Below are 126266 nucleotides of genomic sequence, written 5' to 3'. Positions count from 1 at the left end.
TCCATTTCACAAATAAGTAAACTGATTCTGAGGGTAAACTCCCTAGCTTGTACTCTTATTTTTTTTATTATTTAAAATTTATTTGACTGTGTCAGGATCTTTGTTACATCATGTGGGATCTTACGTTGTGCCCATGAACTCTCTAGTTGTGGTGTGCAGGCTCTGGAGCACGTGGGCTCGGTAGCTGCGACATGCAGGCTTAGTTGCTCCTCAGCCTGGGGGATCTTGGTTCCCTTATCAGGGATCGAACCTGTGTTGCGAGGCGGATTCTTAACCACTGGACCACCAAAGTGTTAGTCAATCAGTTGTGTCAGACTCCTTGTGACCTCATGGATTGTAGCACACTGACTCCTCTGTCCATGGAATTCTCTAAGCAAGGATACTGGAGTGGATTGCCATTTCCTTCTCCAGGGAATCTTCCTGACCCAGGGATTAAACCCAGGTCTCCCACATTGCAGGCAGACTCTTTACCAGCTGGACCACCAGGAAAGTCCTAAACCTGTACTCTTAAGCACTACTGAAACTGAGCAGGACTCTGTGACGCTCCTGGACATGGAAGCCTTTGTGTTCCCCATTACTTGTTTGTAGGAAATAGGCTTCAGCCTCCTTGACCTTCCTTGAGTTCCCAAAGGGCAAGTTCAAACAGTTGCTAATCAAGGAAGAATGAAACATACATACTTCCCATGAACAGTATAAAAAGGCAAAAAGATATGACACTGAAAGATGAACTCCTCAGGTCGGTAGGTGCCCAATATGCTACTGGAGAAGAGTGGAGAAATAACTCTAGAAAGAATCAAGAGACAGAGCCAAGCAAAAACAATGCCCAGTTGTGGATGTGACTGGTAATAGAAGTAAAGTCTGATGCTGTAAAGAACATATTGCATAGGAACCTGGAATGTTAGCTCCATGAATCAACGTAAATTGGAAGTGGTCAAACAGAAGATGGCAGGAGTGAACATCGACATTTTAGGAATCAGTGAGCTAAAATGGAAAAGAACGGATGAATTTAACTCAGATGACCATTATATCTACTACTGTGGTCAAGAATCCCTTAGAAGAAATGGAGTATCCCTCATAGTCAACAAAAGAGTCTGAAATGCAGTACTTAGGTGCAATCTCAAAAATGACAGAATGATCTCTGCTTGATTCCAAGGTAAACCACTCAATATAACAGTAATCCAAGTCTATGCCCCAACCAGTAATGCTGAATAAGCTGAAGTTGAATGGTTCTATGAAGACCTACAAGACCTTCTAGAACTAACACCCCCCCCCTAAAAAAAATGTCCTTTTCATTATAGGGGACTGGAATGCAAAATAGGAAGTCAAGAGATTTCCTGGAGTAACAAGAGATTTCCTGGAGTAACAGGCAAATTTGGCCCTGGAATACAAAATGAAGCAGGGCAAAGGCTAACAGAGTTTTGCCAAAAGAACACACTGTCAAAGCAAACACCCTCTTCCAACAACACAAAAGAAGACTCTACACATGGACATCACCAGATAGTCAATACAGAAATCAGATTGATTATATTCTTTGCAGCCAAAGATGGAGAAGCTCTATACAGTCAGCAAAAACAAGACCAGGAGCTGACTGTGGCTCAGACCATGGACTCCTTATTGCCAAATTCAGACTGAAATTGAAGAAAGTAGGGAAAACCACTAGACCATTCAGGTATGACCTAAATTAAATCCTTTATTACTATACAGTAGAAGTGACAAATAGATTCAAGGGATTAGATCTGATAGAGTGCCTGAAGAACTATGGACAGAGGCTCATGACATTATACAGGAGACAGGGATCAAAACCATCCCCAAGAAAAAGAAATGCAAAAAGGCAAAATGGTTGTCTGAGGAGGCCTTAGAAATAGCTGAGAAAAGAAGAGAAGCTAAAGGCAAGGGAGAAAAGGAAAGATATACCCATTTGAATGCAGAGTTCCAAAGAATAGCAAGGAGAGATAAGAAAGCCTTCCTCAATGATCAATGTAAAGAAATAGGGAAAAACAATAGAGTGGGAAAAATGAGATCTCTTTAAAAAAAATTAGAGATACCAAGGAACAGTTCATGCAAAGATGGGCACACTAAAGGACAGAAATGGTATGGACCTAACAGAAGCAGAAGATATTAAGAAGAGATGGCAAGAATACACAGAAGAACTATACAAAAAGATCTTCATGACCCAGATAATCACGATGGTGTGATCACTTACCTAGAGCCAGACATCCTGGAATGCGAAGTCAAGTGGACCTTAGAAAGCATCACTAGGAACAAAGCTACTGGAGGTGATGAAATTCCAGTTGAACTATTTCAAATCCTAAAAGATGATGCTGTTAAAGTGCTGCACTAAATATGCCAGCAAATTTGGAAAACTCAGCAGTGGCCACAGGACTGGAAAAGATCAGTTTTCATTTCAATCCCAAAGAAAGGCAATGCCAAAGAATGTTCAAACTACCGTACAATTGCACTCATCTCACACACTAGCAAAGTAACGCTCAAAATTCTCCAAGCCAGGCTTCAACAGTACGTCAACCATGAACTTCCAGATGTTCAAGCTGGATTTCAAAAAGGTAGAGGAACCAGAGATCAAATTGCCAACATCCGCTGGATCATCGAAAAAGCAAGAGAGCTCCAGAAAAACATCTACTTCTGCTTTATTGACTATGCGATGCAGGGGGCACAGGTTCAATCCCTGGTCAGGGAACTAAGATCCCACATGCCACAGAGCAGCTAAGCCCACAAGCCAGAACTAGAGAGTTCATGCACTGCAATGAAAGACCCTGCATGATGTAACAAAGTTCACACAAGACCCAATGCAGCCAAAAAAAGAAACAGTAGTGCAGCTTTGGGACAGGATCCTCTTCTCCCTCAAGGGATTCTATCCCTCAAGGGATAATACCTTTGAGCTCTGCAGAATTAAAACCTCCACCCAATGGAAGATGTTAGATGCTTGATGAAACATTCTTCATTCCAGAGAAGCTCATCAGGAGACCACCAGGAGGTCAGATTAAAGGAGTGCAGGCTCTGCATACTCCCTGATCCTTATCAGCAACCCTGCCCTTGAACCATCACTCTAAAACTCCTCACCAAGTCCTCCTGAGTTGGTACACAAGTTTTGAGGGCACGAGCCCTCTGTGTCTCCCTTTGCCTGGCAAAGCAATAAAGCTATTCTTTTCTACTTCACCTAAAACTCTGTCTCCAAGATTCAATTCAGCACTGGTGCACAAAGGCCAAGTTTTTGTCCTCCTACCCGAGTGTATTGACTCTTCGATAATATAATGAATAATAGCCCAAATAACAAGGTCACAACAGACAAAACCCCAGTCACAGCAATGCTTCCTGAGGGCTTGTTGGGGCTGCTAAGCAGGCCTTATCTATGATACAGGATCTAACAGGAGAGAAAATGGAGGCTGGGTCAACTTGCCTGAGTTCACAAAGAGTGGCAGGACCAGATCTGAACCTGGGCTTGGCTGATGCCAAAAGTTTGCTTGATGACTGATCTGGATTCCTTTCTGACCACACCCTTCCCTGCCAGTCTGAGTAGCTTCCTCCTCTGCCCTTTCCCTGGCTCACTTGCTGCCAGGCCTTTGCATGGGCTGTGTCTGGAACACACTTCTGCCTTGTTTGCCTGGTGTTGTAACCACTCAAGCTTTGAGTGTCAGCTTAGGAGTCACCTCTTCTAGGAAGCCCTCCTTGACTGAGCCCGAGACTGAAACTGAAGTTTGCAGTTCCATGCTTGTAGCATACATTCTCATAGCACTCACTGCCAATTATAATCATCTAGGTCTGGCTCCCTCATCTCTCAATTCTGACCAGCTCTAAATCTTAGTCTGCCTCTCTAGCCCACTCATGCCATCGTGGATCTCCCTCTTTGGTTGTTGTTGTTGTTCGGTTGCTAAGTTGTGTCCAACTCTTTGTGACCCCACGGACTGCAGCACGCTAGGCTTCCCTGTCCTTCACCATCTCCCAGAGTTCACTCAGATTCACGTCCTTTGAGTTGGTGAAGTTATCTAACCATCTCATCCTCTGCTGCCCTCTTCTTTTGCCTTCAATCTTTCCCAGCATCAGGGTATTTTCCAATGAGTCAGCTCTTCCCATCAGGTGGTCACAGTATTGGAGTTCAGCATCAGTCTTTTCAATAAATATTGAGTTGATTTCCTTTAGCTTAAATTCCACCTCCAGGAAATTTCTTGGTGGTCCATTGGTTAGAACTCTGTGTTTCACTGCCGAGGGCTAGGTTTCAACCCCTGGTCATGGAACTAGGATCTTGCAAGTCACACAGCATGGCAAAATAAATAAATAAATTCCATCTCTAGGCTATCAGCTTATGCCCAGGTTTCTATCTTCAGCCCAGATATTTCTGTCTTTAGGCTTCTCCATTCTGTATCCTACTCACTGTCTCCACAGGGGTCTTAGAGATGTGTCGAGCTTAGGACATCTTTACCTTCCTCCTCACCTTCCCCAGCTAGCTTAATGGCATCTCTATCATTCCAGTGACTGAGATCAAATACCCTAGGTTGGTCCTTTAAAAAAAATATTTTGTTTATTTGGGTGTGCTGGGTCTTAATTAAGGCTCGAAGCATCTTTTAGTTGAGGAATTGGGGATCTAGTTGACTTCCCAGTAGTAGCATTTAAAAGCCAGTGCAGGATGCTCAAAGCTCTAATCTTCTGATGCTCTCAGGTTGCCTAGGCAACCCTGGAAGCTATGCAAGCACTGAGGTGCCACAGGAAGGAAGCTAGCTGGATCCCTAAGCCATGGCAAGGAGCACATCTGCCAATTTCTGTGAGCAAGAAATCAATTTTGAAGTGCTAGTCCACTGAGGGCCAGAACTCATTGTCACCACCATATAACCTAGCCTACTCTGACTGATGCATGTAAAAGTAATTATGATGCCATGAGTTAACCAGAGAGACGGGATTGCTTGTCCAACATCATACAGCTAGGAAGTACCAGGGTCAAGATTCAAACCCAGGAAGACTGACTTTGTAGCTTACGCTTTTTTTTTTTTTTTTTGTCATGCTGCCGGGTATGTGGGATCTTAGTTCCCTGATCAGGGATTGACCCTGCATCCCCTGAAGTGGAAGCATGGAGTCGTAACCACTGGACAGCTAGGGAAGACCTGTGGCTTATGCTTTTAATCCTTACAATTTGCTGCCTCAACGATGTTAATGTTACAAGGCCACCACCAATTAATAAACTCAAAATAGTCATAACTACCTTAGCTCATGTTTCCTGAGGGTTTGATGGGACCAGGCTGAAGTAACAGCATTTTTATAGACATGACTTGCCAGGCCTCTCACAACCCTCTTAGAACGGAAGTAACATGAAAAGAAGTGGAGGTTCAGAGAGGTAGAGTCATTTGCCTGAGGGGATGGCAGAGTCAGGTATGAACCCAAATGTAGTTGATGCCAAATTGTTCCACGATGACTAATACAGTTTACCGTCCTTTTACCTCACCAGTGTATTAGTCAGGGTTTTCAAAGAAAGAACCAATAGGATATACGGAGAGAGAGAAAGAAAAAGACTTCTTACAGGGACTTCCCTGGTGCACCAGAGGCTATGACTCCATGTTCCCAATGGATCAGGGAACTAGATCCCTCTGTGTACTGCAACTACAGATGCCTCATGCCATAACGAAGATCAAAGATCCTGGGTGCTGCAACTAAGATCCGGCACAACCGAATACATAATTTTTAAAAAAGAAGAATTCAGATCTGTGTGGCCTCCTCTTGAATGTGGGTGGATTTGTAATCACTTTCATCAATAGACAGTGGCAGAAGTGACTTCTGAGGCTGAGTCAGAAAAGGCCATGCAGTTTTTCCTTGGTTTGCCTACAACACTTGCTTTGGAGAAAGCCAGCTCTCATGTAAAACGTCCAGCTACACTGGGACAGCCATTATGGAAAAAACATCTGAGGTGCTTTAGTTATAGTCCCCACTCAGCTCCCAGCCAACAGCTAGTGTCACTGCCAAGCTGCTGAGTCACTTGGGACATCCAGCCTGCTCAAACCTTGAGATGACTGTAGCCTCAGCCAACTTCTGACTCAAACACCAGAGAGATCTCAAGTCAAGCTCATCCCAAATTCCTGATCTACAAAAACAGAAAAATGGGAAAAATAAAGGCTGTTTTAACTTGCTGAGGTTTAGATAAAATTTAATGCAGTTACAGATAACTGGAATACAGTTACATTAACTACTGCTGTTAACAAGTTTAAAACCAAGATTGAATAGCCTCAAACAATATCTATTATCTCACACTGTCTGTGGGTCAGGAACTCAGAGTTCTTAACTCCCACTGGCCTACTCCAGGCCTATGCTGTTAGCAAGAGGCCTGTCAGTTCCTTGCTGACTGAGTCCTTGCAGGATTCAGTTTCTCAACCACAGGTTCTCACATACGGAAAGCTGGTTTCTCTTGGAGCCAGTGAACCCAGAGAGCAAGATGAAAATACAATGCCTTTTGTGAACTGATCTAAGAAGTCCCGCACAATTTCTTCTGTTATGTTCTTCTGTTCCTTAGAAGGAAGGCATTAAGTCCAGCCCTTACTCAATGAGAGGGTCTTTTTTTTTGTTAAAAAAAACAAACTACTGAATTAAAAAAAATATATATTTATTTGGCTGCCTTGGATCCTGGTTGCTTTATGGAGCATTTTTTGTTGCAGTTGCAACAAAAATTGCAGTTGCAAGTTTTTTGTGCAGACGCAAGTTGTGGTGCCTGGGCTCAGAAGTTTCAACGCCTACTTGTTCTGTGGCATGCGGAATCCTACCTCCCCAGTCAGGGACTGAACTCCGGTCACCTGCACTGCAAGGTGGATTCTTTTTTTTTTTTTTTTAGAGTTTTATTAGATTCATGGCAAAACTGAGTGGAAGGCAAAGAGATTCTCACACACTCCCTGCCAGCATAGCTTTCCCCTTTATTAACATGCCCCACAAAAGAGGTGCATTTATTGATGAATCTGCATTGATACATCATTATCAGTCAAAGTTCATAGTTTACTTTAGGGTTCACTTATAGTGCTATGCATTCTGTGGGTTTAGACCAATACACAAAGACATATATCCACTGTGCAAGGTGGATTCTTAACCACTGGACCACTAGGAAAGCCCCAGATTTAAAGCTCTTGAGAAATGTGTCAAAAAATGTGTGGACATATTTTATCTATGTATATATTTATTTATTTGTTATTTATGTTCTCTTTCTTTAAATAAAAAATACATACTCCAAAAAAAAAAAAAAAAAAAAATACATACTCCAAACCCCAGAGACCTGGGGTTTGATCCCTGGGTCAGGAAGATCCCCTGGAGGAGGGAATGGCAACCCTTGCTAGTATTCTTACCTGGAGAATTCCATGGACAGAGGAGCCTGGTGGACTACAGTCCATGGAGTCGCAAAGAGTCAGACACAACTGAGCGACTAACAATTCACTTTCTCTCTTTTTTTTAACTGAAATATAGTTGATGTACAACATTATGTTAGTTTCAGGTGTGTTGTAGACATATTTTAAAATCACAACAGGGATTACAAATTTAACCTCTACTTCTAATCCTAAAGCAGTCAGACACATCATGTATATCAGTGAGCAGAGCCTGGTGTAGAACAACAGGTCAGGGTGGGAACCCTGGTGTAGAGGGGAACCCAAGCTCTGCTGCTCTGGGCTGTACTGCCCCGTCTGCTCCTTGCCCTCCCCTTACTGCTCTAGGCCACAGTAGTTCCCCAGTCTCCTCTTCATAGATGCACCTGGGCTTTTGCCAACAGGAAATGTGGACAAGAGACCAGACAGAGCTAGGAACTTTAGCAGCTTCCTGCTGCACTAATTTCCATTTGGTTTACTGGCTCCTGCTCAGCTCCTCCATCCGCTGTGTAACCACCTCCACGTGTTCATGTCCCTCAGTTTTCATATAGGAGTGGTTTCTGCATGCCAGTTAGGTCCTGGTAGGTACAGCAGATCCAGCCCACTGGGGCTAGTAGAGACATGGACTCTGTATTGTTAGATATCCCGGTGTGGCAGAAGCCAGAGACCAGGGTTGTCACAGGGAATGTTTGGATATTTCAAACGCTGGGGACACCCAGGCATCCTTGAGATCTTTTCAGGGAGTCTTTGAAGTTAACACTATTTTCATAATACCACTAAGACTTTTTTCCTTTTCCACTCATTCTTTCACAAGTGAACAGAGTGGGGTTTCAGAGGTGATATGATAATATTCAGTAGTTCACATGCAGAAGCAGATATGAGAACCCAGCTATCTTTTCTTAAGCCTGACATGGTGGGCTTGCTGAATCTTAACTCCCCAACCTGGGCCCTTCGCTGTGAAAGCTCGGAGGCCTAACCACCAAACAACCAGGGAATTCCCTAAAAAGATTTTCAAAATGTAAGAACATGTCACTCTTCTTGCTAGTTTTTTTCAAAAGTTATTTTTTTTCAATAAAAATGTTAATAATGGTAACATGTTTATTTTGTTGGTTTGTTTTAATTATTTACTTATTTGGCTGTGCCACATCTTAGTTGCCACAAGCAGGACCTTCTTTCTTTGTTGCAGCATGCAGGGAACTAGTTCTCTGATCAGGGATCAAACCTGGGCCCTCTGCATTGAGAGGGTGGAGTCTTAGCCACTGGACCACCAGGGAAGTCCCTGGATTATTATTTTTTGAATGAAAGTTTAAAATGTTTAATCTCCATAGTGGTAAATATCTACAGATATAAGCCACCTAAACAAAAGCTGTCTGAGGTTCTCAACAATTTTTAAGAATGTAAAGTCCCGAGACACAAGTTTGAGAACCACTGGTCTAAATGTCAGCTGTCATTGCTGTATCAGTAAGTTGAGGTGAAGAATCGCCTCCTGAGTTTAGCAACAAGGAAGGGCTTCAGCAATAAAAAGTTTAGTTTTTGTGGAGTTGGGAGAGGGTTGCAGGAAGGACCACCTAGACATCTCTTTCCTGAAGTTTGGTTGTGGTTTTATGATGGATGGATCAGGCTGACAACACAAGAATCCAACCTTGATCTTCATGTCACAAAGACAGAGACAACCTGGTAACGTGCCTCCTGAGGCAAAAACGCAACACCACCCAGAAAGCATATTTATTGCAAAACTGAACCTGAAGCTGACCTAGTTTTTGAATCTACCGGTTTGTAGAACACACAGGGATAGAGGACAGCAGCGGGTACAACCAGCCAAATCAGACTGTGGCAAATCACACAGGGAAACTGTTGTAGAGTAGAAGATTTAGAGGATTAATAGCCAAACACAGTGCCTGAACCCTATTTGGATTCTGATTTGAACACGCCAACAGTAAAAAGTCATTTATGAAACAAATGGGGGCTTTGTTTCATATATAATAATGCTGACTGTATATTTTTTTTTCTTTTTTTTTTTATCAAACCAGTCAATCCTAAAGGATGCTGACTGTATATTAAGTCATATTAAAGAATTATTGCAATTTTGTTTGGTGTGAAGACCTCATAACACTTAGAGATACATTTAGAATACAGATATACATCTGGATGAGATGATATGTTGCCTGAAACGTGCTTTAAAATAATGATGGGAGAAATAGGAGGAGGCCAGAAAAACTGAACACCATTGGCTATACGTGGACAATTATTGGCTCAGTTGGCAAAGAATCTGCCAGCTATGAAGGAGACCTGGGTTCGATCCCTGGGTGGGGAGGATCCCCTGGAGAAGGAAATATCAACCTACTCCAGTATTCTGGCCTGGAGAATCCTATGGACAGAGGAGCCACGCAGGTTACAGTCCATAGGATTGCAGAGTCAGACATGACTGTACGACTTTCACTTTTCCCTTTTTTCATTGAAGCTGGGTGACAAGAAAAAGGGGGAAAACATATTTTTTTCTTTTAAGATGGGTGCGCCTTGACCCAGCTTGAGAGCTAATCAGGAGCCCGGAGAGTGACCGGCTGAGATGCAGGAAAGCGAGCAGGAGGTAAGAACACGCTGGCCACGAAGTCACCTCTGTTCTTTTAGTGCAGCCAGAAAGTGAGCTCTGGCGCCCCCGCCAGGACATTGGTTCTTAGTCTGATTAAACCACAGCGGGTTCGGTAGGTCTCCTACCGAACTGCACTGCCCAGTCCTCCGCTAGGGAGCCAAATCCTTTCACCCCAAAATTCCCCGTGCCGCAGGAAGGGAGCAAGACCTTCGCTTCCAGACTTGCACAGGGTTAGACCCAGGGTATCGCTTGGTTTTCTGGGAAACTCAGTTCGTGCGGCAGACTGCAAGACACCGCCCAACGACAGCGAGCCTATGCATGCGTTGCTGCCCCACGCGGCGACTGAGAGAGAGGTCATTGCCCGCATCTGGGACCGTGCAGAGGCTAGGGGTCCTGAGGCTTCAGGGACTTTTGGGAGGCCGGTGCCAGCCTGGAAAACCCTTTAGGAGAGAGTAGCCCCAGACTTGGCCCAGAAAAGATGGGATGGGAAGAAGAAAACGAAGAAACTGGAGCCAGGACCCCTTATGAGGATTAAATGAAGCCAGTGTTGTAACTGTTGACCGCATACAGGCATTTTTATTCCTATGGCTTATACAGTACTTACCTGCATGCCTGGCTCTGAATTTAAGTGCTTTAGATGTATTCGCTCATTTAATGCTCATAAAATCGTTTCGGGTGGTTACTATTATTGGCTCCAATTAATAGAAATGAGGCTGACACCCAGGAAGAAGGACTTGTTCAGTACCCTAGCTGGTGAGGGACAGAGCTGAGGTTTGAACCAATGCTGTTTGGCTCTTCTCATTAAGTTACACTACCTCTTAACCTATTGAATTATCCCAGGTTTGTACTGGTACACAAATTAATTCAAGTGAGCCATTAGCATGTTGAGTTAGCCATTTATCACAGTTCCAGGAACCAGGGAAAAGGTTGCATTCACCCTAACTTTGTGTTTAGCACTGGGATCAAGTTTCTGGTCAGCATGAATCACCGAAAGGATTACTTCAGGCCCACAAAGCCTAGTCCTCTTTTGTTCATATGACTACTATTCAAATATCCTCCATCTCATCCCTTCCTTCATACCAGCACCACCTGGCAGATTTAGTGATTTTATTCTCCTTTCCCCTACGGTCAGTAAACTTTTTCATATGAAATATCACAGTCAAAAAAATAAGAGAAAATACTTGTTAATTATATGTGTGTCTGCCTTCAACTCCCAGGCTCGTATGGTGTTCATGAGCCTGTAACCAGCATCAAGCCTGACGCTGTGGGGGTGGGGAGGACTCCAAAAATGTGCACAAAGAGTGCTAGACATCCACTGTCTTCCACCTGCATTTACCCGAGGATTAAGAGGAGGTTGGTGGATGGTGCAGGTCAGGCATAGGCAGTTGCGGATTTAATGGGTCTGGTGGATCCCACAGCCCTTTCCCGCTGCTTCCCCTGAGACTGTGGATCTAGTGACCCTGTAAAGGGTGGTCAATGCTAGAGCCACCAACATTCAGTCGGTTCTCATAGTGCTGGGAGGGAGCTGCTCAGCCCAGGAGTATGTTCCAAAGCTCACTCTGCATCGGAGTGGCTGCATGACTGACAAGTTCTCACCCATAGAAGCAGAAATGGAACACATAGAAAAGAAAATGGTGAAACGTCCCCTATTTGCCACCTGGAAGCTGGTAATTCTGAACACAAGAAAATGATGGAGCCCCAATATGGAGTCTGGGTGTGTCAATCATGGAGACTGCTGCCAATTAACCAGAACCTCTGCACTGGAGTGTGTGTGTAGGGGGATATTGGTTACAGCAGGTGGTACTTCCTTAACACATTGACCACTGTCCCCCTTCCTTTCTGGCCCCCCTTAAAGCTTAAGCACCAGGTTATTCTATAAAATGTGTCTCCCCAATCCCTAACTGTGGTTGACTTTCACACAGACGTGTTGGTCACACAGTCATGTCCGACTCTTTGCAACCCCGTGGACTGTAGCCCACCAGACTCCTCTGTCCATGGAATTCTCCAGGCAAGAATGCTGGAGTGGGTTGCCATTCCCTTCTCCGGGGACCTTCCCAACCCAGTGATTAAGCCCAGGTCTCCTGTATTGCAGGCAGATTCTTTATCGTCTGAGTCACCAGGGAAGCCCATAGCAAGTGTTTCGTATTTAGAAATCACCAGCATGATCCCTTCCATTGTCCTCTGATGGGGACAGCTTCTTCCATGCTGACAGCTGGAAGCCATTAAAGCACCCTGGAAGTTTGTGCTGAGATCTTCCACTGCAGTTGGACAGATCCTCATATTCGCTGATGCTGTGACCTGTGCTTGGAGCTCAAAGGTGATTTTGGGCCATCAGTGTGTCCAGGAAAGCACGTGATCTTCCTGTCCCTGTTCTTTAGCCTCATCACATGGAGGTGCATAGTGGGCCTGATTTTAAAGTGAGCCTCGGGTCCTCAAATGCCAACCCATTAGCTAATTCTGCTGAACTCTGGCTGAAGTTTGATTGGTAGTTTTTATTAGAGAATTTGAGGACACCCCCCAGTGCTCCTTGCTCTGACAACTCCCTCATGTGGAAGGGACCTAAGCCTTGGGGTCCTTTTCTAAAGTAACCAGTTAGGGAACTTCCTTGGTGGTTCAGTGGGTAAGACTCCTCGATTTGAATGCAGGGGGCCCACGGTCAGGGAACGAGATCCTGCATGCTGCAGCTAAGAGTCTGCATACTGCAATGAAGATCCTGGGAGCTGCAACTCAGACCCAGTGCAGCCAAAACAAATAAAAATAAAAAACAGCCAGTTTTGTTTTATAGACAACTTCACTGATTCGCATGTGTGTGCGCGTGTGTGTAGGTGTATGTCTACCCATCAACGGTGTGTGATGTCAGTCTCTGAGTGTATCCTGTGTGCTTCACTCTCCTATGTGGAGGAGAGAATCTTTGTGCACTGACTGTGTTTCTCTACCTATGATCTGTAGTGTCTGTGTTCTCCAGAAGTCAGTCCAGGTGTGTGAATGTTCTCAGTATCTGAGTGAGTCTGTGTACACTACAGTAGGCATTGGAGAATGGATCTACAGGTACATGTAAGCACCTTCCCCCAGGACCCTTTCAGCTCCTAAGCATTTCAACCTTATTCTGCTTACTGTGGTTGCTCCTACCACTGCCAACTTCTTCTCCAGAAGCTATAATTAACTGCAACAATTAGGTAGAATCTCTCAAATATTATAGTCAGGAATCCCTTCAAGGAGCTAATGAGGGATTACTGCACGTGCACACAGAAACAGGGTGGATCAGGCTTTCTAGAATGCATGGGCTGCACGCACTCGTCACATACCTAAAGCCTCACCGTGCCCAACTTGGATTTTGCCTAGCCTCCTGCTTCACCCTCACCCATCCAGCTGTCCACAGCCCCTCCTATAATCACTGAGTCCTCCAAACACTTCCCAGGTTTTCGGCAAATTTAATACATGTGTCTCAAAAGTCAATGGCGAGGGTAGTCAATAAAATAAAAACAGGCTCACGGGGAGAGGGCCACGGGCACACAGGGAAGGGCAATGAGTAGGCGAGCTGGCTGCAGCAGGGGACTGCCCTTCCTCGGCCATCACATCTCATCCAAACCGTAGTCCTCTTCCGGGAAGTCCCCCACTGTCACGACCGATGGTTTGACGAAGGCGCCGTACTTGGCCTGGCATTCAAAGTAGCGTTTCCCATTCACGCTGCAGGACATGATCGGGGAGGCAGTGTCAGAGGGCTCGCACTCCAGATGCTAGCGTGGGCGGGCTCCCCCAGTAGTACACACATGCACTTACACATAAACGCACACGTGTGTGCACAGGCACACAGGCACACACACAGACACTAGAGTGAGGATCTTTACCTGCCATCGTTTTTCCCTAGTGGTTCATCATAGCGGATGCCAATCCAGTAGCCAGGTTTGAAATCTGTCAGTCCTGCCCAGGGGAGAAATCCCTGTGAAGCCCCCCTTCGCAGCTTACCCCAGATTTGTGCCTGCCCACTGACTGTAAAGCCTGTCCAGGCAAAAACCACTCCTTGCTACCACCCAGGACAACCACCATCTCCAGCCCACTCGAATACAGTAGTCCCTTCACTGGTCTCCCTGTTCCCACCTCTGACCCCTTGTTCACTCAACAGCCCCAGTCATAGGGTGCTTTGTAAAAATCAAAGGGAAGCAGCACCATTGGGGTTCTCCATCCCTCAGTCATGTCTGACTCTTTGCAACCCTATGAACTGTAGCCCGCCAGGCTCCTCTATCCATGGGATTATCCTGACTTTGCCCCAAATTCCTCAAAGGCTGCCTATCCCACTCAGCATAAAATCCACAATGTTTATGGCCAAATGATTTCTGACAAGGGAGCCAAGACAGTTTAATGAGGAAGGAATAGACTTTCCATCAAATCGTATTGGGGAGACTAGATATCCACATGTAAGAGAATGAAATTAGACTTCCACCTCACACCATACACAAAAATTAATTCAAAATGGGTCAAAGACCTAAATATAAGTTATAACACTAGAAACATTTAGAGGAAAATACAGGAATAACTCTTTGTGGCCTTGTCTAAGGCACTGGTTTCTTAGATATAATACCCTACACACAAGCCAAAAATTAAAAAAAAAAAAATTGGAGTTCATAAAATTAAAAATGTTTGTGCTTCAAAAGTCACTATCAAGAAAGTAAAAAGGGACTTCCCTGGTGGCCCAGTGGTTAAGAATCCACCTTGCAATGCAGAGACACAGCTTTAATCCCTGGTCAGGGGACTTAGATCCCACGTTGCAGAGCAACTGAGCCTGCACCCTGCAACTACAGAAGGCCGTGCACCACAGCAGAGAGCTCGTGCACAGCGAGAGATCCTGCACGCCGCAACTCAGACCTCATGCAGCCAAATAAATAAATACTAAAAAAACAACAACCAACCCACCTACAGAACAGGAGATATATATTTGTAAACCATAAATCTGATACGGGAACTGTACCTAATGTATACAAACAACAACTTGTTATGGGTTTTATTGTGTTCCCCCAAGTTTAAATGTTGAAGCCCTAATCCCTTGTAGTTCAGAATGTGACTGTGTTGGAGACAGGGCCTTTAGAGAGATAATTAAGTTAAAAGGAGGCCATTATGGTGGGATCTAATCCAGGCTGACTGACATCCTCATAAAGATTATCTGGACAAAGACTCCAGGGACGTGCCTACACACAGAGGAAAGAGCATGTGAGGACAAAGAGAGGAGAGGGCTGTCTATAAACCAGAGAGAGAGGCCCAAGGAGAAATCAAACCTGCTAAGGCGTTAATCTAAGACTTCCCGCTTCCAGAACTGTGAAAAACAAATTTCTGTTGTTTAAGCCACGCAGGGTGTGTGGTACTTGATATGGTAGCCCTAACATACCACTCAAAAACCAAAAAGACAACCAACCCAACTAAAAAATGGGCAAAAGAGCCGAATAATCTGTCTCTCTAAAGAAGACATACACAAGGCATTAAGCACCTGAAAAGAGGCTCAATATCATTAGCCACGCAGAAATGCAAATCGAAACCATAATGCTGGCACTTCGCTGGTGGTCCAGAGGCTAAGTCTCCACACACCCAATGCAGTGGGCTCAGGTTCGATTCCTGGTCAGGGAACTAGATCCCACATGCTTCATGGGGGTCTTCCCACTGAGACCTGCCACAGACGAATATTAAAAAAACACAACACTGCCACATGCTACAACATGGATGATCCTTGAAATTATGCTTCTAGTAAAAGAAGCCAGTCACAAAAGACCACATGTGATTCCATTTGTATGAAACTTCCAGAAAAGGCAAATTTTTAGAGACAGAACATGGATTAGTGGTCACCAATGTGGACTAGAGGAGCTGGGGTTTCCTAAATGGGGAATAGCTGCTAATGGTTATAGCATTTCTTTTGGGGGTGATGAAAATGTAAAACTGACTGTGGCGTGGTTGCACAATTCCGTGAATACACTATAAAATAATGAAGGGTACGCTTTTTTCATTTTTATTTTCTTTTAGCCATGCTGCTTGGTTTGTGTGACCTTAGTTTTCTGATCAGGGAGTGAACCTGTGCCCCCTGTAGAAGTCCTAAACACTGGACTGCCAAGGGATTCCTGAATGGTACTCTGAGTGAACTTTATATGGTGTATACATTATAGTTCAATAAAGCTGTTATAAAAACAAACAACCGACACTGCTCTCTCCTGTCCCTGAGGCCTAGCACAGTCCAGCCTTGCCCGTGCCCCAGGCCTCACCTCTCATCTTTCCTCTCTCACTCCCCACGAGCCACGCTGACTTCCTTTCTCTGCCTCAAACAAGTCAAGCTTGATCCTGCTCAGACCAAGCCCTTTCATGGCCTTTGCACTCACTACTCCCTCGGCTCCCTCTTCCCCCCTTTCCACCTTCACTCATCCCTTTCCTTCAGATAGCCCTTCCCTCAGGAAGCCTTCCTGGGTTACTCTCAAGGGTCTGGTACTTCCTCGCAGCTCACACAGCCTCCTCAGTTTCCCTCATCTCTGCTCTGATCACTTCAGCCTGAGCTTCCCCCATCACAGCCCTAATAATTCTGCTTGTTTCCCCATCTCAGCTCTGATCACTGCACCCCAGGGTTTCACCTTAGAACTGACCCCTCTGGCCTCTGCTTCCTCTGTCACATGGCCTCTGCTTCCCACTTCCCTGCTGAGAACATACTAGGCTGTCAGTCACACCTGGCACCATCTCCCCTCCTGGACTGAGATCCCTTTGAAGGCTAAGTCCCCCACACTGCCCACTGCAGGGCAGGGCAGGGGGCCTCTGTGGGCCACGTACCTACATACATGACGGTGCCCCTGCGAGGGGGCTGCCCAGGTGTCCGCACCTCACAGCGGCTGCCCACAGGGATGGTGCTGGCCTGGGCCTCCTCCTCGATAAGGCGCTGGGAGTTCTCGGCCTCTTGCTGGGCCCGCTCTTCTTCATTGAATCGACCTAGCTTGTTGCGCTTCAGGAAGGAGCGGATTGAGTCTGTGGGTGGAGTGGGTGGGGGGGGGTCAGACATGAGAGACCTGGGAGACCTCTGGCCTGAGGACATAACCTGCCATCCCCACGGGGCCAACATCCAGAGACAAACTCTCCCGTTCTGGGTGTTGAAGGGCTGTCATCAAGTCCCCCCAGGTCTCCCACCAGAGCCGACCTCTCCACAGAACCCCTGGGCTTCCCCATAATCCTGAAAATAAACAGAAGGTGCTTGCCTGCAGCCTCTCACGTTACCCCATCTTCCCTGGCCCTTCAACTTCACACTTAACTCCATCCGACCCCTGAAACCTTCCTCATCCCTCCCCCCACACTCTGATCTGTCGCCGCACTGGGCTCCACGTTGTTCTGTCCGGTCCACATAATCTACCACGCTCTGCCCTCCACACTGTGCCCTGACCAGGCCTCACACCCTGAGCCTTTCCCATGGCCCTGTTTGTTTGCCCACATGCCCCACACCTCCCAGCCTCCATCCATATCTCATGCCTGTGCACCCAGACTGCTCTCCCACGACCCATCTGTCCCCATGCCAGCCTTACCCCACCCCATACAGCGCCAACTTCCCCTCAGTGTCCCTGTCTATCCTGTGTGCCCCTGCACACACCTCTGCTTGTCCCCACACTTCCTCTAGCCCCCCAGGCCCCCATCCATCGCTGGGCATCCCGTACCTTGCCTCTGTTCATAGGCTTCTTGTGAGATCTCATATTTCTCCACCTTGGATATGTCCTCATACTCCCCAAGGCGGGCACCGCTGTGGTCAATGACCTGGAATGAGGTGAGGGAGGTCAGTGGGGATCAGGGTGTGGGCACAGAGACCTAGGATGCTGCGGGGGTGAGTGCGGCTGCACATTCTGCAGATTTAAGTCTCTCCTGCCTCCGAAAAACCACATTTCCCTACCTTCACCTTTATGCCAGCCTTCTGTCCTCCCTGGAGCCCAGCCAAAGGGCTCTACAGCAGGTGTCTACAATAGGTGTCTCACCCTCCGCACTCCATCTTGAGGCCCTGGAGGCTGCATCTGCCTCCCATCTACCCCATACGCCAGCATCCACATGATGGATGGCCCTAGGCCACTGGAACCCAAGGGCAGAGCTCAGGCCTTGCTCACCCTCTGGGCAGCATGTCTGTCTTCTCCGGACCCTGGGACCCTTCTACACTGATCCAAGCTTCCATGTCTTGGAGCATCTCTTCCTGTACCGTCCCTAATATCCACTCACTTGTTCCTCCAGGGTGCCCTGCTGGGCCCTGTGCTGGGTACTAGTGCTAAGTTGCTTCAGCTGTGTCCAACTCTTTGTGATCCCATGGACTGTGGCCTGCCAGGCTCCTCTGTCCATGGGACTTTCCAGGCAAGAATACTGGAGTGGTTGCCATGCCCTCCTCCAGAGGATCTTCCTGACCCAGAGATTGAACCCATGCCTCTTATGTCTCCTCAATGACAGGCAGGATCTTTACCACTAGCATCACCTGAAAAGCCTGTGCTGGGTACTAGGGCCACAGTGCAAAATCAGATCAATCCCTGCCCTCAAGAAGTGACCATTCTGTTGGGAGGCCAACTGGAAACAAATGCACAAAGATGTGTATTAAACACCAGACAACGACAAGGTTCTATGCAGACAAATACAACTTGAAGAGGCTTCTGACAGGAAGGGGTATCTGAGACAAGGCCAGGAGGAACAACGGGCACAAAGCCCCAGCTGTATAAATGTCTTCAGCTCCTTTGAGGAACAGCAGGGTCAGCGAGGTAGGAGTGGAATGAGCCACAGGGAAAGTGGGAGACACAAAAGACAATTGAGGATTTTGGCTTTTACCCACAACGAGAGGCAGCTATGGAAGCGCTCCACTAGGAGGGCTCTGATCTGACTCACGGGCTCACAGGCTCCCTCAGCTGAGTGTGGGAAGCAGATGGAGACGCACCGGGATGGGGGCAGGGAGAGGCTATGTGATGGCCCTGCGGAGGGGTGGGGTGGGGGCGGTGTGTGGAAGGGAAGGATGGAAGTGGGGCCAGTATGGGGGTACTGGGGAGCAGAGTTTAGATTCTGGATAGATTTTGTGGGTGGAGCCAACAGGGGCTGCAGAGAGATTAGATATGGATGTGGGAGAAAGACAGAGGTCAGGAACACCCTAAAATGTTCGGCTGGAGTCGCTCGGCAAAATAGAAACGGCCCTTATCTCTGGCCAAGGATCACTAAGAATGTCTATTTTCTACATTAGGGATTTTTGTAAGTTTGAGATTGCTGTTGTTCACTGTTATAAGAAATAGGGGTGATATTTAGAAACAGAAAAAGAATTTTAGAAAAAATACAGGGGAGGCAGGTGGGAGGGGGATTCAGGATAAGGGGGACACACGTATACCTGTGGCTTATTCATGCTAATGTATGGCAAAAACCATCACAATATTGTAAAGTAATTATTCTCCAATTAAAATAAATTAACCAATTAAAAAAATGCAAATTCTCCAGAGGCTCCACCTTTAGGAAACTTTCCTTGTGTGGCCACGTCAGTCAGCAGCTGGCCTGTACCTGAATCCATGTGTAAAACCCTCCTGTTGGAGATGCCACGGCCCTGCGTGATCCACCCAGCATCCCTAGGGTGAGACTGCCTAGGTCAGCCCAGTCCGTTCTAGGGGCTGTGAGTTCTAGTTCACAGTTCTAGGACTGTGAGCCCAACACTACGGTCCAGGACCCATCACTTCAACTGGGTCCTGGACCCAACTATGGAAGCAGCCTCCTCCTTGGTCTCCCTACTTTTCTGTCCTCCAGTCATTTCCCCATAGGCAGTCAGAGGACACCTGTTAACATCTGACTCACACCAGGACCCTCCCCTGGCTGCCACTTCCCTCCACAACAGAAGAGGTCACTCTTCGGCCCCCATACCTACTCTGCTCCCTCCCACCTCAGAGTGCACATGCTGTGCCCTCCTCCTGGAGCATACTTTTCCCTTCTTTAGTTAATTCTTCCTATTCTTCAGGTCTCTGCTCAGTCAGCACCTCCTCCAGAAGTCCTCCTGGATCTTGCTGATGGGTCAGGCTCCACAGTATATGATCTTCCAGCTCTGTGATGTCCTCCTGTATGGCCCTCATCTCACTAACCCTTCCCATTTGTTTCTGTAAATGTTTAGCTAACAACTACCTCACATACTGGACAAAACTAAAACAGAGACGTTCTCAGACTTGATTCATGGCTATACCCCTGGCACATCATGTATGCTCAATGAATAGTTATAAATAAATGAAAGAGGTAATCTACCCATGTTCCTCCTTAGGAAAGTCAATTCCATCCTGAAGCTAAGTTTTCTCTTCTGCAAAATAGTGTTAATTATACCATTTTCTAAGTCTTATTTTCTGGATTCAATTCATCATTCAACAGTGAATCACTGAGCATCCTCTGTGTGCCAGGCTCTGTTCCAGGTACTGAAGAAAACTCCACAGTATGTCACAGGGTGATTAGTAAGAAGGAAAATCAAATCAAGTGGGAAAGGCAGGAGGTTTAAATTTTATACTGAAGGCCATGAAGCCCTCACACCCAGTGACATTTATGTAAAGACTGGAAGGAAGAAGCAAGCCGTGGAGGCATAGAAAAAACAACCATTCAGGCACAGGGACTAGCATCTGCAAAGCTCACCCAGGATGCTGGCTCGTCTGAGTTTTTGTGGGGGACACCGAGAACAGAGAGGATGATGTGAGTTGATGCATGCAGAGGTCCTCTGTGTTCTGGCTTCTGACACATGAGCCTCTTCGCTCACCCTGACCCATCTGACCCTCTGTTCTCTCTGCCTGGCATGTCCCTCCCACCTCTATTCTTAGGAGGCCCTTTCCTCATCCTTCAGATTTCAACTCAGGCAACCCGCCTTTCAAGAATCCCCTTCATATACCCCTGGGTGAGGTCAAGCACCTCTGCTGGATGCCTCCAGTCCCCTAGGCTTTTCTCAGCCCAGTCCAGATCGCTGAGTGCCAATAACTGGGGATGGGTCTGTCTCTCTCCCTGCTGGACTGGGAACTTCATGAGGTTAGAGGCTATCTTGGTTACCACATAGTGCAAAGCACTGCAAACATCTGTTGAATAAATAAATGAACGGAAGGGAGGGATCCTAGGTAGGGAGGCCTCACATGGATGCGACAGCCGTCGTCTACGGGGTAGGAGCCCAGCAGCGCATCATCCTGATCCAGCTTGCAGCAGAACTTGTCGTCAGGTCCATACAGCTCCAATTCCATGCAAGAAGCAGGGCTGCCCACAACAAGCTGTAGTTTACACTGTGAGGATACAAGATGGGGGAGGCGGGGATGAGGTGGAAGGCTGTCAGTGGCCCCACCCTCTACCCTGAGGCTCCGTCCTTTGTATCAATAACCACCATCCCGTCCCGGTTCCTCCAAGAGACCTACCCTTTGGGACCCACTAGGTATTCCTAGCCCCACCCCGTTCGGGCCTGCCCTCAACTCCCTGCAACCTCTGATTTTCCCTGGCCCCGCACCCATTCTCTGGAACCTAAGGTTCCACCTGGCCCCGCCCCGCTGAGGTCTCGTTCCCAACCTCTGCAACCTGGGTTCATTTCTGGCCCCTTTTCTGCGTTGTGGAAGACCCTCCATTTCTTCTTGGTCCCGCCCCCTCAACGCCCCGCCTCTCCGGACCCCGCCCCCATGACCACACCTTGAACTCAGCTACGGTGAGGCTGCGACTGTACCGCTTCTGGGAGCGAAAGCTGTTGAGAGAGCTGCTGATGAACACGTTCACTGTGGGCGCCGACAACCCCGTCACCTCCATCTCGCCGCGCCCTGTGGCGGCCCTCAGCCCGGACAGCCGCCTCCCACCGGCTCCGCAGCCGCCACCGCTTCTGGGATATCAGCCCCGCCCCTGCTCTCGGACCTGGCGAATCCACGCCCTCCCGTCAGGGGAGTCCGCCAATCGCCGCGTCTATTCGCCGTCGGCAGGAAGAGGGTTCTCGGGTAGGCTTGGGTAGGCCCAGCCAATCCTGAAAGGCCTTCCACGGCCTTTCTCAGGGTGCAGTTCCTCCAATAGCGGCACGGGAAACGGCCTGGCGGGCGAAGGCTGAAGCCGAGAGGAAGAACTGGCAAAAGCTAGCCCAGTCCGCGAAGGGTAAACTCGCGCATGTGCACTGGCCTTCAGCCTGCAAAGAGCTGGGGCGTCTTCATTAATGCTTAGTTCTTTGCGCGTTACGTGACGCATCGTTTTGCTGGCTCTCGTACTACACTATTGTGTGAACTAGGGAAGCACGGCCCAGAAGTTGGAAGCAATTATTCTAGGGTATCAAGAGACTGAAGCAAGTAATTAATCAAACCTCAGGACAGACAGGCGAGCACAAAGCCGTTGGGCACCAGCACACGTGCCCAGCTCCGCCCTTAGTTTGGCGAAGCTAGGAATTCTGACCCTTCCTGCGACCTGTCGCACGGCGGAGCAAGCGCGGAAGTTGGACAGGCAGTGAGTCGCTATGGAACCCGACGGGACCTACGAGCCAGGCTTCGTGGGTATTCGATTCTGCCAGGAATGGTGAGGCCCGGCCAGCACTGTGGAAGGGCAGCAAGTAATGGCCTCAATACTGACCTCTGATTTCCCTCTTCCCCTCTTCACAGTAACAACATGCTTTACCCCAAGGAGGACAAGGAGAACCGCATTCTGCTCTACGCGGTGAGCGCCGCCCGCAGGGTATTCCGGGACCGGCCCCCTGGTACCCAACGTGGCCCCGCCGTACTCCCGGTGCCGCCCCGACCCCTCCTGGTCTAAACGCCAGACTGTCCCCCAAATGAACTTCCCCCAAATGAACTAGACTTTGTCTTTGCCATCCTGGAGGTGATCCTCGGTTACACCCCATGATCCCAGTTCCGAGACTCCGTGCCCTAGTCATACCCTCCGGGAAAGACCCTGCCCTTCCTTCCACTCCCTTCGGGTATCACCCCTTGACCCGCTTCCCGCCGCACACTCCCTCTCGCAGTGCCGGAACTGTGATTACCAGCAGGAAGCCGACAACAGCTGCATCTACGTCAACAAAATCACGCACGAAGTGGAGTGAGTGGCACGACCGGAGTTCGGGGACGGGGTTGTTGGCTTGGGAGGCCGGACCAAGCATACTTATTCACCCTCTATTCCCTTAGCGAGCTGACCCAGATCATCGCTGACGTGTCCCAGGACCCCACGTTGCCGCGAACCGAAGACCACCCGTGCCAAAAGTGAGTGCGCAGCTGGTATTGGGGAGGGGAGCTGGCTGGCTTATCCTCACCAAACCGAGAAGCGGGGAGGGGAGGGTATGGCAGGCTCCGAGTGACTGTCTCCTCAGGTGCGGCCACAAGGAGGCGGTGTTCTTCCAGTCACACAGTGCTCGGGCCGAGGTGAGTGGCGCGAGCAAAACTTTCTGGGTGATCTTGGTCTGGTCCTTCCCGGGGAGTGGGGATACCTATACTGGGGAAGACCCTGCCCTTCCAGGTATCCTGAGATGGACCTTTAGCAGTGAGGAAAGCCCTCTATTGTCTGTTCTTTTGGGATGAGGCTTCTCTGAATGGAGGTTGCTTGTTGTACCCTGCTGTGAGTCGAGAGCCTTCCTAACCATGTATCTTTTCTGCCAGGATGCCATGCGCTTGTACTACGTGTGCACGGCCCCGCATTGCGGCCATCGTTGGACCGAGTGACCCTCTCTCCCTTGTGTAATAAATGCTGTGTTCTGTGAGTGCCTTTTCTTTGTTTATTTCCGTCTCATGGGTTGGACGCCGGGTACACAGTCTAGGCAGCACGGTGGAGAGCGCGGTGCCGCGCGAAAGCGTCGGGCTGCGAGCTGGTGAAGCCGCAGTCCTCGCACACGTGCAGCTTTTCACGGCGCTCGCGGTAAGCGTAGCTGGCCGGCTGCCCGTGCACCTTGGCGAGGTGTGCTTCAAGTGAGCACCGCTGCGTAAATGCTTTTCCACAAGCTCCGCAGCGGAATGGCCGGATCCCTGTGCAGGTGGGCCAGAGGGAGGGCAATGATCCCCATACCAGAGCCTCCCCACCCTCCCCTCCGTGAGCACCCCCCCCCCACACACACACATTCTTGCTCCAAATTCGCCAGACCTTGGCCTGCATCCCATCATCTGCTCCCTCTCCGCCCAGTGCAAACATGGACCAGACACCTGTGTCCCCACCCTCCTCATTATGATGTTCCCTTTTGCACCCTGCAGTCTGGGACCTGAATCCTATAACCAGTTATCTGTTTTCTCCCCATATCCCTCAGCAGGCCCCCAACTTGGCACTGCCTGACAACCCCTGGCCGGGAGCTGAGGTGCGTGGTGTTCCTAGCCCGCTGAGGCCTGAGTCCTGCCCCACAAATACAAGCACCACTTGTGCACAGAACTCAGGTGCTTGGAGTCTCTGAGTCCCCTGCACCTCCCTCCATTTCCTCCCATCTCCCACCAGAAGCCCCTCCCAGTCCCTGCCATGGCTCACCTGTGTGTGTCCTCATGTGGCGCTTGAGGTCGAAGGCATCATGGAAGCCCTTGCCACAGCAGTGGCATACGTGGCGGCGAGCAGGGCTGTGGCACTTGAGGTGCCGGGTTAGCATGCGCTGCAATGGGAAGGTCTTGGGGCACAGCGGGCAGCCAAGGGTCCTGGGGCTACTAGGGGTGGCAGTCAGAGTGCCCTGGGAGGGCTGTGGGAGGGACAGGGGGGTTAGGACCCCAACTCCCCTCCACTGGATGGAATGAAGTGCCTAGAACCGGGAACCACGGAGGTCTGGTAAGGCCGGAGACTGCAGTTTGTGTGAGCAAACGCCACCCACAAAGCCTTTCCTGGTCACCTGGTCCCCATCACCCTTACTTTGTTTTATATTTTTCCATAGTACATACCATTTTCCAATGTATTTTTTCCCCTAATTTTATTATCTATACCTGCAACCCCCACCAGATGATAAGCTTCAGGAAGGAATGAGTTTTTGTCTTACTCTTAAACATCCATAGCCTAGAACAGTCCTGTTCTAGTAAAAATTGAAATAAAACTCCAGCACATTCACATCCCGCCTAGGGCTTTCCTTCTTCCAGGGTACTCACAGCTGAGTATCTCTTCTGAGAGGCCCCAAGCTCCTCCTCCACCCCCGCATCCTGCTCCTGTCACCTTGTCCGACTCTCTGACATAGATCACCATCCATTTATGGGCCTGAATCTGTTCTTCTGCCCCACTGGGCACAGAATCCCTGGAGACACAGTGCTTAGGGGAAGGCCTAACAATGAGCCCACTACTCAGAAAGGAAAGGCATTCCCAGCAGAGAGGGCAGTGGGTGGGGTAGGTCCTGAGGCTGGAGGCGTCTGTGGGATTAAGAGGCAGTCAGGGTCTCTCGAGGCTGAGAGCGGGCAGAGGTGAAACTAAGCAGGGTCTTGGGCGCCTGCCGCAGACTCACCGCTGCCCAAGAGTCCCCGAGGCCGGAAGTCCGGTGTGCCGGCGGCCCCCCCAGGTTGCTGCAGTCTGAGTAGAGAAACCAGGTGGTCATGCTTTATGTCTCCCCTGCCCCTCACCTCCAGGCCCAGAGAGGGGCCCACCTGGGACATAGGCGTCTCCCCGGAGCTGGTCAGGCAGGTGGTCCCAGTTGGGTGGCTGTGGACGCCGACTCCTGACCAGAAAGGCACGGGGCATCACCTCTGGGAATAGGGAGACAGCTCCACACACGCGGCTGCTTCCTCCACCTGCTGTCAGACCTCAGGTCCAGGATGACTCTCCCAGGTGGGAAGGGAGGGGGAAGCCCCCGAGAAGCCTTGTTCTCTCCATGCAAATTTCCTGACAGGCCCTGGGGGCAGACTTAGCCAGCTCTGGTTACCTCTGCCTTGGGTCCTGCCACTCCTCCCGCTTCTCCTCTGCCAGGTTTCCCAGCGCACTCTCCAGCCTCCAGGGGAAGACAAGCCCTAAGTCCTCTGAGGAGGTGCAGCAGGACAAGATGGAACCTAGGTGGCTCTTGGGGCGTGGGGAGAGGAAACAGAGAACCCAGTGAGGCTGAGTGTCTTTCCATAGTACCAGCAGGGCCCAGAACCAGAGGGTCTGTTTGCCAAGCAAATTAGTCACTACCGGACATCCACCAGCCTCTTGGTTATTCAAATCACAGCAGCTGTATGAGGAATCAGGGGAGGGGGTGACTGTGATTGCTCCAGAGGATGGAGGGACAGCAGGGTCTACTTAGTAAGATCAAAGTGAGAGTCCACACTGAGCATCTTCAAGAAGAATCTCTACTTTTCTGATCCTCAGAGGATAAGAGCTGATGGTCGGCCAGAAGCACTGTTCAAGTGTAGGGAACATTACAATACTGGTTTATTCATCGTCCAGGGGCTTCCCAGGTGGTGCTAGTTGTAAGCAACCTGCCTGCCAGTTCAGGAGACACAGGAGACTTGGGTTCATTTCTTGAGTCAGGAAGATACGCTGGAGAAGGAAATGGCAACACACTCCAATATTCTTGCCTGGAGAATCCCATGGACAGAGGAGCCTGGCAGGCTTACAGTTCATGGGGTTGCAAAGAGTTGGACATGACTGAGCGACTGAATGCGCACCTGCGTGCACACACACACACACACACTAGTCCAGCTCCTAATAATTGTCTGGGACACCACTCCCCCACCCTCCTACGGTTCAGGAACTAAAGGAGGGGTCACGTGACACAGCCAGAGGCTCCCAGGACCCTAACCCCAGCACTCTGGCCAGGCTCTGTTCTAGATTGGTCATTGGTTTCTTAGCCAGGGGTTAAGGATTTTGAATATTCCCCTGCAGTTAACTTTTTTTTCACTTATTCACCTACATTTTCCTGAGATCCAACAACAGGCCAGGCCTACCTTAGCACTGAAAATGAAGACATAACCTAGTCCACGGGGGAGATACCCAGAATGACCAAGGCTATGGAGCACAGGCAGAGGGACCCAGCTTCAGTGGGGAAAAGCCAGGGGCCTCAGGGGACCCAGAAGAGGCTCCTGATTCAGTCTATGGGTTCAGGGATGACTTTCCAGGTGTGAAACTTGATGGAGAAAAGGTTTCTGATAAACAGGGAGGGCTCTCCAGGCAGAGGAAGTCTGTAAAAGGCTTGGTGGTGAATGAAGCAATATTTATTCATTTCTTCACATTCCTGGAGAGTCAGTCCTACTAATGCATTTTCAGAAACAAGGGAGTTTAGTGCTGGAAGTCTGCGGGCCCAGAGCTTTGCTATTTTATCTCCATGGAACCTGGGCCAAGCCATATCTAGCTAAGCCTGTTTCTTCATCTGGAAATGGGACTGATGAGTCTTCCTACCACTGGTTTGTGTTGAAAATCCATGTAGATCACCAGGTGGGAATGCTTTGCACAGAGTCTGGCATGTGACAGAGATAAATGGGGGTTATTTGAAAGTCTTTTTTTTTTGGCCACATAGCAGTCATGATGCAGGATCTTAGTTCCCCAATCAGGGATTGAACCTGCCTCCCCTGCAGTGGAAACTCGGGAGTCTTAACCACTAGACCACCAGGGTCTTGAAGGGTGGGGTGGCTAGGCAAGCATCTGAGTTTCAATCAGCCCGTGAAATGTGATTTTAGGTGTCTCCATCTCTCAATTGCTGGACTTTACGCAGTGTGCCTGGCATGCCTGGCCCAGGTCTGGGGGCCCAGTATCTAGGACCTGTCAGTTGTGTAGTACAGGGCCCAGAAGCACTGAAGAACGAGCTGGTGAATGGGTTATGGGAGCCATTTTGTGGCTCTCTGGTGTCTAGTTTTCCATGCCCAACACCAGGTCTCTCGGAACAACTGGTTCCTGAGTTGTTGCTGAAAACACATTAGGGAAGAACTCTGGGCTTGGGGGTCTTTACTTGCCCCCAGTCCCCTTTCTGTCCTGAGTCCTGGAGGCTGACTGGGGTGGGAAGCATCACCTGGACCCCTGTGCCTGCTGGCTTTCAGTAGGATTTGGTAATGGGGGGCCCCACAGAAAATGGAGCCCCTCTTGCCAGGATCACTGCTCCCCTCAGGGCAGCCCCTCTCCTCTGGGTTCCACTTTGCTCCCTGTGCCTTCTGGTCTGAGCAGCAAGGAATAGCTCTCCTCTAGTACCATTTTAGGGTACTGTACTGGCCCTGAGGTTCCCCTGTCCACTTCTTCACAAATGATCCCTCTGCTGAACTCTTTGAAATATCCCACATGAGCATGCTTCCTGCTGGGACAATGCCGCATTCACACGTTCACCAGCAGTGGTTTCTTTTTTAAAATATTTACTTGGCTGTGCTGGGTCTTAGTTGTGGAGCTCTGCATCTTCTAGTTGTGGCATGCAAACTCAAGTTGCGGCATGTGGGATCGAACCTGGGTCCCCCACGTTAGCAGTGCAAAGTCCTACCCACTAGACCACCAGGGAAGCTCCAGCAGTGGTTTCTTAACCAGTTGGTTTGTCTAAGGAAAGTCTTGTCCTTCCAGGACTGAAGAGCTCGGCGAAGGTGGAGACTGGCAGACACACTGCCAGCCCACCCTCCTTTTGTGTTGAGAGAATCCAATTTTGTTGAAACAGTAACATGCCCAGGAAAGAATGGCTGAATCAAGGAAATCAAAGCTATTTCCATTCCTGTTGCCTGCAACTGCCCTGAAGGGAAGGGTGTCTAAGAAGGTTTGGCACTTTTCCCCTACAACCTTGGTGGGTGCCCAGCTTTGTGCCTTTGCTCCTAGTTAGGTGAGGGTGTACGCTGGGAACCACGGCAGCTGTGTTGCCACCATGAGGGCCTAAGGCAGGGAGTGAAACTCAGACTCACAAAGGGTGGAACAGAGCAATAACAGAATCTAGAGTAACAAATGTCCCTACAGCTTGGGGCCCCTTAAGCCAGGTGTTTGCTTCCTGGAGTTAACACCTTAACTATGATACAACGTGGAAGGAGGGGAAAATCCACGAGGGACAGAGGCTCAAGGTGGTCCCCTTGGTGTCCAGTCATCTCAGAGATTTTACAGCTTTGGCTGAGCCAGGCCAGGGCGGGGAGAGTGGTCTTCAGTCTTCAGGGGTGGCCTGTGAACCCAGGTAGGGAGCCTCCTGACAGAAATGCAGCCCACCTACATGTCCTGAGCTGCCTGGGCTCCCTAAGGCAGGAAGAAAGAAGGGAACCTTGTGAAATAAGCAACACTGGGCATCTCACAAACACCAAGATCAGGGATTTTAGAGAAAAACCTGTATTGTGAATGTGTCTTGGATTTAATTTTTTTTTTCTATTTTTAAATTTAATTTTGCTTGCACTGGGTCTTTGCTGCTGTGCAGGAGCTTTCTCTAATGGTGGCGAGCAGGGGCTACTCTTCGTTGTGGTGCATGGGCTTCTCATTGCAATGGCTTCTTTTTGTCGTGGAGCACACGTTCTGAGCAAATGGATTTCAGCAGTCATGGCTTGAGGGCTCTTTAGAGCACAGGCTCCGTGGCATGTGGGATCTTCCCAGACTAGGGATGGAACCCTTGTCCCCTGCATTGGCAGGCAGATTCTTAACCACTGGATTATCAGGAAGTCCCAGATTAAAATGACTTAAAACATCAAGGCCCTGCCTGGTGGGACCCATTTTCCCTCCCACCTCCTCTCCTACCATCTCCTTGAGCCCACTCCAGTCCAGCCTCCTGGCTTCATTGCTATTCCTTTCATCCTCACATCTGAGCCTGCCACGGGGCCTTTGTACCAGCAATTCTCTCTGCCTAAATACTTGCCCAATTATCCACACTGCCTGTCCCCTCTATCAAGCCTCTGCTTCAATGTCACCTAAGGCAGGCCTTTAACCAGCACAGTGACTGAGAGATCCCTCCGTTTACCTGCAGTTACACAGTTATCGTATTAATTCCTATCTTTTGCTCTCTAGGTGAATGCACGATGCTCTGCTTGTCCCTTGCTTGTTCCTTGCTCTACTCCTAACGTGTAGAACAGTGATGAGAGATGGGATTCCTGGGGGCTGGGAAGACTTTTCAACAACTGCATAATTAGTTCAGTGTTTACAGGGGCAACAGAGGGCCACGTCCTCAGGCTGAAGGGCCTGGCTCTACCACCAGGCAAGCCTGGGTTTGAGTCTCAGCTCTGTGGGGCCCTAGGCATGACCCTGGATATCTCTCTGAACCTGTTTCTGGAGAGCCATGATCACATTAGAGCCCAGAGGAACTCACAGGCAAGTGGGGGTTCGGGCCCCACAGAACACGGGATAGAACTGGGCTTCAGGGGAGGGCCCTGCTCCTGCTGCGCTTCCTTTTTGTAGACTCAGACAGTGAAGGCTTTTGTGTTCCCAGTAGTGTCTTCTCAGCAGATACACTATGTGGCTAGATGCCTGCTGCCTGGGGAGGCTGGTCCCAGAGCTGGAAGCCCATGGGATGTTGGAGCTGGACACAGTCCTGCTGGTGAAGGAATTACTAGCTCCAGCAGCTGGGTGGCCTGGGCTGGATTGTCCAGTAGCCGAGCCTGTTTGTCCTTCCTCACTTTCCCCTGCTGCAAATGGGAACAAAAGCCTGGAGCTCACAGGATCCAGTGTGGGCCTGGCCCAGGGGCCATGAGACAGTGTTGTGGGGATATGTGAATTGGTGGCCAGAGTCTGGCACACGGTGGTCATAGCGGCTCCAGTGGGTTCTTGGGCATTGGGAAGAAGGGCTGGCCCCCTCCTTAGGGGCCAGCAGCTCAGTGGGCTGGGGACAGGCGACGTCGGAGCCAGGTGCTGGGTTCGTCACTCCTGCAGTGCCCAAACTCATGGCTGGTGAGTTCCCTGGGCTGTCCTCCTCCCCTCTCTCCCCACATCCGTCTGAGTGGGGCTTTGTGGATGCGCCAGGACAGGCACTAGGCGCCACTTCTGCAAGCTGTCTGTTTATTTGCTTAAAATACCTATTTCCTCAGAAACACAGGGCTGCAGCAGAGAGGCTGCTGGCCCTCAGTCCCCACGTGCCTTCCTCCTCACGGCCTGCACCAGCAGCTCTGAGTAGTGTTCCAGCAGGGCACGCAAATCTGGGCTGGCCAGGGGGCACAGGGTAGGCGGGGAGGGGGCACCTGGGCTGGGCGGGGCCTGGGCTGTGGCCACATCCATCCCCACCAGCCAGTCACTGGCCTCTAACTGGCTGTGGATCCAGAGGAAAGTGGAGGCCAGCTCAGTTCGTGCCTGCCGCTGTTCGGCGTTCACCTCATCACTGGAGACCATCTGCAAGGGGCGCCCACCTTGTTAGGGGCCACGTGGGCCAGGCAGTGCCAGGGAGCCCCCCTCAGCCCTTTCCCCTGACCCTGGGGCTTGGCTCACCAGGTGGTAAAGGTCCAGGGCTTCCTGGAAGGCAGCCTGCAGTCTGTGCACGATAGTCCCCACATTGCTCAGCTCCAGGGGGTCTGGGGGCAGGAAGCTGGTTGGCGCCCTGGGGTCCTCCCAGTGTCCAGGGCAGTCCTGGACTGGACTGGGCACTTCTGGGGGTGCAAGGGAGGAAATGAGAAAGACACTTTTACTCTCCAGCTGATCTGAAGAGGCCAGGGTGGCTGGGCCGATCCCAACTGTTGTCCCCTTTCCTGGGACACTTTCCTCAGTCCCCAGGGCTCCTTTCCCAACCCTCCTGCAGATCTCTGCTCAAATGCCATCTTCTCCCTGAAACCTTTTCTCATCATTCACCATCCATCACCCGCCTGTCACTCCCTAAACCCTTTCTTTCTCTTCCTTCTCTCCATAGCGCACCTCACTTCATGGTACACTTAACCCTTTCCTTACAGATTAAGTCTGGTCAGGGAGGGGGGCACAGTTCTTGAGGTGCTAACCTACTGCGTTTCCCCTTTGTTTGCCTGGCAAAGTAATAAAGCTACTCTTTCCCTCTCCTCCATTAAAAAAAAAAATTTAGACAGGGCATCTCCCCCAGTTAAGGTGTTAATTTCTGTAGTCTCATTTACCACCAGCTCCCATGGATTGGGAAGATCTCCTGGAGAAGGGAACGGCAACCCACTCCAGTATTCTTGCCTTGAGAATTACATGGACAGAGGAGCCTGGCAGGCATCGGTCCATGGGATTGCAAAGAGTTGGACACAACTGAAGCGACTTAGCACACGACTGAAGCGACTTAGCACACCCATGTCCCCAGAGCCCAGAACAAAGCCCAATATATACAAGTAATCACTAAATATGTAAGGAAATCAATGAATGAATGGCACAGCACCTGTAGCCTTTGGAACTGAGCTTGCTGTTACTTGGGATGAGCTTAGGGGACAATCCTTCATCCTAAGGATGGTACTCACCAGGGGTGGGCTCCCGGAGAGAGGCGATGCTGCCAAGGACCCTAGGCCTGGCCTCTGGGAGCGGGGGACTGTTGGGGAGGACAGGGGTATCGAGGCGCACAGGAGCCAGGAACCTTGGGAGAAAGGCGGACTTGTGGAGCCTTGAGGCGATCCCATCTGCAGGGCTGTGGGCTGGGAAACCATCTGTCGTAACAGTGACATCGCGCTCGGTATCCACAGGCTCCTGGGACCAGACACACGTGGTGGGAGGCTCCAGTTGGGGTGGGGGCAGCAAGAGCCTGTCACAGATGCTCGACAGGCTGAGTTTCAGGCTGGCACGGGCCTCATGGTTGCCCCGGGAGGGCAGGGCAGGTTCTCGGCCCTCGCTGTCAGAACTGTGTGTCACTGTGGTGGTGACAGCCTGAAGCTCCTGGCTCAGGGAGGCCAGCTCCTCCAGGGAAATGCTGCGGGACATCTTGGCATGGGAACTGGCAGTGGCCTCCATGTGGGAGCAGGTGGTGGGGGTGTGGAGAACCTGAGCCAGGCCTGCAGCGGGTAGGGCTGTGGGTGCTGGTGGCTTCTTGTCTGTGGGTAGCGCAGAGGAGGAGGGGATGCAGGGCACCAGGCCCGTGAGGCAGGGGGCTGGAAAGGAAGCAGGTGGCTTGCTCTCACAGCCCACCTCAGGACTGACAGACAGGGCCCCCCACCCAGCGTGGCTGCATGGTCCGAGTGGCCCCTGGCCATCCCCACCATGGCTCAGTGAGCCACCCAGGGCTTTCCACCCGGAGATGGGGACACTCACACAGTGGGGACCACACCTCCAGTGTCTCCTCAGCCTTTCCTCCAGGGACGACCTGTAAACACAGCCCTGCAGTGAAGACAAGGCCTCCTGGCCCCCAAGCCCCGTGTCTCGAGGGAGGTGGCCCCAGTACTCACGTTGGTCCTGACTGGGGAGGTGGAGCCAGCACCCACTGTTGGTGGCTCACCCCGGAGGTCCGTGAGTCTGACCTCCGAGGACTTCACAAGGTGCTGGGGCAGTCGGGAAGGGAAGGCGTGGGGAAACCTGTTAGGTAAACGGGTGGCAGTGGCTGCCGTGAGGGTGGCAGGGGCACACAGCCCCGCCCTGCAGGGAAACGGAGAGTGGGTGGGTGTTCACTGATTCACCCGCTCCTACCTGGATGTCTTCTGAAGGCGGGAGAGGAACTGGGCTGAGATGCTCAGTCGGGGGTTGAAGAAGTCATCCTCGGTCTCAGGGGCTTTCAGGTCTCTCAGGGATCCGAGGAAGAGCTCTAGGGCAAGATGCCAAGGGAGCCCTCAGAAACCCTCCAGCCAGCCAGCCCTGGGCCCAGGCAGACCCCACAGACCAGCAGACAGATCCTCAGAGACCCTCAACAACAGATAACACGGGGCTTCCCTGCTGGTCCAGGAAAAGATCCCACATGATGCAACTGAGACCCGATGCAGTCAAAAATAAAAAGCAGACAACACACACCTTGGGAGCAAATCGAGCTGGCAGAGGATACCGTGCGGCTCAGCCCCTAACTACAAAGTAAAATGCACGCCCTCCCACCACTCTTGCCAGCCCTGCCACGCAAAGCCGCACCCCGGGGACATCCACCGAGCCCAGTCCTTGGTGCGCCCAGGCAGGTGTCAGAGAGGGGCAGGGCTTACCCTCAGGCTGGGCATCAGTAAGCGTCTCGAAGTGGTGGCGGAGGAACTTCTCTTGCTCAGGGGTCTGGGGCAGGGAGCTGTTGGATATGTCTGGTACCTCGGGCCGGGGCAACTCTCCTGCAGTCCCTGGGCATCCTGGGCAGAGGGCGTGGGCAGGAGAGAACCGTCAACACCATGAGTCATGGAAGACGCCCTGAGAGAGCCGCCAGCCGCTTAACAATGGAGGAAGCTGGACTCGCCCATCACACACCCTGTGGCCACCAGGCAGAGAAGGCGGGGCTAATGGCTCTGTCTTCTAGGGGAGGGAATTGGGGGTGCAGGACTGATGTATGGCCAGTGGTTATATATTACAGCCATCACCCGGCCAGGCCCACGCACTGCCCTTTTCTGCATGTGGCCGCTGCTTACCTGGTATGGGGGGCATTGTGTCAAACTGAGGTTCTGTGTCTGGCTGTGGAGGGGAGGAATGGATGGTGGTGAAGCTGCACTCCAAGTCAGCCTCTGACTCCCCCGAGTCTGGAAGAGAGTGGGTGGGGTCAGGGGCCCAAAGCTGGGCCCTGATGGGTGAGTCAGGTAAGGCGGCTACGGGTTTCCAGGCTTCAGTTCCCTCATCTGAAGAAGGGGGACCGTAGGACCCATGCCCTATTTTACGGGCCAGCAAGGCTACACTTCGAGAGAGACGCAGAGCTGGGCTCCCACTGGTGGGCAGCTGGGCTCCAGAAGTCTAGGGTGAAGACAGCAGGGATGATGTCTGTCTCTATGACAGACTCTGAGCTTCAGGAAGACTGGGTCACAGTCACCATCAGTGCCCAGAAAGGGGTCTGGCCGGACAAAGAGATGACTGCAAGGTGTGCTGCCGGTGCCCACTCACCCTCAGGTGGACTCCGGTCCTTCGAGCCGATTGAGGGGACCGGGAGGAAGGGGTCCCCTTGCTGGTCTCCGCACGCCTCCACTACCTCCTCCGCACAGTACTCACTACATGCCGGGGGTGAGGGATGGGTGGGGAGAGGGAAAAATGACACACTGGTTAGGAAACACCTGGCCCCTACCCAGAAGCCCTGGGCATCTGCACCTGCTCCTGCTGGGAGCACAGCCTGGCCTCTCCTGCCGGCACCAAAGGCGCCCTCCACGCACCCCTTCTTGGAACCAGGGAAGCAGGTCGCAGCCTCACCCCTCCGCCTCCCTCCCTCAGGCCCACTGAGAAAGCGGAGCGCAGTTCTTCCAGGGTGCGCCTACCAGTGGAGGCTTCCTCTCTCCAACTAAGGAACTCACCTGTCCATCCCTGTGACTGTCACCTCTGTCTCCAGGGGGCAGGTGATGAGCTCGCTGGCCTCAGGAGATCCCTGCTGTGGGGGTGACAAGGAAGGGTGCCCGCAGCCATCCTCCTGGGGACTCTCGGACTGTGGGTGAGGACAGAGCAGCCCTCAGAGGCAGCCGTGAGCCCCAGGGCCCGGGTGAGCCGCAAGGTTCTCCACCCACACCGGTGGCGACGGGAAAGATGGCAGGCCTCGCTGTTGGATGCTCCCTGTGAGCCAAGGCCCAGGCGGGGCCGTCATGAGCTCACTTCCTGCTGCTCCTCCATTTCATCTGCCCCTTAGCAGATAAGGAACAGGTATGGCTCCCCCCAGTAAGAGTCTATTCACATGAAGCTCAAGATCAGGCAAACCAATCCATGGTGACCAAGGTCAGCATGCTGGTTACTTCACCGAGGGTACTGACTGCACGGGCAGAGGGGTCATCCTCCAAGATCAAGAGGCAGAAAATGCTCTACATACTTTGACTTAGGGGGTGGATACCTAAGTGTGTACACAGGTATTCAGCAAACTGTGGTTTTATGATCTGTGTACCTAACTGCACTTATATTATGCCACATAAGGAAACTTATGTTGTTGTTAAGTTGCTAAGTCGGGTCTGATTCTTTGTGACCCCATGGACCGCAGCCCACCAGGCTCTTGTGTCCTTCACTGTCTCCTGGAGCTTGCTCAAACTCACGTCCGTTGAGTCAGTGATGCTATCTAACCATCTCTTCCTCTGCTGCCCCCATATTCCTCCTGCCCTCAATCTTTCCCAGCATCAGGGTCTTTTCCAATGAGTTGGCTCTTTGTATCAGGTGGCCAAAGTACTGAAGCTTTAGCTTCAGGATCAGAAAACTTACATAAGAAAACTTATATCAAAAAAGAATTTTGTTTGGAAAATAAAAGAATAAGATCTAAAGATATGTTAGCACCTTTTTGGGCCCAGACTCTGTTTATGGCCCTGGATAACTATAAAAGCCCTCTGAGGGCTTCTTTTTTTAATGACCATTTTTAACTTTTTTTTTTTTTAATTATTTTTTGGTCTTGTCCCACAGCATGTGAGATCTTAGTTCCCTGATCAGGGATCAAACCTGTGCCCCCTGCTTTGGAAGTGTGGAGTCTTATTTTAAGATATTGATTTGTTTTTATTTATTTGGCTGTGCTGGGTCTTTGCTGCAGCGTGAGAGATCCTTAGTTCAACATGTGGAATTTAGTTCCCTGACCGGGGATTGAACCCTGATCCCTTGCATTGTGAGCTTGAAAGAAATCTTAGCCACTGGACCACCAGGGAAGTCCCTTGAAGTGTGGAGTCTTAACCACTGGACTGCCAGCAAAGTCCCTATGACCATTTTAAAAAATGACTTTTTGATATCTTTTTTCTTGGCCATCTTTTTTTTGTCTTTTTTGAAATGACCGTATTTTTGAAAACCAAAGACCAGAGAATTGAGAATCAAGCCTTGCTGCAAGTTACATAGCCAGGAGTGGGTAGGTCCGGGGCACCACCTGCTCAAATGCCCTCCACTCAGGTACAGGCCTGCCCTGGGGCCCAAGCTCTCACCCTCAAGTGAGCGCCTTCCTGACTCTTGGTCTGCTCTGGGACGTTTCCCTGTGCACCAGGCCCAGGGCTCATCCACCTGCTCACTGCTATCTCATTAACCCCTCACATCCCTAGACTGGCATCTCCCTGCTAAGTTGCTTCAGTCGTGTCTAACTCTTCGTAATCCTATGGACTGTAGCCCACCAGGCTCTTCTGTCCAAGGGATTCTCCAGGCAAGAATACCGGAGAGGATTGCCATGCCCTTCTCCTAGAGTGGGATGGTGAACCTTATTTTCAGAATGCATGCACGCTGAGCCCCAGCTCCTCAACCGGCGGTCGTGGTGCGCGTGCTATGGGTGGGGCTGGGCCAGCAGTCCATACCTCGGTCAGCAGGCCTGCCAGTCTCTGCGACTCCATCGCATCCAGGACGGAATCCTCCAGGCTCTCGGGCTTCATGGGGGTGAAGTAGCAGTCCAGGTCCCTGGCATCCAGGATGGTCTTAAGAGGCTCCTGGTCAGCCCGCTCTGCCCAGCGGCCATGCGGCTGGTAGCTGCGCTTGGCATGGAAGGCCGTGCTGTCTGCTGCGTCATCATCTCCTAGCTGAGGGGACAAGGGGATGCTCAGGCAGCTCGCCAAGAGCTTGCCAATACCAGTGAGGGTGAGGAACACTGTACAGACCCTCTTCCAGCCTTGGGGCTTTAAATCTCACTCAGAAACAACTTGCAGGCATCTGTCTCCAGCAGAACCTTGTTATTTTTTTTGCCATGTCACGTGGCTTGTGGGATTTTAGTTCCCTGACCAGGGATTGAACCTGCACCCCCTGCAGTGGTGACAGAGGAGTCTTAACCTAACCACTGGACTGCTCAGGAAGTCCCAAACCTACCTCTAAACTTCAGAAGTCCTCATGCAACTGCTCCACATCTCCACATAGATGTTTAGCAATCTTTCAAAGCAAACATGTTGAAGACACCTGACCCTTCCCCCTAAACCAACTCAACCTCAAGTCTTCCATCTCAGTGATTCTTCCCAGCTACTCAGGCCCCAAACCTTCAGGTCCTCCTTTGTTCCTCTTATTCTGTCCTCACACTTCACATTTCTGCAACTCTGCCACTCAAACACACCCAAGATATGTACACTTCTCTTCTCTGCCGCTTCCCTGATCCTGCTTACCACTGCCTCCTACTAAGACTTGCTTGGCAGACAGTGGAAGGGTGGGTGCTTGAGAACCTGGGTTCTGGAGCCAGCCTTCTAGGGTCAATCCCACCTTCTCTAATTCTTAGCTGTGTGACCCTGGGCAAGTTACTTAACCGCTTTGTGCCTCAGTTTCCTATCTGTGAAATAACAGGGGATATGAAAAGCCCAGACATCAATGATGATTAAACAATACATATAGAAGACTCAACAGAACCTGAACAGAGCCAAGTGTGCTGTGAATAATTGTTATTGTTGTTTTAGTCGCTAAGTTGTATCTAACTCTTTGTGACCCCATGGACTGTAACCCACCAGGCTCTTCTGTCCATGGGATTTCCCAGGCAAGAATACTGGAGTAGGCTGCCATTTCCCTCTCCAGGGGATTTCCCGATCCAGGGATCAAACCTGTGTCTCCTGCTTTGGCAGGTGGATTCTTTACCACTGAGCCACCAGGATAGGCATGCAGTAAATACCTGTGGCATGAATGAAGAGCTGTCTAAACAGAGACTGAAACCATGCTAAGGATTCTCCATGGAAAGTAAAGATATGAAGGGGAAAAGGCACCTGTACTTTGTTAGCCTCTAAGCGTCCCTCTCCCCCGGCAGACTCACCAGCCGCTTCGCCCAGAGCGGCAGCTTGCCGTTGGTCAGCAGGCACTGAGGATCTGAAGAGACACAGAACATCCATGAAAAGAGAATAAACAAGTCAAGAGACCACCGTGAACATAAAGAGGCAGCTCTCCAGAGACCACACAGGAAATGACACATCCAAAGATGGCTGGCCTCACTAGCTGTCGGGGAAATGCACATTTGTTTTAAAGATTTCTCTTTTGATGAGGACCATTTTTAAAGTCTTTACTGACTTTGTTAACAATATTGCTTCTGCTGTCTACATTCAGTTTCTTTTTGGATGTGAGGCACGTGGGATCTTAAGTCCCCAGCCAGGGATGGAATCCACATTCCCTGCTTTGGGAGGCGAAGTCTTCAGCACTGGATCGCCGGGGAAGTCTTACGGGAAATGCAAATTTAAGCAATGGGATATGTTTTCCCCACGCACACTAAATCGCTTCAGTGGTGTTCAACTTTTTGCGACCCTATGGACCATAGCTCCTCTGTCCGTGGGATTCTCCAGGCATGAATACGGGAGTGGGTTGCCATTTCCTCCTCCAGGGGATCTTCCTGACCCAGGGATTGAACCCGCATCTCTTACGTCTCCTGCATTGGCAGGCAGGTTCTTTACCACTAGCTTAAGATTGACCAAAATTAAAAGGCTTCAAACTATCAAGTATTGGCAAAAGTATGAGGAAATAGCGGGCTTAATACTGACTGCTGGCTGGGGCAGCCACTGGATTTGGAGGGCCCTTGGCGTTATCTTTTAAAATAAGAAGTGTATTAATCCTGGGATCCAGCAGCACGTGTCCTTGCACTCTGTCCTAGAGAAACACCCTCACACATGGCCAAGGAGGTGGCATTGGGTCGGGGTGGGTAGTCAGCACAGCCTCGTTCACAACAGTGTAAAGTCAGAAAACACCCAAATGGGGGAGAAGGCTCAAGAGGGGGATATGTATACATATAGCTGATTCACGGTGTTGAACAGTAGAAATTAACATAATGTTGTAAAGTAATTATACTCCAATTAAAAAATAAAAGTACATAAATAAAGCAAAAAAGAAAAAAGAAAACATCTCAGTGTCCCCCTGGAGCACAATCAGTGGTGATGCTACTGGTTAAAAGAGGGAGGCCTCTGCTTTGTAGTCAGTGAGATTGTTTTGAGAGAAAAAAAGATACAGGAGAATATCTGCAGTCTAATATAATTTGTAGACATAGATGCTCCCTGTGTATATTATGTATACTAATGTTCAGAAAAAGGCCTGAAAGGATCCACACCACCTTGGAAGAGACGTTGGACTGGATGTGAGGGTGGTGACAAAGAAAATGAGCTTATTCTTTAGTTTTTTCCCCAGGTTGAATTCTCACATGGCTGCTGCCTACCAATCAGCCATCCAGGGGGCCCCTGCCTGTTTCTTCCCTATTGGCAGAGCCCACCAGCTTCACTAAGAGCACATAGGTTAGCCACCATTCCCAAGCTCTCTCACAGCTGGAGCTATTATGGCCAACATGACCAGCAAGAAGCCTGCAGGGGCTTCTGGGAAAGAAGAAGCTCCATAAAGGCGATTCCAGGAGGGAATGTCCTCTTTGATCATGTCTCTGATGGCTGGAACTTCAGCAGCCATCTTGCAACATGAGGGCTGAAGCCAAGGCAATATGCAAGGAAGCAGGAATTCATGGAGGGCCTGGCCTCTCAAACTCGCTGAGCCACTTCTCTCCCTTCTGCCTGAACAAGAGAATCTGGTTTGTCTTCTGGCTAACATCACCCTGTTTTCCCCCTGGGACAGCCCCTTACACTCACCCCTGGCCTTTGATCACATGGTTCAAGTGGAGTTGACTAAAGCCTCTGCCCTCAGTGATGACCACACGACTCAGGGCTGGCTAGTCACAGTGGCTGGATCAGAAACTGGTGGGTGACTTATAGCAGGAATCTAAGTCATGAGCAGAGGACTCCAAACTGTTGGGGAAGAGGTGCTTTCTTCTCTAGTGTTATAACCTTGAGCTGCCAGGGATACTCTGCCCCTTTAACAGGGAGAGTCTGCCTGAGTGCAAAGTCAACACAGAAAAGCAGAGCCAAGAGATGGAGAAACATCTGTGTCTTTAATGTCACCTGACTACCAGGATCCAGCTATGCCTGAACCCATACTCTCAAAGTTTCCATTACAGGAACCAATAAATCCTCTTTCTAAATTAAGCCAGTGAGAGTCTAGTTGCTATGACCCTGAAAGAGTCCTGACTGATGTGATTATTGAGTTTCAGTATGTGTCAGGCTGTGAAAGTAGTGGCCAAAACCCAGCAATGATCCCTCTGCTGAGAGTTCAAAATAGGGCCCCTTTCCCAACCTGGATCCAAGCTCTCCTTGGATGGGGTCTTCAGCAGCTCTTCAGATTCACATTCTTCCTCCAGCTCATCCTCCGTCTGCTCTCCGGGGCTCAGGGAGCAAATCTCACTAGGCACGGATGCATATATCTCCTGCCTGAAGACAAGAAAAAGGATGGCAGGAGAGAAACACAGGTAAATGGGGTGGGAGAAGGGACCTGCCTAGGGCTGGGTCCGTAAGAGCACACTCTTGGCTTCTGGTCAACACGGGGCTGGGAGATCTCACCTGCTACAACCCCTCTGCTAGAAACATACTGTCACAATAAATGACACATAACAAAGGCTGGCCTGGAGAAGGAAATGGCAACCCACTCCAGTATTCTTGCCAGGAAAATTCCATGGACAGAGGAGACTGGCAGGTTACAGTCCATGGGGTCGCAAAAGAGTTGGACATGACTTAGCAACTAAAAACAACAAAGGTTGGGCTCAAAAAATAAGACACACTCTTCAAGGCCCACAGCAATGGAACAGAAAGCAAAGCAGATGGTAGGGCATAAATCCTGAGCTGCTGGCTTCTGTTCCAGAAAGCAGGGTTAGCAATGAGATTTTAGTTTCAAGGGCCAAAGAGCTGTCCACTCCCTTGGTCCCTAGATCTGCATCACCTCAAGATGACTGCAGAAAATGAGGCCATGTCAGGCCTGGTCCCCAGGGGACGGCAGTGGCAAAGCCTCAAGACAGAGAGAGAGGACTTCCCTGGTGGTCTGGTGGTTAAGAATCCACCTGCCAATGGAGGGGACGGGGTTCTAGGCTGGGAAGATCCCCCATGCTGTGGGGCAACTAAGCCTGTGCACCACTGACTACTGAAGCCCACGCACCTAGAGCCTGTGCTCTGCAACAAGAGGTGCCACTGCAATGAGAAGCCGTGTGTACCTCAAGGGAGAGCAGCCCCAGTTAAAAGTCCATATGCAACAATGAAGACCCAGGGCAGCCAAAAATAAATAAATGAAAAAAAAAGAGAGAGACAGGGACAGCTCCAGGGACAGGAGAGAAGAAAATTTAAAACCTCCCACTCCAAGTGAAACTTCCAAACCAAAATCCCAAATCAAAGACCAGAATAGGAATTCACTCCAAATAAAACTGGTCTTGGAACTTAAAGACTTAAGAAATAGGTTTGGGAAACTCAGGGATGTAAGTGAAAGAACAACTTCCATTTAAAGATTAAGAAGACATCCCTGCTCCCCTGAACCCTTCCCTGACCTCCTCCCTCTGCACCGAGGGCTGGGTTGGGGGCCTCCTCTAGTCCCCACAGCCCCCCGAGGGCTCCTCACCAAGTGCTCACAGGCTCTCCTAGCACTTGCACTTTTACACTTCAAAGCCTTTCTCACGTGTGTTACTGTAACTTCGTGTTCAAAGTCCATTTCCCAGAGAATACACGCAAAAATACAGCTGATTCACTTCCACTGTATAGCAGAAACTAACGCAACATGGTCAAACAACTATACCCCAATAAATGAAAACAAAAATCAAACCCCCATAAAGTTCATCTGCTCTTTGAGGCCCTGAGGGCATAAGGGGCAGGCTCTGGGTCCGGGCCCTGCCCGTGTCCGCAGCCTCACTCCCTACGGAGGCCGGGGCAAGAAGACAGCCCTCTGGTGAATGGATAGGAGGCTGCCAGGACCTGGGGTGGCCGCTCCACTTCCCGTCCTTCGTGTTCTGCTGCTGCTCCCGGTGGTCGATCTCCAGCAAGTGCTGCTTCATGCAGTTGGTGATCTCAGGGCCCAGGTGCCAGATGAAGACACAGCTGCAGAGGCCAAGGAGAGATGTGGAAGGAGGAGGAACGGTGAATACGGAAGTCATCTGACCCCGGAGCCACCTGTGTCACCATAGCCAAGACCCTACTCCCTGGCCTGGAAAACAGCTCCCATCAGCTCAGTGCAGGTCTACAGCCTGGTGGGGTCCAGGGCCCCTTGTAAACCAAGGCTGTGCTGAAGACCTCAAACACGGAAGACAGCCGTGAGGGAGGGTAGTAAATCAAACAGTGACAAAAGGGACGCCCTAGGACACCAATCAGGTGCTAAGGGACTGACATATGTCATCTCATTTGACCCTCACCTACGATTCTCAAGGCAGATGGGGTCATCTCTCTCTCTTTTTTTAGCCCCACCATGCAACATGCAGGATATTAGTTCTCTGAATAGGGATTGAACCCCCTGCCCCCTGCCATGGAGCTTGAAGTCTTAACCACTGGACCACCAGGGAAGTCTCGGGCTCATCTCTCTTTCACAGAGATTCAGGTTCAGAAAGGGGAAATGGCCTGCTCAGGGTACAAGTAAGTGGCAGGTCTAGATTTGAACTCAGGGCTTGGCACACTGTCCGGCGAGAGTAAGCTGGCATGCTTTGAGTTCCAGCTGTGGGCACCGGGCTCTAGTGTCTGAGCCCTGGCTCTCCCCATAGGATAGGTCTCACCCACTCCCAGAGGGAGGCCCTGCCGGGCAGCTTCCAGGCCTTTCCCACCTGTCTCCGGACACGGTGATCAAGTGACGGCAATCATAGGTGAACTTCATGCCGGTGACAATTTCTGCAAGTAGAGCAGAGAAGCTGCATTGGTCTTTTTCATTTATTTATTTGACTGCACCGGGTCTTAGCTGCAGCATGTGGGATCTTTAATCTTCGTTGTGGGATCTAGCTCCCCGACCAGGGACCGAACCCGGGCCCTCAGCGTTGGGAATAGGGAGTCTTAACTACTGGACCACAAGGAAGTCCTGCACTGGCCTTCTGAGCTAGAAGGCTGGGTGAGGGCAGGTGCGAAGGGGTCCCAAGCAGAGAGGCACACCCACCTGAATGGCCAAACATCTTGGCAACACACTCGCCTGAGTAGAAGTCAATCACTGAGATGCTTTTGTCAGAGCAGCTGGTGGCCAGGAAGGTGCCCGAGGGGTCCACGTGGACCTGCCGAGAAGAGCGCCCACGTGACACTGGGGTGGCCTCCGTCTTCCCAGAGGCTGGGGTCTCAATATCACAGCCCCACTGACCAAGGACCCCCTTGTGCTGGGCGCTAGGTACGTGGACTCATCCCAAGTTAGCCTCACAACACACCCATGGTAGGTAGAAGCTCCTGTCCCCAATTCACAGGTAAAGAAATTAACAACCATCACAATGGTACTAATGGCGGCCAGGCCCTGTGCTAAGTACTGTATGTATGTGGATTTATTTCCCCCACAGACTCCTGTGAAAGAGGCTTAAAAAAATTTTTTTTAAATCCTAATTAAAGTTGTTACAATACTGCTTCTGTTTTATGTTTTGGTTTTTTGGCCATGAGACATGTAGGATCTTAGCTCTCTAACCAGGGATTGAACCTGCCCCCCTGCACTGGAAGGCGAAGTCTTAGCTTTTGGACCTCCAGAGAGGTTCCTCTAGAGGCTCTTTTTATTTGCATTTTAGAGATGATGAAACAGGATTGAGAGGAGATGACATTTGCCCAAGGTCACAGACAGCCCGAGGCAGAACTTTAAGAGGATCTGACTCTGGAGCGTTATAACAACTCCCCTAGTCCAGAGACTCTTGAGAAGGTTCCCACCTCATCCTGGATAACACAGGCAGGGGGGAAAATTTGAAGAGGGACCCCAGACCTCTCTGATTCTTCCCACCACACTCTGCTGCCACTCAGATGGAAACTACTTAAATGTCCTTGCTTGGGGAAAGTGAAAGAAAGTGGCTCAGTTGTGTATGACTCTTTACAACCCCATGGACTATAGAGTCCGTGGTATTCTCCAGGCCAGAACACTGGAGTGGGTAGCCGTTTCCTTCTCCAGGGGATCTTCCCAACCCAGGGATCAAACCCAGGTGTCCCGCATTGCAGGAGGATTCTTTACCAGCTGAGCCACCAGGGAAGACCAAGAATACTGGAGTGGGTAGCCTATCCCTTCTCCAACGGATCTTCCCAACCCAGGAATCAAAGCAGGGTCTCCTGTATTGCAGGCAAATTATTTACCAGCTGAGCTACCAGGGACGCCCCCACTTGGGGAAGGGTTCAGTAAATAAATGTAGAGCTGCTGGGGCCACTCCTGGCTCCCAAGCATCCTTAGTCAGCCAGGCCTGAGTGGATGCTGGCCAGCATGTGATCCATTGATCCCATGCTCAGAAGGACCCATATATCAGATGGCTCAATAGGGCAGGAAACAGACAGGGGTATGTGTGTGTCTGGGTGTGGTTTCAGCCAGGGCCCCAGTTCCTCACCTTCAGCAGGGACCCGTCATCACCCTGGGAGCCCTTGTAGCACTTCTTCTGCTTCCCGTTCATGGTGTTGTAGACTCTGGAAGGTGAGGGCAGGAGTGGCTACCATGGCCCCACCCACACTCCTTCTTGTTCCAACCTTACCTGCTGCCCTCCTCTCCCTGGGAAGCCCCCAGTACCTCTTTTCCTTCACTGCCTGGATTGAAACCTTGTATCAGGGAATGGGACCCTGTCTCAGGCTGAGGTCATAGAGGTTATGTCTGGCACACAATTGGAATAAGCAAATGTAGGAGATGGAGAATCTCTTTGGACATGCTCATTCCTCCATATCCTTCCCAGTCTAAGCTCAGATATCCCTTCCTGTGAGCCCTGCTTGAGCCCCAGGTGGGATGGATGTCCCCCGAAGCCTCTGGGCTCTCCTCATCCCAGCCCTGACCACTCCATGCTGTCACTATCTGTCTGTCTGTCCTCCCCTGCACTCCACGGAGGCAGGGCTGGGGACTCCCTCTCTCTTCCCCGCAGACTCTCATACTCAAGAAACGAGGTTGATGAACCATGTCAGCACCTCTTGATTACCCCACACAGGCTCCTGAGAGCCAGGGAACACACTGTTGACCTGGAGACAAGGCCTGGGTGAGCCCAGCTCCTAAGAAACACCCACTGGGTCCCTCCACTCCACCCAGCTTCTCAGGGAGTGATGGGCGGGGGAAGAAAACTCATGAGAAGACAGACCCACAAAAGCCCTGCCCAGAGACTAGCTGAGGCCAGGCCGACCGAGCCGCCCAGGGCAGCTCCTCACCTCACATTGCGGTCCTGGCAGGCCACGGCCACGTACTTCTGGGTAATGTCGATGTCCATGTCATACAAAGTAGTCTTCTCAGCCACGTGGTGGGTACGGACAAAGTGCAGTCCATCCGAGGCCTGGCAGGGCAGATGGGGTTTTCAGAGGACACCCCGGAGGAGCCCCCACATCCAGCCCCCAAGGAGGCCACTCTACTCTACCCGCTGGGCACTGCGGAAGTAGATGCTCTTGTCGGCGCCACAGCTGATCATCTGGATGTCTCTGTTGCCTGGAGGAGGAGGCCGTCATGAGGTAGGGCTGGGCCCCTCTGAGCCCAACTAGGGCTAGGGATCCTAGCTAGGGAACCCTACCATAAGGGAACTCTGCTGGGCATCACAGAGGGCTTCCTGGAGGTGGTGACAGGAGTGCTGGCAGGTGGGAGGACTCTGTAAGCTGTGAGCCATGTGCGTGAAGGGGTACGAACAGTGCAGTGGGCAAGGCAGGCCCTGCAGAGCAAGAGCATACAGGGAAACAGGCCAGGGGCACCTGGAAGTGCATACAGGAAGCAGGGGCACCAGGCTTAATCTGGGATTCGGAAAAGTGAGTCAGGCCACAGAGTGGAGACGTGACTGAAGCAGGCAGCAAGAGGAGACAGGCAGGCTGCTGGGAGGCTCATGCCATCAAGAACAATCAGAGGGACTTCCCCGCTGGTCCAGTGGATAAGAATCTGCCTGCCAATGCAGGGGATGTGGGTTTGATCCCTGGTCCAGGAAGATTTCACATGCAACTAAGCCCGTGCGCCACAACTACTGACAGCCATGCGTCACAACTAGTGATGCCCATGCACGCTGGAGCCCGTGCTCCGCACCAAGGGAAGCCACCACAGTAAGAAGGCTGTGTGCCACAAGGGAGAGGAGCCACCAATTGGTACAACTAGAGAAAGCCTGCATAGCAATGAAGACCCAGCTCAGCCACAAATAAAAATATAAAAAAGAATGGTCAGAATATCCGTACAGGGACTCCCTTGGCAGTCCAGTGGTTAGGACTCCACATTTCCACTGCAGGGGGCTTGGGTTCAGTCCCTGTCAGGGAACTAAGATCTCACAAGCCACGTGGCACAGCCAAAAAAGAAAATAAATCCACACAGATCCCAGGCCAGGCCCTGTGACACTTGAGCCTCCCCCTCCTGACTGTCACCAGCCACATTTTTGCAAATGTGAACCCTCAGGGGCTCAAGAGTCACACAGTCCTTGTCCCAGGGTGCAGAGAGTCAGGACCGGGCCAGGGCTGATCCAGGCATCCTCTGGTTATTAAACACTGTGCTCGGAAGCCAAGCTTTCTCTCTGAGCCTCAGCTTCCTGTCTGTTCAATGAGCCTGTATCAGCCACTGCCCCGTGGAGTGGCACTGAAGCCCCTGGGATAGTACCTACCAGACAGTGGCTGCCAGCTGGTAGGTACTATCGATGTTCTTGCTTTTAGGCTTCTGTCTTTATAGAAGAGGAATAATCAGAGCACAAGTACCTCACAGAGTTGTAGTGATGATGAAAAGATAGAATGAATATAAAACATGTAGAGCCTTGGTACAATGGATGCTGCTCCTTCGTGACAGGACATTTGCAAGCTCCCAGGCCTGACACTACAAGCTAAGATGTTACTCAAGTGGGAGTCACTGGTCCTAGAAGGGAGAGAGCCCTGTGTGTGGGAGGGACCCAGAGAGGGCCTGCAAGTTACTGGTAATGTTTTGTTTCCTAACCTGGGGTGGAGACTTCATGTGTTCTAACCTGGGGTGGAGACTCCATGTGTTTAGCAAGATTAGGACCAGGATCAATCAGAACAGTCTCTAGCTAAAAACAAGGGTGTGTCTAGTTCAGGCCTACCGACTGTGAACTTTGATGTGGATATTCATTGTATTATGCTGTAAACTATTCACAGATTTTCTGTTCACTTTTTGGAATATATGATTCAAAGAAAAGAGTTCAAAGACTGACATTCTTTAGCTGGGTAGCTTCAGACAGTTTCCGTTGGCTGGTGCCCAGTTATACAAATCATCAATGTTTCAAGCACAATGCCCAGGTGAGCCAGCTCAGCCAGAGCAGGGCTCACAGGAGCTGGGTTTAGGATGCCCATCCTTTCACACTACCCGGGGCTTTAACAGAGGTCCACACTGCCAGAAGGACCAACTCGTGGGTCACCCTCTTGGCCAGTCATCACCTCTCCTGGATGTAGACCGTTCATTAAAGCTAAGGTCACTGCTGGGCATAGCCCAAGATTTACTGATCTGTTCTACCTACCTCTCCCCTGTGGAATGGGGTGGTCTAAACAGTTTTTTAAGGCTGTCTGAGAAAGTTGAGCTGATCAGCATTTATTAGGACCTTACAAAGAGATGCAGGTTTGATCCCTGGGTCAGGAAGATCCCCTGTAATAGGAAATGGCAACCCACTCCAGTATACTTGCCTGGAAAATTCCAGGGACAGAGGAGCCTGGCAGGTTATAGTCCATGGGGTCACAAAGAGTTGGACATGACTGAGCGACTGTGCATACACACACACCCACACCCACCCCCCGCCCCCACACACATCACAACATAGCAAACACTGTTAACCTGTTTTTGCTCAGCTCCTAATCACCTTAGACAGAGACAGGGCAGAAAGTGGGGAAGACCAAGGGATACATTCTCAGCCACAAGATTCTATGTACAAAACTCTTCCTAGTCAAGAACATGGAGCACAGGGACATATTCTCTCCATAAATGGATTCTTCTTGAATATAGTTTTGAATACGTTCTTGGGTTCTGATCATTTAAACTCCTACAAGGGCCTGCTTCACCTCCTCTTGGCCAGGGATCTCCAAACTGAATCTTTTCAGTCTCGGAGGGATCCCTTCAATTGCCTGTTTGAGTGACGGCTTTGAAGGAAGACAGCCTTCTGCAAAATACTGGCTGTGTGACTCTGGCTGTCAAGTGGGGTAACTGCTGGGACAGCACAAGGGTCATCACCCAGCATGGAATTAGCCTCCAGTAATTGTCGCTGTCACCCATTTTTCTGCCAAGGTCCCCAGCACCCATCCCATCCTGGACTGGCATTCTGACTTCCTTTTAGGGCACTCGCTTAATGTCAGTTCTCCTGGATCAGAGGTGGAGGCGGGTGGGAGCTGGAGAAATAGGAGTCAGACCCAGCCTAAGAGGATACTCCAAAGCTCTGGCACTGATAACTGTCCTGGAAAGGGGTGGTGCCTCAAGTCAGTACCCGGAAAGTCAGCTCTCAATTTCTGCCAAAGTGATAGGAAGAGGGGAAGTGTCTTTCCAGCAGCACAGGAATGACTGAGACCCTGTCCACCCAAGAGAGGCACAGCCGACAGAGGGAGACAGTCTGGATAACTTAAAAAAATTCAACCTTTGGCGGACTTCCCTGGTGGTCCAGTGGTTAAGACTCTGTGCTCCCAATACAAGGGGCCCAGGTTCAATCCCTGGTCTGGGAACTAGATCCCACACTAAGAATTCTCATGCCACAACTAAAGATCCTGAATGCTGCAACCAAGATGGAAGATCCTGAGTATCACAACTAAGACCCAGCACAGCCAACTAAATAAATGATAAATTAAAAAAAACATTCAACCTTTGGATCCAGCCGGGCTTGAATCCGATGTTGCTGCTCCCTTTTTTCTCTAAGCTGAAGGGGACTCTGCTGTTATGTGCAGCCAAAGGAGCCCACTGAATGAGGTGCAGGATGTAGAAGACAGGGACTTACCAGTGAACTTGATGGCCGTGATGGATGAGGAGTGGTCATCCAAGGTCTGCTCCAGATTGTAGTTCTTCTCCACGTTCAGCACGTGGATCAGTCGGTCCCGACTGGCCGAGGCAAGCAAAGTCAGCCCTGTGGGTGAGAAGGAGGTCCTGGGTTCCCGGGGACCCATTTGATGGCTTGGCCTCTTAGACAGCAGCGTGACCAAGCTTTCCTGGCCTTGTGGACGGGGATCTCTGGTTTCCTAACTGCAGCCAACTTGCCCCAGACCCTGGCATTCTACATCCCTCACCACCGGGTCGCGCAGGATGAATCTTGATGTACACAAGGACACTCCTCCACCTGTGTCCACACCAGACACTTCAGCAAAGCCCAGTATGCCTTCCTCCCCAGTCCAGCTACTGGCAGCCATGGGAGGCCCTGCCAACTTCTCAACCTCTCCTAAACTCCACCCACCTCCTCACTCTCTGCACTCTGGCTGCATGAGCCTCACGTAGACATTGGACCTTCGTGCTGGCCCCCTCAAATGGTGCCTACCCTGGGCACCTGCTAGGTCTAAGGCCTGACACGTGATCTGAGGTGGAGGGGAGCTCGGGAGAGGTGTACTGGATGAAAAGAAATGCAGAGAAAATTTGGCAGAACAGAGTATGGGAGAAGGAAGGAGAAAAGAAGAGCATGGGAAAGAATATTAACCTCATCAGTATATAACTTCACCAACATTATATTCCTGCCAAAAAGGTATCATCAGAATCAAAACATGAGGGTAACAAACAAATCCAAATGGAAGGAAATTCTATAAGACGACTGGTCTGTATTCTGCAGAAAGACAAAGTCATGAAGAGAAACTAGATAAGGCTGTAGAAATAAGCCTCGCGTCAGCACCAGAACAAAGATGACAAAAGAGCCACAACAACTAAAGGGTGAACCTGGACTGGAAAGACAAAGGCTGCCGAAGACGACTGGGAAAACTGGCAAGATGGGAATGAGGACTCAAGATAGGGCCGCTCTGGTGAGTCCGTGGTTAAGAATCTGCCTTCCAATGCAGGGAACAAGGGTCGAGAAGCTAAGATCCTACATGCCTTGAGCGCTACAACTAGAGAAGCAACTAGAGAAACCAGTGCTCTGCAACTAGAGACGACAGATTTGATAAGATGTGCATTGGGTAAGTGCACTGTGGTCGGGTAAACAGAGGTTCCCATTGCTAGGAAATGCTCACAGAAGCATTTCAGAGTGAAAGGACAGCATGCCTTCCTCTCAAGTAGTTTTAACTTCCTCTCAAGTGGTTTAGCAAAAGAAAAAAAAACAGGGCTTCCCTGGTGGCTCAGTGGTAAAGAACCTGGCTGCCAATGCAAGAGACACAGGTCCGATCCTTGGTCTGAGGACATCCTGCATGCTATAACCCCGTGCACTGCAACTTCTGCGCCCTTGCTCCAGAGCTTGGGAGCCACGACTACCGAGCCCACGTGCCACAACTACTGAAGTCCAAACACCCGAGAGCCCGTGCTCTGAAACAAGGGAAGCCACTGCAACGAAAAGCCCATGTACCGCAACGAGAGAGCAGCCCCCTTCACCAAAACTAGAGAAAAGCTCAAGCAGCAATGAAGACCCAGCACAACCAAAAGTAAATAAATAAAATTATTTTTTTAAAAAGAAAAAAAATTATATACATGGTATTCTTTTATTATGAATGTGTATAGACACACATGCACAAATCGAGAGAAAAGGAAAGAGGGGAAGCAGATAATGTCATATGTATATTCACAGGGTTAGATAGGATTTAAAGAAAAAACCTGGGGAGTTGTGAAGAATCTACAGGTGTTCATGATGATATTCTTGAAAATTTTCTATAAGCATCAAATTTTTTCAAAAGAATATGTTTGACTACTGATCTATCTTTTCCAGCAGAGAAGGAGCTCATCCATCCATTTACTCATTAACCTTGACCTCTTCAGCCTGAGCACTGTGTGGGGTGCTGGGGACCAGGGTAAGCAGGTCAAGTCCTGCCTGCAGGGTCTTGCTTTCAGGAGTCCCAGCCACCCTGATCCCAGGGCCTGGCAACAGGAACTCTTATTAAATGCAGGAGCCCTAGCTGTCATTCACAGTCCCACCAGACACCAACTACCCGTCCCAGTGGCTCTGCCAGGCAGGCCGTGCCCCCACCATAGGCTCACCTGTCTCTGGCTTAGAGTACTCCAGGCACAGCACCTCGGCATCGTGGGCCTCCACCTTGACCAGCTCGTCCATGAAGTGCAGCTCGTGGATCCTGGGAGACACACACTGCCTGCTGTACCCTGTCCACCGCCCCCAGCCCTCAGCCCCAGGTGCTCTGCTACTAGAAAAGGTCAGAGCAGCCATGTGGGAGACATAGAGAATACCCTGCCCTGGCCAACTGACTACAGGTGCCTGACCATTCTCAGCACCCAGAAAGCTCCCAAGCCTGGGAGCACCTCAGCAGGCACCCCGCCCCTTGTGGTTCCATGGGTTAACACCTAGGATGGTCCCTCAGGGAACAAGGGTTATGCTATGCTATGCTAAGTCACTTCAGTCGTGTCCGACTCTGTGCGACCCCATAGACAGCAGCCCACCAGGCTCCCCCGTCCCTGGGATTCTCCAGGCAAGAACACTGGAGTGGGTTGCCATTTCCCTCTCCAATGCATGAAAGTGAAAAGTGAAAGTGAAGTCGCTCAGTCGTGTCCGACTCTTAGCGACCCCATGGATTGCAGCCTAACAGGCTCCTCCGTCCATGGGATTTTCCAAGCAAGAGTACTGGAGTGGGGTGCCATTGCCTTCTCCGAAACAAGGGTTAGGGGAGGGCTATTATTAGAGGTGATCACTGGAGGTGGGGCAGGGGTCAGAGGTCATACTCAAAGACAGGCCCTATGGGTGGGAACATTTTTGTTGTTTGTTTTGCTTTTGATTTTTGGCCACGCTGTGTGGCTTGTGGAATCTTAGTTACCTGACCAGGGATCAAAACTGGGCCTTTGGCAGTGAGAGCACGGAGTCCAAACCACTGGACTGCCATGGAAGTCCCAGGTGGGAACATTTAAAATATATATATTTATTAATTTCGGTGTGCCTGGTCTTACTTGTGGCACACAAACTGTTAGCTGTAGATGTAGGATCCAGTTCTCTGACTAGGGACTAAACCCAAGTCCCCTGCATTGGATGAGCAGAGTCTTAGCCACTGGCCCACCAGAGAAGTTCCCCAGGTGGGACCATTTGATTCTAATTTTTTTGGCCACACCCCAGGGCTTGCAGGATCGTAGTTCCCTGACCAGGGATTGAACCCAGGCCCTTGGCAGTGAAAGCCTGGTCCTAACCACTGGACTGCCAGGGAACTCCCTCTCATTCTTAAAGGGTCTCAAATCCAGACTTTCCGCATATTCTTGCCAAATGAAATCAGACAACAGGTCATCCATGACTGAAGTAAGAAATGGTCATCCCAGCTCCTCCATCCTCCACCTGTGTGATCGCAGCCTGGCCACTCGGACCCTCTTTCCTCAGCAAATCCATCTGAAAGTGGTGCGAATAACAGCACTGACACCAGAGGGTCGCTGAGAGGATTAAATCACTCGATACCATGGTGCTCAGGCCAGCGGCCGGCCTGGGAGAAGGCCGTGATGCCTGTTAGCTCTCCTTACTGTTCACCATTCACACCAGGATGCTGTCACCCGGAGCAGTCCCCCGACCTGCGTGGTTTGCCTCATCAGTGACTGACACCAAAACAGCTGCTAACGTTTAAAAACCATAGAATTTCACAGAAAAAAATCCGCACAGAAAGTTTTTTCTGTTGTTCTTGGATGACGGGAATCTGTGCCGACGTGGGCTGTCTGCCGGTGCTGTGTGGCGGCTGCCCCGTCATGGCCACACGGTCTCCAGCGCCCCTGGTCCCTCCCATCCCGCCAGAGACCCAGCATCCAGGCTGTCACTGCTGCACCCTCTCACGTTACACCTGATTCCTATGACAGGGCTCACGTTCTGTCAGCACCTACTGGGCCTGTCACATCCTGAAAAACCTCTGCAGGGTGGTGAACAGCCTGAGCCCTCAGATGTCCCATCCTCCGGCCCCTCTCCTAGCACCCCAGCTCCAGCTGGCATCTTCTCTGAGGGTTCAGCAGTGGAACCATGGGGCCAAGAAGGTGTCCCCTGCCCTGGCATCATCCAAGTGTGCCTGTCCACTCGGCAGGCAAAGTTCACATGGCCCAGTCCCTAGGTAACTACTCTGATATACTGGGAGCCAGCCTTCTGGAAGCCCCTTCTCAACTTATGTTCCCAGGGCAGGCTGGCTACCAGACTGCTACCCACACTCCCTCATTCCCAACGGGCAGCTGGAGGTGCCAAGGCCAGGGCTCCTCCCCACTGCCCTGAGCACCTGAGCCCAAGCTGGGAGGTGTGCCCTAGACACCGCCAGGGCCCACTTGCCTCAGATTTCCACTTCGGTCGCCTGAAGCCAAGTGTTGGCCATCAGGACTGACCTGCATGACTCGAACACCAGCTTTCACGTCCACGGGCATCGCATTCTCGCTCCCCCGGTCTGGGAAGTGTGACATGTCCTGCAGGTGCTGGATGTCGTTCTCCACATACACGACCTTCAACAGGGTCTGCAGAGAGGAAAAGGCTGAGGTCAGTGCTATGAGTAACTCTGAAGCACCGCTGCCATTGTGTCTCCTTACAGCCAGTCTCCCAATCTTGATTAGCAAGAGAACTCCGTTTCTGACTTGGAAGCTTCATCACTCAGAATAATTACTATGCCTCGCAGACTCCTTTGCATCTAGATGAAGTTGTGTGAATAAATTCTGGTCAACGAGATGTAAAGCAAGTGAAAACTCTTCTTTCTTCCCACTGTCCCGCTGCCTGGAACTTGGATGTGATGACTGGTGCTCCAGTAGCCATCTTGGGTCATGAGGACAAGGGCCACTCCTTCAAAATGCATGGTTCTTAGGTCTCTAAGTGCTTCCTAAAGCTGCCAAAACAGCCTGGACTTGTAACCACTAGGCTATTTTTATAAGCCAGAAAATCAAACATTTACCTCTTGTTTGGGCTTTTTCTATTGTGTATAACCAAATACAACACATATATCACAGGTGCAGAAGAGAAGATGGTAGGGGGAGAAGAGGTGCTAGTGAGGGTAGTAGGAAAGGAGCACTTGCTTTACATATCCTGCATTAAGGGATATGTTCCAGTAACACTGACCTCTTTTGGGTTTTCCAACTCACCAAGCTCTTTCCTATCTCAAGGCCTTTGTCCCTTGGTGTAGAACACTCTCCCTTCCCCTCTTTACGCTGCCCAGTCCTCCCATCTAAGTTATTTCTTCCTCTAGAGGCTGCCCCTAGTGCCACAGATAGAATCAGATGACTATTCATGTATCCTACTCATACCTCACAACTTTCTTTCTCAGTACTTATTATGCTTGGGAGTATATCATAGTGTGTGTAGTTACTGGCTCATTGTCTGCCTCCTCCACTAGACTGGAGGTGCTATGAGAGAAGAATGTGTCTTAGTCATTGATGTGTCCCCAGCATGCAACACAGCACCTAGCACTGACCTTGGTAGTAACTGCAGAATCAATGAATGTATGATTTAGGCCTTAGCTCCCCAGAGAAGCTCTCTCACTGACCTGGCAACACCCAACATTTCTCCAGCAAACTGTTTTCTCCCCAGCCTCTCATCATGTCAGCACCCCATCCCAGTCATTGCTAGACAGGGTACACCTCTGCCTGGTTTGGCTCATCACGTGCTCCCCAGGAGGGTTCTAGCCCAAGACTTGGGGAACAATTTCTTCTTTGTTGAGTATATTGGATTGCCTGGAGTAGCTGTGTTCACATACACTTAAGAGAGTAGGAGCTGACTCAAAGGAAAGCAAAGAGGAAAGACCATGCCATTTAGAGAGGGAGAGAAAGAAAACTGAGAGAGGAGCCAGAAAGTGACCTGCCTTGGTTCCTGATTCCTGCCCCTAGTGAAGTCGAACACCCAGGTTCCATAAAACTCTTTCCTGCCCTCATATTTAGCTTCAAGTAGGCCTTTGTTCCTCCTAACAGACAGATCACGATGAAGCCACTCACATTACTGAAGATGTTCTTCTGCCAGTGAGAGTCAGGGTTGCTATCCATGTTCCAGAAGCGGATGGTATTGTCTGAGGAACAAGTCAGAAAAGATCCTGATGGCAGACAAGCTCTCTGATCTTCAAACTCAGGATACACCTACAGTCCCCAGAGAACAAGGCAAAGGGCGATTCAGTACAACCACTTTGATGACAACACTGTGACCTACTATTGGATTTTTGTGAAAAATAGTAAGTTCCAGGGCTACCCTGGTGGTCCAGTGGTTAAGAATCTGCCAGGGAATGCAGGGGATACAGGTTTCACCCCTGGTCTGGGAAGGTTCCACATGCCTTGGGGCAACTAAGCCATGTGCCACAGCTACTGAGCCTGTGCTCTAGAGCCTGGGAGCCACGACTACTGAGCCTGAGGGCTCAGAGCTCATGTTCTGCAACAAGCGAAGCCCTCGCGCCACAAACAGAGAAAGCCCGCAGGGAGCAACGAAGATCCAGTGCAACCAAAAATAAACAAACAAATAAATAACAAAATGAAATCAGTGTTGATGAAAATACAATGATGAAGATATTGAATAATTTGTGACAATAACAACACAGAGGAGGAGGGACAGAACTACATAAAGAGCAGAGTGTTTGTATACTATTGAACCTAATTGCTATTATTTCAAACTAGTTTGTTAAAAATGTAAGATGTTACTTATAATCTTCTAGTAAGAAGATAACTTTAAAATATACAAAAGAAAAAATGAGAAGCAAATCAAAATGGAATAATACAAAAAAATCAATTAAACACAAAAGAAGGTAGTGATAAAAGAATTAAGAAACATCAAAGATATAGCAAGAGTAAATCCTGGATAGCATCACCACCAACTCAATGAACGTGAATTTGAACAAATTTCGGGAGATAGTGGAGGACAGAGGAGCTTGGTGTGCTACAGTTCATGGGGTCGCAAAGAGTTGGACATTACTTAGTGACTGAACAACAACCTAAGTTCTCTTATGTGGCATAGTAAGAGTAAGACCTACTCAAAAAAAAAAAAAAAAGACCTACTTTATGAAGAATTACTTTAAATGTAAATGAGTTAAACTGTCTAATCAAAAGGAAATAAATAGCAGAAAGATTAAAAGATCCAACTATATGTTGTCCACAAGCAATTCAGTTGGGACTTCCTTGGAGGTCCAATGGATAAGACTGTGCTTCCACTGCAGGGGACCGTGGGTTTGATCCTTGGTTGGGAAACTAAGATCCTGCATGCCATGTGGTGTGGCCAAAACAAGAAAGAGTGAGACTGACTTTATATTCAAAGATACATACAAGATGAAAGTGAAGGTAGAGAAAAAGATGCTCCATACAAATAGTAACTAAAAGGGAGCTTTGCATGTCTATAGAAATGTTAGATAAAATAGACTTTGAATAAAAAGTTATTAAAAGATCAAAACAGACTTTAGCTTTATCTGTAATATTTCATGTTTTTTCCCAAGAAAAATGTTTTTATACATAAATTTTGAAAATTATTTTTTAAAAATATTCTTGTTAAGTGAGAAAAGTACAAGCAACAGAAATGTCAGATCCATGAAGGCAGATACATTCAAGCAAAGAGCTGGATAATGCCTATTCAAAAGAATGAAGTTATTTCTCACAGTCTTGAATTGAGCCACTGAAAACATCATTTATCTAGCACAAACATTTTCAGAAAAAAAAAAATTGGATACAATTCTTTCTCCAAGAGTTGCTTTATTGGCAAGAAGTACTTTGAATATCTTCAGAGAATGAAAAAGTCCCACAGATTCATTCTCAGAAAATAAAGACTTCTTTAATACTTAAAAAACAAAAAAAAAGCAAGCTTCCCTGGTGGCCCAGTGGTAAAGAATCTGCCTGCCCATGCAGGAGACTCAGGTTCGATCCCTGGTCTGGGAAGATCCCACATACCATGGAGCAACTGGGTGCGTCCAACTACTGAGCCTGTGCTCCAGAGCCCGCAAACTGCAACTACGGAAACTCTAGAGCCCATGCTCAACAAGACAAGCCCGCGGACCGCACCTAGAGAGTAGCCCCTGTTCTCTGTGACTAGAGAAAAGTCCACGAAGCAACAAAGATCCAGCACAGCCAAAAATAAAATAATGAAATCCAAAAAAAAAGCAGTAAAGTACACAAATGCCCTTGACAGAAAGCTCCCTGAGGTACACACACTCCTGCTGTGGGGTCTTTGCACCTGCCACACCCCCAGTGGTGGCTGGCCTCACCCCTCTTCCTGCAGGTCCCTCACTAGAAGAATGTCACACCCTCAGAGAGGCTTTCCCTGACCACTCTCCTTTCTAAAATAGCACTTTTGATCCCATTCCCTGCTAGGTGGCTTTGTTTTGCTTCAGAGAGGTATTGTACTCGGCATGTTCTAGACTGATTTGTCCATAGGTGTACTCTACCACCCAGATGTGAGCTCCAGATGCAGACTCATGTCAGCTTCCTGCTCAGACATGTCCCCAGCACCCAGAACAGCACCTGGCACACAGTAGGGGTCCAGGAGTATCTTTGGCAGGTATGGCTGAACGGGCTTCCCAAACTCTGCAGAAGCTTTCTCAGCTCCCAGGCTGGGGCTGAGCAGGGGGAGGGGGAGGGGGAGAGGGGCTCACCTCCACGTTCCAGACGTAGGAGCTGTGGAAGAGCTCCGACCACACCTTGCCTACTTGGTTGATGTCTCTGACATCCCAGATGTAGATGCTGTGGTCCTTGTACACGCAGGACAGCCACTGGTGCATGGGGTCAAAGGTCAGCGCCACTGTATCCGGGTAGGTGGCCTCTGCCTTCCTGTGGAAAAGGAAGCTGACAGGGCCACGTGAGTCATCAGTCACTACCAATGTCACTGTGAGTAGTGACAGCTGCCTCTGGTGACACCCGAGCAGCCTCCTGCCTGGCAGTGCCATCTCTGATGATCTCTGTGGTAACCCAGCTCTCCCACTCCGACTTTACTGTTCGCTTCATCTTCTTCCTTTGCTTTGCTTCTAATACACAGGCTGTAAACTGGAAGCTTCTGCCTGGCCCCTGAGAGTGTTTCAGTTTTCAACTTCTGTCAACACTTCTCTCCCCTCATTTTACTCGGCACAAAATCCATCCTCTCTGAGCACAGGATCATGGCTTCTCTCTTGGCCTCAACACATAATCAAAATTCCCTGTACCAGTCCTGGCCTGGGACCTTCCTACCACAGCTACAGTTTACTGAGCACTCGCAGGGTGCTGAGCTGAGAGCTCTAGCTGTGCTGAATTCCCACAACTTCCAGGAAAGGTAGGTCCTATATTCTATGTACAGTGACCTGCCTGAGGCCACAGAGCTCACAGCGGAAAGTAGCAGAGCTGACCACTGCAACACACTATGGTCCATCTTCTCCTTCCTTTGTGACATCTGGGCACCCTCTCCGAACGCTTACCCAGGAGGTAGTCCCAGGTACCCACCACCCCCACAGACTGACAACAAAGCAGGAAGATATAACACAGCTCAGCCCCTCCACTCTCTCTCAATGTGGCAGCCAGAGGATCTACTACTCGAGGCCTCACCAAGTAACACCAATGCCTGAGGTCCCAGTGGCTGCCCACTGATTTCAGGACAGGCTCCAAGCCCCTCTCAGCAGCTTCCATGAGTGTTCTCATTTGTTATCTGTCCCCCACCCAGCACACCAGGCTCTAGCGACATGGCCTCCTGCTGTCCCCATGACACACTGAGCCCAGTGTGCTGTCCCCTTAAGGCCTTTGCATTCGCTCTCAGGACCCAGTTCTCCACACAGCTGGCTTCATGTCACCGGGAGGCCTCCCCCAGCCTCCCAGTCAACACAGCCCCATCCCAAGACCCTCTCCTGGAGTCCCTGCTTTATTTCAGCAAAGCGTTTATGACTATCTGAAATGACCTTTTTTCATTTTTCAAATGTTTATGTTCATCCATCACCCAGCACCGTGGGCTTCCCAGGTGGCGCTAGGGGTGAAGAACTCGCTTGCCAACACAGGAGACGTAAGAGACTCAGGTTCAGTCCCTGGGTGGGGAAGATCTCTTGGAAGAGGGCATGGCAACCCACTCCAGTATTCTTACTTGGAGAATTCCATGGACAGAGGAGCCTGGCGGGCCACAGTCCATAGGGTCACAAAAAGCGGGACACAACTGAGCGACTGAGCACGTATGCATTAAACTACAGACATCATGAGATTTTGCTGCCTCCTTAGGGTCTGTATCCTGCTTCCAGCCCAGGGCTGCCAGTAAGCAGATGGATCGGGAAGCATGGGTAGATACTGGCAGACAGACTCTAGGTGGGCCCTTCTCCCTCCCCGTGCCGGGCAGTACCTGGGCTCCAGGCCCTGGGCCACATCCACCCCCAGGTAGTGCGGCTTGGGCAGGTTGGTGAGGTACTGCAGGCTGTGGGCTTGGAAGATGCGGACGATCCCATCAGTGCAGCCACAGAAGATGAGCTCCTGGCTGACACAGAGGCAGGAAGACAGGGAGACCTGTGGGGGCAAAGGGGACCCGAGTGGACTTGGTGCTTCATGTGGCCCAGATCAGGTCAGCCGTGGGCCTCCAGAAAGCTTTATAGTTTTTGCATTTAAGAAGCCCATATTTTGAACTTACTTACACAACACAACAGAGAAGGCAATGGCACCTACTCCAGTACTCTTGCCTGGAAAATCCCATGGACGGAGGAGCCTGGTGGGTTGCAGTCCATGGGGTCGCTAGAGTCAGACACGACTGAGTGACTTCCCTTCCACTTTTCACTTTCATGCATTGGAGAAGGAAATGGCAACCCACTCCAGTGTTCTTGCCTGGAGAATCCCAGGGATGGGGGAGCCGGGTGGGCTGCCGTCTATGGGGTCGCACAGAGTTGGACACGACTAAAACGACTTAGCAGCAGCAGCAGCAGCACACAACACAAAGAGACTCATAGATTTAGAAAATGAACTTATGGTTGCCAGGAGGCAGGTTAGGGGGAAGAGATAGAGAATTGGGGATGGACAGGTCCACACTGCTCTATTTAGAACGCATAACCATCATGGACCTACTGTACAGTACAGGGAACTCTGCTTGATGTTATGTGGCAGCCTGAATGGGAGGGGAGTTTGGGGGAGAGTGGATACATGAATATGTGTGGCTGAATTCCTTTGCTGTTCACCTGAAACTATCATGACATTGTTAATCAGCTATACCCCATAAGAAAGCTATGGTACATATACACAATGGAGTATTACTCAGCCATTAAAAAGAATACATTTGAATCAGTTCTAATGAGGTGGATGAAACTGGAGCCTATTATACAGAGTGAAGTAAGCCAGAAAGAAAAACATAAATACAGTATACTAACGCATTTATATGGAATTTAGAAAGATGGTAACAATAACCCTGTATACGAGACAGCAAAAGAGACACTGATGTATAGAACAGTCTTTTGGACTCTGTGGGAGAGGGAGAGGGTGAGATGATTTGGGAGAATGGCATTGAAATATGTATAATATCATATATGAAACGAGTCACCAGTCCAGGTTTGATGCACAATACTGGATGCTTGGGGCTGGTGCACTGGGATGACCCAGAGGGATGGTATGGGGAGGGAGGAGGGAGGAGGGTTCAGGATGGGGAACACATGTATGCCTGTGGCGGATTCATTTCGATATATGGCAGAACCAATACAATATTGTAAAGTTTAAAAATAAAACAAAATTTAAAAAAAAAACAAAACTATTTTTTGCAGATTTTAAGATCTTTGAAATCAAGATATAATGTACAGTCACTGTGGAAGAAAAGGCGGCAGCAGGCACACAAAGGCATAAATTGGGGCAGAGTTGTCATTGCTATAGAGGAACTCAGCTGTGTATGGAAAATATCTCCTTAGCTGATTGTGACCTCCGAGGTCACCTGCACTAGAAGTGTTGAATTTTAAGCTTAAATTTGATTCCATATTACTTAAAAACAACTTCAGAGAGTATATACTTCAAAGCAGCACAGAAAAAAGTTACTATCTTTTAGGAAGGACTATCCATTCAACCAGGGCATGCACATAACGGGGTAGGGCATGCCAAACTTCTAGATACAGCTTAGAGTAGCAATGCCAAATCTAGAGAGACTTGGTTTCTGAGTCATCTTAAGACCACTACTCAGGGACTAAGCATCTATCTATCAAAACTTCTGACTTGCTTAAAAGCTTCAGTAGTTCTAGCAGGAGGATTCATATGAGAAAAATAAATAATGTTCACTGCAGCACTGTTTACAGTAACCAGGACATGGAAGTAGCCTAGATGTCCATCGACAGATGGATGGATAAAGATGTGGTACATATATACAATGGACTATTACTCAGCCATAAAAAAGAACACATTTGAGTCAGTTCTAGTGAGGTGGATGACGCTAGAGCCTGTTATACAGAGTGAAGTAAGCCAGAAAGAGAAAAATAAATACCGTATTTTAACGCATACATATGGAATCGAGAAAAATGGTATTGATGAAACTATTGGCAGGGCAGGATTGGAGATTACAGAGAATGGACTTGTGGGCACAAAAGTGGGGGAGGGAGGGACGGATGGAGAAAGTAGCATCAACATATATGCACTGTCTGGTGTAAAGTGGATAGCTGGAAAGGCTGCTGTATACCACAGGGAGCCCAGTCTGGTGCTCTGTGATGACCTAGAGGGGTGGGAGAGGATAGGGGAGGGGGGCTCAAGAGGGAGCGGATGTATGTATAATTATGGGTGATTCACGATGTTGTATGGTAGAAACAACACAACACTGTAAAAATTAAAAATCAAAACAAAACAAAAAAATGATGTTTAACCAACTAGGAAAGACAGAAAAGGCTCAGAATTGTCTACTTGCCTCTTGCCAGGCAGTTAACCCCGAAGCTGAGGTCCAGAGGAGAATCGCAACAGCAGGAATAGGACAAGCAGGAAAACTCTGATGTTTCTGCTAACAGCCAAACAGGCACCCAGTCCCAGGGTGGAAAGACAGCTTGGACTCAAACCCTCAGATCTGAAGGAAAGTGGTTCTGCAATTCACTGATACCTCATTTTTTGGTTTAAAATTTTATGTATTTCTTTTTAACTTTTTATTTTGTTTAGGGCATAGCTGATTAACAATGTTGTGATAGTTTCAGGTGAACAGCAGAGGGACTCAGCCATACATATACACACATCCTAAATTTTTATGTATTTTATATAGCTTTTGATTGTAAAAATAATATAGAAATTATTAAGTCCATGATACCTTAAATTAAACAAGGGAAAAAAAGCGGTCCTCCCACCAGCCAAGAATGCCCAGTAAAGAAAACAAATATGAACTGGATTACACAGTGATGGGGAAGCAATTGTAACCCTGACCCGTTACGGGGGCAGGCAATGTGCTAAGTGCCTTACATACACCACCCCACAGGACACCCCTATCAACTTGGTGAGGCAGACAGCAGTAGTCCCATTTTACAGATGAGAAAACCAAGGCTCAGAGAGCCTCTCCTGGAATCAAATAAGCAGAACCAGAAATTAGACCCTGAGCTGGCGTGACCGGCTATGACGCAGGGGCACCGCTGTGTGTCTCTGGAGACACACGTCATGGGAAGAGTGTTTCCTGCACTGACAGCGGAGGGGCATTGGGGTACCTTCAGGTTGATCCACTTCTCCAGCACCCTCTTCTCGTTGAACTGGCAGAGGAGGCCCGAGTAGGACACACAGAAGGTACTGCCTGCCATCTGGCCCCGGCCACAAGCCACACCACAGAAGACGTTGTCATGCAGCTCACCCAGGATGCCTGAGCGCCCCACCAGGGGCACCGTGCCTGTCACCTGGAGGGAGAGTGGGGCACAGTGAGACCCCGAACAGACGGCCTAGTCCCCAGCCAGGTCACGACAGGCTCTCCTGACCAGTGGACAGGACACAGCTAAATGGGAGAACTCGCAGAAACACCTCCAAGTGGAGAAGGAAGAACAGAACACGCATGCTTCCAGGCAGAGTGGCTGGAGGCCACAGGCCCGGAATGAGGGGTGGCCCCAGGGCCCAGCAGGGGAGAAGAGATTTCCCGGCAGGTCTGGCAGTCAGTCAGCACCTGGAGAGCAGTCCCAGAGGCAGAAGGCCACCCCACTGAGAGGCTAGACAGCCGCTGCCCCCGAATCATGGCAGAACCAGGAGTCCCTACTACCCCTGATGGTTCTCCCCTAGGCCTAGCTGAGGGGGTGGGGATGAAAACTCACCTTTGCTTCGGTGGACACTTCCAAGAACCAGAACCTCACATGCCGGTTCCCGACAGTGACAAAATAGCTGCTGTCCTCTGAGAAGGAGAGGGCAATGACCCGGCACGATACCTTGTTGGAGGCCACCAGGATGTCTTTCTGGAAGAATCAGTGCAGAGAAGGTCACCCCAGCACCCACCTCATCAGAGTCTTTGAGCCTCTTCTCTCAGCCCTGTGTTTCTCTGCCCTCGCCTGCTCCAAGGGTGTCTTCCTCAGGCCCTTCTTTTTGGGGAAAACTACATGTGACCCTCTTATCATTCCCAACACAGAGGAGACTGAAGCTTAAAAGGGCTTCCACATGAGAGGAAGTTCCAGAACTCTCCTCAGGAGTCCAAGCCCTGCAGCCCACACGTGGTGTTGAAGACGGCCACAGCTAGAAGTGAAGGACAATGCAACCCGTGTTGCTGGAGATTGGGTTTTCACTCTGGGCCCCACTGAGCCCTTCACAGGACAGCTCAGGAAACCCCTCAACAGTCCTATGAGGGAGGTGCTTCTCCCCTTACCCTGTCACGCTCAGGGAGGACTGTCACACGCTCAAGGTCACACAGCAGGTAATGAACAGAGCCAGGACTGACACCCGCTTCTGCCAACTGTAAGTCCTCCCCGAGCTGTTCCCAAGCCCAGCCTTCCAACGCATAGCCCAGAGTTCTCCCAACTCAACAAAGTAGATACTATTACATCCATTTTACAGATGAGGAAACAGAGTTACAGAGAGGTTAGGTCACTTGCTCAAGGTCACAGCTGGTCAGTATAAAAAGAATGATATGTTCCACTAGTTGAGAGCTTGTCACATGCCCTACAACAAGTGCCTGGAATAGGGATTGGCATGCAGTAGGTGCTCAAGAAATATTTGCTGGATAGGGCTTCCCTGGTGGCTCAGTGGCAAAGAATCCGCCTGCCAATGCAGGAGACACGGGTTCAATCCCTGGTCCGGGAAGATCCCACATGCCGCGGAGCAACTAAGCCCGTGCACCACAACTATTGAGCCTGTGCTCTAGAGTCACGAGCCACAACTACTGAAGCCCGCACACCCTAGAACCCCGTGCTCTGCAACAAGAGAAACCACCACAATGAGAGGCGCAAGTGCTGCAACTAGGGAAAAGCCTGCACAACAAAGACCCAGCCAAAAGTAAAAATTATTAAACAAACAAAAAGTGTGTTGGATAAACGCTTTACCAAGTTCTCTCATTTAGATCTCCCCATGCCTGAGACTCAGGGTGTTCTGGCGGCCAGCTGTCTGCCACCCACCCACCAGCTCTTACCTTCCAGTCCCAGACGTTGAGCACCATGTCGTGCTGGTAGCCCATGGACACAATGTGCTTCATGTTGGGGGAGAAGGCCACGCAGGCCACGCCGTACTTGTGGCCCAGCATTTCCGCCACCTGACTCTTCTCTTCCACGTCCCAGATACGTACAGCAGGCCTGTGCCCATTCTGGGGAAGATGGTGCCATTTACTGCTGCTGGGTTCTGCACCGGGTGAGGCTGGAGGGGCTATCAGGGCTGAAGCTGGTAGTGCCCCAGGGTGTGCCCGAAAGCCATCCCCCACCACCCCTTGCCGCATCTGGTCCAGGAAGGAGCTATTCCAGGGATTCCTCAGGTCTGCTGGGGCCAGAGGAATGGCCCCAAGACCCCTCCCCACCCACTCCACCATGATCACCACTCACCTCCCCCGTCACTATGTACTTTCCATCAGGGGAGAAGGCCAGAGCGCTCAGAGACTTCCTGGGGACAAGGAAAGGTATTGATCACTGGTTCCACTGAGGGTGGGCAGCCAGACCCTGGCCTGGCTGTGCTCACCGCACTTGGTGCACTCCTCGCTCCCAAGAGGCCAGGAGAGGTGAGCGACCATGGTTCCCCGGAGCCAGTGCTGTAAGCTGGCCCAGCACAGCACCCGGTGCATTCCCAGCATTTCCTGCAGCCAGGAGAAGCAGGGGCCGTGCACAGAGAAATGAGGTTTTGTAAAAGCAAAGGCCCTTTCCTCCCCCAAACCTCAAGCCCTGATGGAGTGGATACTGCACAGCTCGTGGGATCGTAGTTCCCCAACCAGGGATTGAACCTGGGTCCTCGGCAGTGAAAGTGTGGAGCCTTAACCACCTGACCAGCAAAAAATTGCCAGAGACAGAGAATGATAAAGCAAATGTTAGTAAAATGTTAGCATTTGGGAAATACGGGTGAAAGGTGTACAGGTGCTCTTTGAACTATTCTTGTAGTCTGAAATTATTTCAATGTAAAAAGTGCTTACACCTTACTCCATACTGATTCTGCCTTCTCTGAGGGTGAAGCCTGGCATCAGGTGACTCTGAAATGCAGCCAGGATGGAAACCTCCACTCTGGCCACACCACCTCCTTAGACAGACCCACCACTGACTGAGAGTGGACTCTTCTCAACTATGTGCTTCAGATCAAGGTGACCTACTCTACCACCTGTGGGCATCGGGAAGGCAACCGGGAGGATGAGAATTGGCCAATGGAGATTCTGACAAATGCCACCAAGCTCCAGCCCATTCCTGCCATGGAGAATGTGGGCCCCAGAGATGTGAACCTCTCACTTTTCCAAAATGAGAGGGCATCTGGATTTTCGTGTAGAAAACTTTCAAGGTTGTCGAGTAAGTCCAATATTTAAGATATACATACAAGAAGTATTTCATTTGAGATCACAAAGTGAATAAACATGCTTGGATGGGGACCCACCTCTGCCCTCATCACCAGTGACAGAACCCACAGTCAGAGCCAAGGATCCAAGAAGCCCCTTCCAAGAGAGAATCTGTATCTGCCAAACCATATCTCAGGAACCCTGCCTTAGGGATTGTAAAGGAAGAAGAAAACCCACATCTTCTCTGTCCACCTGGAGAGCTGGGCCAAAGGAGCTAAACTTGAGCTATTTGTGCAGTATTTGTAGAATAAAAAGTTGCAATGAGGGGAAGGACTGGTGGTCCTGTGGTTAGGACTCTGAGCTCTCACTGCTCTCACTGGTTGGGGAACTAAGATCCCACAAGCCAAAAAAAAAAGTTGCAGTGGAGTGCCTTCCTAAGGTCACAACTCAGTGGGGACCAAAGCCCAAGGATGACATAGTGATCAATGGGCCACCAGGCAGACCCCAGGTACCAACTTGGGGCCAAGAGTCTTCCCCAGTAAACTGGCAGCTGGAGGGATCTTTCTAAAACCCAAATTACATTCATTCATACAGGAAACAAGAAGTGCTGCCAATGTCCTAGACACTGACCTAGGGTATAGGGACACAGAAATTAACTAAGAGAAAGTCCCTGCCCCCAGACAGCTCATCTTGTAGAGAGAGACAGTAAATATCATCATTGAGGAAATTAGAAAGTATATCAAAAAGGAGTACATTTTGTGGGAAAAAGGAAAGTGGGGAAGGGAAATAGAGCATTCTAGAGGGCTGGGGTGGCTAAGCATAGCCTCAGCCTGCAAACGCCCTCTAGTGGCTTCTCTTTGCAATCAGCATGATAGCCAACCACTCCCCAAGGTGATCTGACTTCTGGGGCTCTAGCCTCAACCATGGAATCCTGACTGCTCCTCAAACAACTTAAGATTCTTAACTACTCAACCTGAGATTCAAACATGACTTTGCTCTTGCTGTCCCCTCTACCTACAATGCTTTCCCCACACCTTCACATGAGTCACCCCCTCACTTTCTCCTGGTCTCAGCCCCAGGAGGGCTCTAATAAGACTCTGATAAGGGTCCTCTGCCTGCCAACCTTCCTGAACACATCCTTATTTCCTTCATAGCCACAGTCAAGGTCTGATGGTTGGCTAGTAACTTGCCAACTAGTTTAGTCTGTCTCCCCCACAAGCTGTCAGCTCTATGGAGAGCAGCTTATCTCCTTTGTTCATGGCTGTGTTCCCAACATCTGGAACAGTGCCTAGCACAGAGCAGACTGAACCTGAACCAAGTGAGTGAATGAATGAGTCACCCACTAGCACCTCCAGGCAGTGTGGGGAAGGAGGGATGTGTCAGGACCTTGATCCCACCCTTACCCCGTCCCAGGACCCAGCTTACCTGGCAGTATTAAGAATGTGCTGCTGCTTGTTCTCCTTGGGGTTCAAAATCACCACCACACAGCTGGGGAGAAAGAAGAAAATGTGCCCAAACTGAGGGGAGTATTGAGGTCCAGGGATGACTGCACTCCCAACATAAGAGCCCACATATAGACAAGGCTATGTGAGAGTTGGACTATAAAGAAAGCTGAGTGCTGAAGAACTGATGCTTTTGATCTGTTGTGTTGGAGAAGACTCTTGAGAGTCCCTTGGATTGCAAGGAGATCCAACCACTCCATTCTAAAGGAAATCAGTCCTGAATGTTCATTGGAAGGACTGATGTTGAAGCTGAAACTCCAATACTTTGGCCACCTGATGCGAAGAGCTGACTCATTTGAAAAGACCCTGATGCTGGTAAAGACTGAAGGCAAGAGGAGAAGGGGATGACAGAAGATGAGATGGTTGGACGGCATCACCAACTCAATGGACATGAGTTTGCCTAATCTCCATGAGCTGGTGATGGACAGGGAGGCCTGGCGTGCTGCTGTTCAGGGGGTCACAAAGAGTCAGACACGACTGAGCGACTGAATTGAACTGAACTGATAGACAAGGCTCTTTCTGTTCAGATGCTTCTCTTCAGTCTCCTCCTCCCCCATTATCTATGCTGAGAATTCTAGAGCACTTAATGTTATTACTGATATCAACCAATTCTTAAAAAGAAGCCAACACTCCCACTGTAGTAACTATATTGTCAGGCTCTGGTCTAATAAAGACTTACTGTTGTTCAGTCACTAAGTTGCATCCGACTCTTTGCAACCCCATGGACTGTAGTCCGCCAGGCTCCTTTGCCATGGGATTTTCCAGGCAAGAATACTGGAGTGGGTTACCATTTCCTTCTCCAAGGGATCTTTCCCACCCAGGTATTAAATCTGTGTCTTTTGCATTGGCAAGCAGGTTCTTTATCAGTGAACCACCAGGGAAGCCCACGAAAGACTTACTGTGTACAACATCTTTAAATCCTCACAACTGCCAAGTGAGGTCAGCAGTCTTAGCTGCTTTTCATAGATGATGAAACTGAAGCCCAGAGAGAGCAGTTCTTTGCCCAGAGTTCCCCAGCAGATTAGGGAACGAGTGGGGATGTGACTCCACACCTGTCAGATTCAAGAGCCCCCCTTGTCCTGTATTCTGGCTCCTTCCCAAAGACTCAGTAACAGATGCTGTTCATCAGGAATTACTATGGCCTTGCCCTGCCCTGCAGGGGGGAGGGGTCCCTTCGGTGCCTAGAACAGTGCAGGTTAGACCAGTATTTGTGGAATAAATGGTTGCAGATGACCTTCAGTCCTCTCTAACTACCAGGAGGAGGGTACCACTAGTTTTGTTTTACCAAAGCAGAGGCTAGGACAGGGGCCTGTGTGGCGGAGCTAGGACACTAATGCAGACTGCCTGACACCAACTGTGGCTTTGATCTTAGCCTGTCTTTCCCAGAATTGCTGCCACCTCCCACTTGCAGTCACAATAAGGCTTTCTTAGCACACATGCGTGCCAGTACCGTTCTAGACATAGAGGGGCCGGTAGAATCCTTCCCACAGCCTTCAGAGGCAGGCAGCATTATCTGCACTCTACAGAGGGAACAGCCAAGGCCCAGAGAGGTTCATCGAAGATTTCAGGCTCTGAATTCAGGATCAGTGATTAGAGGCCAAGGCCCACCGACTCACTCACCCTGCCAGGTAGGCCACGTGGCCTGTGCTGGGGTCACAGGTTAGGCCACTGCTGTTCTGGGCCGTGATGCCAAGCACCTTCTCGAGTGATACCTGCAGGGAAAAGGCCCAATCAGAAGCGCCTGCCCCAGCAGGTTCCCCACCCCTCAGCCATCCATTCAGTCTGTTACTTCCAACATGTCCACCGAGCTTCTAGAGTCATCTACCAGCAGCTAATGCTTATCCTCTTCAGTACTGCTTTGACAAATACTGTGCTAAAGCACAGAACGGTGAAGAATGTAGACAAATCCCTGTCCTCCTGGAGCTCACATTCTAGTGGTGACGGGATGGTAGACACAGGAAACGAACAGAATGAATATGTAAAATAGATATCAGGTGATGATGGGAGCATTAGAGAAAAACTAAGCATGGAAGGAAACTGAGAGGACAGAGGAAGGGGAGAAGGCCTCAGTGAAAAGAGTAAGTGTCTTATGTGAAAGACTCGAGAGCCCACAGCAACCCAGGGAAGAAGGCGCTGTTATCAGCCCTACTTTACAGATGAGAACACGGAGGGCCGAGGTCCCACATCTGTGGAGTAGCAACGCTGGGATACAGACTCAGGCAGTCTCTGGTTTCAAAGTCAGCGCTGTGCTCACAGCAGGGAACAGAAGAGGACACTGTCCGTTTGCTCAGTAAATTGACAGTCTAGAGGTTCAATGAGTAAAGAAACGAGTGAACTGGAACAATCACACTTACAATTTAAAAACTGTCTAAGCAAAGTAAGTCAAATGAGCTAGTCCCCATCATGGCTGATTAAACATTTACAGAGGATGGACTAACAAATCGTGATGTTTTCATATTCTTAACAGATTAGTTTCTAATTATTATAAAGTAAAACACTCTCAAACAAGGTGTTGGGCCTCAGAAATGAGAGGCATAGAGAGGACAGTAACGGTCAATATTTATTGAGTATCTGATCAGGAGACAGGTGCTGTTTATACAACTGTATTAACTTATTTAATGCTCACAAAAACTCTGTGATATGGTCACTATCACCAACATCTCCTTATAGATGAGGAAGAGAGGCCTAGAAGGGTAACCCATCTGGAAGTTAGCAGGACTAACCCAGGCAATGGGACTCATGTTTTTTTAATCTGTTAGTCAGCATTACTGGGCATGAGCGTAGCTGGTCATTTTTAGACCAGGTCTTTTGCAAGCTGGATGGACTCTGCACCACCAAACAGGAAAAATACATGACATCAGTCACCCAAAATACACAATCACAGCAGTAGTAACTAACAGCAATAGAGTACTTACAATGTGCCAAATGTTTTTCTAAGTACTTAAGATATGTGAGCTTACTTAATCCTCACAAATATACTATAAGGGAACATTTGTATTATTATCCTCATTTTACAGATGAGGAAACTGAGGCACAGAAAAATTCAAGAAAAAAAGAAGAATTCAGGTTAAAACCCAGGCAGTCTGGGTCCAGAGGTGGTGCTCCTAACCACCTTGCTATACCACCTCTCTGGCGCTAATGGTAAAGAACCTGCCTGCCAGTGAAGAGACTAACAGATGTGGGTTCGATCCCTGGCTTGGGAAGATCCCCTGGAGAAGGAAATGGCAACCCACTCCAGTATTCTTGCCTGGACAATCCCATGGACAGAGGAGCCAGTCCACAGGGTCGCAAAGAGTTGGACACGACTGAGGTGACTTAGCACGCATGTACCACCTCTCTGAAACTGGTTGTTATTCCTCTCCTTCATATTCTTTAGAGCTCACAAGGCTTTCAGAAACATAAGAGATAAAAGCTATGAAGCATAGGTGCTGGATAAGATACTGAGTTGGGTGACCGCTTTAGGCTGGGGTTCAAGAAGGCCTCTCAGAGGAATAAAAAAAGAAGGCCTTTCAGGGTAGAGATATTCAGGCTGAGACTCGAAGAATAGGTGCCAGTCAGGGAGACTGCAGCAAAAAGCCCAGAGGACTCACCATACACAAAGGCTAAGAGGCAGAAAAGAGCTTGGAGTCTCAAGAAAACAGAAGGCAGGCCAGTGTGACAGGACCTTTGTGAGAGGAAGGACAAGGCAAGTGTGGCCAGAGAGGTGAGGAGCAGGCACATGCCCAGCAACTTGCAGCCAGGAAGCCATGGAGCAGAAACAAGATCCACCTGCAGGTATTGCGTATCGACCCTTTATCTGGCATATTCACACTTTCATCTCCCTGCAACACCATGGCTATTGTTACCACCATTTTATAAAAACAGACTTTGCAGCTCTGCAAGTTGGAGAATAAATTTTATTTTATTTTTTATTTTATTTTATTTTTTTAAATACTTATTTATTTAGCTGCATCAGGTCTTAGTTGCCGCATGCGGGATCTTTCATTGTGGCGCTCGGACCCTCTAGCTGTGACCCATGGGCTCTAGAGCGTGAGGGCTCAGTAGCTGCATTGCTCAGGCTAGGTTGCTTCTTAGCATGCGGAATCTTAGTTCCCTGACCAGGGATGGAACCCACATCCCCCGCATTGCAAGGTGAATTCTTAACCACTGGACCACCAGGGAAGTCCTGGAGAATAATTTTTAAACTGCTGCTGTGTGGACTTTCCTGGTGATCCAGTGGTTAAGAATCTCCCTGCCAATGCAGCAGACACAGGTTCAATCCCTGGATGGGGAAGATTCCGTATTCTTGGGACAATTAAGCCCCTGCTCCACAGCTATTGAGCCTGCCCTGTAGAGCCTGTGCTCTACAATAAGAGAAGCCACCACAGTGAGAAGCCTGTGCACCACGAGTAGCCCCCACCCCTTGCCACAACTACAGAAAATCTGCAACACAGCAATGAAGAACGGGCACAGTCAAAATAAATAAAAACAAATAAATATATTTTAAAAGTTGCTGCTGTACTATTGGAATTTCTTCTACCTACTCTAAAGTTTTGCATCTCAGGATTTAGAGAACTGGTCTATACCCATGCCCCTCCCCCCGCATGGGGATTCTAAATATTCTAAATATTACTAAATTCACTCACATCCTCTCCATAATTTAAGGCAGCAGTATGGAATAAGCATCCCACCGTGGTAAGGGAGAGGAAAGAGAAGAGGGAATGAGGGAAGGCAGGCTAGAGCCCAGGGAGAGTTGGAACAAGTAGCTGGGGACTGAATCCTGGTAGGGACCCTAAAGACCCAGCGGGGGATGAGGTCAACAAAAGCGTAAGTGTCCAGAGAGACTTCTAAAGGTGACTGAGGAGACAAGCAGGAAAGCAGGACTAGGAGGTGACTAGCAAAACTATAACGCGTTCCAAAGTATAAAGTCAGGTAGGAGCCCTGGAACGATCCAAAGGCTGAGGGCGCCTTTGTTTGCCTTTCCTAGCTGTTCTTTTCCCCTTGCAGTTAATCTTTACTGTATATAAATCTTCTTCATCTACCTCTATTTAACTCTGCATATCTATTCTTTCCTTTTCTCTCAACGTATTTGTTAGTTTTTTTTTTCCTTGCTTTATTCCCCACCTGACACCTTGCTTTAGTTTTGTTTTCCGGTTTGTGCTTTAGTTAGTTTTGTTCTTAACTGGTAAATATAATTTTTGATTTACCTTGTTCGCTGGGTCAATCTACTGTTTTTGTTGGACTGTTTTCACTTTGCTCATGGGTGTATATGTATATGTGTATATTCTGTTATTTTATTATTATTTGCCTGATTTTGTAACTGCCATTTGTCTGGGGTTCATCTTTGGTTTCTCGTTTTTGGATATTTGTTTCAATCTCACTTAATGCTATAACAAACCACTTGTGGAATTTTCATTCCTGACTAGAGATCAAGCCCTGAGCCTTTGGAGTGGAAGCACTGACCCTAAGACCCTAGACAACCAGAGAACTAACCCTAGGGTGTATCAAATAGTGAGAACTCACACAAAGGAAGCCACTTGAATACAAGACCCGGCATCACCCAACCTCCAGTAGCATCCTGTGCAGGACGCCTCATCTAAACAACAAACAAAACAAGTACAAACCCGATCATCAACAGACAGGATCACCACCTCACTCAGCCTTGCCCAACAGAGGAAAAACAGACAAAAACTCAGTACAAATCTCACCCTATACAAAGCTTACACAAACCACTGGACCAACCTGAGAAGGGCAGAAACCAAAAGGAAGAAAGAATTCAACCTTGAAGCCTGGGAAAAGGAGACCTCAAGCACAGTAAGTTAAAATAAAATAATGAAAAGGCAAAGAAATACTACACAAATGAAGGAACAAACTAGAAACACAGAGGTCCAAATAAATGAAGAGGAAATAGGCAAACTGCCTGAAAAAGAATTCAGAATAATGATAGTAAAGATGATCAAAAACCTTGAAAACAAAATGGTGAAAATGTAAGAATCAATTAACAAAGATCTAGAAGAAATAAAGAATAAACATAGAGAGACAAATAACACAATTACTGAAATTAAAAATACTCTAGAAGGAATCAATAGCAGAATATCTGAAGCAGAAGAATGAATCAGTGAGCTGGACGATAAAATGGTGAAAATAACTTATGAAGAGCAGAATAAAATAAAAAGAATGAAAAGAACTGAGGATAGTTTCAGAGACTTCTGGGACAATATCAAATGCACCAACATTTGAATTATAGGGGTCTCAGAAGAAGTAGAGAAAAAGAAAGGGTATGAGAAAATTTTTGAAGAGATTATAGCTGAAAATTTCCCTAAAATGGAAAAGGAAACAGTCAATCAAGTCCAAGAGGCACAAAGAGTCCCATATAGGATAAACCCAACGGGAAACATGCCAAGACACATACTAATCAAACTAACAAAGACTAAACACAAAGAAAAAATATTAAATGCACCAAGAGAGAAGCAACAAGTAACATACAAGGGAAACCCCATACACTTAACAGCTAATCTTTCAGCAGAAACTCTGAAGCCCAGAAGGGAATGGCAGGATATATTTAAAGTATTGAAAGGGAAAAATCTACAACCAAGATTACAGTACCCAGCAAGGATCTCATTCAAAATTGATGGAGAAATAAAAAGCTTTTTGAACAAGCAAAAGTTAAGAGAATTCAGTACCACCAAACCAGCTTTACAACAAATGTTAACGGGACTTATGTAGTCATGAAATACAAGAGAAGAAAAAAGACCCACAAAATCAACCTCAAACAATTAAGAAAATGGCAATAGAAACATATATATCAATAATTACTTTAAATGTAAAAGGAATAAATGCTCCAACCAAAAGACATAGACTGGCTGAAGGGATACAAAAACAAGACCCATATATATGCTGTCCACAAGAAACCCACTTCAGACCTAAAGACACATATAGCCTGAAAGTGAGAGGACACAAAAATATATTCCATGCAAATATATTTTGCATGGAAGCAAAAGAAAGCTGGAGTAGCAATCCTCGTATCAGATAAAATAGATCTTAAAATAAAGAAGAGTACAAGAGATAAGGAAGGACACTACATTATGATCAAAGGATAAATCCAAGAGGAAGACATAACAATTGTAAATATCTATGCACCCAACAAAGGAGCACCTCAATACTTAAGACAAACACTAACAGACATAAAAGGAGAAAGTGACAGTAACATAATAATAGTAGAAGACTTTAATACCCCATTCACACCAATGGACAGATCATCAAAACAGAAAATTAATAAAGAAACACAAGTCTTAAATGATACATTAGATGAGATAGATCTCATTGATATCTTCAGGACATTCCATCCAAATGCAGGACATTCCATCCATCTTCTCAAGTGTACATGGAACATTCTCCAGGATAGGTCCACCCACATCTTGGGTCACAAATCAAATCTCAGTAAATTTAAGAAAATTAAAATCATATTAAGCATCTTCTCTGATCACAGTGCTGAGACTATCAATTACAAGAAAAAAATTGTAAGAAACACAAACACATGGAGAAAAACACGTTTCTAAATAACCAACAGGTTACTGAAGAAATCAAAAGGGAAATAAAAAAATTTCTAAAAAAAATAAAAATGAAAACACGACAACTCAAAACCTATGGGATGCAGTGAAAGCAGTTCTAAGAGGGAAGTTTATAGCAATCCTACCTCAAGAAACAAGAAAAACATCAAATAGACAACCTAACTTTAAACCTAAAAGTGGAAAAAGAACAACAACAAACAACAACAAAAAAAAACCCAAATTAGTAGAAAGAAAGAAATCATTAAGATCCAAGCAGAAATAAATGAAAAAGAAATGAAAGAAACAATAATAAAGATTAATAAAACTAAAAGCCGGTTCTTCGAGAAAATAAACAAAATTGACAGGCCTTAGCCAGACTCATCAAGAGAAAAAGAAGAATCAAATCAACAAAATCATTAATGAAATAGGAGAAGTTACAAAAGACAATGCAGAAATACAAAGGATTAGAAGAGACTATTAGTATATGGCAATAAAATGGATAACCTGGAAGAAATGGACAGATTCTTAGAAAAGTTCAATCTTCCAAGACTGAACCAGGAAGAAATAGAAATTGTGAACAGCAACAACAAAAAAGAAATTGTGAACAACCCAATTACAGGCACTGAAATTGAACCTGTGATCAAAAATCTCCCCAAAAACAAAAGCCCAGGACCAGATGGCGTCACAGGAGAATTCTATCAAACATTTAGAGAAGAGCTAATACCTATCCTTCTAAAACTCTTTCAGAAAATTGCAGAGAAGAAACACTTCCAAACTCATTCTAGGAGGCCACCATCACCCTGATACCAAAACCAGACAAAGACTACACCAAAAAGGAAAACTACAGGCCAATATCACTGACGAACATAGACGCAAAAATCCTCAACAAAATTTTAGCAAACAGAATTCAGCAACATATCAAAAAGCTCAAACACCATGATCAAGTTATTGATTTGATTCCAGGAAGGCAAGGATTCTTCACTATATGCAAATCAATGTGATACACTATATTAACAAATTGAAAGACAAAAACCATATGATAATCTCAATAGATGCAGAAAAAGCCTCTGACAAAATTCAGCACCCATTTATGATTAGAACTCTTCAAAAAATGGGCATAGAAGGAACCTACCTCAATACAGTAAAGGCCATATATGATAAGCCTACAGCAAACATTATTCTCAATGGTGAAAAACTGAAAGCATTCGGCCTAAGATCAGGAACAAGACAAGGGTGTCCACTTTCACCACTATTATTCAACATAGTTCTGGAAGTCCTAGCTACAGCAATCAGAGAAGAAAAGAAATAAAAGGAATCCAGAATAGAAAAGAAGAAGTAAAGTTCTCACTGTTTGCAGATGATATGATACTGTACATAGAAAACGCTAAAGATACTATCAGAAAATTACTAGAGCTAATCAGTGAATTTAGCAAAGCTGCAGGACACAAAATCAATATACAGAAATCACTTGCATTTCTATATACTAACAATGAAAAATCAGAAAGAGAAATTAAGGAATCAAACCCATTCATCACTGCAACAAAAACAATTAAATATCTAGGAATAAATTTACTTAAGGAAATAAAAGAACTGTACACAGAAAATTATAAGACACTAATGAAAGAAATCAAAGATGACATAAACAGATGGAGAGATATTACATGTTCCTGGGTAGGAAGCATCAATATTGTGAAAATGACTATACTACCAAATGCAATCTACAGATTCAGTGTGATCCCTATCAAATTACCAATGGCATTTTTCACAGAACTAGAACAAAAAATTTCACAATTTATATGGAAACACAAAAGACTCCAAACAGCCAAAGCAGTCTTGAGAAAGAAGAATGGAGATGGAGGAATCAACCTTCCTGACTTCAGATTATACTACAAAGCTACAGCCAGCAAGACAGTATGGTACTGTCATATAAACAGAAACATAGACCAATGGAACAAGATAGAAAGCCCAGAAATAAACCCATGTACCTATGGGTACCTTATTTTTGACAAAGGAGGCAAGAATATACAATGGGGCAAAGACAGCCTCTTCAATAAATGGTGCTGGGAAAACTGGACAGCTACATGTAAAAGAATGAAATTAGAACACATACCAACACTTGTGTATGGTATGTGTAACACCATACACAAAGATAAACTCAAAACGGATTAAAGACCTAAATGTAAGACCAGAAACTATAAAGCTCTTAGAGGAAAACATAGGCAGAACACTCAATGACATAAATCAATGCAAGATCCTCTATGACCCACCTCCTAGAGTAAAGGAAATAAAAACAAAAGTAAACAAGTGGGACCTGATTAAACTTAAAAGCTTTTGCACAGCAAAGGAAACTATAAGCAAGGTGAAAAGACAACCCTCAGAATGGGAGAAAATAAAAGCAAATGAAACAACTGACAAAGGATTAATTTCCAAAATATACAAGCCGCTCATACAACTCAATGCCAGAAAAACAAACAACCCAATTAAAACGTGGAAAAAAGACCTAAACAGATATTTCTCCAAAGAAGACATACAGATGGCTAACAAACACATGAAAAGATGCTCAACATCGCTCATTATTAGAGAAATGCAAATCAAAACTACAATGAGATATTACCTCACATGGGTCAGAATGGCCATCATCAAAAAGTCTATGAACAATAAGTGCTGGAGACGGTGTGGAGAAAAGGGAATGCTCTTGCATTGTTGGTGGGAAGATGGTATGAAAATTCCTTAAAATACTAGGAATAAAACCATCATATGACCCAGCAATCCCACTCCCAGGCATATACCCTGAGGAAACCAAAATTGAAAAAGACACATGTATCCCATTGTTCACTGCAGCACTATTTACAATAGCTAGAACAGGGAAGCAACCTAGACGTCCACCGACAGATGAATGGATAAAGTAGTAGCGGTACATATACACAATAGAATATTACTCAGCCATAAAAAGGAACACATTTGAGTCAGTTCTGATGAGGTGGATGAACCTAGAACCTATTATACAGAGTGAAGTGAGTCAGAAAGAGAACGATAAATATATTCTAAAGCGTATACATGTAATCTAGAAAAATGGTACTGAAGGATTTATTTACAGGACAGCAATGGAGAAACAGACATAGAGAATAGACTTACGGACATGGGGAGAGGGGAGGAGAGGGTGAGATGTATTTAAAGAGTAACATGGAAACTTATATTACCATATGTAAAATAGATAACCAATGGGAATTTGCTGTATGGCTCAGTTAACTCAAACAGGGGCTCTGTATCAACCTAGTTGGGTGGGATGGGGCAGGAGATGGGAGGTAGGTTCAAAAGGGAGGGTATATATGTATACCTATGGCTGATTCATGTTGAGGTTTGACAGAAAACAAAATTCTGTAAAGCAATGATCATTCAATAAAAAAAAATTTTAAAGACTGAGGGCGGGGCCAGGGGTTGAGAGGTGGGACTAGGGGTGATGGGCAGTATCCGAGAGAGGAGGAGACGAGGAAGTGGGAGGAGCCTCATCTAGGGGCGGGGCTTAGGGACTAGGCAGGCCAGAGAGCAGCCAGAGGAGTACCAGCCGGGGGCTGATAGGCGGGGCCAAAGATCTAAGGGTGGGACCAAGGAAGAGCAGGGAACCTGGAACTGAGATGGACAAGGCAAGCAACCCCTCACCCGATTCTGCACCGTGTCCTCGGGAGCCGCTGGGAGTCGCGTCCGCCGCCGGAGGCAGAGCGGTGGAGCCGGGGGCGGAGAAGACTGGGCCCTCCGCGCCGGAACTCCCGCCATGACTGATGGCAGCTTCTCAACTGTATCATTCCGCGCGTAGCCTCCGGGCCCCAAGGCCGCCATCGTCGCGTCGGAGCCCGGCGACCGTTACACTTCTCAACCGCCGCAGCCGCCACGGTCCACTTGAATAGCGAACGGCCGCGGGAAAGCCGGCGCCACCGCCCATTGGGCGCGGGGGGCTGCTGGTCTGGCCAATCTCAGGGTTACCGGCGGCGCTTTTGACCAATGAGGGCTAAGAGGCGGAGCGGGGGTTCTGGCTGGGTGGAGCCGCGGCTTCTTAGCTAGATGTTTGATCGAGCGTTGTGGAGTTTTTTTTTAAATCCCGTCTGTGTTTTCATCATTCACTGAATTTCAGTTTTGAACTTTTAAGAGGCTAATGCCAAAGCCCCTACCTCCACCCCAAGCCGACTATCCTCGCAGTAGCAGTCGCCCGGATGTAAGCTAGGGTGGAGCCGAAAAAAGACTGAAGAGTTGGCGCAGACTCAGAAAGGTCTTTACGCCACCTCTTCCCCAACACGTGATGAAGTCCCGGCGGCTCAGAGCCGGTTTTGCTTTATCCACTTGCCACGTGATGTGGCAACGCCGTCTGGCGCGTAATACGCAGGCGCAGCTTTCCTTCCCTCCGCATGTGACAAGGCCCCAAGGGCCGTCACGTGAGGCAGGCGGCAAGCGCGCGGGTGGGGCGGGGTTCGGCGGCGCCTGGTGAGGATCAAAGTGCGGCTGCAGACCGGGCAAAACCCAGCTGGGCTGGACAGCCATGCCCAAGTACTGCCTGGCTCCGAACTGCTCCAACACTGCGGGCCAGCTGGGCGCGGACAATCGCCCGGTGAGCTTCTACAAGTGAGCGCAAGCGAGGGGCGGGGCTTAGAGGGAGGCGGGACCACGGGCGCAGCAATGTGGGGCGGGGCCCGAGGATAAATGCAGCGACGTGGGGCTTCTGGTCCAGGTTGCAGGTATTTGGAAGCATGGTTAGCTGGATGAAGGGACCATGTTCCCCGCGTTTCACTTGCAGTAAACACGATATATGTAAACGTGCAAAAGTATGATAACAGCAGGGATAGACGATTAACTGCAGGTAGTGAACGGGGCGAACGGAGGAAAGGGAGGGCTGTGTAGAGGAGTGAGGTTGGTCCAGGCTCAGAAAGAGCTTACAGTTGCCCACTCGCCATCCCCACGAACTTGAGGCATCTCAAACTCAAAACATACGAAACCGACCTCCTGACTCTCCCAGAACTTCCCATAAGCTTTCTTATCCAATAGCTTTCCATCCTTTACTGTCTTTCAGGCTAGAAATGTTAGAACCAACTTTACTTTTTTCTCACACCTGAGAAAGTAAAACTTAGCTTGAATTTTTGAAACAAAACAAACCCCCAAAAACCTGCCTTCTAGTTTGTTTAGGTGGGATAACAGAGATGGGAAAAGCTGGCTGAAGAGTTAATAGGAAAAAAATTTTTCTCAGGGATGTGCTGCAGATGTGAAGTAGCAAAACTTCCCTTCTTTAAGAGACTACTGCTTTTTTACTAGGAAGCTTTGTTCTCTAAAATCATAGGCTATCACAAACTTTGCTGTTTGAAATTACATCAGTAGGAATGAAACATCTTACTTAAGGCCTGGAGAAGTTAGGTCGCTGTGACACAGAGAAGCAGCCTTGATTTACAGCCCAGGTTCAGAGCTTCAGGTAAGGGGTTTCTGGACACAGTAGTTCACATCTATCCACACTTAATTGCTTCCAAGGAGACAGACCCTGGGCCCACTTTGCAATCCAGGTCTGATACTGATCCATTTACTCACAGTTCTGCTCTGCTTTGATATTATCCAAACACTGTTTCACTTACATTTCATCTAAACTTTACCCATCCCCCAAACTCCAATAATGATGCTTCCCAGGTGGCGCTAGTGGTAAAGAACCCAACTGTCGATGCAGGATATGTAAGAGACCTGGGTCAGGAAGATCCCCTGGAGGAGGGCACAGCAGTCCACTTCCGTATTCTTGCCTGGAGAATCCCATGGACAGAGGAGGCTGGCAGGCTACTGTCCATAGCGTCACAGAGTTGGACATGACTGAAGCGACTTAGCATGCAAACCCCGATAATAATTATTTTCCTCTGTTTGATGAAATTCCCCACAGTACCTCTGGTGGCAGTTCACTTATTGCCACGGTAAATAAACCTGACTTTAGTAGACTCTAGGTTTGTACCTGGTGGCCTTCGTCTAAATGGGCCAGGACACATTCCTCATCTGGTCCATCAGCAAATCCTGTTGGCATTCCCTTTTTTTAAAAAAAAAAAAATTTATTTTTGGCTGCACTGGGCTTTCATTGCTGCACACAGGCTTTCTCTACTTGAGGTGAGTGGCGGCTACTCTAGTTGTGGTACCCAGGCTTCTCATTGTGGTGGCTTCTTTTGTTGCAGAGCACGGGCGCCAGGGGGCTTTAGTAGTTGCATGAGTGGGCTCAGTAATTGTGGTCCACAGGCTTAGTTGCTCTGAAGCATGTGGAATCTTCCTGGACCAGGTGTTGAACCCATGTCCTCTGCATTGGCAAGTAGATTCTTAACCACTGGACCACCAGGGAAGTCCAGGCTCTTCCTTTAAAGTCTATCCAGAATTGACCACTTCTGTCCCCCATCTTTTCCCCCACCCTGGCATCGGCCACCTCCTGACTGCACTATTTTAGTAGGCTCTCCATTGGACAAGCTGCTCCCACAGTCTTCCACGTGCAGTCACAGGGGACTGGTAACCCCCTGAGTCAGATCAGGGCTTAGATGCCTCCCCTGGCTCCCACCTGACTGTATAAAAGACAAGAAGGTGAGGCTGGAGCAGGCAGAAGGCAGGCCTACGAAGCCCTACAGGCCCTGGATCCCCACTGCCTGGCCTTATCTCCTCTCTCCTTCCCCTTACTCACTCCATGCCAGTGTCACTGTCCGTTTGATGTTCCTCCAGCATGCCAGGCACTTTGTTGCCCCAGGGCCTTTGCACAGAAAGTTCTTCCCTTTATGACCGCTACTCTGTAAAGTGATAACCCTCTCCCAGTACGTACATATTTTCTTTACTCACTTCCTGCTTTATTTTTCCCTTTAACCTTAACACTATCTGGCATACCACATGTTTAATATTGGGTTGGCCAAAAAGTTCATTTGGGTTTTTCCACAAGATTATATAGAAAAAGCCCAACAAACTTTTTGGGCAACCAAATATATCCGTTTATTGTCTCCTCCATTAAAATGTCAGCTTCTTGAAGGCAGGGATTTTTGTCTGTCTTATTCCCTGCTGTCTATCACCTCAAACAGTGCCTAGCACATAGTGGGTGCTCAGTAAATATTTGTTGGGTTAATTAGGTGAATGTGTCTCATATGAGCTTCCCAGGAAACCCAGAACTCCACATCCCAGCTATCCTTTGAGGGACCCTGTTTCAGGGTAGGAGGAGAATAGAGTGGTCTTTGGAACTGAATCAATATGTCCAGACTTGCTTTTTAAAATGTATCACTCTGACGTGCATATGCGTGCTAAGTTGCTTCAGTTGTGTCAGACTCTTGTGACCTTATGGACTGTAGCCTGCCAGGCTCCTCTGTCCATGGGATTCTCCAGGCAAGAATACTGGAGTGGGTTGTGTGCCCTCCTTCAGAGGATCTTCCTGACCCAGGGCCCAATCCACATCTCTTGTGTCTCCTGCATTGGCAGGTGGGCTCTTTACCACTGGGGCCACTTGCCACCATTTGTTAATTCAGCAACTTTGAGTGTCTCCTGTAGTAAGCGAGCCCCTGCTGAGAGACACTGACACATCTTGTTCCTGCCCTGACAGAGCTCATGGAAAGGTGCAGGGTCAGTCATTGACGAACTGAGGACACAAATTGATCCTCTTTTCTTCAGCACTACTGCCCCCAGTTCAGTTCAGTTCAGTCGCTCAGTCGTGTCCAACTCTTTGCGACCCCATGAATTGCAGCACGCCAGGCCCCCCTGCCCATCACCAACTCCCGAAGTTTACCCAAACTCATGTCCATCGAGTCGGTGATGCCATCCAACTATCTCATCCTCTGTCATCCCCTTCTCCTCCTGCCCTCAATCTTTCCCAGCATCAGGGGGTTTTCAAATGAGTCGGCTCTTCGCATCAGGTGGCCAAAGTATTGGAGTTTCAGCTTCAACATCAGCCCTTCCAATGAACACCCAGGACTGATCTCCTTTAGGATGGACTGGTGGGATCTCCTTGCAGTCTAAGGGACTCTCAAGAGTCTTCTTCAACACCACAGTTCAGAAGCATCAATTCTTCGGTGCTAAGCTTTCTTCACAGTCCAACTCTCACATCCATACATGACCACAGGAAAAACCATAGCCTTGACTAGACGGACCTTTGTTGGCAAAGTAATGTCTCTGCTTTTGAATATGCTACCTAGGTTGGTCCTTCCAAGGAGTAAGCATCTTTTAATTTTGTGGCTGCAGTCACCATCTGCAGTGATTTTGGAGCCCCCCCAAAATAAAGTCTGACACTGTTTCCACTGTTTCCCCATCTATTTCCCATGAAGTGATGGGACCAGATGCCATGATCTTCGTTTTCTGAATGTTGAGCTTTAAGCCAACTCTTTTTACTCTCCTCTTTCACTTTCATCAAGAGGCTCTTTAGTTCTTCACTTTCTGCCATAAGGGTGGTGTCATCTACATATCTCAGGTTATTGATGTTTCTCCCGGCAATCTTGATTCCAGCTTGTGCTTCTTCCAGCCCGCAGTCTATACAACTAATCCATGCTTTAACTCTACCCTCTGACACTCCCCATCCTGCAACAATAACAACAAAACCCCTAACTCTTTGGAAATACAGTTACAAATGCTGATGATAGAATCCTCACTAAACTATTAGGAAATAAAGAAAGGAAAAAACCCACCACGTTCCCAGTCTGACTACTTCTTATCACCTCTGCTATCACAGTGCAGTCCAAGCTGTCATTCTCTTTTAAGATTTTTTTTTTAATGTGGACCATTGTAAAGTCTTTATTGAATTCATTACAATACTGTTTCTGTTTTGTTTTTTGACCACAGGCATGTGGGATCTTAGCTCAGCTCCCTGACCAGGGATCACACCCAAGCCCCTTGGATTAGAAGGCGAAGTCTCAACCATTGGACCACCAGGGAAGTCCCTGTCATTGTCTCTTAATGAGATGCTGTTATAGTTGCTTGCTGGTCTCCCTGCTTCCACTCTTGCTTCCCTTACAGCAACAACAGTAATAACTTATTTAGAGAGCACTTACTGCAGGCCAGGTACTGTTCCAAGCTCTTCACACATAATAATGAGAACAATAATGACTGTACACAGCAGCCAGATGACCGTGTAAAAATCACTCCAGGGAATTCCCTGGTGGTCCACTGGTTAGGACTCCATGCTTTCACTGCCAAGGGCCTGGGTTCAACCCCTGCTTGGGGAATTAAGATCCCACAAGCCACTTGGTGTGGGGGGAAAAAAAAATCAGTTCACATCTGTGTTGAAATCTCCACCAATGGCTGCCAAGCTGTTCCTCACACAGGCTGACCCATTCCCACCTCAAGGCCCAACCCTGAATCACTGTTGCAGAAGCCATTTAGCTAAGAGTTTGATGAGAAATAGGCTCCAAAGTAGATTCCAGAGGGCATGGATGCTAGAAGGAACAAGGTGAAATAATGAACAAAGTACTGGGAAATAACTTGAAATTCCTGCCAGGGTGCCAAAGGAAACATTTCATTAATTGTGTTTTAGACCCTTTCAGCACACAGGAGCAAATGACAGTCATCTCATGGGGTGTCTATCAGGTATGAATTGCAGCTGTCTGGCAGTTAACAAAGTCCTGAAATAGTAGTGGCTTAACCAAATTATGGGGTCTGTAGGAATCAATCTGGCCAAGTTATGCTACAGTAACAAACTCACCGAAACTCAATAGCTTACGGCAACAAAGGTTTATTTCTCACTCAGACTAATGTCCTTGGCAGGCCATTGATGGCATTTCTCTACTGTATCTTAATTAGGGACTCAGGCTGGAGGAGCTGCCCCTAGGTGGAATGTTGCTGATCTTGTGGGAGGGGAAAAAAGAGAAAGTGGGGAGAAGTCACCCAGTGGCTCCTGGTAACTTGTGTACTTTGAAGTGGCCCATGTCACTTTAACTGCTTTCACAAGTCTATAGCAAGCGTCAGGTCAGTGGAGTGGAAATGTGTCTCTGTGTGGGGAATGGTAGCAAATGGTTTGAACAGTAATTCAGTCTACGCAAGGTTTGTTCTTCTCTCATACAAAGCAAGTACGTAGGTTTGCAAACCAGCACTGATGTGGCAGCTCCATAGTCATCAGGGATGAAGGTCCTGTCTTTCATATCCATCCTCCAGCTGCCACGTGCCCAGCCATCATGCCCTACCATTTCTGGTAGGGAGAAAAGGGAAAGGAGGAAGAGTAAAAGGGACTCAACTCTAAACCAAGCTGGTCCACTTCACAAAGCCTTCCCAGAAATCCCACCCAATGATTCTTCATCATTGGGCATTACAACTGCAAAGGATGCTGGGAAATGTAGTCTTTTTTGATAGACCTTTAACCACCCTGATGACATTTTAAATTATGTTAGTAAGGTAAAAAAGAACTAGCAGTGCTCTAGATAGAATGGCTAACAAGACTAAAATATTTCTATATATAAAAAAAGATTGGCTGTCCACTTAAGGTAGATTTTTAGAGAGGGACATTTCCTATTAGATGTTGCTATCTAGAGAGAACAAAAGAGAATAAAAATAAGACCAAATTAGGAAGGGGTTTTTTAATGATATTCCTTTCCTCCTCTGCCCCTTGATCTGCTTCTGATTCCATTTGAGGTTGCTTCCACATTTAAGGTACCATCTCAGATGTCTCACCCAACATGGAAATATTCATTCGTCAGGACTTAATTGCATGGCCCCACTATGGCAAAGGAACCCAGGAAACCGTCATTTAACAGGGCACATTATGCCTCAAAAAAGTTGGAGTTTGTTAGTAAGGAAGAAGCAGAGAGTGGATATGGAATAATCCTTTGGCAGTCTCTGCCCAGGAGCAGGTGGGTTGTGCTATTACAGGGTTATTTCATGTCCAGGCAGAATGAGGCTGGTGAGAGCAGCTGGATCTCAGATAGAGGCTGAGGGAAGTGCAGCAGCCGGAGTTCTTGGCTCTGTGCCCTGGGGTTCTTCTCTTTGGCTGCCATCACTCCTCTCTGAGTCAGCCCTCAGTCCTCGTTGACCAGCTACCCACCACTGTCTGCCTTTTGCCCAAGGAGTCTTGCTCTGCATCCCACCACCAACCTCTGTCCATCCCATCCACCTCCTCCCCACAGGTGGCCTCTTTAACTTCTTATGTGGCTTTCCCAGTGTTTCTTTATACAAATACAGTATATGTTGGTTAGTTTCCTGTGGCTGCTGTTTCAAACTGCTGGTGGCTAAAAACAATAGGAATTATGCTCTCACAATCCAGGTTGGTTTTACCGGGCCAATATCAAGGTGTCAGCAGGGTTGCATTCCCCAGGAGGCTCTAGGAAAAAATCTGTTTCTCAGTCTTCCAGTTTCTGGTATCTGCAGGCATTTCTTGGCTTGTGGCCACATCACCCCAGTCTCTGCCTCTGTGGTGACATTGCCTTCTCCTCTTTTGTCTGTGGTAATAATATATTCTTTCACTTCCCTCTTAGAAGAATACTTGCAGGACTTCCCTGGCAGTCCAGTGGTTAAGACTCTGTGCTTCCACTACAGGGGACAAGGGTTCAATCCCTGGTCAGGGAACTAAGATCCTACATGCCATGTGGTATGCCAAAAAATTAAAAACAAAAAACAAACTTTTGATTGCATGGAGGACCAACCCGGATGATCTCCGATAATTTCCCCATCTCAGGATCCTTAATCACATCTTTTGTCATGAAATGCAGTATTCACAGCGTCCAGGATTGGGACAGGGATGTCTTTTGTGGGACTATTATTAGCCTACCACAATTATGAAAGCTGGTGTACTCCATTTGAAACATTTTTTTCACATAATATATGCCTAAAAATAGCATGTCAGTTCATACAGTGCCTCAAACTTATTTTAGAGCTCATAGTGTTCTTTTGTGTGCACGTGTTTGAGTTTATTTATCTTGTCTCCTAGTTTATTTATCTAATTTCTAACACTCCTTGCTCTTCCTTTTTAACAAAGAGGGTACAGACCTTATAGCCCTCAGTCTGTTAAGATATCCAGGTGTTTTTACGGTTAACTCCTATTTATGGAATTGAGACTGATTTGCCATTTTCAATTGTGATTTTAGGATACCTAAAAGCTTCTCTTTTAGGTATCTTTGTTTAATACTTAACGTTGGTCAATTTTTAAAAAACTTGTTATTTTGTATTGGGGTGTCACCAATTAACAATGTTTTGATTGTCTCAGGTGAACAGCTAAGGGACTCAGCCATACCTATCCATGTATCCATCCTCCCCCAAACTCCCCTCCCATTCAGGCTGCCACATAACATTGAGCAGAGTTCCCTGTGCTATGCAGTAGATTCTTGTTGGTTATCCATTTTAAATATAGCAGTGTGTACAGGCAACCATAAGTTCATTCTCTTTCTGTTTTGTGAGTAAGTTCATTTTGTATCATTTCTTTTTAGATTCCACATATAAGGGATGTCATGTGATATTTCTCCTCTAACTTATAAAATTTCTCAGTTTTAAGAAAAATATTAAGTAAATAATGTCACCTGGTGGAAGACTTTGTGAAGGGGGGATGTGGATAACTATTAGTTATCTAATGCTTCATAACATTTAGCAGCTTAAAATAAACCTTTTATTTTAAACCTCACAATTTCTGGCAGCTGCCACAGGATCAGCTGGCCAGAGCTTAATGATGCCAACAAAGGTCTGTTTAGTCAAGGCTATGGTTTTTCCAGCGGTCATGTATGGATGTAAGAGTTGGACTATAAAGAAAGCTGAGTGCCGAAGAATTGATGCTTTTGAACTGTGGTGTTGGAGAAGACTCTTGAGAGTCCCTTGGACTACAAGGAGATCCAACCAGTCCGTTCTGAAGGAGATCAGTCCCGGGTGTTCATTGGAAGGACTGATGCTGAAGCTGAAACTCCAATATGTTGGCCACCTGATGCGAAGAGCTGACTCATTTGAAAAGACCCTGATGCTGGGATTGAGGGCAGGAAGAGAAGGGGATGACAGAGGATGAAATGGTTGGATGGCATCACCGACTCAATGGGCAATATTGGAGTGGGTAGCCTATCCCTTCTCCAGCAGATCTTCCCAACCTAGGAATCCAACTGGGGTCTCATGCATTGAAGGTGGATTCTTTACCAACTGAGCTATCAGAGAAGCCCAAATAATCATTAGGGATTTGATTTAGGTCATACTGGAATGGCCTAGTGGTTCTCCCTTCTTTCTTCATTTAAATCTTAATTTTGCAATCAGGGGCTCATGATCTGAGCCACAGTCAGCTCCCGGTCTTGTTTTTGCTGACTGTATAGAGCTTTTCCATCTTCAGCTGCAAAGAATATAATCAGACTGATTTCAGTATTGACCATCTGGTGATGTCCATGTCTAGAGTCATCTCTTGTGTTGTTAGAAAAGGGTGTTTGCTATGACCAGTGTGTTCTCTTGGCAAAACTCTGTTAGCCTTTGCCCTGCTTCATTTTGTACTCCAAAGTCAAACTTGCCTGTTACTCCAGGTATCTCTTGACTTCCTACTTTTGCATTCCATTCCCCTATGATGAAAAGGACATCTTTTTTGATGTTGGTTCTAGAAAGTGTCATGGAATCATACAATATTAGGACTTTTTTTTTGTGACTGATTTATTTCACTTACCATAATGTACTCAAGGTTCATCCATGTTATATAGAATGTGTCAGAATTTCTTTTCTTTTTTTTTTTATTGGCTGCACTCCCCAGCATGTGGGATCTTAGTTCCCTGACTAGAGACAAAACCCATGCCCCGTGCAGTGGAAGCGTAGAGTCTTAACCACTGGACTGCCAGGAAAGTCCCGGAATTTCTTTCTTAAAGCTGAGTAATATTTCATTGTGTATGTGTGTGTATTGTATATATATATATATATCATGTATGTATACGTATGTGTGTGTGTATATATATATTCCACCTTTTGTTAATACATTCATTTGTTGATGGACCCTTGGGTTTCTTCCACCTCCTGGCTATTGTAAATCATGCTGTTATGAACTTGAGTGTGTAAATATCTCTTTGAGACCCTGCTTTGAAGTTTATTTTTTTTTGGGGGGGGGGTCTATATCCAGAAGTGGGATTTGGATCATATGGTAATACTGTTTTCAGTTTTTTGAGGAACTACCATACTACTTTTCATAGAGGCTTCTCCATTTTACATTCCCACCAACACCACACAGGGTTCCAGATTCTGCATATCCTTGTAAATACTTGTTTTTTTTTTTTAATATAGTAGTCATTCTAATGGTTATGAGGCAATAGCTTGTGGTTTCGATGGGCATTTTCCTAATGATAAATGATGTTGAACATCTTTTCATATGCTGCTGCCATTTGTGTCTTGTTTAGAGTCTATTCAAGCCCTTTGCCCATTTTTAATCAGTTAATGTTTTGTTGTTGTTTAAAAACTTTTTGACATGTTTTCAAGCATACACAAAAAATAGTGTTGTTTAAATGAATCCTCATGTATCTATCACTCAGTTACACCAGTAGTCAACATTTCACTAATTTTTTTCTTCTACTTTCCTCCCACGTACATCTTTAATGTAGTATTTTAAAGAAAATTCCAGCCTTTTATTCATAAATATTTCAGAATATTTTTCCAACAGATGACTATTTTAGAAGCTTAAATCAGTGTAATGATCACACCTAGCAAAATTAACTTCTTACAATTATCTAATAACCAATTCATGTTCAATTTCCCCCAACTGGATTAAAATGTCTTTTTACAGAAAGGTTGTTGCAGAGGAAGCCCAGATCTGCCTTTGTGTTGATGTTTCTTAAATCCCCTTTAATCTATAGCCCTACCCTTAGCCCCATGAATATAGGATCTCCCACATTCTAGATTTGTCCAATTTTATTAACTGCTCCCTTAGGTTCCTGTGGAGGAACAGATGAGTGGGGAGGGGATAGTGGCCATGGAAGAGAGACCAGGAGGGAGATTGGAGGCTTTGGGGGATAGACAACAGATTGTGGGAGAGGTGGGCTGATGCTGGGTGTTTAAAAGATGAAAGTGAAAGTCACTTAGTTGTGTCTCTTAGACTCTGTGACCTCATGAACTATATATAGTCCATGGAATTCTTCAGGCCAGAATAGTGCAGTGGGTAGCCTTTCCCTTTTCCAAGGGATCTTCCCAACCCAGGGATTGAACCCAGGTCTGCCACATTGCAGGCGGATTCTTTACCAGCTGAACCACAAGATGGAGCCAAAAAATTAGATATGGGTAGAGGCAGAGGTGGGCTTCCCTAGTGATTCAGATGGTAAAGAATCTGGAAACCCAGGTTCCATCTCTGGGTGGGGAAGATCCAGAGATGCCTACCCTCTCCAGTATTCTTGCCTGGAGAATCCCATGGACAGAGGAGCCTGGTAGGCTACGGTCCATGGGGTAGCAAAGAGTCGGACAGGACAGAGCGACTAACACACACACAGACACACACACACACCACCTGCGACTAACACACACACACACACACACCACCTGTGACTAACACACACACACACCACCTATGACTAACACACACACACACACCACCTGCGACTAACACACACACACACCCTGGTTGGGAGGCATGGCCAGACTCTGGCCCAGGGGAGGCAGAGGTTTGGCACTCAAGGCTCTCTGGGTGTGCGTGTGCTGGCGGTTGCCGTGGGGCGGGGGTTGGACCCCTGACATGGCTGACCTCGCTCCCCTGGCAGGTTCCCGCTGAAGGATGGCCCCCGGCTGCAGGCCTGGCTGAGGCACATGGGCCGTGAGCACTGGGTGCCCAGCTGCCACCAGCACTTGTGCAGCGAGCACTTCGCCCCCTCTTGCTTCCAGTGGCGCTGGGGCGTGCGCTACCTGCGACCCGACGCCGTGCCCTCCATCTTCTCCCGAGTGCCGCCCGCCCAGGTGAGCTGGGGAAGCCCTGTAGCTGGAATCGGATCCCCAGCCCTCCCCGCCTGAGGAATTTTCCCTTGCAGTCTGGCACTGATGTCCCCCCGCGCCTTGTCTTCCAGAGGCAGCAGAGTTCCCGAAGCACGGAGAAACCCGTCGTGCCTCCACCTCTGCAGGCGACCCCATCCTTGGCCTCTGGGCCTGTACAGCTCTTGGTGCTGGGGCCAGCCTCCGGGGCCCCCGAGGCTCCAGCCACCGTGTTCCTGACGCCCCTGTCGCTTCAGCCGGCGCCCGCGGGGCCGCGCCCTGGAGCATCGGCCCAGCACCCCAGGGCCGGGCTGGGCGCGGCGCTGGGCGCGCTGCAGCGGCGGGTGCGGAGGCTCCAGCGGCGCCACGAGCGGCACCAGGCGCGGCTGCGGGCCCTGGAACAGCTGGCGCGGCAGCTGCAGGCGCGGGCGCACTGGGGCCGGCTGTGTGCGGTGAGTGCCCCGCCTGGCTCACACAGCCCCAGTGTTTCCGTCTAGAGTCCAGAGTTGAAAAGTCACAACATTTCACCCAGGTTTCCAAATTGCTGCCGTGAAAAAAATCAATCTGGCAATGCTAAGCAACTATGGGCGGGAGCTGAGTAGTGGCTTCTCCCTTTATTAATAATACTTAAGCACCCCTATTCTCTTCTACGGGGTTTCCCAAGTGGCACTAGAGGTAAAGAACCTGCCTGCCAATGCAGGAGAAGTAAGAGATGTGGGTTGGATCCCTGGGTCAGGAAGATCCCCTGGAGGAGGGGACAGCAACACATTTCATTATTCTTGCCTGGAGAATCCCATGGCCAACGCAGCCTGGCAGGCTGCAGTCCATGGGGTTGCACAGAGTTGGACAGGACTGAAGCAACTTAGCATACACACATACTCTCTTTTAGACACAGTTAATAACTTAATGAAAACTCGCTTGACCTTGATCTTGACAGTCCCTATTTCCCATATGAAAGACTGAAGTACAGTGTAACTTGCCCAAAGCCAGGCAGCCAGTGAGTTGCAGAGTCAGGATCCAAACTCAGCTGTCCTGCCCCAGAGGAGGCCTGTGCACTTCTGTTGGAGACCTCTGGGCATGGCCCCTATAGAGCTTGGTTTGCAGCTCTATACTAGAGTTTCCCAGACCCTATCTAAGGCCCTTTGCCCCTGTATTTTACTGCTGGGAATTTTCTGGGGTGGGAAGTGGAAAGGATCATGTTTTTAAAAATTAAAAATTGGCCAGGACTTTTTCCTGCTTAAAACCCCAGGGGCACACTTGAGGTCCCGGGGCTCTTGTTCCTGCTTGGAAAAGGGAGGTGGGGAGGAGTTTCTGAAAGCCCCTGAGGTGCCTCTGTAGCTGAGGTGTCCTCACCTGACAGCCAGTGGGGTGGACCTGGCCCACAGATACCATTCATTTGGCCTCAGTAATGCTTTAACATATTTTCTGGCCTTTCCCAAAGGCTCAGCAGATCTAGCAGGACTGGGTTCATATCCCCAGATGGTAGCAGTCAGCTGGAGCTGCAGTGGCCGTCCCTGGAGGCTCTGTTTGAGACTGGCCTGAACCAGCCATGCACCAGATGGACATGCTGGTTGGGGAGGGGAGAGGGACAAGCACAGAACTCAGACTCAGGCCTGAGGCTCTTCATGGAGCCTGCCAGGGCCCCTGGGCTGACGGTGTGTCTCTCTCTGCCTCCCCTGCCCCTCTTCCATCCCTGTTTCTCAATCTCTTCTTCTCTCTCCCACATTTATCTTTGTCTTTCTGCCCTCCGCCCCCAATCTCTCTGTCATCCCATTTATCTCCCCATTTCCCCGTGTCTCTTCATCTGCCTCTTTGTCTATCCCCCATACCCATGTCCCTGTCTCTCTGTCCCTGCATTTCTCCCACCCCCCGATATCTGTCTCTCCATGTCTCTGTCCTCCCTCATCTCTGTCCTTGTTTTCCCATACCACCTCTTCCCTCCTGAATGTCTCTCTTGTTCTCACCTCTCTCTCTGCCCATGTCTCTGTCTGTCTCCTGATACCACTTCCCCTCTCAACCTCCCTGTTCCTCATGGTTTCTCCCCCTGCCCCCACTTCTTCCTTCCCTCCTCCCCTCCTCTTACTTCCCTGTGTCCTCCATCTCTACTACTACTTTCCCTGGGATGGCCCAGCTCCCTCGACCTGAGGAATCCCAAGCCTTCACCATCATCTGTGGAGGGCCTGACATTGCTGTGGTCCTTGCCCATGGTCCTGCATCTCCCACGCTGGATGCCAAGCCTGAGCTCCTGGACACTCAGACTCCCGGTGCATAAGGACCAGGACAGATAATGTCGTGGGAAGGATGACAGAAGACAAGAGGAAGAGAGACACATCACACATAGGCCTGGCCCGCATGCCTGGGGCATAGCACTGCCTCCCTCAAAGGCCTGGCTCCCACCACCTCCTCCTAGGAACCCTGTGAACTTTAGGGCCGACCTGGGCCCAAGACCTCTGTCAGTAGTGATGACCCTGGGTATCAGGTCCCAAACCCACTTTCAATCTTTGTGGTCAGTAAAATATTCTCAGAGCAGGACAAGCATTGTTTGCTTGGGGAGAGTTGTAACTGGTGCTGAAGAGCCCCTCATACCCTTTCCCAAGCCTGGCGCCAAGCTGGGGATACAACAGTGAACACAGCTGACAAAAGTCCTGTCCTCATGGTGCTCCAATTCTGCTTGAGTAGAAGATGAAATAGTGAACTAATAAACAATATAATTTCAGACTGTGATAAGTGCTATAAAGACTGAATGAAAATATAATGGGCTGCAGCGAGACGGGGTTTGGGGGGTGGTGGTGTGGGCAGAGGGAGGGAGGGAAGATTCTCTAAGGAGACAGTGTTTAAGCAGAGACCTGGATGATGAAAAGGAGCTGGCCTGGAAGGCATGCAGATTGGATGTTTCAGGGAGAACAGCCCCTGTTCTAACAGCAGCATCTGAGGTGTGAGCTGGAGGAGGGCAGTGTTGCTATGGTGAATCAGGGAAGGGAGTGAGTTTGTAAGGAGGGCGGGGTTGGGAGGCAACGTTAGATACAGCCGAAAAGGTCTCACTGAAAAGGAACCAATAAGTGAAAGCCTAAAGGAGAGGAGAAAAGAGATCAGGTATTGGGGGAGGAGCACTCCAGGCAGAAGAAACAGCTAGTGCGAAGGTCCAGGGGTGAGGAGGGACAAGGAGGCCAGTGTGGTTAGAGTGGAGTGAGTGACGGGGACGGTGAGAGGAGGCGAGATTGGCAAGATGATGGGACTTGTGGGCTATGGTTGAGACATTGGCTTTTATCTGGGGTGAGGTGCAGCAAGCAGATGCCTTTAGGAAGGTCCTGATGTGATAGGCATTAATAGGTCCCCTGTGGCAGCATATTGGGGTGTTAGAGGGAGCAGGGAGAACAGGGAAGGGGCTGCTGCCATAGTCCAGGTAGGAGAGGATGAAGGATGGACCAGGGTCAGGGCCTGGGATGAGGGTGAGGGATGAAATACCTTGGGAATACCTTGAATGGAGCTACTGGGCCGGCCCATTAGAAGGATGAGGGGTGGAAGGCAAAGTCAACCAGTTCTGTTCAGATCGGAGTGGACACGGCAGGCCATAGTCAGGTGTGAAACAGCCAAGCCACTGTGATGGAGCCATCCTTGGCTGGCTCCTGGAGGCCTTTCTGGGGAGGGGTCTATTGGCAGATGTGTGTCCTACACTGCCAAAGTCAGGTAGCATGGTGATTAAGCCGAGCTACTTGGATTCAAGTCTTAGCTCCATTTTACCTACTTGCTCTATACCCTTGGGCAAGTGGCTTAACTTCTCTTGGCCTGGAAAGTGCTGTGCGAGCACTCTGCGACAATTACCATGACAATGACCAGGAATCTCTACAAAACCATCCCTCTGAGACATCACTTGTCTAGGGCGAACGTGGAGAAGAGGTCAGGTCTGATACGTTAGAGAGAGAAAACACCTGTCACTACCACAGACCCCTGCCCTAATTGGTCTGGTTTGCAGGCCTGCGGGGAAGGCGCTATCACAGCGGGAAGGACTGTGCCGGTTTTCCCAGGACTTAACGAATGAACAACTGCTTCATCTCTCTCCTTCTGTCTCCAAGCCTCACATCTTTCTTGGTGGCCATTTCTTCTTCCCCATCTTCTGTGTCTCTTCCCTTACCATTCCTGCCTGCAGCCTTTTCATCAATGCAAACAGCCTCTCGCTGTCTCCGCCCCCGCGCCTGGTTGGGGGTGACACGGCGCATGCGCTGTCAGCGCCCCTCCCTCTCCACCCCCATCCCCCCGTCGGCGTCTGGGCCTCATCCCCTTCTCTCTGTCTCCTTCTCCCCCATCACTTCTCCAGACACTGACACCCCATTACTCCAGTTTCCCCGGTTTCAGCTTTGGTCTTCAGCCCCATCCACCCGAGGTAAGACGGATAGAGGGGAGGCCGGCGGAGAAGGGGAGGGGCAAAGCATCCTGCATCCTGAGATAAACAAACCCGGGGAGGGGGCGGCCTAGACTGAAGGGCCTGACGCGGGAGGAGAAGAATGGGGGACTGGCCTGGGGGAAATGGTAGACCGTAGGCCCACAAACCAGGGTCCTCTGATGGGTGACTGACATCTCTATGGTTGCCCAAAATCCAGTGCTGGGGGCGTGAGAGCAATCCGGAGCCCTGGGAGCGTATCGGGGGCTCAGATTCTGGAGACTGTGGATCACCCTCTCTAGTTGACCTCTGCCCCTAGGATTTGCCTGAAGCCCACCCCCAACTCTGCACCTGCCCCCCGAGGGCCACCGAGGACCATGACTAAGACAGATCCTGCCCCCATGGCCCCGCCGCTCAGGGCGGAGGAAGAAGAGGAGGAGGAGGAGGATGAGCCTGTCCCGGAGCCCCCCAGCCCCACCCAGGAGCGCCGGCAGAAGCCTGTTGTGCACCCCTCGGCACCAGCCCCCCTCCCTAAGGACTACGGTAACCCCCCTCCCCATCCTGCAATATGGCCTGGAGCCTTGGGTGGCCAGGGAGATCCGGCTGAAAACTCTGCTGGTGGAGATGGTGGGAGGACTCCCGAGGATTTGAAGGTGGTCTGGAGGAGTCATGGCCCTTGCATCCCCACCCCCCTTCATTCATTCATTCATTCACCCACTGGAGAATGGAATTGGGATAATCCTAATATTTGATTCATGACACATCATTCAGTCCTTTAGTCATTCAACAAGCATGTTTTGAAAGCCTGCTATGGACCTAGGAGGTGGGGCCAGACAGATCTAGTCTTTGCCTAAGAAAATTCACAGGCTTCAATAATGGTCACACAAGTAAGTACAAAAATACAAGTACATAATTAAAGACATGATGAGAATCGTGTTTGCCAAGAATAGGAGTCTGCAAGAGCCTTTTAAGATACAGTTTTCCTGAATAAATAACATTCAAGGGAGACCCAAGGATGGATTGAGGGTTAACAAGGGGAAGGGGATCCCAGGAGAGGTGATCACAGGAGTGAAGGTTCTGAGGTAGGAAGCTGTGGAGCTGAGAGGGAGGTGTCCTCTTAGATATATAGAAAGTGTCTACTCATTCACCAGCAGTACTATACTCGGTGACAAGCCTTTGCTGGGAGATGGAGATTTAATGGTGAGCAGTCCAGGCATGATCTCTGCTCTCAGGAGAGAAGGCAAGACTAAACAAATAACAGATATATAAATCAGATAAATTCAGGGACTTCCCTGGGGGTCCAGCGGTTAGGACTTTGCACTTCTACTTCAGAGGGCATGAGTTCGATCCCTGGTCTGGTAACTCTCACATGCCATGAGGCATGGTCAGGAAAAAAAAAATCATAAGTTCAGATTGGAGTGAATGCTATGAAAGAAATAAAAAATGGAGATATAATAATAGAGAATGGCTAGGGGGCAGCACCTTGAGATAGAGCAGTCAGGATGGGTCTTTCTGACGAGGAAGCATTTAGGTGGAAACCCTGAGCATGAGGGGGGCTTCCCTGGTGGTTCAGTGGTAAAGAATCTGCCTGCCAATTAGGAGATGTGGGTTCAGTCCCTGGGTCAGGGAGATCTCCTGGAGAAGGAAATGGCAGCCCACTCCAGTATTCTTACCTGGAGAATTCCATGGGGTCGCAAAGAGTCGGAAACGACTGAGCAACTATCACTCACTCATGCCAGTATTCTTGCCTGGGAAATCCCATGGACAGAGGAGCCTGGCAGGCTACAGTCCATGGGGTCACAAAGAGTTGGGACACAACTTAGTGACTAAACAACAACAACTGAGCAAGAGGAGGAATCAACCATAGGAAAGCTGGGAAAAGAGAGTTCCAGGCTGTAACCAGCAAGTTGCAAAAGCCCTGAGGCAGGACTGAGCTTGGAACAAAAAGGAAATCATGGTGCTGCAGTTAGGGAGTGATCAGAGATGAAGTGAGAGGTTGGCAAGGGCTAGATCTGGGAAGGGCCTTCAAGGCTACTGTGAGGACTTCGTGTATATTCTAAATGTGATGGTGGGGAGAGCAGTTGGAGGTGGGGGCATGGGTATTTAAAAGCAGGGGAGTGGCAGTTCTGATTTATATTTTTAAAAGCTCCCTCTGGTTATTGCATAGAGAGAGTGGAGCTCAGCCAGAACTGGGTATAGGAGGAGGCTTTTAGATGTTGGCTGGGAATCCTCAGTAGCTGTACGTTCAACTAGGTTCCAAGTTCAGAGAGTAGGCACCAGCAGGATAGGGCAAGAGGGATGGCCTCTGTGGACATGTGTCACTCACTAGAGGGGGATCAGAGAGGCTATAGGTTACCCTCAGTCTGATAGAAAAATAACATTATCTGGGTGTCCAGGGTGGGGTATCCATCCCGGAAAACTGGAAAATTTCCTTTGGAAGTGTGGCTGGGGCCTGTAGCCTGCTGGGATGTCAAAGAGCCTAGGGTGTCTGTTCCCCACGCCCAGGAATCCTGCTGCTTGTAAAACAAGGAGGGTTTGGTCACAGAAGGTGAAGGAATCTGAAAATGTGGTTGAGGCCAGAGAGAGGGCTAAGGTGGACTCCAGGAGAAACTCATGTATGTGTTTATTAAATGTGTACATTAATTCAGTGGAGACTGAGCATCTCCTGGATGCCAGGGCCTTGGGGATAAGGGAGAACAGAAATGTCCTAGTGAGGGGGACAAGTGAGAGAGATAGAGGAAAAAGAGGGCAGAAGAGAAAGAGAGGAAAAGAGGAGGGAGGAAGGAGTAAACAAGTAGTGGGTTTTTTTTTTTTTTGGCCACATCATGAGGCATGCAGGATCTTAGTCCCTTGACCAGGCACTGAACCCGGGTCTCTGCAGTCTTAACCAGCAGATGGCTGGGGAAGTACCCAAGTAGTGATATTCTTAAAGAAATTTTTAAAAAGGCAAGAGGGACTTCCCTGGCGGTCCAGTGGTTAAGACTCTGTGCTTCCAATGAAGGGGGTGTGAGTTTGACCCCTAGTTGGAGAACTAAGATCCCACATGCCCTGCGATGCAGCCAAATTTAAAAAAAAAAGGGGGGGGCGGCGAGGCAAGAGATGGAGAAGGGCAGAGGTGCTCACTTGGCCAGGGTGATCTGGGGAGGCCTCTCTGGAGCCTTAAGAAGATCTGAGGGGAGACTGGCCCTGGCAAGAAAAACAGCAAGCACAAAGCCCTGAGACAGCAATTTGCCTGGCAAATTGAAAGGGTGGAAGGAGGCCAGTGTGACTGGAGGGGAATGAGTGAGGGGGAGAGAGCAAAGAACAGACAAGGCCAGTTGGTGCAGGGCCTTTGGGCCAGAGTGAGATTTGGATCTGTACTCAAGTGTGATGGGAGCCAGGGCAGGGATCTTAGCCAAGAAGGGCTGGGGTTTTAAAGGAGCACACAGGCTGCCTGCTGGAGACTGTACGGTACTTCCCTGGGCTCTGTATCATCTGGTCATTCACATGCTCATCCATTCAACAGGCAAGAGTTCCCACCACGTGCCAGCCCTGTGCTGGGTGCTGAACATTACTAGAGGGCAATCCTCAGAGTCTAAAGCAGGGAGATGGAAGTTCCTCTGGGTTTCTCCCTGGCTGGCCACAGGTTGGATCCTGCCCATGGGTACATTTATGTGGACTGCACAGTAGCTGAAAAATTGGGGAGATTTTTCTTAAAAACTGATTTCTGGCTTTTAAGTTTTCTTTACTCTGGGACTTCCCTAGTCATCCAGGGGCTAAGACTTTACACTCCCAATGCTGGGTGCCTGGGTTCGATCCTTGGTCAGGGAACTAGATCTAGATACTGCCTGCTACTACAAAGATCCCACATGCAGCCAAATAAATAAATCAATATTAAAAATTTTTTTCTTTACTCTGGAGATTCGGCCTAATCGTGCCCAGACTGACAGGGTACCATGGGCCAGAACAGTAGCAATCCCCTTGGGCATGCAGACTCCTTGTCACACTCTTGTTTCGTGAGGTAGAGGTGGCTGTTATACAGGAATCGCCTGATCTTTAATTTTCAAAACACGAGGGCGTCCTAATTTTTATGTGAAACCTCTTCATTTTGAAACCTCATGCTGGGCCCACAGAAAATGGCCAGGGCCCACAGGCCACCAGTGTGAGACCCTGCCTTAGGAGGTCTTAAAGACAAAGACTTAGGGCTGCTGTATCTCAGGGTGGAAGGAAGCGGGGTCAGGTTGCCTGGGGGTGACCTTGGACCTCTCACCACCCCAGCCTTCACCTTCTTCGACCCCAACGACCCTGCCTGCCAGGAGATTCTGTTTGACCCCCAGACCACCATCCCTGAGCTGTTCGCCATCGTGCGTCAGTGGGTGCCCCAAGTCCAACACAAGATCGACGTCATCGGCAACGAGGTAAGGACACTGGTGATGCGAGGGAGGAGGGGAAGGGGTCCCTCACGTGTTTGGGTAACCCTCCCTGGTCCCCGGTACCCTTAGATTCTGCGTCGAGGCTGCCATGTGAATGATCGCGATGGGCTGACCGACATGACACTGCTCCATTATGCGTGCAAGGCTGGGGCCCACGGAGTCGGTGAGGGTCCTAGCCCCCAAACCATGAACCCCCAAACTTAGGCTCCCACGCCCGACACTCTCAGAACTCCAGCCCTCAGACCTCCATCCTGAGTCCACCCACAGCCTAGGATCCCAAAGTGCAGTCCCTGAGGCCCAGGGTCTGCCCCATGGCCCTGGCCCCACTCTCTGGAGGAGGGGACCCAAGCTGACCTGGGCTGTCGCGCAGGGGACCCTGCGGCGGCGGTGCGCCTCTCGCAGCAGTTGCTGGCTCTGGGCGCAGACGTGACCCTGCGTAGCCGCTGGACTAACATGAACGCGCTTCACTACGCTGCCTATTTCGACGTGCCCGATCTCGTGCGTGTGCTGCTGAAGGGTGCGCGGCCCCGAGGTGAGGAGGAGGGGCCGGGCTGGGAGCGGGCAGGGCCCCGGAGAGGAAGGAGGTCTTGAAGCAGGAGGAGGGTGCTCAGGTGTAGGGAGTGAAGAAGGGTGGGAAGACGACTAATGGACCTGGCTTGGGAGGCCAGGATGGAAGGTGGGAGGTGCAGGAAATGGGGCTCAGTGGTCCTTAACGCTACTGGGACCTGGCAGGAGCTAGTCGGGAGGGGCGTGGCCGAGCAGGGGCGGGGCTCTGTCTGAGGCTGGGGGAGGCACTGGAGCCTGCGGGTTAAGAGATGAAGAGATGGACTTCCGGAGACTGGAAGGCAGCAGCGAAAGGGCTGGGTGCCGAGGGCGCTCACTTGGAACCCTCCTCTCACCCACTTCCCAGTGGTGAACTCCACGTGCAGTGACTTCAACCACGGCTCAGCCCTGCACATCGCTGCCTCCAACCTGTGCCTGGGCGCGGCCAAATGTTTGCTGGAACACGGCGCCAACCCGGCGCTTCGGGTACTGCCACCCTGGCCCAGTCCTGTTACCTTCCTTTTCCTTCCTTCCCAATCCCTTTCCAGCCAGCAGGCCTCTGCAGAGAATGGGAGAGGGGCAGGACCACTTGCCTTTCTTGAAGCTCTCATTCCCCATTGGCCCAGTTGGACCCTTGACCTGGTACCACAGGAGCCCATTTTCTGTGTTTGTCCTTCCATGGCCCCATTCCTGGGCTTGGGGTCTTGGCCCTGAAGGCATGACCTCCAGCACTGAAGTGGGACCTTCATTCCCCGTCGGCTCCATACTTGACATCCCCGGCTGAGGGCTCAGGGGTGGACTTCCCTGGGGACCGTGGTCTGAACCTTAATGCCGCATCCCTTCCTGTTGCCATGGTGGCCCAGGGCATGACCTTACTCCCATCTCTGCTTCACCTTGACCCAGGGTCTCTGGGGGCATGGCCTCAGTGGGAGGGCAGCCTACCACCACTGAGTTTTCTCCCCCTCTCTTCCTGTCGGTCCACAGAACCGAAAGGGACAAGTGCCAGCAGAGGTGGTCCCAGACCCCATGGACATGTCCCTGGACAAGGCAGAGGCAGCACTGGTGGCCAAGGAGCTAAGGACGCTACTGGAGGAGGCAGTGCCACTCTCCTGCGCCCTCCCCAAGGTCACACTACCCAACTATGACAACGTCCCAGGCAATCTCATGCTCAGTGCACTGGGCCTGCGCCTGGGAGACCGCGTGCTACTGGATGGCCAGAAGGTCAGGAACTGGAGCAGGGAGGGGAGGGCAGGACTCAGCGCGCAAAGCTGCGGCCTTGGGCAGAGTCCAGACTTGCCCCCTCTGTCTGTCCACCCTCCCAGGCATGCACACAGCGTTTATTTCATCCAGCCGTTCTGCTAGTGCCTCCATTATGCCCCACGCTGGACTGAGGTCTTAGTCCAAGGGGGACACCAGATCCATCTCCTGACAGTGACAGCCCAGAGCAGTTGTGGCTCTCGTGAGGAAGCACAGGCAGAGTGATCAGCACAGGTCGGCCCCATTTGGGTCCCCTGGGCCTTGTGGTCCCCATTCAGGGGCCACCTGTGCTCCCAGAGTGATCACTCCCTTGCTTGGGAAAAAAGTACTGGTCAGAGCAATCAGGGGTGTGATGGGGAATGCATCCACTTGAAGATGTGGAGGAGTGAGCCAGGAGAAGAAAAGGAGAAAGGGGGGTCTTAGGGAGAGGTAGCGGGAGAAGGCAATGGCACCCCACTCCAGTACTGTTGCTCGGAAAATCCCATGGATGGAGGAGCCTGGTGGGCTGCAGTCCATGGGGTCTCTAAGAGTCAGACATGACTGAGCGACTTCTTTCACTTTCCACTTTAATGCATTGGAGAAGGAAATGGTAACCCACTCCAGTGTTCTTGCCTGGAGAATCCCAGGGACGGAGAAGCCTGGTAGGCTGCAGTCCATGGGGTCGCACAGAGTCGGACATGACTGAAGCGACTTAGCAGCAGCAGCAGCAGCAGGGAGAGGGAGCAGGGATAAAGTCCCAGAGGACAGAGAACATCTTCATTCATCCAGGTATTCCAAATTGAATTCATTTACCTGCTGTCCCTCAGGCTCCATGCTGGACCCAGCCTGTCCTTGGGGGTAAAGACTTGTGTCAGCCCCAGCCTTGCTCTCATAGAACTCCATTTTTATTGAAGAAGAGACAGTCAATAAAGTCAACTCACAGTTAAGATAATTTCCAGTAGCAAGGGCTTTGAAAACATTTATTAAATGCAAATATTTAATAAATTGGCCCTGGCCGAGGGCAGAGGTGCTTTTAGCTAGCGTCTTCTGAGAAGGCATCTCTGAGGAGGTGATATACGGGCTGAGATGGGAAGGAGCTCACCTTGCAAAAATATAAGACAAAGGAAACCACAGGTACAAAGGCTCAGAGGAGTGTGCATGGAAGGGAGTTATCTAGGGAGAGTGAAGTGGCAAGGTTAGCAGGGGCTGGACCTGCAGGCCACTGCAGTGACTGAATTTTGTTTCTTTGTACAGTGAGAAGCCATAAAGTCACACTTTGTTTCCTAATCAAGAGTTTTGCATGCATCAGCCCCCTTTGGAAAGTTCTTGTACATGATCTAATCAAATCAGTGTGCCAGTTTTGAAAGCAGGAGGGGTTGACTCTCTCCATTTTACAACACAGAAGACTGTAAGAAATCCAGAGTGGTGAAACCTTTGTCTGGAGACATGTAATAACAGTCTCTGCCTGGAGAGAAGCAGCACAGCACAGTGGTTATTAGGATTTGCTCAAGCACATCTCTTTGCCACTTGCCAGCTGTGGGGCCAGTGATTTCACCTCTCTGGGCATCAGTTTCTTCATCTGTAAAAGGAAACTAAAAATACCCATTTCAGGGGGTTGTATGAGGTTTATTTTAAAAATGAATTTGTATTTTACAATGTTGTGTTAGTTTGCTTCACTGTACAGCAAAATGAATCAGTTACACATACACACATATCCATTCTCTTTTAGATTCTTTTCCAAGTTTAAATTAGTTAAAATGAGTAAACCCCTTAGAACAGGGCTTGGTGTACACCAAGTGCTCTTTGTGTGCCAGCCACTGTTCTCATCCCCACACCAACTCTCCAAAGGAGGCACTATTATTTAGCCCATTTTATAGACAAGGACGGAGAAGGCAATGGCACCCCACTCCAGTACTCTTGCCTGGAAAATCCCATGGATGGAGGAGCCTGGTAGGCTGCAGTCCATGGGGTCGCTAAGAGTCGGACACGACTGAGCGACTTCACTTTCACTTTTCTCTTTCATGCATTGGAGAAGGAAATGGCAACCCACTCCAATGTTCTTGCCTGGAGAATCCCAGGGACAGCGGAGCCTGGTGGGCTGCTGTCTATGGAGTCGCATAGAGTTGGACACGACTGAAGCGACTTAGCAGCAGCAGCAGCAGCATAGACAAGGAACTGAGGTGTAGAGCAGTGAAGGAATCTCACCCAAATGATAATAGCCACACTCACTGCAGCTAAGCAATGTCACATATATTAAAAATGTTTCCACCAGATAACTAGACTCTGAGGTGGACTGTTATCCTCATTTTACAGGTGACACTGAGGCCCATTGAGCCCCTTTATGAAAGTCACAGTATACGAATAGTCAACACTTACTGATCCCTTACTCAGCACCAAGCCCTGTACTGAGGGCTTTTCTGTGTCTATAGCATTCATGTCCAATAGACTTCGTGAGATTGGAAATGTTCTGTGTATTTATAGTCCAGTGAAGTAGCCACAAGCCACATGTGGTTATTAAGAACTTGGAATGTGGCTACTGCAATTGGGGAAATATTTTAATTTTAGTTAATTTTTTTTTTTTTGGCCACCTTGCTCAGCATGTGGAACTTTCCTGACCAGGGATCAAACCCATAGCCCCTGCAGTGGAAGCATGGAATCTTAACCACTGGACCATGGGGGAGGTCCTGATTTTGTCATTATGTAGCTAGTGGCTATTTACTACATTGGGCAGGGCAGCTCGGTAACAATCCTGTAAGGTGGGTGCAATTTCTACTCCCATTTCGCAGAGGACACTGAGGCACAGTATGGTTAAGTCACATAGCCAGTGGATGGTGATGTCCAAGCTGAGATGCTGAGATTTGAGCCTGGGGCTCCCTCATACACCCCACCATGTTGCTTGTTTGCCAGTGATTTTTTTTTCTTTTTGGCCACTCTGTGCAGCTTGCAAGATCTCCAGGGACTGAACCTGAGCCCTCAGCAGTGAAAGTGCTGACTCTTAACCACTGGACCGCCAGGGAATTCCCTGTGCCAGTGATCTTATCATGGCCTCCCAAGGCCCACCCAAGCCGTATCCTCCCTTGTTTCCTCCAGACGGGCACGCTGCGGTTCTGCGGGACCACGGAGTTCGCCAGTGGCCAGTGGGTGGGCGTGGAGCTGGATGAACCCGAGGGCAAGAATGATGGCAGTGTTGGGGGCGTCCGGTATTTCATCTGCCCTCCCAAGCAGGGTCAGTCCCACAGGGGTCCACTCAGTAGTGATGCTGCTGACTGAGGGGTGGGGTCGGGTGATGATGGGGCAGGGGGCAGAGGCCTGGACAAGTCCCAGCCCAGGCTCTGTCCCCCCAGGTCTTTTTGCCTCTGTGTCCAAGATCTCCAAGGCAGTGGACGCACCTCCTTCATCCGTCACCTCCACACCTCGGACTCCCCGAATGGACTTCTCCCGTGTCACTGGCAAGGGCCGCAGGGAACACAAAGGTCAGGCGGAGCCCATGGGGTGACAGGAGCCAGTCTTGAGGATATTCTGTGGGTAGCCCAGCTTCTGTGACTCAGTTTTTCCTCAGGCCCAAACTCCCATTTTAGAGGACAAACTCTGAGTCCCTGACTTTTGTACCTGAGTTTCTCCTTTGATTCAGTACTGGTCCCACCCAGTTCTTGGAAGGACCTGTATGTGTTCCCTGCCCCCTGTGACTTAGCTTCCCCTTAGACTCAAAGGCTTTCTCCCAGTTTTAGGGAAGAATCTGTGGGATTCCTGGCTTTAGTGACTTGATTTATCCTCAGACCCAACTCCCTCCTTCATTTTATTTATTTTCCCCTCTTCATATTTTTATTTTAAAAATACTTCTTTATTTGCTTACTTATTTGCTGTGCTGGGTGTTAGTTGTGGCACGTGGGGTCTTCCATCTTCCTTGCAGCACGCGCGATATTTAGTTGTGGCATGCAGAATCTAGTTCCCTGACCAGGGATTGATGTAGGCCCCCTGCATTGGGAGTGTGGAGTCTTAGCCACTGGATCACCAGGGAAGTTCCCCCTCTCCTTCATTTTAAAAGGATAATTTCTGACTTTTGACACTCGGGTTTTCCTTTGGCCTCAATATCCTTAACTTTGAGAAAGAGTTTTTGGGGTTCTCTAGGTTCTTGACTCAGTTTTCTCTCTAATGCCTAAAGCCCCCAACCCCATTTCTCTGGCAGCTGGGGTTTTCTTTCAAGCCCCCCAACCCCCCACTCCTATTTCAGAGAAAGGCTCTGCAGTTCATCTCATTTGATCAAGGACAGAGTTCCTACCTTGTGGTTTTCTGGGTGGCACAGCATCCCCTGGGCTGGTGTCTGGAGGCCTCACCCTCAACTCTTGTCCCCTCCACCCCCAGGTAAGAAGAAGCCCTCATCATCCCCATCTCTGGGCAGCCTGCAGCAGCGCGAAGGAGCCAAGGCTGAGGTTGGAGACCAAGTCCTCGTTGCTGGCCAGAAGCAAGGGATTGTGCGCTTCTACGGAAAGACAGACTTCGCCCCAGGTGAGGATCACTATCTGGGCCGGGGGGCAGGCAGGGCCTCAAGGCATCCTGACACCCTCCTGTTGCAGGGTACTGGTATGGCATCGAGCTAGACCAGCCCACCGGCAAGCACGATGGCTCTGTCTTCGGTGTCCGGTACTTCACCTGCCCCCCGAAGCATGGCGTCTTTGCACCAGCATCTCGAATTCAGAGGTGAGCCCAGACTCTGATCATCACCCAGGGTACTTCCCAGAGCCCTGATACCCACCTTAGATGTCTCCTCCTCTTGGACCAGGAGGATAGAGTGGACACCCATCCCCATACCCTAGCACTTTCCTCGTAGGCCCCCTGCAGCTCAGCTCCTGCCAGACTCTGGCCTCTTGTGGCTCTGACTCCTCGCACTTGTCATGTCTCCCCAGGATTGGTGGATCCACTGACCCCCCTGGGGACAATGTTGGAGCCAAAAAAGTGCATCAAGTGACAAGTGAGTTGCGGGCTGGGTGTGAGGAGGAATGTGGTTTGGGGGTAGGCAGTAAGGTCATGGGTCCTTAGGTATATGCTGGTGACAGAATCTCCAGTATTTAATTGGGGATCCAGGAAAATGATGAGTCGGACCCCCGAAAGGATGGGTGTTATGGAGAAGAGGATGTTAATAAGGCTCTGAGCAGGCATTGGGGACATGGGTAGGTCTCAGAGGACACAGGGAATATTACTGAAAAGAGAGTCTAGATGGCTGTTAGAAGTGTAGGATATTGGGGATGTAGATAAATATTAATGACAAAGAGTCTGGGTGGATATTGAGGACAGAGGTGGGTCTGTCATCCCATCACCTGAAACCTTGCCCTTCTCTTCAGTGACGCAGCCCAAACGCACTTTTACAACAGTCCGGACCCCAAAGGACATCGCATCAGAGAACTCCATCTCCAGGTGCGTAGCAACCCTTGGTCCCCTCTCCTGTGGGATAATTCAGGGAAAGCCATCCGCCAGGTCACTGGACAGAGAGGTCTGGAGTTCTGGTTGGGGCTGGAAATAGAGGTTAGGAAAACTTAGGACTTAAGTTAGCTTCCCCAGACCCACCATGAATTCTGGTGAATTCAATTTTTAAGAGGCAAGTAAGACCTTCCCTGGTGGCTCAGTGGTAAAGAATCTGCCTACCAAGCAGGAGACAGGGGTTCAATCCCTGGGTCGGAAAGATCCCCTGGAGAAAGAAATGGCAACCCACTCCAATAATCTTGCCTGGGAAATCCCATGGACAGAGGAGTGAGCTACAGTCCATGGGGTCGCAAAGAGTCAGACACAGCTAGCGACTAAACAAAAACAAGGGAGACAGAACACCCTCTGCTCCAGAGGAGCCTAAGAGAGCCGGAGAGGTGGAGGCAGAACCCAGAAAGGCCAAATCCCAGACCTTGGGGAAGAGCTGGGTGGGGATGGGTCCAGATGCTCCCGCACCCTGCACTGGGGCGTGACACAGTTCTTTTCCCCAGGTTGCTCTTCTGCTGCTGGTTTCCTTGGATGCTGAGGGCGGAGATGCAGTCTTAGAGGCTCTGGACATCCGACAGAGACACAGAGCCCCCTCTAGCATCTCCTGACACGAGGAGCCCCCGAGTCACCCTGAGATAGAGATTCCCAGTAACACATCCAGAATAGAGACCCCCATTAGCCAGCCCTCGATCACTGAGGCCCTATTAACAGATTCCCCCATGATGACCCCCCAAATACAGACCCTATGTTACCCAGAAAGAGATTCCCTGAGTGTAGTACCTTCAGGCTAGTCCCACCCCTCAGATCAGACCCTCCAATTAACAGATTTCCATCTCACCCCAAATGATGGTGACTTTCTCTACATGATGCTCCACAGTAGAACATTCCTGAGTCACTAGTCACTGGAGCAAAACCATTCCCTATTAACAAAGTCCCTCCCCACATCAAACCCCCTTGAAAGAAACATCTCCAGAGAAGAGTAACAGATCCACATTTACTATCAGTCCTGTCAAGATGTTGTGACTCCCATGGTCACCCCAAAATCCTTAGACTGCAATCGGACACTCTCTCCATTAACAAAAGCCTCTACTCTTACCCCTCAAGAAGAGACCCACATTAACCAGCCCACTGTCACCCCCAATTTACAGATGCCAAAACAGTCCTGGAAGTGCTAATTACAGGACCCCCAAGTCTTCCTACCCTCTGCACCCTCAAGAAACCCCCAGTGCCTTGTATGAAGCCCACCCCATGTGGCCCACAGCACCTGTGCTGGCCAGGCTCCCAGAAAATTCTCTATTTTTTAAGTAATGATTTCCCCCTTTGGGGGACCCCAAAATTTGGAGGCCCCATTCTGGGACTCAGGATCCCAACCCCCAAAGTACATGTCCCAAACTTCCCTCTGCCCCTAATACCTACAGCCCCTAGGAGAGCCCAAAACCCTAACTCCCAGGACCCCCAAATCATGGAACCCCAAATCCCCAGGGAATCCCAAATTTAAAAAATCCGATTCCAAGCCCCCAGGAATCCCCCAACCATGGAAGTCCCTATGCCTGAGATGGAGGAGACTGTAGTCAGGATATGCATCCTAGGCACCCAGGGCACGTCAAGCCCTATTCATAGGCACCAGGAGACCCCCAAACAGAAATTCTCATCCCTGGAAACCAGAGGATTTCGATGCCCCGAGTCCATGGATCACAAGATACCCAAATTCCAAGAGCCCCAGTCCCAAGGGAACCCCAAATCCTCAAGCCTCCCTCTCTAATAGACGAGGAGCATCGAGGCCTTCAGGGGATCCCAAATCCTGGAGCCCCCATTTCAATCTACGTTCTGGTCACAGGTCCAAAACGCCAAATCTAAGTTACTGGCCCTGAAGGACCTCAGAGCACCCTGGTCAGAACAGCAGAAACCGACGGAGACCCTGAAGGCCCAGGGTGTCCAGGGCAGACCTGGGGCCCTGAAAACCAAGGACAGCTCACGACTGCCCCTTCACTGCATGTCCCCAAACTCAGCATGACCCCTATCCCCTTCAATAAAGACGTTTCTATGGCTTTCCGTGTGGGGTCTGTGTTTAGGGAGTTAACGGCCGTGCCTCTATAGCCTTACTAGGGGAGCATGGCAGAGGAAGTCCTTCCCTCAATCTCGTCTCCCTACGGCTCGTATAGGATGGCCTAACCTGCGGGGGTCCTTCCAACACACGCGTTTTCCCTGTGGGCCGCCAAGGCTGCGCCTCCACTCTGGGCTGGCTCCGCGGTGTGGATGGGTTCCATTCTGAAGCTCTGATTGGTCGGTCCAGACGAAGCTCGGTCTCTGAAGGGTCTAGTGGCTCAAAGGCCAGGAGGCATAGCCTATCACCGAACGAGGGTGAGGGGGCGGGGCGACACTCTGTGAGAGGGCCTATTGGGCGGAAGGCGGAGCTTTAGAGCCTTTGAGAATTCCCATTGGTCTGAGCATGCTTGCGTCGGCATGGGAGCGGAAGTAGCTGGGAAAGGAATTGGGATGTTGAATTTGGATGTTGGAGGGGTCACTGGTGGACGGTCAGTTTGCGGGGTGGCCGAGGGTGGAGATGGCAGTCCAAGAGAGCTGAGAGTGGGGACCCAGGGTAGCGCATATGGGAGTCCGAGGAGGCTCAGAATGTGGGATTCTAGAAGACAGAGTCGGGGGATCCAGGGGGTTCAGGGCGTGAAAGGAGTCAGACTCAGGTCCGGGGGTGCTGCAGTGAAGGGGCGCTCCGGAAGAGAAATCTGAAAGGAGTCTAGAGTAGGGGGATCCGAGGAGACTGAAAATGGGTATGTCTGAGGAGGCTTAGATTGGGGGCACAAGGGTGCTCAGAATGGAGCGTCTGAAAGCGCTCGAGGAGAGAGGAGGATCTATGAAGACCTTGAACACTGTTAGAGAGCCAGGACTGCAGTTTTTAGGCATGCATGCTGTGCTGTGCTTAGTCAGGGCATGGCAGTTTTTACGATGAGGTCTCAAATCAAGGTGTTTAAAGGGACTCTGGTGTGTAGCCCTGGGGGATATGTGTGGAGCTCTTGGGAAAGCGGCGGATGGAGTCAGAGGCTGTTCTCTGTGGGAGCTTAAGACAGCAAATATGTGTAGTTTGATGGACCTTTGGTGGATGGAGTTTGGGGGAGTATTCTGGGTGCTCCTTGTGTCCGGGCAAGTATGGGGGATGTGCACTGAGTGGCTTTTGAGATACTGAGGGCTTAGGTTTTAGAAACCAAAAGAGTTTCCCTAGAGGTCTGAGCTGAGGCTGTGGCCCATGGTAAGAGCAGAAAGCTGGATCATAGTCTGAGGGCAGCAGGCTTGGTTACTTCAGCATGTTCTCCCCTCCCCACAGGTCTGACCGGGTACCTGGAGTTGCTGTCGATGGAGGATCAGGATGCCAGGGTCCCAGCCCTGGAACCATTCAGGGTGGAGCAGGTTGTCAGGACTGGGGGTGCAGAGGGTGAAGGTGGGGACTAGAGGGTGGGAGATAAGAGTGGAGATGGATAGGGAGGCTAGCTCCTGGGTTTGTGGGCTGGGACTGACCCCTCCCTCTCCATTCTTACCCTCAGGGTCCAGCCCTATCCTCACCCCCACCTCCTCATCCCCCAAATAGTCATTGGTCCCTTGACTTAAGGCCCTGGCCTGTCTGGGGACATCCTGAGCTATGCTCCAGAGGAAGGGCTGCGCATGGGTGTTAGCACTAGTCTGCAGGTGGAAGGGCCACACCTTCAGGGGATCTCTCTGTCCTAGGCACCACCTGTAATCTACTACATCCCTGACTTCATCTCCAAGGAAGAGGAGGAGTATTTGCTTCGACAGGTGATCTCAACACTGTTCTGGTCTGTTCTTCTCCTCTTCCCAGATCCCTCTCCAACCCCCAGCTCTCATGTGAGAGCCCACAAGGCCACAGTGAAGATCCTGGCAGAAAGGAGAGTGCCACCCAGCACCCATCCCTCACCTTCCATATTCCTTTCTCAACACCTGCTAGGGCCTGGCAAAAGAGCTTTTCCCAGAAGACTTAGGGGAAACCAAACTGATATTTTTTTTTGGCCAAGTCATACATCTTGCAGGATCTCATTCCCCAACCAGGGACTGAATCCAGGCCACAACAATAAAAGCGCTGAATCCTAACCACTAGACCACCAGGGAACTTTCCAAACTGATACCTAGAAAGGTGGTGGTTATTATGGAGTTTAGGCTTCCTGTGCTAAGACAACTCAATCCTGCTACCGTTATAGGGAAAAGGAGGTTACAACACATGTTGAAAGAGCCCAGTTCAGGCCCTTGAGATTTGGGGAATGAAGAATTTACAATGTTCAGGTTTTTGTGCTGAGATAATTCAGGCCTCAGAATGTTAAGAGTAAACGCTTCCCTCTGCTGATAGCTCAGCATAGACCCAGAGCCTTGCGAACAAGGTTACCAAGCCCAGACCACCTGTGTTAGATAGTACAGTCTGCATTCTATTCTTAAGGTTTGGGGAAAGAAGAGTTTTACAAAGTTCAGAATCCATGCACTGGGATAGCCCTTTGCAGCCCCAGAGCCTTGGTTATAGAGCCTGAACCTGCCCTGTGCAGTCTCAACTACTATCTTGTTTGAGTCCCAGGAATGAGTTAGCTTGAAAGCTCAGACTCTCCTACTGAGAAAACCCATCCCAGCCCCATTACCACGAAGGGAATAAGAATATTTCTTAGGGTTATTTTTTTAAGGATGCTTTTTGATTAATTAATTAATTTTTGGCTGCTCTGGGTCTTCCTTGCTGTGCGCAAGCTTTCTCTAGTTGCGACGAGTAGGGGCTACCCTCTGTCGCGGTGCATGGGTTTCTTATTGAAGTGGCTTCTCTTGTTTTGGAGCACAGGCTGTAGGGTGTGTGGGCTCAGTAGTTGTGTACACAGGTTTAGGTGCCCTGCGGCATGTGGGATCTTCCCAAACCAGGGATCGAACCCATGTCCCCTGCACTGGCAGGTGTATTCTTAACCATTGGACCACCAAGGAAGTCCAACTTTTTATTTTTTAGTATTTATTTGGCTGTGCCGGGTCTTAGTTGCGGTATTAAGGATCTTCAAACTTTGTTGCGGCATGCAGGTTCTTAGTTGTGGCATGCGGGTTCTTAGTTGCAGCATGTGGGGTATATTAATAGTTCCTTGACCAGGGATCAAACCCAGGCTCCCTGCATTGGGAGTGTGGAGTCAGCCACTGAACCATCCAGGAAGTCCCTTAGACTTCTTTGAGACAACCCTTTCTAGACCCCTGGGGTCTTGGCAGTGGAGAATTTTCAAAGTACTCCCTTGACTGTACTGAATAACCCAGTTTAGCACCTTGTCTCCCCCAGGTAATAGGAACAAGGAGGTTCCGGACTCAGACTGTCCTGAGATAGCCCAGGGATCAGAAAATTAGAGTGCAGACTGTTTGCTGGGCTGAAAGAGCCCAATCCATCCCAGAGCTCTGGGTAGATTCAGACCCTGATTGTAGCCCTTCCTCAATCCTGGTAGACACAGGTCAGCTTTGAGGCTTGTGGTCTCCACAGGGGGAGAAAGCAAACAACAAAATCCTGGGAACACTATCCCAGAGAATGATCCCACAGAAACTGAGATGACCCATTTCCACCCCAGGTAAAAACCGCTTTGTTGGCCTGGGTGGGAGAATCAGAGAGGGTGGTCCTTGAAAAAGGACTGACCCCCTTTCATCTCCCAGGTCTTCAATGCCCCAAAGCCAAAATGGACCCAGCTCTCCGGGAGGAAGTTACAGAACTGGGGTGAGTGTCCCTGACTGTGAGCATAGCTGACTTAGGGATGTGGGCTGGGGTAGGCATGTCAGGTTTGATTGTCTCAGGACATTGAGGCCAAGGTGGGGGGTCCCTGAGGGCTCAAGGGATCCCAAGGATCAGGAGGATTCTGAGGGGTCAGTAGAGGTCTTGAGGGGTTAGAATTTCCTGATGGGTTGGGGGGCATCTCTAGGTTTTGGAGAAGCAGGAAAGCTTTGAAGAGTGGAGTGGGGATCTCCAAAGAGTTAGGGGTCCCTGAGGAGGTCAGAGTGCTACCAACCACTAGGATATTCCTAATGGGGGCTCCTTGGTGCCAGAGCTCCTTGGTTGGGTGCCCTCAGCATCCCATCATCCTCCCCCAGGTGGGCTCCCCCATCCCCGGGGGATGGTTCCTGAGCGACTGCCACCATGGCTCCAGCGCTACGTGGACAAAGTGTCTGACCTCAGCCTTTTTGGGGGTCTCCCAGCCAACCACGTCCTTGTAAACCAGTATCTGCCTGGGGAGGGCATCATGGTAACCACACTCTCACCCCACCCCCCAGACCTAGGACCCACCACGGGGCGGGGCATCATGTTGACCCACATCCACTCTCATTAAGCAGTTCACATAGCCCAACCAAGCATTTGCCTCCCTGTCCCCAGCTGGGGGACACCTTTCACCTCAGAGGGTTGGGGGGTGGGGTGTGGACTCCTGCCCCATCCAGCTCTGGTACTCACTCCTCAGCCCCACGAGGATGGGCCACTGTACTACCCGACCGTCAGCACTATCAGCTTGGGCTCTCACACCATGCTGGACCTCTACGAGCCTCGGCAGCCAGAGGATGATAACCCAACAGAGCAGGTGGGCCCTGAGATGCTGCCCCAGCCACTTGTGAGCACTCCGACCTCCCATATCCTCCAAGAGACCCTAGTTCCACCCACCTATGAGGTAGCCCTGATACCCATCTACCTGCAGGGTGCCCTAGAAATCATGATCTTCACAGATACCCCGATACCCCCACCTGTTGAGTGACTATCCTGACATCCTACAGATATCCTGGCCCCACATATTTAGAGTGAGCACTCCAATACCACAGGCAGGGCTCCCCAGTTCTCCAACAGACACTGATATCCTGATACCCCCACACCATCCCCTCAGGGGTGTCTCTGATATCCTCCAAGACACCCTGACTCTCAATGGCCACTGCATAGGCACCCCAATACTGACCTCCTCCCTCCCACTCCAATAATGTGATCTGTCGTGCAGGACACCTCCAGATTCTCTTGGCACCTCAACCTATGACTCACTGCTCAAGCCCCCTTCCTTCTGTGAGGGTTGCTCATGACAGCACTTTCCCTGACCTCTTTCTTTGATGCATGTCTGATGCCCCAGTGTTCACAGAAACTACCCTGGACACCCTGATCACAGCTGCTCCTTAGGGTTCCCCCTTTAAAAAAAAAACCAAAAAACGTATTTATTTGGCCATACCACCCAGCATGTAGGACCTTAGTTCCCTGGCTAGGAACAGAAACTTCACCTCCTGCAATGGAACCACAGAGTGTTAGCCACTAGACCGCCAGGGAAGTCCCGGGGCTCCCTTTGTCAATCCCACATGCTCCTGTCTGCTCCCCTCTGCTGGTGTCCTTAAAGCATCCTGAGATAGCCCACATCCGCCCAGACCACACCTGCTCCTCTCTCCTTCCCTTCCTGGCTTCAGCCAAGTCCTTGGCCCAGTTTCACCCAGTTTACTGGGACCACTGATCCCTCAGTCCCAGACCCTTGCAGATTCCTTAGACACCTAGACGCCCCCATCTGCAGCCTAGTTCCTACCCTTTCCCAAAAGACTGCCGACCACTCCCCATTCCCTCCCGTCGTGCCCCTCCCCTCCAGGCCCTGGCCCTGTCGCCCTTGGGATTTTCATTCCAAAGCCTTGATTCTTAGGAGCACACTTGCCCCTCAGCCTTTGCCCCTGGAACTCACTGACCCTCACGCCCTGAACCCCCAAACCTGCTGAACTCTCATCTGCCTCCGCCACCGAATTCTGGGGACCCGCTGATTTTCAACCCTCCCTGCAGCCCCGGCCCCCGCCCCGGCCGGCCACCTCTCTGCTGCTTGAACCGCGCAGCCTGCTGGTGCTCCGTGGCACCGCCTACACGCGCCTCCTCCATGGCATCGCGGCAGCCAGCGTAGACGCGCTCGAGGCAGCCTCCCTGCCGCCCAACGCCGCCGCCTGCCCCTCGGCGCAGCCGGGAGCCCGCCTGGTGCGCGGCACCCGCGTCTCGCTGACCATCCGCCGAGTCCCCCGCGTGCTGCGCGCTGGCCTCCTGCTCAGCAAGTGACGTTAGGACCCAGGACCCGCTCGGATTCCCGAGCCCGCTCCCGCTCTGGACTGCTACCGCCCTGTGACCTTGGATCTCTGGGGTAGAGGCGGCTCCCCTCGGGTTATTTTCCAGTACCTGTGTGGAAACCACAGGAAGAGGACCCATTCCAAATAAACCAACAACAAAAAAGTCTTACTCTGGTTTTGGACATTTGGGGGTGGGAGTGGGCAAATGTTTGGGTTCCCGAGGGGCTCTGTGATAAAGAGTCCGCCTGCTAATGCAGGAGACACAGGTTCAATCCCTGAGTGGGGAAGCTCCCCTAAAGTAGGAAATGGCAACCCACTCCAGTATTCTTGCCTGGGATATCCCATGGACAGAGGATCCTGGCAGGCCACAGTCCATGGGGTTGGCAAAGCCTCCCACACGACTGAATATGCATGCACACGCGGACGTGGGTTCCCAGGGTGAGCGGTCTGGGTTTCAGAGTGGCTCAGAACTTGGGGCTCTTGAGAGGGCAGGGTCATATCTGGAAACCCCTTAGTTGGGTGGGGTAAGCTTGAGAGTCAGCTACTGGTATACTAGGGAGGAAGGAGTTAAATGGAGGTAGGGTCACCTGAGCTAGGCATCAAATTACCTGGGTCCAGGTTCCACCTGGAAGGAGGTGGAGCTGAACCTGCCCCTGGGCTTTCGGCTGCCTCAGGCCTGGGTGAGTCCTACTGAGGAAGTTTTCGAGGAAACTGGGGCTAGGAAAAGGGCTCCTGCTGGGGGTCCTCACTGACTTTCTGTCCCCAGGCTCCCAAATATGGCCCGGCCCCCACCTCTGGGCCCTAGATTCCCTTCAGAGCTCTTCAGTCACCCCCCCTGGAGCCCCTAGGGAACTGGACGCTACTGGAGACACAATCTGCATTGCATCTGGAGAGGAGAGCATCAGGTAGGGGCTGGGGCTTTAGAAACTGGGGTCCAAAGTGGTGGGGGCATTAGCAGGGGCCCTTGAAGGGTAGGAGGTATTGTGGCTAAGACCCCCTGGGGACATGGGAGAGGTAACACGGGACAGCGGTGGAGTAGAGTGAATAATGGGCACCTAGACTCACCTGGTGGCTCAGATGGTAAAGCGTCTGCCTGTAATGCGGGAGACCCGGGTTCGATCCCTGGGTTGGGAAGGTCCCCTGGAGAAGGAAATGGCAACCCACTCCAGTACCCTTGCCTGGAAAATCCCATGGACAGAGGAACCTGGTAGGCTACAGTCCATGGGGTTGCAAAGAGTCGGACAGGACTGAACAACTTCACTTTCACTTTTGCTTAGACTCACCCACAGGCCTGTCACTGTCCTCCACCTCCCAGGTCAGAACAGGCCCAGAAGCTGGGGCAGGACTCCTTGGACCCTCCAGAGCACTTTCGGGGTGGGCCGAGGGGCCTGGAGCCTGTTGCTGGCCTCCCCAGGTTGCCAGCGCCCTTTTCTCTTGAGGAGTCAGCTGGATCCAAAAACCTAGAGGTGAGCTGAGGTGACCTGGGCCCCTGGGCCAGCCCCCACCTCCTGTCTGTCTCCCAGAGTCTGGCCTCCACACCGGGGATGAGGCGATGATTCAGGAAGTGTTGGCCAACTGTGTGGGGATGGGATGCTCTAGACAGTGATTCCTGACCTGTCTACTACTTCATATTTTATCAACTGAGAGAGAATTATATGTTAATATTTTATTTATTTATGGCTGTGCTGTGGAGAAGGCAATGGCACCCCACTCCAGTACTCTTGCCTGGAAAGTCCCATGGATGGAGGAGCCTGGTGGGCTGCAGTCCATGGGGTCGCTAAGAGTCGGACACGACTGAGCGACTTCACTTTCACTTTTTACTTTCATGCATTGGAGAAGGAAATGGCAACCCACTCCAGTGTTCTTGCCTGGAGAATCCCAGGGACGAGGGAGCCTGGTGAGCTGCCGTCTATGGGGTCGCACAGAGTCGGACATGACTGAAGCGACTTAGCAGCAGCAGCAGCAGCAGCATGGCTGTGCTCGGTCTTCACTGCTGCATGTGGGCTTTCGTTAGTTGCGGAGAGTTTTTATTGTTGTTCAGGTACTCCAATATGTCTGACTCTTCGTAGTGGGGCTGCTTTCTAGATGCGGTGCATGGGCTCAGTAGTTGAGATGCAGCGCAGGCTTAGTTGCCATACAGCATTGGACCAGGGATCGAACTCGTGTCCCCTGCATTGGCAGGTGGGTTCCTAACCACTGGACCACCAGGGAAGTCCAAGAATTATCTCATCATTGGCCACGGTGTTTCCTGTGGGAGTAATTTGGTTCCATTACCCCTCCCTCTCCAAGACCCCCAGGCCCTATATGGACAAGTTTCTAGGAGCCTTGAAAACCTGGAGAACTTGAACTAGAGGTTCTCGGGCCTGACTCCACTGGGAAGTTTCTCTAGGTGGGAGCGGCCCTGGGGCACACCCACAGATGGACTCTGCTGCAGAGAAGCATCCAGAAGGCAGGAGCCTGGGTGCAATGGAGTGGGAACAAGGTCCAGGTTGGCTCACTGGCCCTGACTCAGCTCTGTGTTCCCAGCACCCCATCTCTGGCCGGGAGGTCCTGGAGGCTGAGCAGGACAGTCTGCATCTTTGTCTTCTGGGGCTGGGCCTCTGGCTGCAGGACTTGGAGCGAGGCTTGGGGCCCTGCATGTCAGCCCAGAGCAGGATGGTCCAGCTGCAGGTGGGTAAGGGCCTCAGGAGTCAGGGCCAGCTTCCCTTGGAAATGGATCTGTTCCATGTTCCTCATGTCTGGATGGGAAGAGGGTGGGGGTAGTAACTCCAGTCCTAGGTCTCTGGTGTTCTGGTGCCCCTGTGGTGTGTGTGTCTATGTGTGTCTCCGTGTAGGCAGCAGGGTGGTGTGGTGTGGGGTGTGTTGATGATGTCCAACCATGTGTACCCAGTGTATGTGTGTGTATGTGTGTGTGTGTGTGTGTGTGTGTGTGTGTGTGTAGGCAGCAGGGTGGGGTGTATTGATGATGTCCGACCATGTGTACCCAGTGTGTGTGTGTATGTGTGTGTGTGTGTGTGTAGGCAGCGGGGTGGGGTGTATTGATGATGTCCGACCATGTGTACCCAGTGTGTGTGTGTGTGTGTGTGTAGGCAGCGGGGTGGGGTGTATTGATGATGTCCAACCATGTGTACCCAGGCGCTGCAGGCAGACCTACGTGGGGCAGCTGAGCGTTTAGATGCGCTGCTGGCGTTCGGTGAGGGGCTGGCGCAGCGCAGTGAGCCTCAGGCCCAGGCAGCCCTGGAGCAAGTCCTGAGCACATTCAGAGCCCACCAAGACAGCATCTTCCGGCAGCTGTGGCGGCTGCAGGCCCAGCTGGTCAGCACCAGCCTGGTATGGCCCACCCTGGCAGTCCCCGGCGCGGGTGCCAGTCTCAACCTTCATGACCTCTGTCCTCTGAGCAGGTGTTGGAGGAGGCCAGCACACTGGAACAGGACTTGGAGTTCGAGGGGGACTTAGATGGGCCAGGCCCTGGTGGGGTCTGGGGGCCCTGGGCACCCAGTAGCCTCCCCACGCCAGCAGAGTTGGAATGGGACCCGGCGGGGGACATTGGGGACCTTGAGCCTTTAGGGCGAAGGACAGCCCGGACACCAGGGGCTCCATGTGAGCTGTGTGGCCATAGGGGGCCCCAGAGCAGAGGACAAAGCCTGGAGGTGAGAGCAGGTGGGGTGACCTCCTTCCTCCAAGCACCCATGGGACCCTCTGTGTGTCTCCTAGCAGGGTCCTTGCCTTTCGAGAAGGCCTTCAAACCTCTGGCTCTGTCTCTCCCAGTGTCTCTTTCTCTTTTGGTGTCTCAGTGTTCTCCTTCCCGGTCTCTTTGTTGTATCTACATTCCCTCATTTCTTCTCACTCTCCCCCTCATTCACCCCACCACAACCACACTACCCTCCTGGCTCTTCAGACATTTCAAATACACTCCCATCTCTAAACCCCCAGATGCATGCCCAGCTCCCTTCCTCCTTCACTCCAGTCTCTCCTCAAACATCACCCCTTCAGAGAGACCTGCCCTGGCCTCAGAACATTATCACTCCTTATCCTCTTACTTGGGCTTCCCTGGTGGCTCAGCTGGTAAAGAATCTGCCTACAATGTGGGAGACCTGGGTTTGATCCCTGGGTTGGGAAGATCCCCTGGAGCAGGGAGTGGCTACCCACTCCAGTATTCTAGTATTCTGACCTGGAGAATTCCATAAACTTTGTAGTCCATGGGGTCACAGAGTTGGACACGACTGAGTGAAAAGTTAGCACCTAACAGTACTTACCACATCGTGACATTATATATTTATTAAATTACAGTCTGTCTCTCTCCTGCTAGAATATAAACTCCATGTATGCCAGCATTTTGCCTGCTTTTGTGCCCTCTGTGTTCTCAACTCCTAGAACAGTACCTGGAGTGTAACAGACACGCATTAAGTATTTGTTGAGTGAATGAATAAATAATGTCTCTCTTCTCGGGTTTGTTGTTGTTGGGCTCCGGCCCTCTCTTCATCTCTCCCTGAGATCTTGCTCTTCCCCCAGAATCTCATCTATATTATACCATACTGCCATCGTGGCCCTTCCTCAACTTTGTGTCTGTTACTGATTCTCCAAGAACCCCACACCTCTCTCGCCCCACAGGACATGCTCATGTCGGGCCTCAGCCACCGGCAACACGTAGCAAGTCACCGAAGACAACCCCTGCTCTGGAAGTCTCGAGTGAGTTGGTCCTCAGCCAGGTGTATCACTCAGGAATCGTGATAGCAAGTGACAGCAACCCAACCCTGACTGAATTACACACAAAAAAAGGGGATGCTGGGTTGTTGTTTTTTTTCCCCACTTAACTGAAAAGTCCAGGTGCTGTTGAATTTCAGACCTCAAATACTGCCAGGGCGCAGTGCCTCCCTGTCTTGGGTTCTACTTCACGGTGGATCTCTCAGCAACATGGCTGCCCCAGCAGCTACACATTCACTTCCCACTGGCTCACTCACCCCAGAAGAGAATGCTCCGGACTCACAGGCAGCAAAAGTTCTAGATCGGACTCCTGCTTCGCCACCAATCACAGTAGCCAAGCTGATGGAGGGCTTTGATTGGCCTGATCTGGTCACATGCCTAGTCATGGCAGTAGAATTGTGAATTCAGAAAAGTAGGAAGTTATGACACCATCCTTTCCAAGTTGAACCACCGTTACCAGGAAAAGGGGGACTGCATGGAGGGAAGGCACAGACAGAACTCCACTATACTTGGAACTATTCCAAGTCCCCATGGGGGCTTGAGGATGGAAGGGGTGCTAGGAAAGGATGAGAAATAAGCCCAGTTCTGCCTGTCTATGGTAGTAAGGTAAAGAGCACATTAAATGTCACTTCCACCCATTCTGCTGCTGGTGACTCTCTATGTTTAGGACAGGATGAGGCAAGCATCTCCCAGTCTCCAAGATGTGATGCTGGAGGCGGACCCTGGGTAAGACATTTGGGAGAAGAGTCTGGGGGTTTGGGGGACAGGGCTCACGGTGGCACCCACTGGTATGTTTAACACTGTATTTCCCTTCACAGAGTGCCCACTCCTGCATCCAGGCGACCTCTGACCTTCTTCCATCTCCTCCTCCTCCTCCTCTTCCTTTTCCTGGTGGGTATCACATTGTTCCTGCCCACGTCAGGGGGCTCCTGCTGCTCTCCAGCCCAACTGATCGGGATACCTTACCTGGAGCTCAGCTATGTCAATGGTACCCCTCCAATGTGAGAATGCAGTCTAGTCATATGTAATAAATAGTCACTGTTAAAGGATATGTCTTAGTCTGTTTGGGCTACTATAACCAAATAACATAGACTGAGTGGCTTAGAAACAACAGAAGTTGGTTTCTCACAGTTCTGGGTTCTGAAAAGTCCAAGATCAAGATGCTGATAGATTCAGTGTCTAATGAGGATCCACTTCCTGGTTCATCGATACCATCTTCTTCCTGTGTCCTCACATCAAAGAGGGGCCAGGGAACTCTCTGAGGTCTCTCTCTTTTTTTTTTTTGGCCACATGGCATGTGGGATCTTAGTTCCCTGGCCAGGGGTCGAACTCACACCCCCTGCATTGCAAGCATGGAGTCAACCATTGGGCCCTAGGGAAGTCCCTCTTTGGGGTCTCTTAGAAGGGCACTAATCCCTTTCATGAGGCCTCCACCCTCATGATCTGATCAGCTCCCAAAGGCCCCACACCTCCTAATACCATCATATTGAGGGTTATGAGTATTCAGGGGACACACACCTTCATTCTATAGCAGGATGTGCGAGGATACTGGATGCTTGAATACTGACAATCTTTGATATGACCCTGGTACATCTAGACAACCCCCTCCACAGATCCCTTTGCCTTGAGCACAGAATATAGAATTGAATCAGCCCATCTTGGGTTGGGTTCCCCCGGACCATCAGACAAAGATTCAAGCACAGGTAGTTTTTTGTTTTTAAAACATGGTGTGTATATATTTATATACCCCCTTTTTTATGGGGTATTTTTATTTAATTATAATTTGTCTGTGCTGGGTCTTAGTTGCAGCATGAGGGATCCTTAGTCGTGTCATTTGAACTCTTAGTTGTGGCATGTGGGATCTAGTTCCCTGACCAGGGATCAAACCTGGGCCCCCCTACATTGGGAGAGGGGAGTCTTAGCTAGTTGACCACAAGGGAAGTCCCTCAAGCACAGGTACTTTTTTTGGGGGGGTGATCCTAGGCAAATTGATGGGGGAGTGGGAAGTGAACCAGGGAAGGGAGTCAATGAGCTGGTGGCTTCTCTGGGCATTGGCGTGCCATCCCCCTAGGGACCTTTGGGAGACTGTGGGACACACAGGAGGTGAAGGGCTTGTGGCATATATATACCAGCTCTCATCGCTCATTGATTTAGGATTAATCCTGGAGAATGTTAACTCCCCAGCACTTCCAGCCTCTCCTGCCTGTAAAGACCTTCAGGCAAAGAGGTATAGGTGCTTGCCACAGGCTACTAGAGGGGTGCAGGTATACAGGAGGGGTGGAGGGATGTTGGTGGGTTGCTGACAGCACTTGCTTTAGCCCCTGACCTGCATTCATCCAGGGGCTCTGTTCAAACACTCTACATGGTGGGCTCCCAGGCTGGCCATCACTGACTGGACTGTGAAAGCCCTCTTCTCCCAGGTCACCAAGCTGAACTGCCAGGGCTCAGTCCTGGAGTCCAGTCCCCAGCTTCAGGTGTCTAAGCTTATCCTCTCCCAGAGCTTTAAGTATCAGGACAAGAGGTGGAGCAGAACCAGACTCAAGAACAGAGGCAGGAGCCCCATGCTAGTCTCCTGGATGTGCACTTAAGACAGACACTTCCTTGAATTCTCACAACCACCCAATGATGTGTCCCTGCTTAACAGAAATGGGAAACTGAGGCTCTAGAGGGGAAGCCACTAGCCTGAGGCCACGCATGGAGCAAGTGAGTGAAACCCAGCCTCCATTGATTTAAGGCTAAGACAGTGAGCACCCTATGCAGGGGGCCCATGTTCCACCCCTTGTTAGGGAACTAGATCCCACATGCTGAAACTAAGAGTTTGAATGCTGCAACTGAAGATCTCACATGCTGCAATGCAGACTGAAGCTCCCATGTGCTGAAACCAAGAGTTCGAATGCCACAACTAAAAAAATAAAGAGCCTGCATGATGCAACTAAAGATTCTGCATGCCACAACTAAGACCCGGTGCAGCCAAATAAATAAATATTTAAAGCAAACAAAAACAGCAGTAATCTCTTTTAAAAAACTGGGAATTAATACTTAATTTTTGTGGGTAACTTAAAAGTTCAGGACTGCAAGCACAGCTGGATCCAGGGGCTCAGTTCTTTCCTGTTCTGGCTTCGGTCTTATCCAAATGGTGGGGAGTGCCCCTCGAAACCACCAAACCTACATCCCACCAATTTAGCAGTCAATAGAGAGTTCTGTGTGTGTGCTAAGTCACTTCAGTACATGGGATTCTCCAGGCAAGAATACTGGAATGTGTTGCCATCCTGTCCTCCAGGGGATCTTCCCAACCCAGGGATCAAACCCGAGTCTCTTATGTCTCCTGCATTGGTAGGCAGGTTCTTTACCATTAGCACCACTGGGAAGCCCAACAGGAGAGTTGCAGTGAAGTGAAAGTCGCTTAGTTGTGTTTGACTCTTTGTGACCCCATGGACTGTAGCCCACCAGGCTCCTCTGTCCGTGGAATTCTCCAGGCAAGAATACACTGGAGTGGGTAGCCATTCCCTTCTCCAGGGGATCTTCCTAACCCAGGGATCAATCCCAGGTCTCCTGCATTGTAGGTGGATTCTTTACCGTCTAAGTTCTGAAGCCACCTCCTCTGGCTAGTGTCACATGCTTCACTGGGGGCTGCAGTCAGCCTTGCTTGTACTGAAATGGTAAGGGGGAGTAGTTCTCAAAAAAAAAAAAAAATCAGGGAGCTGTTACCAGAAGGTGGAATGGACCCTGGGGTCAGGGGTGGGGGGCAGGAAGCAGCAGATCCTCAGAGTAATTCCACATTCAGGGAGATGTCTGTGCAAACCTGGGTCTGTTCTCTTTCAACTGCCAGACCAGATCCTGTCCCCAGCTGAGGAGGAGGCATGGTGTCCCTGGGGTCACCAGCAAATTGGATGGATGGGCAGAGTCTTGGCAGTATCATCCCAACCAATTCAGTAATGGAGCAAATCCATGTCATTCACTCATTCATTTACTACTCACTGAGTGTCTGCTATGAACCAGGTCAAAGAGCAGGATTATGACTGTGAACAAGACAGGCTAAAATCCTGGTCCCTGTGGAGCTGACATTCTAGGGAGAGAGAGATGAACGGGATGGGTGGGAACTTGCAGGTGTGACCTGTGGCTCCTCATCCAGTATGACGAGTTTCCCAGAATTCCCCAGGGCCCCCTGGACCACCTCATGCACCTGGTCACCCTTTTGGAACAGTGGGGCTTGTGATCCAAGACAAGAACATAGTCTAGTGACCTGTCATTCCTGACAGGGTGGAGATCAGAACCTGTGAGGGAGAGCAGATGTTACTATTTTGAAGGTCAGGAATTTAAATTGATTGCTAAATCTGTGAGAAAGTTATGCATGAGAGGTCTATCCAAGTCTCAGAAAATACAGGCTTTGTTTTTCTCAAATCTCTTGTAAAAATATACCCTGTATGTGAAGATATCTGGCATCCAAAGACAAATGACCAGTAAGACATTGATATGACCATTGTCTTTTTGGTAACTTTTTGTTTTGTTTCAAATTCCTGAAAAGCTTTAAGACTAGTAACAAGAAACTCTCACATACCCTTTACCCACTTTCATCAATTGTTAACATTTAACCCCATGGGCTTCACCATTCACACTCTCAGTAATACATCTATGCATATATTTTGGAACCATCTGAGACTAAGTTGTAGACATGATGCTCTTTACTCCTAAATACTTCAGTGTATAGTTTTTAATGTCATGGACACTGTCTTACACGACTATAGTTACTGGATTCAGGAAATTTCAACACTCAATTCCATTCTATTATTAAGCCACAATCCATATTCCAAATTATTCTCACCCCCTAAGTCCTTTATAGCAATTTTTTTTAGATCAGGAGATTCTTTGACAGGTTGACAAGCAGTGACCCTGTCCCTTAGAAGAGCGAAAACACAGCAGCAGACACAGACAGGACCAAGGAGGGTGGTTTAACATCAGTACATTCTGAGATAAGGGCTTGAGTGAGGTGGTTTATTTGCAATGTGATCCCAGGAGGCAGGAGTTAGGGAATGAGGAGAGACAGTGAACAGGGCAAAAGCGAAACATATGCTTATGGTGCGGGAGCCACTGAGTACCTGGGGCTCAGTCCCACCAGACAACAGGCACCTGGGGCACTTATCCAGTGACTGTAGTCCCCCACAGGCTGCAGTTGCTCCTGAGGGCATTAACCCACCTCTCATAATTCCTAGAAAGCCCTCAAGCAGAAGAGCAGAGATGCAGGGGCTCAGAGCAGGAAGCTGGCAGTTTCTTGGGAACCCTCCTCTGCAGCTACAAGTGAACTCAAGTAGACAGGAGGGTTATGGGGTTGGGACATCACCCTCTGCTGCCACAGGTATTTAATTCACTGTGTCATAATGGTGACTGCACCATGAAATTAAAAGATGCTTGCTCCTTGGAAGAAATGCTATGACCAACCTAGACAATGTTTTCAAAAGCAGACATCATTTTGCCGACAAAGGTCTATATAGTCAAAGCTATGGTTTTTCCAGTAGTCACGTGAGAGTTTGGACTATAAAAAAGGCTGAGCACCAAAGAATGGATGTTTTCAAAGTGTGATGTTGGAGAAGACTCTTGAGAGTCTCTTGGACAGCAAGGAGATCAAACCAGTCAATCCTAAAGAAAATCAATCCTGAATATTCATTGGAAGGACAGATGCTAAAGCTCCAATACTTTGGCCACCTGACGCAAAGAGTTGATTCATTGGAAAAGACCCTGATGCTGGGAAAGACTGAAGGCAGGAGGAGAAGGGGATGACAGAGGATGAGAGGGTTGGATGGCATCACCAACACAATGGAGATGAGTTTGAATAAACTCAGGGAGATGGTAAAGAACAGGGAAGCCTGGTGTGCAAAGAGTCAGACACAACTTAGCGACTGAACAAAAACATACCATAACAGCTGCATAAGGGAGACACTATTGTAGTTAGTATGCCCATTTGGCAGTTAAGGGTGTTGAGGCACAAGGAGGTTAAATCACTTGCCTCTGATCAAGTAATCAGTAAGTTAGAACTGCGATTCAAACCTAAGCATTCCAGTTCCAGAGTCCAAGCTCTTAATCACCCGACATTCACCCAGTAACTCCCTTCTGACCAGGACACCCAGCCCCAGTGAGAACTCGATCACTGCCTGCAACCCTGCCAGAAGCTCCCATCCTGGACCTTATTAGGGCTCAAGATCTTGCAGCCAGAAATGAGCAGGAGGAAGAGGAGGGAGATGCAGGTGGAGCTCTAATGCGGGCTGGATG

The 126266-nt window shown here is 49.6% G+C and overlaps 8 protein-coding genes and 1 long non-coding RNA gene across 24 annotated transcripts; 5 read left to right on the top strand and 4 right to left on the bottom strand.

Moving 5' to 3' along the window:
* Nucleotides 1-13344: 13344 nt before the first annotated feature.
* Nucleotides 13345-21721, bottom strand: TBCB (tubulin folding cofactor B). Its single transcript, NM_001014939.1, is given in 6 exon segments — nucleotides 13345-13617; nucleotides 13779-13851; nucleotides 16726-16917; nucleotides 17595-17691; nucleotides 21030-21173; nucleotides 21568-21721. Coding segments are annotated over 6 exon segments (735 nt in total). The 5' UTR covers nucleotides 21682-21721; the 3' UTR covers nucleotides 13345-13502.
* Nucleotides 21722-22350: 629 nt separating this feature from the next.
* On the top strand, nucleotides 22351-23596 carry POLR2I (RNA polymerase II subunit I). The gene is given in 6 exon segments (NM_001076329.2): nucleotides 22351-22425; nucleotides 22509-22563; nucleotides 22868-22941; nucleotides 23028-23102; nucleotides 23210-23261; nucleotides 23496-23596. Coding segments are annotated over 6 exon segments (378 nt in total). The 5' UTR covers nucleotides 22351-22366; the 3' UTR covers nucleotides 23559-23596.
* Nucleotides 23582-25525, bottom strand: OVOL3 (ovo like zinc finger 3). The gene is made up of 4 exons (NM_001302760.1): nucleotides 25431-25525; nucleotides 25292-25356; nucleotides 24346-24547; nucleotides 23582-23858 (listed from the first exon to the last, which is right to left on the bottom strand). The coding sequence occupies exons 1-4, from the start codon at nucleotides 25522-25524 to the stop codon at nucleotides 23650-23652; spliced, it is 570 nt and encodes a 189-aa protein (NP_001289689.1). The 5' UTR covers nucleotide 25525; the 3' UTR covers nucleotides 23582-23649.
* A 5142-nt stretch (nucleotides 25526-30667) lies between these two features.
* WDR62 (WD repeat domain 62) lies at nucleotides 30668-79710 on the bottom strand. 2 transcript variants are annotated; one of them, XM_002694947.6, is made up of 32 exons: nucleotides 79014-79710; nucleotides 69445-69536; nucleotides 67748-67810; nucleotides 65394-65451; nucleotides 64991-65161; nucleotides 63690-63827; nucleotides 63102-63284; nucleotides 59813-59973; nucleotides 58119-58308; nucleotides 55495-55632; nucleotides 53855-54033; nucleotides 51604-51695; nucleotides 49439-49564; nucleotides 45914-45981; nucleotides 45711-45832; nucleotides 44915-44990; nucleotides 43516-43627; nucleotides 43193-43256; nucleotides 42357-42479; nucleotides 40702-40835; nucleotides 38363-38415; nucleotides 36942-37160; nucleotides 35001-35128; nucleotides 34600-34703; nucleotides 34137-34244; nucleotides 33729-33863; nucleotides 33232-33346; nucleotides 32994-33120; nucleotides 32860-32911; nucleotides 32079-32699; nucleotides 31108-31265; nucleotides 30668-31011 (listed from the first exon to the last, which is right to left on the bottom strand). In XM_002694947.6, exons 1-32 carry the CDS (start codon nucleotides 79188-79190, stop codon nucleotides 30748-30750), a joined length of 4551 nt encoding a protein of 1516 aa, XP_002694993.1. In that variant the 5' UTR covers nucleotides 79191-79710; the 3' UTR covers nucleotides 30668-30747. The 2 variants fall into 2 exon arrangements, with proteins under 2 accessions (XP_002694993.1, XP_015313592.1); XM_015458106.3 differs by having other exon boundaries at nucleotides 58119-58293.
* Nucleotides 79711-79806: 96 nt separating this feature from the next.
* Nucleotides 79807-93914, top strand: THAP8 (THAP domain containing 8). 6 transcript variants are annotated; one of them, XM_059876852.1, is made up of 5 exons: nucleotides 79807-79953; nucleotides 84156-89135; nucleotides 90986-91178; nucleotides 91286-91642; nucleotides 93322-93906. In XM_059876852.1, exons 3-5 carry the CDS (start codon nucleotides 91032-91034, stop codon nucleotides 93460-93462), a joined length of 645 nt encoding a protein of 214 aa, XP_059732835.1. In that variant the 5' UTR covers nucleotides 79807-79953; nucleotides 84156-89135; nucleotides 90986-91031; the 3' UTR covers nucleotides 93463-93906.
* A 1528-nt stretch (nucleotides 93915-95442) lies between these two features.
* On the top strand, nucleotides 95443-108585 carry CLIP3 (CAP-Gly domain containing linker protein 3). The gene is made up of 14 exons (NM_001205898.2): nucleotides 95443-95571; nucleotides 95888-96111; nucleotides 99826-99965; nucleotides 100050-100143; nucleotides 100351-100512; nucleotides 100891-101009; nucleotides 101508-101744; nucleotides 104850-104985; nucleotides 105104-105232; nucleotides 106122-106265; nucleotides 106334-106457; nucleotides 106664-106728; nucleotides 107099-107171; nucleotides 107729-108585. The coding sequence occupies exons 2-14, from the start codon at nucleotides 95946-95948 to the stop codon at nucleotides 107781-107783; spliced, it is 1644 nt and encodes a 547-aa protein (NP_001192827.1). The 5' UTR covers nucleotides 95443-95571; nucleotides 95888-95945; the 3' UTR covers nucleotides 107784-108585.
* LOC107131424 (uncharacterized) lies at nucleotides 105056-109495 on the bottom strand. Its single transcript, XR_001494175.3, has 2 exons — nucleotides 109399-109495; nucleotides 105056-107267 (listed from the first exon to the last, which is right to left on the bottom strand). It is a non-coding gene; the product is annotated as an uncharacterized lncRNA (long non-coding RNA).
* Nucleotides 109496-109703: 208 nt separating this feature from the next.
* ALKBH6 (alkB homolog 6) lies at nucleotides 109704-115461 on the top strand (the record flags this gene model as incomplete). The annotated part of the gene is given in 7 exon segments (NM_001192208.2): nucleotides 109704-109775; nucleotides 110583-110645; nucleotides 110961-111029; nucleotides 112902-112962; nucleotides 113334-113485; nucleotides 113696-113812; nucleotides 115027-115461. Coding segments are annotated over 7 exon segments (798 nt in total), but the record flags the coding sequence as incomplete, so codon positions are not given.
* A 492-nt stretch (nucleotides 115462-115953) lies between these two features.
* SYNE4 (spectrin repeat containing nuclear envelope family member 4) lies at nucleotides 115954-121045 on the top strand. Of its 10 annotated transcripts, none has more exons than NM_001435134.1 (8): nucleotides 115954-115978; nucleotides 116065-116203; nucleotides 116614-116764; nucleotides 117825-117968; nucleotides 118700-118948; nucleotides 119910-119987; nucleotides 120670-120728; nucleotides 120821-121045. In NM_001435134.1, exons 4-8 carry the CDS (start codon nucleotides 117936-117938, stop codon nucleotides 121005-121007), a joined length of 606 nt encoding a protein of 201 aa, NP_001422063.1. In that variant the 5' UTR covers nucleotides 115954-115978; nucleotides 116065-116203; nucleotides 116614-116764; nucleotides 117825-117935; the 3' UTR covers nucleotides 121008-121045. The 10 variants fall into 10 exon arrangements, with proteins under 10 accessions (NP_001422063.1, NP_001422061.1, NP_001422065.1 ...); NM_001435132.1 differs by having other exon boundaries at nucleotides 116576-116764; NM_001435136.1 differs by lacking the exon at nucleotides 118700-118948.
* Nucleotides 121046-126266: the final 5221 nt, after the last annotated feature.

This window comes from Bos taurus, chromosome 18, assembly GCF_002263795.3.
Source record: "Bos taurus isolate L1 Dominette 01449 registration number 42190680 breed Hereford chromosome 18, ARS-UCD2.0, whole genome shotgun sequence".
Lineage (NCBI taxonomy): Eukaryota > Metazoa > Chordata > Mammalia > Artiodactyla > Bovidae > Bos > Bos taurus.
Note: the sequence above shows the minus strand (reverse complement) of the source record. Positions and strands in the feature narration are given on the sequence as shown.

Bases quoted from the DNA above. Each gene is read 5' to 3' on its own strand.
- OVOL3 (NM_001302760.1), bottom strand. From the start codon at position 25,524: ATGCCCCGTGCCTTTCTGGTCAGGAGTCGGCGTCCACAGCCACCCAAC. The intron at 24,548-25,291 runs GTGAGTCTGCGG...TCCCTCCCACAG, and splicing joins TCGGGGACTCTTGGGCAGCG to CCCTCCCAGGGCACTCTGAC. The intron at 23,859-24,345 runs GTGAGCCATGGC...CCACCTGCACAG, and splicing joins CCACATGAGGACACACACAG to GGATCCGGCCATTCCGCTGC.
- THAP8 (XM_010814777.4), top strand. From the start codon at position 91,032: ATGGGCCGTGAGCACTGGGTGCCCAGCTGCCACCAGCACTTGTGCAGC. The intron at 91,179-91,285 runs GTGAGCTGGGGA...CTTGTCTTCCAG, and splicing joins CCCGAGTGCCGCCCGCCCAG to AGGCAGCAGAGTTCCCGAAG. The intron at 91,643-93,321 runs GTGAGTGCCCCG...GGGATGGCCCAG, and splicing joins ACTGGGGCCGGCTGTGTGCG to CTCCCTCGACCTGAGGAATC.
- SYNE4 (NM_001435130.1), top strand. From the start codon at position 117,936: ATGTCAGCCCAGAGCAGGATGGTCCAGCTGCAG. The intron at 118,949-119,909 runs GTGAGAGCAGGT...CTCGCCCCACAG, and splicing joins GCAGAGGACAAAGCCTGGAG to GACATGCTCATGTCGGGCCT. The intron at 119,988-120,669 runs GTGAGTTGGTCC...CTCTATGTTTAG, and splicing joins CCCTGCTCTGGAAGTCTCGA to GACAGGATGAGGCAAGCATC.
- WDR62 (XM_002694947.6), bottom strand. From the start codon at position 79,190: ATGGCGGCCTTGGGGCCCGGAGGCTACGCGCGGAATGATACAGTTGAG. The intron at 63,285-63,689 runs GTGAGTTTTCAT...CTCTCCCTCCAG, and splicing joins AAGTGTCCACCGAAGCAAAG to GTGACAGGCACGGTGCCCCT. The intron at 58,309-59,812 runs GTACTGCCCGGC...TGGCCCTGTCAG, and splicing joins GCCCAGGGCCTGGAGCCCAG to CTTCCTTTTCCACAGGAAGG.
- CLIP3 (NM_001205898.2), top strand. From the start codon at position 95,946: ATGACTAAGACAGATCCTGCCCCCATGGCCCCGCCGCTCAGGGCGGAG. The intron at 100,144-100,350 runs GTGAGGGTCCTA...GCTGTCGCGCAG, and splicing joins GGCTGGGGCCCACGGAGTCG to GGGACCCTGCGGCGGCGGTG. The intron at 100,513-100,890 runs GTGAGGAGGAGG...CCCACTTCCCAG, and splicing joins GAAGGGTGCGCGGCCCCGAG to TGGTGAACTCCACGTGCAGT.